Genomic DNA, 144,179 nt, shown 5'->3' with positions numbered 1-144,179 from the left:
TCAATTCTTAGAGGTGCCACCTAGCTCGGCTCAGATAGCTTCTCCGATTCCCTCGCTATTAAATGTAGATGTGTCGCCGGCAATTTCATTGTCTACTTCGCCTGGAAATTTATTTGAAATTTGCCCTCTGCCTTCGCCGGCTCATGTTATGTTGGCCCCGTTGGTATTTCCTCCTGTGCCTAACATATCTAAACCTGTAAGAACAAGGGCTTCTTCTAAAACCTCGGCACCACCTCCTATAGTTTCTTCAGGAGCTGTAGAAGGTGCGTCAGTCCCAGCCCTTCCTCTGCCCCCGTCTCTTACAGTGGTAGCTCCTAGAAAGCAAGTTTTTGTGTCTCGGTTGTCCCCTGATACTTCTTGTGAGACTATCGCTGCCTATATCGCAAGTAAGTCGACAGCTGCTGTATCTATTTCTAAGTTTAGCTTTTCCGAGCCCCGAGAAATAGCCTCGTTCAAAATAAGTGTACCGTCTGAATCATTTACAACTATTTGTGACCCAAAATTTTGGCCGCCACAAATGATTGTATATGAGTTTAGGCAGAAAATACGAGCTCGCTCTTTGCCGGTCAACTTACAGTCTGCTGGCCAACCCTCGCAGCCAACCTCAAGCTCGACTTCAAAAAACTAGGAGCTCGTCCACTTTCGTTAAACATTCTATATCAGAATGTTAGGGGTATTGTGTCCAAACTCAGTAGTTTATTTCTTAGTAGTTTTTCGTTCGAATCTGATATTATTGCGTTCTCAGAGACGTGGTTAAATCCCACGATTTCTGATAACGAAATTTTATCAGATAATTTTTGTATCTTTCGACGAGATCGTCCGGCTCGACGTTGCGGAGGCGTACTGATTGCAGTCAATTCCTCCTATCGGTCGGAAATAATTGATGTAAATGTACCTAATGATGTTGAATTTGTTGCTGTAAGAGTATCTTTTCCGTCTTTTGCACTATACATCTCTTGTTCTTATATACCTCCCTCTTCTGATATACAGGTCTATATGGAACATATAACCTGTATAAAAGGAATCTCTAATCTCCTACGTGACAGTGACGCGTTCGTTGTGGTAGGTGATTTTAATTTGCCTAACATTGAATGGTCATTCTTCAATCAGTCTAATTATTTGGTACCCTCGGCAGAGCATGCCTGTTTAGACTGCTTGTTTGACCTTTCATTGTTCCAAATTAATTCTATACCTAATCACTTAAGCAGAATGCTTGATCTCGTCTTTGTCACCGACCCTGCTAGTACAGTTATATGTAGGTCTTCTCCCCTTATACTGCCTAAAGATTCTTACCACCCTACTTTGCAAATCTCCCTCTCAATTTCAAACCCTACCTCTACTCCAGCACTTATTCCCAACAATACTAGTTTGTGCTTTCGCAAAGGAAATTTTTCTTTGCTAAACGAACTTATTGCAGCAACTAATTGGTCCTATTTGTATAGTGCTGTTGACATCAACATAGCCGTAAAGTTTTTCTATGACACTATTAATGCTCTTTTTGATGTCTGCATCCCAAAAAGTGTCATTTCGTCTGCGTCATCAAAACCTCCTTGGTTTTCACCAAGACTTTCAAACTTAAAAAATGTTAAATCTAGATGCATAAAAAAGTATAAGCAGTCGGTCCTATCTATTGACTTCTATAAATACTGTTGGCGCAGATGCTGTTTTAGATTAGGATAGCTTAAGAGAAATATTTGAATTTTAGTTTAGGGCGAAAAGAGAGCGCGAGAGCGGCCGTTTGCGGACGTCGCCTCGCGCCCCCTTTTTTCGCCGCCTTAGGCTTAGTTTAGCATGTAAGCCGAATTTTGAAGTTAGTTGTAAAATATAACTAAATACAAGCACAATTGTCGCCGAATCGTTCGCAATTTTCCGCATAAAAGTAGTTAAAAGCAAGCGTCCCATTTTCTTTGTTTTTATACAATTTATATAAACTAATATAAATTTTCATTGGCGCCCGAGCAGGGACTTGCTTGTTTTTTTAAATTAAAAACTTTAATTTGTGCGGAACCGCGTCGGTCGTGTTGTTGTTGCTGCACTGGGGATTGTGTTGTGTTGCTGCCACGTCAACTGGATTTGGAGGATGAGTCAAGTCGACCAAAGGGAAGTTCCTGAGCCAAAGTCGACTTCACAGGTACTGTGCTAAAGTTTGAAAGTGAAATTTAACCAGCAAATTGCTCATTTCGGCCTTCAACTTGCAACCTTTGGCACATACGTGACCATAATATAATACGGTAGATAGTTGAGCATAATTAACACAAATATAAATCGCATGTCTAATATTAAATAAAAGTGAACCGCTAAAGGCAATTATTTAAAGTGCCAATTTATTGTCCTACATAAATATACATAGCCACTTTTACATACGCCATCCCCCCTAAGTCAATCTCAGACAACCGTCGGCAGTTTTCGTTTGTTGCTTGCTCTCGTTGTTCTCATCAAATTCGCCGTTGTCGTTGTTACATATGTACATATATACCGACATACTCGCATACAAAACTTAGCTAATAAATTGCTGTCGTGTTCGCGCTTAAGCTGCTGCATTTTTTGTTTGCCTGCGCTTCGCATAATACATGCATAAGAATTAGCTGTTCTGCTAACACACACAAGGCATTTGTATTAGAATTATTCTTTTCCTTTGTCGCCACTTTCGCTGCTGCTTCCAAAAGTATTGCCTTCGACGGTCAGTCAACTGCAGTTATTCTCGTTTTCGTTCGCACTGCTAGACGACCATCTGTTGCGCTCCCCTACACTTGCTGAGAACAGCATATTATTTTCGATTTCTCGTTTGTCACTCGACAATTTTCGTTCGATCAAAGTTTAAAACCTTAAATCAATATGAGTAAGGACTTGATCGAAGAACTTAAAAGGAAGCGCGAGGGCTGTATGAGGAGTATATGTCGTATGCAACGGCAATTAAAAGAAGGCTTGATTTCGTTGGAGCCAATCGAGTTAGAATGCAGGTTAGAGCTTCTAACAACTCATATAGAAACTGCAAATATATTGCAAAGCAAAATTGAAGATACAAAAGATACAGAAGATGACTACCGTGAAGAGTTGGAAGAAACTTGCATTATGACCAAATCCTTATTAAAAGGCCAGCTGGAAAAACTAAGAAGAAAAAGCATCGACAATTCAAGTTCGGCAAACGGTATTGCACCGTCTACTTCAAAAAAGCCAAGATGTCGATTGCCAGCGGTCGCTCTTCCAACTTTTAGCGGCAAGCATTCTGAATTTAAAAATTTCATGAGTCTTTTTGAAACTTTTGTTCACAATGATGACACACTGCATGATATTGAAAAATTCAATCACCTAATATCATGTTTGGCTGGTGACGCTTTAGGCACAGTTCGCGCCTTCCAAGTGACGGAAGAAAATTATAGCAAAGCCATTGAAAGTCTAAAGCGGGTGTACGATAATGACTGCCTAATATTTTTCGATAACATATCGACACTTTTCAATCTGCAAAAGATTTCCCAGCCATCTGCGTCAGCTTTGAGAAGCCTGATCGACACAGTGTCGGCCACCTATGACTCACTTCTGTCAATTGGTGACGACAAGAAAATCGCTAATGCCATTTTAATTTATTTAGTTATGGGCAAAGTCGATCCTACCACAAAAAAGAAGTGGGAAGAGCAGCTCGACTACGCAACGCTCCCACTATGGCGAGATTGTGAGACTGCTCTTAACAGACGCTTCCAGCATATTGTTGCTGAAGAAGCTAGTAAAGCTCAAGCGAAGGGCAGCCAGTCGAGCAATAACACTCAGACTCAAAAAGTAAAAAATGCTAGCAGGATAAATCATTCGTTCGTTGCTGCCAAAAACGAACAGAATAACCTTTGTCAGTTTTGCAATTCAGCTGACCATTCGATTGGCAATTGCCAGGCATATATTGCCTTGTCAGTGCAGCAAAGGTTTGACTTCGCTAAAGGTGCGCCTTTGTGCATAAACTGTCTTCGACGAGGCCACACAGTAGCGAAGTGTAAGGCAAAGAAATGTAGCGTGTGCCAACGTTCTCATCGTACACTGCTACATATTTATACTGCTAGCACAAATCTTGCGTTACCACCACCCTCTCAGCCACCACATCTTCAAGATAGCTCTTCCACTTCGCATGCCATGCATGCGACTGCTTCGGATAGAGTGGTTCTTGCAACAACAGTCGTGAGCGTTAAAACGAAAAGTGGCGATTTCGTTTTAGCAAGAGCATTGTTAGATTCTGGGTCACAAGTCAACTTTGTGACTGAGGATCTAGCTCAAAAGCTACAGCTCAGACGAGAGGATACGTGTATGGTCTTGCGCGGCATTGGAGACACCAATGCGCGTGCCAAGAAAAGAATTCATACAGTGGTGAAGTCGCGTGTCAATTGTAGCGAGTTTTCCGCAGATTTTTGGATCTTGGGATCGATTTCTGGTTATCATCCCGATCAAGCGGTGAACACCAGCGGGTGGAGGGTCCCTAAAAATATTCAATTGGCCGATCCTCAATTCCATAAACCGCAAAAAGTTGATAAGCTACTTGGAGCAGAGTCATTCTTCGACTTATTGTCGGTAGGCCAAATAAAGCAAGGCCCTGAGTCTCCCACATTACAAAAAACGCTTCTCGGCTGGATAGTGTCAGGCAGATGCTCTACTCAACCTACAATGAGTATAGAAGGAGCAGTGAATTTAAGTTGCCAAGAAGAACAATTACTTTCGATAGACTCAACGATACAAAAGTTTTGGTCCATTGAGGACTTGCCTAATAATTCGAAAGTTCTCTCACCTGAGCAACAGCTTTGTGAACAACACTTTGTTGATAATACAAAAATCTTGTCGTCTGGTCGATTTCAGGTACGGTTACCTTTTAAATCTGACCCAAAAAATCTTGGCTCGTCGTATGAAATTGTGAAACGTCGTTTTTTGTCGCTTGAAAGGAGGTTGTCAAAAGACCCTCAAATGAAAAGCATGTATCTGGAATTTATGGACGAGTATGTTTCGCTCGGTCACATGTCCTCAACGGACAACAAAATTCCAGATACTCCACACTATTTTATTCCGCATCAGTGTGTCCTGCGGCCTCAAAGCACGTCGACCAAGTTGCGTGTCGTTTTCGATGCCTCTTGCCGCACGTCCACTCAGATTGCGTTGAATGATACCTTAATGGTCGGTCAAACAATTCAGGAAGAGCTTTATTCTACGCTGCTTCGTTTTCGTTTGCGAAAGTTCGCCTTAGCGGCAGACATTCAAAAAATGTACCGTCAGGTGATGGTGCACGAAGCAGATAGAAACTATCAGCTCATAGTGTGGCGAAGAGATCCGTCTGAGTCTTTGGCACGTCGCCAGCTCCGTTCTTGGCGGTGCGGTGTTTAACAAGGCTGAGTGAAATGGTCCGTTCCTCACATCCAACAGCTGCTGAAGTTATTCGGAGCGACTTTTATGTCGACGATATGTTAACTGGTGTTGAAAGCGTTGAACAGCTAAAAAATCTTCGTACAGAAGTGTCGCACGTCCTTCAAAGTGCAGGCTTGGAATTGGCAAAGTGGTTTTCTAACTATTCGGAACTGTCCGCATTTGATAGCACAGTTATTCCATTAGCCACAATCCACTCAGACCCAACCAAAACGCTTGGTGTTATGTGGTTGCCAAAGGAAGATGTATTTCAGTTTCAGTTGGAAAATTCCTTCCTAGATCTCCGCTCAACAAAACGGAACATATTATCGGTGACTGCCAGGCTTTTCGACCCTCTGGGCCTTCTGTGCCCGCTGATCACAAAAGCTAATATGTTGCTGCAAGATTTGTGGTTACGGAAGCTAAATTGAGACGAATCCAATTCTGAGCATCTTCATACAGTTTGGGACTTATTTAAGCATAATTTGTTGAACCTCAGCGGTATTCAAGTCCCTAGATTCATCCATACAGACACGCAGTCACCCATTCAAATACATGCGTTCGCCGATGCCTCAATGCGAGCTTATGGCGCCTGTATTTATCTTCGTGTTTCGACTGCGAATGGTTGGAAAGTGTCACTTTTGAGCTCAAAATCCAAAGTAGCTCTACTCAAGACGAAAACTTTGCCTCGTCTTGAGCTGTGTGCAGCTCACCTTTTCGCAGATCTTTTTCGTCAAGTCCGCCCGTTGCTTAATTTTCCTATCGACAAAATGTTATGTGGACTGACTCGGAAATAACGCTCCACTGGATCAAGTCACATCCGTCGGCATGATCAGTGTTCGTTTCGAACAGGGTTTTTCAAATCCAAGAGAATGCAACGTGGCGACATGTTCCAACGAAATCCAGCCCAGCATCATCGTGTATGTAATGTAGACGAGTTGCGTAACTCCATTTGGCTTACAGGGCAAGCCTTCCTCTTGGAACCGGGAGAAAATTGGCCTGTAAATGCTCACTTCCAAAAAATTCAAGCAAACTCAATTTTTATACTCTGTACATAAAATGTACAAGAGTGTATTAGGCTTGCGGTAGCTGAAAATGTAACAGACAGAAAGAGGCGTGGCAGACCCCACAAAGTATATATATTCTTGATCAGCATGGCGAGACGAGTCGATCTAGCCCTGTCTGTATGTCCATATGAACACCTGGATCTCAGAGACTATAAGAGCTAGAGGCACCACATTTTGCACAAAGTTGCGTTATATGTGAACGCTGTGCAAGTTTGTTTAATTTTTTTGATTTTCCCTCCCACTTCCCCCCTATGGGGGTTTTCCCGATTTTCCATTCGTATAATCGCCTATATCTAAGAGACTATAAGACCTAGGAACACCAAGTTTTAGTCCAAGGTGCCTTATGAGAATACGCAGAAAATGTGTATTTTGGAATTTCCCTGCCTCTCCCTTCTCCCACGCAAATCGCGATTTTTTTAACTCTCGTAATTCTTGGAATTTCGAACTAAAATTTCGGAAATACTCCCAGTTGGTTATTATGTGTCCGTATGCCAAGTTTCACTATGATAGACCGATTTAACAAGAAGTTATAGCCATAAATATATTTGCTGCAGCAGCACTGTTGTTGATGTTGCTGTTTGGTTGACTGCGAAAATGCTTACACAGACACGAATAGACGCGCATAAACATATATACACTCACATAGACGCAATTGCTCTGTATATATGTATGTGTATAATTACACCCTTTACGTGAGTTCGAATACCAAAAGAGGTAAAATAGAACAAATTTTTTTTTTTTTTAATTCTCTTACTTTTTTAATTTCTATAATTATTCTAAACATGTGTACAGAGTATTTCAAAGTCGGGACATCCCACTTTAGCTTTTTTGCTTGTTTATTCAACGGAATTGTTCAAGTCATCAAGGACAATGAGTTCGGTGACGAAATCGACAAGGTTCGAAAAACGCTAACTCACAGCGTCTCAGTCCATTTTTACATGAATTTAAAGAAGACGGTTTCTTGTTTTCCTTGCTGAGAGTGGGGGGAAGATTATTGAATGCTTCTGTCCGTACGAAGCAAAGTTTTCGTTGTTGCTTTCTAAAAAGTCGCAATTCATAAAATCGTACGTATCTTATTTGCATGTGTCAAATTGCCATGCTGGCCCTAGATCGCTGGTGAGCATGCTTCGTGAGCGAGTTTGGCTGGTTAACGCTCAGGAAGTGTGTCGCCGAACAGTTCATTCGTGCATCCTCTGCTTCAAATGGAAGTCCCGGTTGGCCACCCAAGTTATGGAAAATCTTCCTGCAGACAGGTTCCAGCCTTTCCACCCATTCTAAGTATGTGGTGTTTATTTTTGTGGCCCTATAAGCACAAAGCTCCGCATCCGTGGCAAGCCACGTGTCATACGTGGCTCTTTTTGTTTCTTTTGCCTCGAAAGCGGTTCACTTACAGCTTGTGTCAGACCTAACCACTGATGCTTTTCTCTTGGCTTTTGAAAGGTTCGTCGTCCCGCAGAAAGTCTACTGCGACAACGGGACGATCTTCGTAGGACCGGAAGCTGCAGGAGTTCCGAGCAAGGTGGGAGAAGGAAGCCGAAGGCGTACGCGAATTCACATCAAAAAAAGGATGCGAGTTTGCGTACGTACCACGCAGAGCACCTCATTTCGGCGGTCTATAGGTCATGTATGGGAATACTAAAAGAATGCCAGATAGCTTCCTTACTACTGATATATCTCCCCATTTGGTATCGAGTTATTTGTTCATTTTTGTCAGTATTTTGTACTTCCAATACGGCCAATTCATTACCCGTAATACGTTAAGTACATACCTCTACATTAATATGAGCCATATATATTTTTGAAAGCTGTGGCGAGTACGGTACTACCCAATTTTAATTTGATCTATAGAATTTAGCATTCGCATTTAAAATCTGTTGCCACCATTGTTAACGCCTCTAAGGCGATACAATGGATAACCATCGGTATCCGTAATAGTCTCATTGGTAAATTGTTTTGAGAAATGTTTCTCACATTTCCCATCTCCCATGCATGGCGACATCATGCTAAAATTACCATATGATCCGTGGACCATCTGATTGATAACAACATCAAACAACTCTTGATCAGTTAATGGGTCTTGCATTTCAACAGAAATTATTTGATCTATTTCTTCTGGACTGATTTTATGCTCAAGCCAAATCAATATGTGATCTTGAGATAAGCCTCGCTTTTGCCACTCGATAGAATACATCCATGAACATGTCTTACCGAAAGTGGAAAATTTTTCGATTAAATCAATCATAGAATTCAATTTTAGTTTAAAAACACGTGCAACGATATCATGGCGATATACCGATTGTTGGCCTGGTAATAACAAAGTTTGTATTTAGTTCCATTTTGGATTACATGAAAATGTAATACACAAATCATGTCGACCATAATGATGTACGTAAAACATCGCATCTTGTGGATATTCTTGCATATTCCTTAAACTGCCTACGAACATTGAAGGTGAGATAAATACAGTCCCAATATCATCGATTTTTAAATTTTCTTCGACGTTTCCGATAATAGCATCTCGGAAATGCATGTATTTCTCCGACCGCAATTTAGCTTGATTGAATCTTATAAATCGTAAACGTTCACTTTCGATCTTGGCCTTGTCGTCTTAGAACGACATATCTCCGCGAGGAGGTACATTGGCTCACACCTTATTTTATGCAGTACATATTCTCGCCTTTGAAGTTCTGTAACAACTAAGCTATTATAAAGCAATTTAATACCTTAAACATTAAACAACTAAAAATTCTGCATATTTTTATGTCACTGTTTATTTTTATACCCTGTATCCGTAGGGTAAAAAGGGTACCATAAGAGGAATACCAAAAGAGGTAAAATCGAACAAATTTTTTTTTTTTTTAATTCTCTTACTTTTTTAATTTCTATAATTATTCTAAACATATGTACAGAGTATTTCAAAGTCGGGACATCCCACTTTAGCTTTTTTGCTTGTTTATTCAACGGAATTGTTCAAGTCATCAAGGACAATGAGTTCGGTGACGAAATCGACAAGGTTCGAAAAACGCTAACTCACAGCGTCTCAGTCCATTTTTACATGAATTTAAAGAAGACGGTTTCTTGTTTTCCTTGCTGAGAGTGGGGGGAAGATTATTGAATGCTTCTGTCCGTACGAAGCAAAGTTTTCGTTGTTGCTTTCTAAAAAGTCGCAATTCATAAAATCGTACGTATCTTATTTGCATGTGTCAAATTGCCATGCTGGCCCTAGATCGCTGGTGAGCATGCTTCGTGAGCGAGTTTGGCTGGTTAACGCTCAGGAAGTGTGTCGCCGAACAGTTCATTCGTGCATCCTCTGCTTCAAATGGAAGTCCCGGTTGGCCACCCAAGTTATGGAAAATCTTCCTGCAGACAGGTTCCAGCCTTTCCACCCATTCTAAGTATGTGGTGTTTATTTTTGTGGCCCTATAAGCACAAAGCTCCGCATCCGTGGCAAGCCACGTGTCATACGTGGCTCTTTTTGTTTCTTTTGCCTCGAAAGCGGTTCACTTACAGCTTGTGTCAGACCTAACCACTGATGCTTTTCTCTTGGCTTTTGAAAGGTTCGTCGTCCCGCAGAAAGTCTACTGCGACAACGGGACGATCTTCGTAGGACCGGAAGCTGCAGGAGTTCCGAGCAAGGTGGGAGAAGGAAGCCGAAGGCGTACGCGAATTCACATCAAAAAAAGGATGCGAGTTTGCGTACGTACCACGCAGAGCACCTCATTTCGGCGGTCTATAGGTCATGTATGGGAATACTAAGAGAATGCCAGATAGCTTCCTTACTACTGATATATCTCCCCATTTGGTATCGAGTTATTTGGTCATTTTTGTCAGTATTTTGTACTTCCAATACGGCCAATTCATTACCCGTAATACGTTAAGTACATACCTCTACATTAATATGAGCCATATATATTTTTGAAAGCTGTGGCGAGTACGGTACTACCCAATTTTAATTTGATCTATAGAATTTAGCATTCGCATTTAAAATCTGTTGCCACCATTGTTAACGCCTCTAAGGCGATACAATGGATAACCATCGGTATCCGTAATAGTCTCATTGGTAAATTGTTTTGAGAAATGTTTCTCACATTTCCCATCTCCCATGCATGGCGACATCATGCTAAAATTACCATATGATCCGTGGACCATCTGATTGATAACAACATCAAACAACTCTTGATCAGTTAATGGGTCTTGCATTTCAACAGAAATTATTTGATCTATTTCTTCTGGACTGATTTTATGCTCAAGCCAAATCAATATGTGATCTTGAGATAAGCCTCGCTTTTGCCACTCGATAGAATACATCCATGAACATGTCTTACCGAAAGTGGAAAATTTTTCGATTAAATCAATCATAGAATTCAATTTTAGTTTAAAAACACGTGCAACGATATCATGGCGATATACCGATTGTTGGCCTGGTAATAACAAAGTTTGTATTTAGTTCCATTTTGGATTACATGAAAATGTAATACACAAATCATGTCGACCATAATGATGTACGTAAAACATCGCATCTTGTGGATATTCTTGCATATTCCTTAAACTGCCTACGAACATTGAAGGTGAAATAAATACAGTCCCAATATCATCGATTTTTAAATTTTCTTCGACGTTTCCGATAATAGCATCTCGGAAATGCATGTATTTCTCCGACCGCAATTTAGCTTGATTGAATCTTATAAATCGTAAACGTTCACTTTCGATCTTGGCCTTGTCGTCTTAGAACGACATATCTCCGCGAGGAGGTACATTGGCTCACACCTTATTTTATGCAGTACATATTCTCGCCTTTGAAGTTCTGTAACAACTAAGCTATTATAAAGCAATTTAATACCTTAAACATTAAACAACTAAAAATTCTGCATATTTTTATGTCACTGTTTATTTTTATACCCTATATCCGTAGGGTAAAAAGGGTATATTAGGTTTGTGCAAAGTATGTAACATGCAGAAGGAAGCATCTCCGACCCCATCTATATATATAAAACAGTTTGTCCTGACTGACTGACTGATTGGTGATCAACGCACAGCCCAAACGGTAAAGGCTAGGAAGCTGAAATTTGGACTCAAGTATCCTTTCATAGTCTAGGTCCCCACTAAGAAGGGATTTTGGAAAACTCGAGCTCCAAAGGGGGGAAAACAGGCTCCAACGTTTGTATGAAAAATCTACAGTTTTCATCTGATTAACTTTAAACTTAGTTTGTATACTTTCAGAACAATTCCAAGAAAAACTGTATACTTGGTTTTTTGATATTTTTTTTGGGGCCTAAAATATGGGAGTTTTCCTGTAAAAAAAATGTTGGGGCACAAAAGCAAACCGCGTCAACAGCCCACAGCCTACACGGTAAAAGCTAGGATGCTGAAATTTGGGCTCAAGTATCCCATCATGGTGTAGATGAGCACTAAGAAGGGATTTTGGAAAATTCGAGCTCCAAAGGGGGGAAAAGTAGCTCCAAAGTTTGTTTGAAAAATCCGCATTTTTCAACCGATCGACTTAAAACTTAGTTTCTAAAATCAATTAAAGAATACAAAGAAAACTGCATACTCGGTTTTTAAATTTTTTGTTGGAGCTTGAATTATTGGGGTTTTCTTAGGGCACAAAAGGAAACCGCGTCAACAGCCCACAGCCCACACGGTAAAAGCTAGGATGCTGAAATTTGGGCTCAAGTATCCTATCATGGTGTAGATGAGCACTAAGAAGGGATTTTGGAAAATTCGAGCTCCAAAGGGGGGAAAAATAGCTCCAAAGTTTGTTTGAAAAATCCGCATTTTTCAACCGATCGACTTAAAACTTAGTTTCTAAAATCAATTAAAGAATACAAACAAAACTGCATACTCGGATTTTCGAAATTTGTGTTGGAGCTTGAATTATTGGGGTTTTAATATTTATTCACTATTTCAAATGAAAAGTTTGTGTTATAAATTTAGTCCGATCGATTTAAAATTTGGATAATGTAATCTACGTAACTAAATCTACAACTTTGCATTCAAGGATTTTCAAAATATGCATTTTACAAAAGCAGGCAGAACAAACAATACAAAATATCAAACAGTTGGGGACAACTAAGTATACATACACACACATACAAACAGCTGTTCGTGTAGTTGCGTGCAAACGATTGAAATAGCCAAAGCAAAATGTGAGACACTAATGTGTGAATGTCCATAGATACATAGGTATGTGCACATCTATGTATGTACATATGTATCTACATATGTATGTATGTACATTCGTCTTGCACTGACAGAGCAAGAAATGTTAATTAATTCAAAAATATATAACATTTTCAAAAGTAATTTTTTCTTTGTTTAGTGCATTTGGCATTAGGGTTTTCATTAATAGCTTTATGCAGCAACAACAAATATCAAATAGTTGGGGACATCACATACACACACACACACACACAACAAGCAACAGTTCGTGTCTATGTGTGCGGCTCTCTACGTACGGTTGAAAAAGTAAAGAGAAACATATGTACATATGTATGTATGCCTGTGTATGAATATAGCATGTATGTACATTCGTATTAATGTATACATTGGGCAATCGAACACAGTTGTTTGATTGTAAAAAAAATAATGCTCTAAAAACAACAACAACTGCAAGTCATTGGCTCGCTCTTCTTCTTTCGTTTTGACCATTTAATGTTAATTGCAAAGGCAAAACGCCAAAAGTTTACAGTTACCGTCGCTAGGCAACGACTGCGTAAGCGATAGTAAAGCAGAAACCGAATAACGGAGCTACGCATATTCTGCTTCGTATTGCGGGCAGATGTATGTATGTATATGATTTGTTCTTATTGATCTCAATAAATAATTAGATTTTATTATTTAAATATTCAGCTTATTCCATTCAAACTTCGATATTTTGATGCTATCGGTGGCTTCAACTATCGAAAGTCTTACTCTAGCAAATTGAGATGAGAATTGTCAGTGCTTTTTGATCGTGGCTCATCGCTGCACGGCATTGACATGTGTGCCGTGTTTCATATTCCGAGTTTGTGCGTGACCGTATTGACTCAATATGGCACGAAAAGACTCAAATGTGAATTTAAAATTAGGATATACCCTTATAATTATTCCCCTTTTTTTGCACATAGTCTATCGTAAAACGTTGCGGTTTCTCTATATATAAAACAGTTTGTCCTGACTAATTGGTGATCAACGCACAGCCCAAACGGTAAAAGATGAAATTTGGACTCAAGTATCCTTTCATAGTATCCATCATAGTGTAGGAGCACACTAAGAAAGGCTTTTGAAAAGTTCTAGCTCCAAAGGGGGGAAAACGAGCTTTACAAAATATTAGTTATAGTGGTCATGTTCGTTTAACGAAATAGTTTGGCAAGAACAAAAATGTAACGGACTACTGAACAATTTTTTGTCAAGAACAGAAAATGTTCATTTAAATACCTTAAATGCCTTCCTACTGGTAACTTAAAGGGTGAAAGCATATGGGAAGGTTATGCACACACAAAATAAATACAATTGGAAACATTATATTGAGCCGGGTTAAGACGGGCAATACCTGCTAGTAAAGTATATATATTCTGAATCAGCATGACGAGAGAAATCGATCTAGACATGTCCGTCCGTCTGTCCGTCTGGATGAACGCAAGGATCTCAGAAACTATAAAAGCTAGAATAACTAAAGTTGGCATCCAGTTTCTCCTAGGTCCGAGAAAGGACGAGTTTATATATATATATTTTTTTAAATTTTCCCCCCTTCCCCCGCTACAGAATTTCGTCAATAGCGTCCACATTTCAAATGCTACCTAAACCAAACTTTGCACACATAATCTATATATAGTATATATAACAGTTTGTCCTGACTGACTGACTGACTGATTGGTGATCAACGCACAGCCCAAACGGTTAAAGCTAGGAAGCTGAAAATTGGGCTCAAGTATCCTATTATAGTGTAGATGTGCACTAAGGATTTATTTAAAGGGAGGAAAACAAGCTCCAAAACTTGTTTGAAAAATCCACATTTTTCAACCGATCGACTTAAAACTTGGTTCCTAAAACCAGTAAAAACCGCACGAATAAAACTGCATACTCGGTTTCTTACATTTTCTCTTGGATACTGAATTATTGGGGCTTTCTTGGGGCACAAAAAAAAAAAAAAACAGCGTCAACAGCCCACAGCCGAAACGCTAAGAGCCAGAAAGCTGAAATTTGGGGTCAAGTATCATAACATAGGTGCGCACTACGAAGGGATTTTGGAAAATTCGGGGGAAAAAGGGGGAAAACTAGCTCCAAAGTTTGTTTGAAATGTGAATGAATATGAATGTCTATTCGTGTCTGTGTAAACATCTTTGCAGTTAACCAAAGCACCAGCATCAACAAGAGCTGCGGACAGCGCTTGGGCAGAAAATATATTTATGGCTATATTTGTGGCTTCTTGTTAAATCGGTCTATCATAATGAAACTTGGCATACGGACACATAATCACCAACTGCGGGTATTTGCAAAATTTGAGTTCGAACTTCGAAGAATTATGGGGGTTATGTGAGATCACTAATTGCGGTGGAGATGGGGGAGGGAGGAAAATTTCAAAATACACATTTTCTGCGTATTCATATAAGGCACATAAGGCATCTTTGTGCAAAATTTTGTGTCTTTATCTCTTATAGTCTCTGAGATCCAGGTGTTCATACGGACAGACGGACGGACAGACAGATAGACAGACAGACAAGGCTAGATCGACTCGTCTTGTGATGCTGATCAAGAATATATATACTTTGTGGGGTCTGCCACGCCTCCTTCTCCCAGTTACATTTTCAGCTCGCGCCAACCTAATATACTCTTGTACATTTAATGTACAGGGTATAAACACATATGGATAAGAGTTATGCGCACAATTATTTTCCGTTCTTCCCAAATTCCTGACCTTGTTGACCAGAAGTGCCATATTCAAAATACTAAACAATAACGATACATTTCTTAATACTAGTTTTCGCAGCGACATATTCCGGTCCCTAGTGCTGAGTCCCGGCACGATCTTCTCTGTCTCAGCGTTGAACTCCGATTTTGCACAAGCGGCTGACCAGTCGACGATAGGTGTTTCTGGCTAGGGAGTACCTTCTGCACATGGCCCAATGGCCATTCTCCTCGAGCCGTGTTCTCCTTCAGTAAAACCAGTTTGCCCACTTTGAGGTTTTCTACTTGTTTATGCCATTTGGAGCGATGAATGAGTGTGGGTATACATATACTCCTTAATAAACCGTTTCCAGATGCGTCTATTAAGAATTGAGATATTTTCCAAATACGCTTCTCTTTATACATTTCAAGTAATACACCCGGGCTGCGAATGGCGCAGCTCTGTTGGATACATATATCATTTGGACAGAAACCAAACATTGTCCGATTCAAGTATATACGGCCGACTGTTGACAAGATATTCTGCCTCTGCATATAGGGTTTGAAGTGTTTCATTTGGGTTTGAGTTAACCGACATCACTACTTCGATCGCCATTTTGAAACAGCCCACTAATCGCTCCCAGCATCCGCCAAAATTAGGCGTATTAGCCGGAATAAAGTCCCAGACAATTTTATTGCTGGCCAAAGTGGACCTTATCTGTTGAGCATCCATTTCTTCGAAGGCTTCCAGTAATTCTCGTGATGCACCTCTAAAGTTGGTACCATTGTCAGACCAGATTGCTTGTACTTCACCGCGTCGTGCCATCATTCTTCGTAATGCCATTATGCAGGAGTCTGTACTCAAGGAATGAGCTATTTGTGGTTGAATAGGTCGCACCTTTTTGCGTTTGCACCAAAAACAGGCCTGTATTATTGTTCGAATGATGTAGTTCATTTTTGGCATCCAGTACTTCGTCTGGAATTTGTGTACAACGACTTCTATGCCCACATGTTGTGCATCAACATTTATTTTATATATCAACATCTTGGTAAATTCGTGCTTACCATCCAGTACTATTGGATTTTTTGTCGTTGATGGAATCTCCTTTGCACATTCAAGTCGACCAGCCACTCGCATAATTTGATTCTCATCTAAGTATATGTTGTACTTTGTAAGACGTAGATTAGGTGACGCTCTACCACATTGAACTTTTACAATGTCATTTGGGAAGGATTGTAGCTGCACAATTTTATGCCAAGTTGAGGCTGCCCACTCAATATCTGCTGCATCCGAATTTCCCGATTTGCGCTCCGCTTTAACCTTTTTCAAACAATTGTTGAAGGTTTTCGGCAGGTTTGCCGACCCAAGAAGTAGTGCGTACTAATTTTGTATATTTGGAGATTCTCTGCAGGAGTGTGTTTAATGAGTGTTCCTCTTGGTTAATGGGTTACCTCCTGTGTTTTCTTTGGCCATTCAGATTATGATTTTGGGGAAATTCTGGCCAAATCTGCCATCTTTCTAACTTTTGCTGCTTTATGTCATCACGTGTTATGACATCAGCTATTTTGTTTTCAGTTGAAATCCAATGTCACTCAGATTTTGTCAACTTTTTACAAATTTCTCCCACTCGATGAGCAATAAACACTGGCAAACTGTTTACTACCCAAAAGTATCTCTGGGTAGACTCACAAACCGCACTTGGATGGATACGCAGCGCAAACAACAAGAGGAACACCCAATAAACACACTCCTGCAGAGAATCTTCAAATATGCAAAATTAGTACGCACTACTTCTTGGGTCGGCAGGTTTTCAACAATTGTTTGAATGTCTCGCCATATGTCTCGCATAAGCCAGAAATGGTGATGCCAAACAACATGGCCTTCACCTGGTATACCATTGGTTCGGCATTTGTTTTTTTATACTCTGTACATGAAATGTACAGAAGTATATTAGGTTTGCGGGAGCTGAAAAATGTAACAGATAGAAGGAGGCATGGCAGACCCGACAAAGTATATATATTCTTGATCAGCGTGACAAGACGAGCCGATCTAGCCCTGTCTGTCTGTCTGCCCGTCTGTCCGTCCGTATGAACACCTGGAACTCAGAGACTATAAGAGATAGAGACACCAAATATTGCACAAGTTTTTTTGTTTTATTTTTTTGATTTTCCCCCCCACTTCCCCCCTATGGGGGTTTTCCCGATTTTCCATTCGCATAATCGCCTATATCTCGGAGACTAGGAACACCAAATTTTAGTCCCAGATGTCTTATGAAAATACGCAGTAAATGTGTATTTTGGAATTTCCCTCCCTCCCCCCTCTCCACCGGAAATCACGTAATTCTTGGAATTTCGAACTAAAATTTTGGAAATACCCCCAGTTGGTTATTATGTGTCCGTATGCCAAGTTTCACTATGATAGACCGATTTAACAAGAAGTTATAGCCATAAATATATTTGCTGTTGCAGCGCTGCTCAAGCGCTGCCCGCGACTGTTGTTGATGCTGGTGCTTTGGTTGACTGCACACATGTTTACACAGACACGAATTGATGCGCATAGGCATACCTACACTCACACAGACGCAATTTCTATGTAAATGTGCAATTATAAACCCTTTACGTGAGTTCGAATACCGAGAGAGGTAAAATCGATCAAATTTTTTTTTTAATTTTCTTAATATTTTTATTTTCTATAATTATTGTAAACATATGTACAGAGTATTTCAAACTCGGGTCACCCGACTTTAGCTTTTTTACTTGTTATACCCTGTACCCAAAGGGTGAAAGGGTATACTAGTTTTGTGCGAATGTATGTAACAGGCAGAAAGAGGCGTGGCAGACCCCACAAAGTATATATATTTTTGATCAGGATGACAACACGAGTCGATATAGCCATGTCCGTCTGTCTGTATGAGCGCAAGGATCTCTGTAATTGTTCACTAGTGAACATAGTTTTATGAATAGTACTGTTGCCACGCTCAAAAATATGAGCTGATAGTGAGATTCAATCCCAAGGAAATTAGACCAAGCCTGCGCGCACATGTGGCAGTCATAAACAATCTAAAAATATACAGTCCACTTAAAATACGAAGGAACAAACATACAACGTTTTGGGCCGCACGCACACATGCGCACTGCAGGTAGCCTCAACTAATGTCACAGTCGCATGTAGATATAGGACGCTCAACGACTAGATAGTGAGGAAAAGGGGAAATAGAGGTCGACCAATAGCAGCAGGACAACTAGACGATAAGAAGGGTGCGCATATGCACACATAGCATTGATAAATACTTGTAAAAGATAGCATTATATTAAGAATGAATAAGCAATAGCTGATAAGACAATTGTAGAACCTAATTTTAATGTAGATCGTAAGTGAAAATTGTATAAAAACCCGGCATTTGCCGAAAATAAATTGAGATCATCTTTGGAAATTCAAGCGTGTGTTTATTTCTAAGCCTTCTGGCGGAGCGAGTGATCTTGCTCTAGGTGATCTTCACTTGATGCGTATAGACTATGCATCATTTGGTCCTTCGACTTATTTGAAACCTTTTTGAACAAGGTGAATCAGCGTGAAAACGCGGGCAGCCTTATCAGCAGGCAATATAACAGTTGCTAGCGTGACATTCAGCTAGAACAGCTTAATGAATAGGAAAAATTGAAAACAGAAGAAACCCGAGTTCAGGACCAGCCAGGTCTACTCAGTAAGAAAAAACCCGAGTTCAGGACCAGCCAGGTCTGACACTCAGTCAGAAAAAACCCGAGTTCAGGACCAGCCAGGTCTGACACTCAGTAAGAAGAAGCCCGAGTTCAGGACCAGCCAGGTCTGACACTCAGTCAGAAAAAACCCGAGTTCAGGACCAGCCAGGTCTGACACTCAGTCAGAAAAAACCCGAGTTCAGGACCAGCCAGGTCTGACACTCAGTAAGAAGAAGCCCGAGTTCAGGACCAGCCAGGTCTGACACTCAGTAAGAAGAAACGCGAGTTCAGGACCAGCCAGGTCTGACACTCAGTCAGAAGTAACCCGAGTTCAGGACCAGCCAGGTCCGACACTCACTCTACAACAAATCGAGTAAACTCGAGTCCAGAACCCGAGTCCAGTTAACGACTCACGAACTCAGACCAGAAGCCAGGTCTGAGTGTCGATTTGAGCAGCCCAAGTCCAGGTGCTGCAACGCAAAATTGGAAGAAGGCGCAGCTGAAGACCATAAGGAAGCCGCCCCACACTCCAAGCCACTGTGCAACTATTACTTTTACTAATATTACTAAGATTAATGGAAGAGTTTAATAGGGCATTTAATAATATTATAAAAATAGCAAAGCCCTTTTTAGAAGCAGCTGCTGAACCCAACGCGGGGCCACAGAAACTAACAATACAAGAATACAAAAACAGAAACAAGAACAAAAAAATAATTGAGCCTCCAAAACCACCAAAAAAGAAAAAACGTGGTGGCAAAAGGGTGCAGTTGAGAAAGAAATTAAAAGAAACTTTCCAACTAGTTTTAATTACTAAAGGGAAAGAACAGAATAGTTATTTAAAAGAGTCCGAAAATATTAAACTTAAGATAAAAAATTTAAGGAAAAAAAAAACAAAATAAATAATTAAAATTTACATGTTGAAATTTTTGTCATCAAAAATGGTCTATACGAGGGAAAAACTAAATGAAGCCCTTCTTAAACAAGAGGCGAATTTTAATAAATTGAACGACCTGTTAAATTCAAATGATGGTCAGCCAGAAAAATTAAAGAAAATCGAGAAGCTATGGGCGGAATTTAACAATAACCATAGCTTACTGACTCAGTATAAGGATACGCTCGCAGAGAATAATTATTTCTCATCCGATGCGTATGCTAGAATTAAAATAGCACGAAGCCATTTTACAGATAGAATAAACAGACAGGGGAACGGTAAACAAATCGAGCCGAAACCTTCAGATGCGGAAGCCGATATCTCAGTGCAATTTAGTGAATCTCCCAAGCATGTGTACAACCTTTGGGATGAGGACAAGAGAATCTTTTATAGAGCCGCAGACACCTTTGAGAAAAGGCATAGTATGTTCGAAGAGATGGAAGCAGAAGAACATAAAAGATTTTTAACAGCGGAATTTTCATATTTTACCGAAGTCCATAAAGAGCTTAAGGACAAAATCCCAGCAGAAAATAGGACAGAAAGAAGAAAAATACAGGATAAATTTGAACAAATAAAAGAACTATATTTTAAGGAAATTCAAAATATCTGTTCGGCGCAGCGGCAGCGAAGTCATCAAAATAGATTTAACATTTGATAACTTGTAACGTAAATTCATAACATAACATCATGTAATTCGGCTGCTTATGCGGCGCTCTCTTGTTCTAATTAACATTATAATGTGGCAACGCTCACGCTCTCATTTGCAGCGGCTGATCTGCAAAGGCAGCTGCAGTGGTAGGGCGTGCGTTCGTCAAAGTCTAGTCTAAAATTGCAGCCCGCCCGCGCAGTTTAGTCTCTTCGTGCACGATTAATTCGATCTCGCCCTTTGTTGTTGTTTTTGGCGAAGCAAGACAATTGGTCTAAGCCACAGCCAATATTTACAATAAACTTTATAACGTCGTTGTCGAAAATCAACTTGTTTTATTTGTTGGAAAGCAAGCTTGATTATAGTTGTCCATACAGCTACCAAAAAATATTGGTCGCTCAACATTTGGAGGCCCCGGCGAGATCGAATGTCGTGGTTTCGTTTGTCGCGAGTTAAAAACAATTAATAAGCGAACATTAGTGCTATTCGTAAGCAAGTGCATTGTTAAAAGTGCTAAATTTGAACATTATATACATATGCACATGCATAGTGGACGCTGTAAGAACCGTTGCTTGCAGTTCGTCAAATTCGTCGCGCTAGCATACATACATACGTATATGCTAACGGCCGCGCCAAAAACAATTGCTTTTGGTTTACCGTTCGTTATCATCAGTGCCCACGCAAAGACATTGCGGTTTTATCGGACGATTGCGTGTTGTTGTAAAACCGCTTGCCTTGTGTCAAAATGGTAGATGAAGTGCAATTTGGCGCGCCAGGGCCCAACAGGGTGCCTTTTTTGAAGCGCAAAGTCTCTGTAATGATTGAGGAGATGAGAAATCTTAATCAGGCCTACACTGATGAGCGATTTAATCGTTGCACCATCCACGACCTAGAAGTGCTTCAACATCGAATAGAGAAGTTCGAGATAGAGTTCAAGGGCTTGCACAGCTCATTGGAAGAGCTGGATCATGGTGAGATTGGAAGTCCGTCGCGAACTGATTTTAATTTGTTGGTAGACGCATTAGATGTCCGCGTGCGTGAGAACAAACAACGCCGCCAATCTCATTTGCCTGCCCATTCTACGCTTGGCCGTCTAGAGGAATCAGTAAGCCAAACCGTGATCATGGCAAGTAGGCCACGTCTGCCAGAAATAAAATTGCCTACTTTTTCTGGTGGATATACGGAGTATGCGGACTTCATTGCAATGTTCAATTCAGTCATTGACAACGATGTCGACTTGACGGATATCGAAAAACTTCAGCATTTACGATCTTGCCTGCTAGGTCCAGCTCTAGAAGCAGTGAGATCGCTTGAATTCTCTAGTGTCAATTATCGTGTGGCACTGGATATCCTATTTAAACGTTTTAGTAACAAACGTCTTGTTTTCCAGGCACACATAAAGGAGATTCTTGGGCTCAAGAGGGTAGATTCGTCGTCCGCTGCAAAACTTCGTGAGTTTTCGGACAAGGTGAACTCGCACATTCGCGCCTTGCAAACGCTGGGCAATTTGGAGGAAATTTCAGGCTGCATGATTGTGTGTATTCTGCTTCAAAAGCTTGACGCTGCAACTCAGGCCAGTTGGGAAGAGGCAACGTCAGCGGACCAGATACCGTCTGCCTCGGAGTTTTATGACTACTTGGAAAAGCGATGCCGAAGATTGGAAAACGTGCAGCACGCTATGGCAACCAATACGCCGAGCATTCAGGTGGGAAAATCCAACCAAAGTACTAACAACTGTAGAAAGACTTTCGTTGCTGCCCGAACTAATCAAGATAACTGTCTGTTTTGCGAAGCGATTGGGCATGGAATTTACTCATGCAGTAGATTTGGAAATTTGTCTCCTTCTCTGCGCCACAAGGAAGTAAAAAAGCTCGCTCTTTGCTATAACTGCCTAAAAAAGGGGCATCAAACTCGGTCTTGTAGCAGTGGCCACTGTCGCGTTTGTGGTGGAAAGCATCACACCTTGCTGCACTTTGGCAGCTCGATGTCCACTTTGCAAAATGTTTCGGCAGCGCCTCAGGTCGCTGCATCGTTTTCGCCGGCTCATGTTGACAGTCCTACAATTCAGCCTCAAACGTCTACCTCTCTTGCTGCCCAGGTTCTCCAATCTAATGTTGTGCTCCTGGCTACAGCCATCGTTCTCGTTAAAAATTGCTCCGGCACACTCGTTCCTTGTCGAGCTTTATTGGATTCAGGTTCTCAATTGCATCTCGTCACTTCTCGCTTTGCGCAGCAATTGGGACTAAAGAAAACAAGATCTTCAGCTACCGTCTCAGGCCTTGGTGACACAAGCGTGTCAACTGATGGAAACGCTGTCCATATCTGCCTGAAATCTCGAACCTCGGAATACGTCACCAGGTTCTCAGCTCTCGTGGCGCCTACGATCACTGATAGTCAGCCTAGTTTCGCTATTGATACAGCAAATTGGAACATTCCGTCGAACATTGAATTAGCTGATCCTGCATTCAACAGACCACAGCGTGTAGATCTTCTTATTGGTGCGAGCCTTTTTTATGAGCTTCTTTGTGTCGGCCAAATCAAGTTGGTCACAGGATTGCCGCTCCTACAAAAAACTCGCCTTGGCTGGATCGTGTCAGGCGGTGGCGAACGGTTAAGCAACACTTCGCTATTGGGAGCTCGCTGCGTGGAAAAAGAAGATGATGTTCATGTTGATGTACGACTGGATGAACTAGTTCGCCGATTTTGGGAAATTGAAAGCTGTGAAGAAGCCGTTGTTAAGGCCAGCAAGGAAGAAATAGAATGCGAGGAGCACTTTGTTAGCAACTATTCTCGCTTAGCTTCCGGTGAATATTCCGTTCGATTGCCTTTAAAGCACAATGCTGATCAGCTGGGAGAATCTTATAACCGTGCCTATCGTCGATTTCTCAGCCTCGAGCGCAAGCTTATGCGACATCCGCATCTTAAAGAGCAATATTCTGCATTCATCAACGAATATGCTGATTTGAAGCATATGTCTCGGGTCGGTCCTGAATCCGTTGGCTTGTGCAAGTACTTTCTCCCGCATCACTGCGTCGTTAAGGAGGACAGCACAACAACAAAACTTCGTGTCGTTTTCGATGGCTCGGCCGAAACGTCTACTGGATATTCCCTAAATGATGTGATGATGGCAGGACCAACTATACAGCCGAAGCTATTTCATATTTTGCTTAGATTTCGTTCGTATTTGGTGGCTCTCACAGGAGACATTTGCAAAATGTATCGCTGTGTTCGAGTAGACATTCCTGATAGCTTTCTTCAATGTATATTGTGGAGAGATTCCCCTCAGAAGGAGGTGGAAATTTACAAATTGGATACCGTCACATATGGCACGAAGGCGGCATCTTTCTTATCCGTTCGTGCGATGCACCAGCTGGCTCTCGATGAACAGGACTCATTCCCTGTCGGCTCAGCTGCTCTGCGAAGAGACTTCTATGTGGATGATTTTATTTCTGGAGGCAACTCAGTGGCTGAAGCTAGATATAAAATGCATCAGACTGCCGGTATTCTGCTTCTTGGCAACTTTAAGCTACGAAAATGGTGCTCTAGTCATCCAGAGGTCCTCGAGGGAGTAGACGAAGAAGATAAGGAGAAATATCTCACATTTGATGACGGCAGCAACATAACCAAGGCTCTTGGCCTTGCTTGGGATCCTGCATCCGACCAGCTGTTGTTTTCTTTAGCGCCTTCAGAAGCAATTCTAAAGCCTTGCAGACGCTCAGTGTTGTCTACAATAGCCCGTTTCTACGACCCGCTTGGGCTTCTTGGGCCATTCATTACTAAATGCAAGATATTTCTTCAACAGCTCTGCAAGGACCAACTGACGTGGGATGAGAGCTTGCCTTTTGAACGCAACACAACTTGGATTGAGCTAAGCAGCTGCTTTCAAAACGTTCGTCGACTGTCGTTTCCCAGATTTGCTCTCAAGGCTGACGCTGAAGTGGAGATACATGGCTTTTGCGATGCTAGCTTTGAGGCTTATGGCGCCTGCGTGTACGCTGTGTCCAGAGGGCAAGCTGCTGCAAGTAATCTTCTATGCTCAAAGTCCCGAGTTGCGCCGTTAAAGACGTTGTCGGTGCCAAAGCTCGAGTTGAGTGGTGCTAAACTACTAGCTCAGCTTATGCATGAGATCCAGCACACAGGCATTTTCGTCGGCAAGTTCTACTGCTGGTGCGATTCCTCCGTGGCTCTTTCCTGGATCAGAGACGAACCTTACCGGTTCAACGTATTTGTGGCAAATCGAGTAGCAGCCATACAGGAGCTGACTACCAATATGGAGTGGCATTATGTTCCCACAACACTCAATCCAGCGGATATTCTGTCGAGAGGCGCTGTTCCTGAAGCCCTAGCCCAATCTGAGCTCTGGTTGCATGGTCCTTCATATTTGGTTGGTGATCACGCCGACTGGCCAGTTTCTTGTCTCCACGAACGGCAGACACTTGAATTGCGGAAAAATGCTCTGCTGGTTAAATCTCCGCATTTAGATGTCACTCTTGGATGCAAACACACAAACTCTTTTAGTTCAATGCAGCGAACTTTTGGCTACATTCACAAGTTTATTAATCGGGTAAGGCACCCTGGCCTTACTGTGTCGGACGTGCATCATGGCACCCAGATTTTGCTTCGTATTGTGCAACTGGCTAATCTGTATGATGACGTCAAGGAGTTGCAGTCGAACGGCATGGTCAAAAAATCGAGTTCCATCGTTTCTCTCGCTCCGTTTATTGACGACAGTGGAGTTCTTCGCGTTGGTGGACGGCTTGGAAATTCGTCGCTTGGATATGATGCTCGGCATCCTATCATTTTGCCTCGCCGTCATCCAATCACAATGGCACTCATCGCTCATTCACATGAAATGAACTTGCATGCCGGTCCTCGTTCACTTCTTGCAAAAATTCGTCTTCAGTATTGGCCAATCGGCGGCTTGCGAACGGTCTCAAAGGCAGTTGGCAAGTGTGTGAAGTGCTTCAGGGCCCGGCCAAGACTTGCTGAGCATATTATGGCAGATCTACCGAGGGAGCGTCTTGAGGCCGTCCGGGCATTCACAGTCACTGGAGTCGATTACTGTGGACCCTTCTTCTACAAATCAGACGTACGCACCAGGCCTCCTATCAAGTGCTATGTTGCCGTGTTTATTTGCTTCACAAGTAAAGCGGTGCATTTAGAGCTGGTAAAGGACTTGTCGACAGCTTCATTTCTCAGCGCTCTGAAGCGTTTCATATCTACTCGTGGCAAGCCGAGCCAGATTTGGTCTGATAATGCTACCAATTTCGTCGGCGCGAAAAATGAACTACTGGAGTTGAAGCAGCTCGTACTAAGCGATTCTCACATGGAAGCGGTTCATCAGTTTTGCTTGGCTGATAGCATCGATTGGCGTTTTATTCCCCCTCGCTCTCCTCACTTTGGTGGATTGTGGGAGTCGGCGGTGAAGATGGCGAAGTACCATTTTTATCGCTGTGCTGGAAGCGCAGTGCTCAGCTTTGATGAGCTTCGCACGCTTGTTTCACAGATAGCTGCAGTTATAAACTCACGCCCAATTCTGTCAATTTCAGAGAACCCCGATGATATAGATGTCTTGACGCCTGCCCATTTCCTGCTATGTGGTCCTTCAGCAACCATCATTGAGCCCGATCTTACGAAGCTCAACTACAATCGTCTAGATGGCTGGCAGCGTGTATCCCAGTTGCAACAGGTGTTTTGGGCCCGTTGGCGTGAGGAGTACCTTACTCTCCTCCAGCAACGTGCCAAGTGGCGCAGCCTGCGCGTCCATTGTGTGTCAACGATGTTGTGCTCGTAAAGGACGAGAACCTTCCTCCTATGCGATGGCCGCTGGCTCGATTGGTCAAACTCATTCCTGGAAAGGATGGCGTTTCTCGTGTTGCTGATCTGAAGACTGCATCTGGAGTTATCAGGAGGGCCGTCAACAAGTTGTGCCTGCTGCCCCTCAAGGATTCTGTTGAAAGACAAGCTTCCAACGGGGGGAGTATGTTCGGCGCAGCGGCAGCGAAGTCATCAAAATAGATTTAACATTTGATAACTTGTAACGTAAATTCATAACATAACATCATGTAATTCGGCTGCTTATGCGGCGCTCTCTTGTTCTAATTAACATTATAATGTGGCAACGCTCACGCTCTCATTTGCAGCGGCTGATCTGCAAAGGCAGCTGCAGTGGTAGGGTGTGCGTTCGTCAAAGTCTAGTCTAAAATTGCAGCCCGCCCGCGCAGTTTAGTCTCTTCGTGCACGATTAATTCGATCTCGCCCTTTGTTGTTGTTTTTGGCGAAGCAAGACAATTGGTCTAAGCCACAGCCAATATTTACAATAAACTTTATAACGTCGTTGTCGAAAATCAACTTGTTTTATTTGTTGGAAAGCAAGCTTGATTATAGTTGTCCATACAGCTACCAAAAAATATTGGTCGCTCAACAATATCAATAGGAACAAAACGACTAACGATCACATAAAAATGAGGGAAATCGAAATCCATCCATTTGATGGTCGTTTAGAACAATGGTCAACGTTTTATGACCTATTTAGCAATTTGATACATAATAATTTCAAGTATACAAAAATAGAAAAGTTTTTAAGACTAAAAGAGTTGATAAGGGGTGAGGCGCAATGCTTAATTCAGCACCTCCCAGTCTCAGTAGAAAATTATGAGAAAGCAGTAGAAATATTGCAAGATAGATATGAAAACAGACGGCAACTATTCTCGTACCAATTAGATAAAATCATGGACCAACCCATGATGAATAGTGAATCCGACAGAAGTGTACAGTTGTTCTTGGACACAACCAGACAATGCGCTCATGCAATAGAGGGAATGGGGATCGCCTTGAATGACGGAATATTTATTGCGAGAATCCTGTTGAGGAAATTTGATAGAATAGGGCTACAACAATATGAGCAATTCACAAGGAAAACAAAAGAAATACAATCATTAGATGATGTATATGCATTTTTAGAACAGCACTTACAAGCGATAAAAACATTGAATCCTACCCAAAAGGTGTCTTTTAAATATCAGCAAAGAACACAAATAGAGAAATGCGTACATTGCAAATTTAGTGGTCACCAAATAAAAGAGTGTAGAAAATTTTTGGGCTTGCTAGTTGAAGACAAATGGAAAACCGCAAAAGATTATAAGCTATGTTTTAAATGCCTCGACCACGACCTTTTCAAGATATGTCCCGAACCAAAGAAACCCTGTATCAAATGTAATGGCAGACACCACACCCTATTACACCAAGTACTGGAGAAAAAAGAAACCTTAACAACAAAGTCATTAGAAACAACCCTGCTGGCGACAGCATTAGTAGAGGTAAAGTCCGCAACAGGAGATTGGATAATTTTAAGAGCAGTTATAGACCAAGGATCACAATCGACATTTGTGTCTGAAGAAGCAGCTCAAGGACTTCGTCTCCCTAGAGTAAGGAAGAGGATACAGTTGTTTGGGATTGGTGACAACCTAATAGGAACCGCCAAATCAGCATTAGAAATCCAAATAAGGCCCAGATTCCCTAGCGAAGCCAGATATACCACAGAAGCTTTAATTATGCCGAAACTTTTAAATCCTCAGCCTCGCACAAGCTTTGAGTATAACTTAGCTCATTGGAATAATGAAATTCTAGCCGACCCTCTATTTAACAAGAGAAGCAGAATCGACCTGTTAATAGGTAGCGACCTATTACCGAAAATACTTTCCCAAGGACTAAAACAGGAAGGGTCCCTGATAGGACAAAAAACCGAACTAGGTTGGATACTATCAGGACCAATAAAAATTCCAAGAGCAGGACAAGTAAAAGCCACAGTAGCGGTTAATTTGGAAAGGTTTTGGGAGTTAGAAGAGGTTTCTGAAGACACAGTAGTAACCAATGATGAAAAATGCATGTGCCTTTTTGAGAAAACAACTAGAAGGGATGACAAGGGAAGATTTATAGTGAAGATGCCTTTTATAGAGGGGGAGGTATTAGGAGATTCAAGGAAAAAAGCAATAGCTCGAATGATGAACTTAGAGAAACGATTAGCCACAAACAAAAAACAGCGCAAACAATATGTAGAATTTATGGATGACTATATTAAGAGAGGACACATGGTAGAAGCAGAAAGCAATAAGGAAGGTAAATATTACTTGCCACACCAACCCGTAATACGAGAAGAAAGCGTTACGACGAAACTACGAGTAGTTTTCGACGCCTCGGCAAAAACTTCAAACGGAAAAAGCTTGAACGACATTCAACACATAGGGCCGCATCTACAAAGAACAATTATGGAACTTATAATGCAGTGGCGAGGATTTAAATATGTATTGACAGCAGATGTAGAGAAAATGTACAGACAAATAAAGATAGATCCAGAGGATCAAGAGTACCTCAGAATTTTCTGGAGAAGGAATAACCAAGAACCTTTGAAAGAATACAAACTGACAACTGTCACATATGGCACAGCGTCGGCTCCTTTCCTAGCCACTAGAGCATTACTGGAAATTTCAAATCGATGCGAAAACGAAACAATAAAGAAAATAATAAAAGAAGATTTTTATATGGACGACCTAATGACAGGAGCTGATAGCATAGGCGAATGCATTCAAATTCAAAAAGAAATCGCGAGCGAACTAAACAAATATGGGCTTCATTTGAGAAAATGGGCGACAAATGAAGAAAAAATAAAATCAGAGCTACCGGAGTCAGAGGAAGATAAACCATTTGAAATCAAGGACGAAGATTCAATTAAAACTCTAGGACTAAAATGGAATCCAAAGGAAGACAACTTCACATTCAACATAAACGTGGACATATCATCGACAATTACCAAACGGAAAGCATTATCGTCACTAGCAAGAATATTCGACCCGTTAGGATGGTTAGCACCTATAACCATAATAGCCAAGCTGTTCATCCAACGGTTATGGCTCTCACAATACAAATGGGACGCCAAACTAAGTGAAGATATGACCAAAGAATGGAATGAATTTTTGCAAGGATTACCATTAATTAAAGAAATTACAATCCCGAGGTGGATATATTCAACGAAGGAAAGACCCATCGAAATCCACGGATTTGCAGACGCATCCGAGTTAGCTTACGCAGCGGTCGTTTACGGAAAAACGGAAGAAGGAATAACAATTATCACAAGCAAAACGAAAGTGAATCCAATTAAAAATAGAAAAACATTACCGAAATTAGAGCTATGTGCAGCGCACCTACTCTCAAACTTGCTGCAAAAAACAATTGCAACAATAAATACAACGGGGCAGATATACGCCTGGAGCGACTCTACGATAACGCTTTGTTGGATCAACAATTTGAGAAGCAAAGACAAGTTTGTCCGAACTAGGGTGGAACAAATTCATAAATGGCTACCGAAAGCCATATGGAAACATGTAGGCTCCAAAGAAAATCCTGCAGACATAGCGTCACGAGGCCTTCAACCACAAAAATTAAAAGGAAATAAACTATGGTGGGAAGGTCCAGAATGGCTGAAAGAAAATCAAGAGATGTGGCCAAAAGAAGACATAACGCAAAAGCAAACGGTCATGTGTATACACACCAAATCTCATTTCTTAGACAGCCTTATTAATAGATGCAGTCAATTAAGAAAACTTATTCGAGTCGTAGCTTATGTGATGAAATTCACAAGACTTTGCAGGAAACAATCAGAAACAAAGAAAATTACAATAACCGAATTAGAAAAAGCAGAGTCGCTCATATACAAGCACCACCAAAGGGTAGAGTTTGCAGACGAAATTAACGCCACAACTAGAAATAGAAACATTGACCAAAAGAGTAAGTTAGTCTCACTCTGCCCGTTTCTCGACAAAGATGAAATCCTTAGGGTAGGGGGGAGACTGAGGTTCGCTGACATAAGTTTCAGTCAAAAACATTCAATTATATTGAACAAATCACATCTGGCGAAACTAATCATACGGAAAACACATGAAGAAACTCTCCATGGAGGCAACAGATTAATGGAAGCAAGAATTAGAAGAAAATATTGGATAATAGGCCAACGAAATTAAAAAATGCGTAAGGCAATGCATAAAATGCACGAGGTATCGACAACAAACTGCACAGCAACTAATGGGTCAAATGCCAGAATACAGAGTGAAAGTTTCAAGCCCTTTCACGCACACAGGGATTGATTATGCGGGCCCCATTCAAATTCGTGTTTCGAAAGGTAGAGGGAACAAATCCTACAAAGGATATGTAGCAGTTTTTATCTGCATGAGCACAAAAGCTATGCATTTAGAAGCAGTCAGCGACTTAACAACTGAAGCCTTTTTCGCAGCATTCAAAAGGTTTATAGCCCGAAAAGGGAAATGCTCTCATATATATTCAGACAACGGTACGAATTTTATTGGCGCAGATAGAAAAATGCATTTGGATTTTACTAACGCATTGAAACAAAACAGCATATCACCAGTATGGGAGTCAGAAAAGGTACAATGGCACTTTATTCCCCCGGCAAGTCCTCACTTCGGAGGAATCTGGGAGGCTGGTGTGAAATCAGTAAAATATCACCTAAAACGAGTAATAGGCGACACCACACTAACCTTTGAAGAAATGAGCACCTTGCTAGCACAGATAGAAGCCGTCTTAAACTCTAGGCCACTATACAAGATAGATAACAGCAACGAGTTTGACGACATTTTAACTCCGGGTCATTTCTTGACTGGCAAACCCATGTTAGACCCCCCAGAACCAATCGACGATAGAACAGTGTCATCGTTAGACAGATGGAAATTATTAACAAAAATGAAAAATAATTTCTGGAAAAAATGGAAGGAGGAATATCTAACGACCCTCCAACAAAGGTTCAAATGGACCAAGAACCTACCAAATTTGGAGGTAGGGCAATTAGTTTTTGTAAAGAGCGAAAACACCAGTGCGGCAAAATGGCCACTAGGACGAATAGAAGTAATTCATCCAGGGGAAGATGGGAAAGTAAGAATAGCTTCTATAAAAACTCAGAACGGCATAGTAAAAAGACCAATAGCCAAACTATGCCCACTGGAAACAGAAAATGAAAGGCCAAAACTACCACCAAAAGAACCTCAGAAAATGCCACTGATAAATTATATCATGATACTCTTAGCAACTAGCATAATAAGACCGATAACAATTGACGCAGGTTCTATTAACACGTCAGATAGAATAACAGCATTGGACAGCAACACCATGATTTATATGGATCAAATCGGGGAAATGGATATTGTGTCTTCAAAATGGAACCTAATAGTGTATTATGATTTAACAACATTTTTTGAGGGAATGCGTAGTGTAGATAATAATGCGGAAAAGTTAATGGAGTTGTGTAAGAGAGCGGGTACTCATGAAGACGCATGCACCTCGTTAGTACTAATAACAAAGGCTAGGTTTCACCGGTTAGACAAGGGAAATGAATTCCTGATGAGACACGCCTTAACAAACACTACAAGAAACAAAAGAGCAATTGAAATGATCGGATCGTTACATCGAGTGTTATTTGGATCAATGGACGCACAAGATCGACGTGATATAGAAGCTAATATGCGTGACCTTTTTAAAAATCAGGAAGACATAGTCACACTTCATAAGAAGCAAACCTCAATCATTGATGCAACCATAAATTTAGTGCAGAAGGCTACCACTGAGTTTAATAATGGATTAAAATTATTTGGGAACCAAATTAACTCGATTGAAAAAGAAGTAGTTCAAGAAAGAAATGAGAACCGTGTAGTTTCAACAATACAAGTAGGGGTAGCCCAAGTAAACTTAATGATGGACTATTGTGAAGAAACAGTAAATGCCATTATCGACCTACTGGTCGATCTAAACCACGGACACATAAATCCGAAACTATTAACATTAGAACAATTAGGCAAGGAAATATAAATTATTAGGGGAAAATTACCCCAACGCATGAAATTACCAGGTTCAGGCACAAGCGCTGAAATAAGAGAAATTTATAATCTATTAGAAGCACACGCAATGTTAATTGACACAAAACTTATAATCAATGCAGAAATTCCACTGTTTAAACAAGAAACATCTAGAATATACAAAATGATTCCGATACCTTTCGAACGCGAAGGACATGCAATAACTGTCCGAATTCAAGGCGATTACCTAGTTCACAACTTTGTTTTAGACGCATACGTACTGTTTAAGGCTACACAACTGAATAAATGCTCCCATCAGTTAAACAATCGACTGTTATGTAAGGGAAATTGGGCGTGGAGGTCGGCTAATGACAACTCATGTGAGATATCAGCATTTAAACAAACTAAGGATCCGTTTTGTGAGTTCGCGCAAACATTGAAAGAAAACGTTTGGATTGAGTTAGCAAATTCGAACACATGGCTATTTAAGACCTTCGACAAAAGCGCATTAGAATTAAATTGTGGTTCACATCAAAGTTTGCCTTTACACATACCACAACAGGGTATTCTTAAACTCAACCAATGTTGTACAGCTCGTTATGGAACTCATTTAATGATAGCAGGCCATGAAATCACGTCTCAGAGCGAATTACACAGGGAAATGTCTCCAATCACAAAGGTCGCCGACTGGGTTGAGATGGACGAAGTCAGACCTTTAGCTTCCATTACAATAAATAATACTCGAGACATTACTATATTGAAACAAATAGTGGAAAAATACAAAGATGAAAACATCGAATTGAGGAGATTGAGTTATCACCACATCAGTGGACACAGCTCACTAATTCTAATAGGGATAGGGATTGCAATAGCAACAATATATCTCATCAAAAAGAAATGTTGTTCTAGATCTCGAGCGATTAAAGTAGATTTTAATGTACCATCAATCAAACCAGCCGAGCAGATAGAGTTAGGTCACATGGGGATAAGTTAAACCAAAGCTCAATGCATGATGAACAGCACCTTCTGGGAATTATAGCCCGCCGCAAAATGTTCACTAGTGAACATAGTTTTATGAATAGTACTGTTGCCACGCTCAAAAATATGAGCTGATAGTGAGATTCAATCCCAAGGAAATTAGACCAAGCCTGCGCGCACATGTGGCAGTCATAAACAATCTAAAAATATACAGTCCACTTAAAATACGAAGGAACAAACATACAACGTTTTGGGCCGCACGCACACATGCGCACTGCAGGTAGCCTCAACTAATGTCACAGTCGCATGTAGATATAGGACGCTCAACGACTAGATAGTGAGGAAAAGGGGAAATAGAGGTCGACCAATAGCAGCAGGACAACTAGACGATAAGAAGGATGCGCATATGCACACATAGCATTGATAAATACTTGTAAAAGATAGCATTATATTAAGAATGAATAAGCAATAGCTGATAAGACAATTGTAGAACCTAATTTTAATGTAGATCGTAAGTGAAAATTGTATAAAAACCCGGCATTTGCCGAAAATAAATTGAGATCATCTTTGGAAATTCAAGCGTGTGTTTATTTCTAAGCCTTCTGGCGGAGCGAGTGATCTTGCTCTAGGTGATCTTCACTTGATGCGTATAGACTATGCATCAGTAATTACAAGAGCTAGGATAACCAAAGTTGGTATGAAGGTTCCTATAAGCCCTAGGCAGATCGAGTTTGTTTATTTTTTCTGATACACCCCCCCCCCCACTTCCCCGCAATTCGTGTTTTTTCTTATAACTTCCGTAATTCTCGGAATTTTGAACCAATTTTGGTAGGTACATCCAGTTAGTACTAATGAGTCCGTGTGCCAAATTTCATCATAATAGGTCAATTCTGAAGAAAGTTATAGCCATAAGTAAAATCGCTGCTCATGCGCTGCCTGCAGCTCTTTCGGCAGCGCTGCCCGCAGCTGTTGTTGTTGTTGCTGCTTTGGTTCAACTTTGTGCTGCATACATACACGCATATATACACGCATAGGTACGTGATGTAAATGTATGCTGTTAAAACTGAACATAAACATGTATTCTAATTTAATTTGATTAATTAATTTTAATTAATTAATTCATTAATTTTTTTTAATAATTTAATTTTTTTTTTAAATTCTGTTTTTTTAATTTTTCCTTTTTGTGGAGAGTACAGGGTATTTTACTGTCGGGCTTGCTCGACTTCAGCGTTCTCTCTTGTTTTTAATAATTTAATTTTTTTTAATTTGTTTTGTTTAATTTTTCCTTTTTGTGGAGAGTACAGAGTATTTTACTGTCGGGCTTGCTCGACTGTAGCGTTCTCTTTTGTTTTTTAGATTTCTCCATGAGAAATCTGAGCTGCTGAGCTGCGTGTCAGCAATGCGAACCTGGTTGAACATTGCCCGGATATCTGCCACAAATGCTGCGAAGTGTGGTAGAAACCATAGATTTGGAGACTTTAAAACATCCTTTTTTTGCAGCTTACTTGCGTACCCCTTTTGCAATAATTTCAGGATTTCTTTTTTATATGGCTCCACTGTTTTCTTGTCTCGCAGTAGTTTGCGTTCCAGGCACCTTAGACGCTGTATGGCCATTACCTTGCTTTATGGGAGAGTCACATTTTATCGTTTTTCCAATGTAAGTTGACGATGTATTGGGTTTTAAAGTGAATTATTGATGATTCAGTAATTTTTATTGCCAGTTGATTTTCCTTGGACTGCGATTTATCAATGCTTGCTATCCACACACCGAAGTTTTCCAGAATAAATTGGCGCTTAACCATTTGTTGTAAATTTTAATCTTCCAACTGACAGCAGACGAAATTTTTCTTTCTTGAGCCCACTTCCACTGGACCATGTACTACCCAACCTAGTTTGGTTTTGGATAACATTGGTCGCATTTCATCTCCATTGATGACAGCTCTTGTGGTGATCAAGTTGGAGTGAAGTTGTCCTATTAGCAGCAATGGTGCTTGATTTTGTAGCTTTTTAATGTCGACCAAGTTACGAGCGTAGTGTGAATTAGCCAGATTTTCGTAGTTGATTTGTTATGAAGGAAGCTGTAAATCGTTTATTAGCCATATGTCATTTAACTCGTGTATTGTGCCTATGGTATCACTTAGCATGATATTTGCTCGCTCTGCTGTTGACTCGTATCTATATATTCCTCCTGTCCAGCTAAAGCAAAGGGGCTCATTAATTCTTTTTATATCAATTGCATAAGCCAAACTCTTGGAAGAATGAAATGTCTTGAATAAGATCAGCCTGTTTCTGTGACCATTTAACCTTTGTATGTCGAATATACAGCAGGAAGCGCGCATGCCTTTGTCGTATAAGAAGAAGTTTTCAACCAATTTCCCAATCATCGTAGCTAGAACCCTTTGAGTGTCGATTAGAGTTCCATTTGAATACTACAGTGTAGCATTTATGTTTTGTACTGCGTAATTGAACTGTTCAAAGTCAGAGTTGAGTTATTGATTTGACTTGATTTGCTTTTGACATCAGCTCAAGGGCAACATTTTCTGGTCCACCATATGCCCTGTCTAAAAAACTTATAATTTTGGAGGGCTCTGTTGCTGAAATAATCAATAAGACAACCTTGTCCCTTGCTGAGCGTTTTAGCGTCTTGGATAATCGATGTACATCTTCTTCGCCAGAAAATCCACAGCTCCTGCTTGAAGTTTGAAATTGGTGTATGAAGTGCTTCCAGGTTAGCGCAGATGATCCGTCGAATTCCAAGTTTTTGCCTTCGAAAGCTTGTCGTGCAAGCATTTTTGCCATTGTTGTTTGCATGGATTCATCGTATGGTGTTTGCGAATTGCGTTGCTGGTGTACCCAATCGGACGTTTGCTCGTTTAACATCGAGCGTGCGTGTTTTTCGTTGGACCGTGCAGAATTTGAAAAATAGCACTTTGTCAGTACAGCTTTGGTTTTCAGAACATTTCTCTTGCTTCTTCACCAACTCACGCGTGCACCTAACGATACCATTCCTAATTTTCACTATACCTTGTTTGTCGTTCGCAGTGACGTCACTATGTCCTTCTGCCAATGCGTTTTGCAGTTGGGTGAATTTTTGGTTTACATTTTCCGCATCTACATTTTCGATTTGTTCGTAGACCTCTAGTTTCAGCTCCAAATCCGATGCATTTGACTAGTCGTCGCTTTCAATTTTGACCACCATGACAGGTTTTGACGTGCTTGCATCGACGCCGATGTCAAGAAATTCACAAACGAGCAATAGTTCCTTGATAATTGCCAGATCGTGATTTTATTTCGCTGCGCTGTTGTAAATATGTCCAATAAACGTACGAAGTTTTCGTTTGATGAGTGTTTCGGTTATAAGCTTCAGGAATGTTGCAAAATGCACGTCTCTCAAGCTTTGCGATTTCCAAGAATCAATGCGCTTGATTTGAGTATCTTTCCACTGCCACATTTTGACTTTTTTGGTAATGTTTATTATTTATAGCGGACTGTGTAACTATAGGTGGTATCAATAATATGATCCAGCTCGAAGGACCATTTATGTGTTGTATGTTTATTAGTACATCGAAATTAAATTTTTAAACAACAACTTATGCGCGGAAATTCCAAAATACACATTTTCTGCGTATTCACATAAGGCATTTTGGACTAAAATTTGGTGTTCCTAGGTCTTATAGTCTCCGAGATATAGGCGATTATACGAATGGAAAATCGGGGAGTGGGGGGAAATTAAAAAAATAAATACGGACGGACAGACAGACAGACAGGGCTAGATCGACTCGTCATGCTGATCAAGAAAATATATACTTTGTGGGGTCTGCCACGCCTCCTTCTGTCTGTTACATTTTCAGCTTCCGCAAACCTAATATACTCTTGTACATTTTATGTACAGAGTATAAAAACACGACCAAAATACAAATACTCTAATATTTATTCCAGTTTTTTGCACAGTCTTTCTTAAAAAAGTAAAAATGCTAAAATCGTCCTGCTAAAATGTCCCGCAAACCTAATATACTCTTATATATTTCATATACAGAGTATAAAAAATGTGTTATGTACATATATGTATCTTATTGTTTAAAAAATAGCGAACGCCACAGTCGAGCAAGTCCGACAGTAAATTAGCCTGTACTCTCCACAAAAGAGGAAAATTTAAAAAAATTAAATTATTTAAAAACGAGATAGAACGCTGCAGTCGAGCAAGCCCTACAGTAAGATACCCTGTACTTAACACATGCATATAATAAATATACATCAGAACCGTGTCTCTGCATGTATATATGCAGCACAAAGTAGATACAAAGCAGCAACAACAACAGCTACAGGCAGAGCTGTAGACAGAGCATGAGCAGCGGTTTTATTTATGGCTACAACTTTCTTCATAATTGACCTATCATGAAACTTGGTATACGGATATATAATCACTAACCGGGTGACTACCAAATTATAAATTATAAATTTTCAAAATTTCAAGAAATACGGGAGTTATAGAAAATCGTGAATAGGAGGGAGTGGGGGGTGCAACAGAAAAAAAAACAAACTAGTCCTTTCTCGGGCTCAGGAGAATGTGGATACCAAGTTTGGTTATTCTAGCTCTTATACTTTCTGAGATCCTTGCGTTCATACAGACAGACAGACGGACATGGCTATATCGACTCGCGTTGCCATCCTGATCAAGAATATATATACTTTGTGGGGTCTGGCACGCCTCCTTCTCTGTGTTCCATGTACATTCGCACAAAACTAGTATACCCTTTGGATACAGGTAAAACAAGTAAAAAAGCTAAAGTCGGTTGTCCCGGCTTTGAAATACTCTGTGCATATTTATAGAATAATTATAGAAATTAAAAAAAATATAAACAAAAATTTGATCGATTTTACCTCTCTCGGTATTCGTATGTATGTTTATGCGCGTTGATTCGTGTCTGTGTAAGCATGTGTGCAGTCAACCAAAGCACCAACATCAAAAGCGCATGGGCAGCAAATATATTTATGGCTATAACTTCTTGTTGAATCGGTCTATCATAGTGAAACATGGCTTACGGACACATAATAACTAACTGAGGGTATTTCCCAAATTTGAGTTCGAAATTCCAAGAATTACGGGACTTACGATTTGCGTGGGTGATGAGAGAGGGAGGGAATTTCCAAAATACACATTTTCTGCGTATTCACATAAGGCATCGTGGACTAAAATTTGGTGCCCCTACGTCTTATAGTCTCCGAAGTGGGGGGAAATCAAAACAATAAAACAAATTTGCACAGCGTACACAGTCAGAGAACTGCAACGAGTATGTTCGAGTATGTTCGACCACCCTTGCTGAAAATTCAATCAAATCAGATCTTTGCTTGGTTGCAAAAGAGCACGAACGAGTTGAGTACTCTCAGCATTTTTCTTATGATCGAACTTGCATGAGCAATCTTTCCATTTTTACGAACAAGCACCGGTCTTGATTGGTTTGCTTTCGAGCACACCAGGCTCGGTCACTTTGCTTATTGCGGGCGGTTCGAACGAGTACCGGCCTTGACTCGGTCACTTCGAGTATTCTGTTCGTTGCGAACGGATACCAGCCTTGATTGGTTTGCTTTCAAACACTTCAGGCTCGGTCACTTCGTTTAAGATGACTGGGTGCTGATCGAAGCAAACCAGACTTTGCAGAATGAGCGTTTGATCGAACGAGTATAGTGCCGTTATTTGTCGAGTATTGTTTGGGTATTGCGCGAGCTATACTCGGATAATACTCGAGTATTCGGCGGGTTTTACCCGAGTATGACGAGTATGAATGTATGTACATATTTATGTATTTGTGCGTGCATGTGTTGTTTGAAATTATGCGCAAACATGTGTATATGTATATAGGTATTTTAAATAAAGAGGTACAGAATAAAAAGAAAAGATATGTATACATATATTTATTTTAATGTTATAATATTTAGCATAATTTTATTTTTTTAAAATGACCTCAAATATCTTAAAATAAACAAATTAATATAAATTAAAATAGCATAAATTTTTTAAATTTAAATAAAAAGGAAGGTATTTCTTTTCGCTAATAGTTTTGTTGGCTTCTTTAATTTATATGCATTTACATACTTGTATACGATGTTACTATTTAACTAATAGCCGAAAAAACAATAGAAAATGCAAGTGCACGTGCCCGTGCCGATATCATTGGTCATTTCGGTCATGCGGGCATGATTGTAAATACGACATTCGATCATTTCTTATACGCAGGCAAAAAGTTTCGGTCACCGCCGCTCATTCTGAATCTTTGCAGTTGTGAGTCGAACTGACTGGTTGGCGAGCGTTCGTTCGCAACCGGTCATTGCTTGCATTCATGCAAGAAGTTTCGGGCACAACCGCTCACTTCTGAGTTTTTGCAGTTTTGATTCGAAATGAGTGTTCGTTGAGGTCTCGTTCGCAACCAGTCATTGCTTGTCACTATACCCAAATGAAATAATCATACCTCGAGTATGACCGAAAATGTAGTACTCGTTGCAGTTCTCTGGTACACACATAAGGCATCATTGTGCAAAATTTGGTGTCTCTAGCTCTCCAGGTGTTCATACGGACAAACATACAAACAGGGCTAGATCGACTCGTCTTTTCATGCTGATCAAGAATATATATACTTAGTGGGGTCTGCCACGCCTCCTTCTGCCTTCTGGACTTAGGGGAACCTCGATACCAATTTTGGTTATTCTAGCTCTTGTAGTTCCTGAGATCCTTGCGCTCATACAGACAGACGGACAGACAGATATGGCTATATCGACTCGCCTTGTCATTCTGATCAATAATATATATACTTAGTGGGGTCTGCCACGCCTCCTTCTGTGTGTTACATACATGCGCACAAAACTAGTATAGCCTTTCACCCTTTGGGTACAGGGTATAATGAATGAATGAATTAATTAATTTAATTAAATTAGAATAAATGTTTATGTTCAGTTTTAACAGCATACATTTACATCACGTACCTATGCGGAAAGCACCTCTTCCCACATGCAGAGCATAATCACTAACGGGATGTAGGGTAAAAGGATATACTAGTTTTGTGCGAATGTATGTAACATACAGAAGTACATATATTATTGATCAGGATGACAAGTTGAGTCGATATAGCCATGTGTGTCTGTCTATCCGTCTGTCCGTCCGTCTGTATGAACGCAAGGATCTCAGGAAGTACAAGAGCTAGCATAACCGAACTTGGTATCCAGATTCTCCTAAGTCCGAGAAAGAACGAGATTGTGTTTTTTTTTCTGATACACTCTCTTCCCCCCCCCCACCCACTCCCGCGCAATTCGTGTTTTTCATAACTCCTGTAATTCTTGGAATTTTGAAATCAGTTTTAGTAGTTACGTCCAGTTAGTGATTATGAGTCCGTATGTTAAGTTTCATCATGATTGGTGAATTCTGAAGAAAGTTATAACCATAAATACTTGTAAAATCGCTGCCCATGCGCTGCCAGGAGCTCTGCCCGCAGCTGTTGTTGTTGCTGCTTTGGTTCTACTTTGTGCTGCATACATACACGCATAAAAACACCCGGAGGCACGATTCTGATGTAAATGTATGCTGTTGAAACTACATGAAAATGCTCCACTTTTGCATATATGTATTGAATAATTTGTATTTAATTTAATTAAATAATTGAATTATTGTAATTTTTAAAAATAAATTTAAAAAAATTTTTTTTGTTGCTTTTTATACTCTGTACATGAAATGTACAGAAGTATATTAGGTTTGCGGGAGCTGAAAAATGTAACAGGCAGAAGAGGGCGTGGAAGATCCCACAAATCAGCATGACGAGACGAGTCGATCTAGGCCTGTCTGTCTGTCCGTCCGTATGAACACCTGGATCTCGGAGACTATAAGAGATAGAGACACTATACGTTTGTTTTATTTTTTTGATTTCCCCCCCCACTAGGGGGGACCCTATGGTTATAGCCATAAGTAAAATCGCTGCTCATGCGCTGCCTGCAGCTCTTTCGGCAGCGCTGCCCGCAGCTGTTGTTGTTGTTGCTGCTTTGGTTCAACTTTGTGCTGCATACATACACGCATATATACACGCATAGGTACGTGATGTAAATGTATGCTGTTAAAACTGAACATAAACATGTATTCTAATTTAATTTGATTAATTAATTTTAATTAATTAATTCATTAATTTTTTTTAATAATTTAATTTTTTTTTTAAATTCTGTTTTTTTAATTTTTCCTTTTTGTGGAGAGTACAGGGTATTTTACTGTCGGGCTTGCTCGACTTCAGCGTTCTCTCTTGTTTTTAATAATTTAATTTTTTTTTAATTTGTTTTGTTTAATTTTTCCTTTTTGTGGAGAGTACAGAGTATTTTACTGTCGGGCTTGCTCGACTGTAGCGTTCTCTTTTGTTTTTTAGATTTCTCCATGACAAATCTGAGCTGCTGAGCTGCGTGTCAGCAATGCGAACCTGGTTGAACATTGCCCGGATATCTGCCACAAATGCTGCGAAGTGTGGTAGAAACCATAGATTTGGAGACTTTAAAACATCCTTTTTTTGCAGCTTACTTGCGTACCCCTTTTGCAATAATTTCAGGATTTCTTTTTTATATGGCTCCACTGTTTTCTTGTCTCGCAGTAGTTTGCGTTCCAGGCACCTTAGACGCTGTATGGCCATTACCTTGCTTTATGGGAGAGTCACATTTTATCGTTTTTCCAATGTAAGTTGACGATGTATTGGGTTTTAAAGTGAATTATTGATGATTCAGTAATTTTTATTGCCAGTTGATTTTCCTTGGACTGCGATTTATCAATGCTTGCTATCCACACACCGAAGTTTTCCAGAATAAATTGGCGCTTAACCATTTGTTGTAAATTTTAATCTTCCAACTGACAGCAGACGAAATTTTTCTTTCTTGAGCCCACTTCCACTGGACCATGTACTACCCAACCTAGTTTGGTTTTGGATAACATTGGTCGCATTTCATCTCCATTGATGACAGCTCTTGTGGTGATCAAGTTGGAGTGAAGTTGTCCTATTAGCAGCAATGGTGCTTGATTTTGTAGCTTTTTAATGTCGACCAAGTTACGAGCGTAGTGTGAATTAGCCAGATTTTCGTAGTTGATTTGTTATGAAGGAAGCTGTAAATCGTTTATTAGCCATATGTCATTTAACTCGTGTATTGTGCCTATGGTATCACTTAGCATGATATTTGCTCGCTCTGCTGTTGACTCGTATCTATATATTCCTCCTGTCCAGCTAAAGCAAAGGGGCTCATTAATTCTTTTTATATCAATTGCATAAGCCAAACTCTTGGAAGAATGAAATGTCTTGAATAAGATCAGCCTGTTTCTGTGACCATTTAACCTTTGTATGTCGAATATACAGCAGGAAGCGCGCATGCCTTTGTCGTATAAGAAGAAGTTTTCAACCAATTTCCCAATCATCGTAGCTAGAACCCTTTGAGTGTCGATTAGAGTTCCATTTGAATACTACAGTGTAGCATTTATGTTTTGTACTGCGTAATTGAACTGTTCAAAGTCAGAGTTGAGTTATTGATTTGACTTGATTTGCTTTTGACATCAGCTCAAGGGCAACATTTTCTGGTCCACCATATGCCCTGTCTAAAAAACTTATAATTTTGGAGGGCTCTGTTGCTGAAATAATCAATAAGACAACCTTGTCCCTTGCTGAGCGTTTTAGCGTCTTGGATAATCGATGTACATCTTCTTCGCCAGAAAATCCACAGCTCCTGCTTGAAGTTTGAAATTGGTGTATGAAGTGCTTCCAGGTTAGCGCAGATGATCCGTCGAATTCCAAGTTTTTGCCTTCGAAAGCTTGTCGTGCAAGCATTTTTGCCATTGTTGTTTGCATGGATTCATCGTGTGGTGTTTGCGAATTGCGTTGCTGGTGTACCCAATCGGACGTTTGCTCGTTTAACATCGAGCGTGCGTGTTTTTCGTTGGACCGTGCAGAATTTGAAAAATAGCACTTTGTCAGTACAGCTTTGGTTTTCAGAACATTTCTCTTGCTTCTTCACCAACTCACGCGTGCACCTAACGATACCATTCCTAATTTTCACTATACCTTGTTTGTCGTTCGCAGTGACGTCACTATGTCCTTCTGCCAATGCGTTTTGCAGTTGGGTGAATTTTTGGTTTACATTTTCCGCATCTACATTTTCGATTTGTTCGTAGACCTCTAGTTTCAGCTCCAAATCCGATGCATTTGACTAGTCGTCGCTTTCAATTTTGACCACCATGACAGGTTTTGACGTGCTTGCATCGACGCCGATGTCAAGAAATTCACAAACGAGCAATAGTTCCTTGATAATTGCCAGATCGTGATTTTATTTCGCTGCGCTGTTGTAAATATGTCCAATAAACGTACGAAGTTTTCGTTTGATGAGTGTTTCGGTTATAAGCTTCAGGAATGTTGCAAAATGCACGTCTCTCAAGCTTTGCGATTTCCAAGAATCAATGCGCTTGATTTGAGTATCTTTCCACTGCCACATTTTGACTTTTTTGGTAATGTTTATTATTTATAGCGGACTGTGTAACTATAGGTGGTATCAATAATATGATCCAGCTCGAAGGACCATTTATGTGTTGTATGTTTATTAGTACATCGAAATTAAATTTTTAAACAACAACTTATGCGCGGAAATTCCAAAATACACATTTTCTGCGTATTCACATAAGGCATTTTGGACTAAAATTTGGTGTTCCTAGGTCTTATAGTCTCCGAGATATAGGCGATTATACGAATGGAAAATCGGGGAGTGGGGGGAAATTAAAAAAATAAATACGGACGGACAGACAGACAGACAGGGCTAGATCGACTCGTCATGCTGATCAAGAAAATATATACTTTGTGGGGTCTGCCACGCCTCCTTCTGTCTGTTACATTTTCAGCTTCCGCAAACCTAATATACTCTTGTACATTTTATGTACAGAGTATAAAAACACGACCAAAATACAAATACTCTAATATTTATTCCAGTTTTTTGCACAGTCTTTCTTAAAAAAGTAAAAATGCTAAAATCGTCCTGCTAAAATGTCCCGCAAACCTAATATACTCTTATATATTTCATATACAGAGTATAAAAAATGTGTTATGTACATATATGTATCTTATTGTTTAAAAAATAGCGAACGCCACAGTCGAGCAAGTCCGACAGTAAATTAGCCTGTACTCTCCACAAAAGAGGAAAATTTAAAAAAATTAAATTATTTAAAAACGAGATAGAACGCTGCAGTCGAGCAAGCCCTACAGTAAGATACCCTGTACTTAACACATGCATATAATAAATATACATCAGAACCGTGTCTCTGCATGTATATATGCAGCACAAAGTAGATACAAAGCAGCAACAACAACAGCTACAGGCAGAGCTGTAGACAGAGCATGAGCAGCGGTTTTATTTATGGCTACAACTTTCTTCATAATTGACCTATCATGAAACTTGGTATACGGATATATAATCACTAACCGGGTGACTACCAAATTATAAATTATAAATTTTCAAAATTTCAAGAAATACGGGAGTTATAGAAAATCGTGAATAGGAGGGAGTGGGGGGTGCAACAGAAAAAAAAACAAACTAGTCCTTTCTCGGGCTCAGGAGAATGTGGATACCAAGTTTGGTTATTCTAGCTCTTATACTTTCTGAGATCCTTGCGTTCATACAGACAGACAGACGGACATGGCTATATCGACTCGCGTTGCCATCCTGATCAAGAATATATATACTTTGTGGGGTCTGGCACGCCTCCTTCTCTGTGTTCCATGTACATTCGCACAAAACTAGTATACCCTTTGGATACAGGTAAAACAAGTAAAAAAGCTAAAGTCGGTTGTCCCGGCTTTGAAATACTCTGTGCATATTTATAGAATAATTATAGAAATTAAAAAAAATATAAACAAAAATTTGATCGATTTTACCTCTCTCGGTATTCGTATGTATGTTTATGCGCGTTGATTCGTGTCTGTGTAAGCATGTGTGCAGTCAACCAAAGCACCAACATCAAAAGCGCATGGGCAGCAAATATATTTATGGCTATAACTTCTTGTTGAATCGGTCTATCATAGTGAAACATGGCTTACGGACACATAATAACTAACTGAGGGTATTTCCCAAATTTGAGTTCGAAATTCCAAGAATTACGGGACTTACGATTTGCGTGGGTGATGAGAGAGGGAGGGAATTTCCAAAATACACATTTTCTGCGTATTCACATAAGGCATCGTGGACTAAAATTTGGTGCCCCTACGTCTTATAGTCTCCGAAGTGGGGGGAAATCAAAACAATAAAACAAATTTGCACAGCGTACACAGTCAGAGAACTGCAACGAGTATGTTCGAGTATGTTCGACCACCCTTGCTGAAAATTCAATCAAATCAGATCTTTGCTTGGTTGCAAAAGAGCACGAACGAGTTGAGTACTCTCAGCATTTTTCTTATGATCGAACTTGCATGAGCAATCTTTCCATTTTTACGAACAAGCACCGGTCTTGATTGGTTTGCTTTCGAGCACACCAGGCTCGGTCACTTTGCTTATTGCGGGCGGTTCGAACGAGTACCGGCCTTGACTCGGTCACTTCGAGTATTCTGTTCGTTGCGAACGGATACCAGCCTTGATTGGTTTGCTTTCAAACACTTCAGGCTCGGTCACTTCGTTTAAGATGACTGGGTGCTGATCGAAGCAAACCAGACTTTGCAGAATGAGCGTTTGATCGAACGAGTATAGTGCCGTTATTTGTCGAGTATTGTTTGGGTATTGCGCGAGCTATACTCGGATAATACTCGAGTATTCGGCGGGTTTTACCCGAGTATGACGAGTATGAATGTATGTACATATTTATGTATTTGTGCGTGCATGTGTTGTTTGAAATTATGCGCAAACATGTGTATATGTATATAGGTATTTTAAATAAAGAGGTACAGAATAAAAAGAAAAGATATGTATACATATATTTATTTTAATGTTATAATATTTAGCATAATTTTATTTTTTTAAAATGACCTCAAATATCTTAAAATAAACAAATTAATATAAATTAAAATAGCATAAATTTTTTAAATTTAAATAAAAAGGAAGGTATTTCTTTTCGCTAATAGTTTTGTTGGCTTCTTTAATTTATATGCATTTACATACTTGTATACGATGTTACTATTTAACTAATAGCCGAAAAAACAATAGAAAATGCAAGTGCACGTGCCCGTGCCGATATCATTGGTCATTTCGGTCATGCGGGCATGATTGTAAATACGACATTCGATCATTTCTTATACGCAGGCAAAAAGTTTCGGTCACCGCCGCTCATTCTGAATCTTTGCAGTTGTGAGTCGAACTGACTGGTTGGCGAGCGTTCGTTCGCAACCGGTCATTGCTTGCATTCATGCAAGAAGTTTCGGGCACAACCGCTCACTTCTGAGTTTTTGCAGTTTTGATTCGAAATGAGTGTTCGTTGAGGTCTCGTTCGCAACCAGTCATTGCTTGTCACTATACCCAAATGAAATAATCATACCTCGAGTATGACCGAAAATGTAGTACTCGTTGCAGTTCTCTGGTACACACATAAGGCATCATTGTGCAAAATTTGGTGTCTCTAGCTCTCCAGGTGTTCATACGGACAAACATACAAACAGGGCTAGATCGACTCGTCTTTTCATGCTGATCAAGAATATATATACTTAGTGGGGTCTGCCACGCCTCCTTCTGCCTTCTGGACTTAGGGGAACCTCGATACCAATTTTGGTTATTCTAGCTCTTGTAGTTCCTGAGATCCTTGCGCTCATACAGACAGACGGACAGACAGATATGGCTATATCGACTCGCCTTGTCATTCTGATCAATAATATATATACTTAGTGGGGTCTGCCACGCCTCCTTCCGTGTGTTACATACATGCGCACAAAACTAGTATAGCCTTTCACCCTTTGGGTACAGGCTATAATGAATGAATGAATTAATTAATTTAATTAAATTAGAATAAATGTTTATGTTCAGTTTTAACAGCATACATTTACATCACGTACCTATGCGGAAAGCACCTCTTCCCACATGCAGAGCATAATCACTAACGGGATGTAGGGTAAAAGGATATACTAGTTTTGTGCGAATGTATGTAACATACAGAAGTACATATATTATTGATCAGGATGACAAGTTGAGTCGATATAGCCATGTGTGTCTGTCTATCCGTCTGTCCGTCCGTCTGTATGAACGCAAGGATCTCAGGAAGTACAAGAGCTAGCATAACCGAACTTGGTATCCAGATTCTCCTAAGTCCGAGAAAGAACGAGATTGTGTTTTTTTTTCTGATACACTCTCTTCCCCCCCCCCCCACCCACTCCCGCGCAATTCGTGTTTTTCATAACTCCTGTAATTCTTGGAATTTTGAAATCAGTTTTAGTAGTTACGTCCAGTTAGTGATTATGAGTCCGTATGTTAAGTTTCATCATGATTGGTGAATTCTGAAGAAAGTTATAACCATAAATACTTGTAAAATCGCTGCCCATGCGCTGCCAGGAGCTCTGCCCGCAGCTGTTGTTGTTGCTGCTTTGGTTCTACTTTGTGCTGCATACATACACGCATAAAAACACCCGGAGGCACGATTCTGATGTAAATGTATGCTGTTGAAACTACATGAAAATGCTCCACTTTTGCATATATGTATTGAATAATTTGTATTTAATTTAATTAAATAATTGAATTATTGTAATTTTTAAAAATAAATTTAAAAAAATTTTTTTTGTTGCTTTTTATACTCTGTACATGAAATGTACAGAAGTATATTAGGTTTGCGGGAGCTGAAAAATGTAACAGGCAGAAGAGGGCGTGGAAGATCCCACAAATCAGCATGACGAGACGAGTCGATCTAGGCCTGTCTGTCTGTCCGTCCGTATGAACACCTGGATCTCGGAGACTATAAGAGATAGAGACACTATACGTTTGTTTTATTTTTTTGATTTCCCCCCCCACTAGGGGGGACCCTATGGGGGTTTTCCCGATTTTCCATTCGTATAATCGCCTATATCTCGGAGACTATAAGACCTAGGAACACCAAGATGCCTTGTGTGAATACGCAGAAAATGTATATTTCCCTCCCTCCCCCCTCTCCCATGCAAATCGCGATTTTCTCTAACTCCCGTAATTCTTGGAATTTCGAACTTAAACTTGGCAAATACCTTCAGTTAGTTACCTTAGTTATTATGTGTCAGTACGCCAAGTTTTACCATGATAGACCGATTCAACAAGAAGTTATAGCCATAAATATATTTGCTGCCCATGCGCTTTTGATGTTGGTGCTTTGGTTGACTGCACACATGCTTACACAGACACGAATCAACGCGCATAAACATACATACGAATACCGAGAGAGGTAAAATCGATCAAATTTTTGTTTATATTTTTTTTAATTTCTATAATTATTCTATAAATATGCACAGAGTATTTCAAAGCCGGGACAACCGACTTTAGCTTTTTTACTTGTTTTACCTGTATCCAAAGGGTAAAAGGATATACTAGTTTTGTGCGAATGTACATGGAACACAGAGAAGGAGGCGTGCCAGACCCCACAAAGTATATATATTCTTGATCAGGATGGCAACGCGAGTCGATATAGCCATGTCCGTCTGTCTGTCTGTATGAACGCAAGGATCTCAGAAAGTATAAGAGCTAGAATAACCAAACTTGGTATCCACATTCTCCTGAGCCCGAGAAAGGACTAGTTTGTTTTTTTTTCTGTTGCACCCCCCACTCCCTCCTATTCACGATTTTCTATAACTCCCGTATTTCTTGAAATTTTGAAAATTTATAATTTATAATTTGGTAGTCACCCGGTTAGTGATTATATATCCGTATACCAAGTTTCATGATAGGTCAATTATGAAGAAAGTTGTAGCCATAAATAAAACCGCTGCTCATGCTCTGTCTACAGCTCTGCCTGTAGCTGTTGTTGTTGCTGCTTTGTATCTACTTTGTGCTGCATATATACATGCAGAGACACGGTTCTGATGTATATTTATTATATGCATGTGTTAAGTACAGGGTATCTTACTGTAGGGCTTGCTCGACTGCAGCGTTCTATCTCGTTTTTAAATAATTTAATTTTTTTAAATTTTCCTCTTTTGTGGAGAGTACAGGCTAATTTACTGTCGGGCTTGCTCGACTGTGGCGTTCGCTATTTTTTAAACAATAAGATACATATATGTACATAACACATTTTTTATACTCTGTATATGAAATATATAAGAGTATATTAGGTTTGCGGGACATTTTAGCAGGACGATTTTAGCATTTTTACTTTTTTAAGAAAGACTGTGCAAAAAACTGGAATAAATATTAGAGTATTTGTATTTTGGTCGTGTTTTTATACTCTGTACATAAAATGTACAAGAGTATATTAGGTTTGCGGAAGCTGAAAATGTAACAGACAGAAGGAGGCGTGGCAGACCCCACAAAGTATATATTTTCTTGATCAGCATGACGAGTCGATCTAGCCCTGTCTGTCTGTCTGTCCGTCCGTATTTATTTTTTTAATTTCCCCCCACTCCCCGATTTTCCATTCGTATAATCGCCTATATCTCGGAGACTATAAGACCTAGGAACACCAAATTTTAGTCCCAGATGCTTTATGTGAACACGCAGAAAATGTATATTTTGGAAATCCCCTCCCTCCCCCTCTCCCCCGCAAATCATAACTCCCGTAATTTTTGGAATTTCGAACTAAAATTTTGGAAATACCCATACCAGTTGGTTATTATGTGTCCGTGTACCAAGTTTTACTATGATAGACCGATTTAACAAGAAGTTATAGCCATAAATATATTTGCTGCTGCAGCGCTGCTCAAGCGCTGCGCGAGGCTGTTGTTGATGCTGGTGCTTTGGTTGACTGCTAACTTATTTAATTATACTCTGTACATGAAATGTACAGGATTATATTAGGTTTGCGGGAGTTGAAAAATGTAACAGGCAGAAGGAGGCGTGGCAGACCCCACAAAGTATATATATTCTTGATCAGCATGACAAGACGAGTCGATCTAGCCCTGTCTGCCTGTCTGTCCGTCTATCAGTCTGTTCGTCCGTGTGAACACCTGGATCTCAGAGACTATAAGAGCTAGCGACACCAAATTTAGCACAAAGATGCCTTATTTGTGTACGCTGTGCAAGTTTGTTATATTTTTTCCACTTTCCCCCCACTTCCCCCCTATGGGGGTTTTCCCGCCTTTCCATTCGTATAATCGTCTATATCTCGGAGACTATAAGACCTAGGAACACAAAATTTTAGTCCAAGATGCCTTGTATGAATACGCAGAAAATGTATATTTTAGAATTTCCCTACCGCCCCCCTCTCCAATGCAAATTGCGATTTTTTCTAACTCCCGTAATTCTTGGAATTTCGAACTAAAATTTTGGAAATACCACCCATTAGTTATTATGTGTCCGTATGCCAAGTTTCACTATAATAGACCGATTTAACTAGAAGTTATATCCATAAATATATTTGCTGTTGCAGCGCTGCCCGCGGCTATTGATGTTGCTGTTTAGTTGAATGCTAACATGTTTACACAGACACGAATATATGCGCATAGGCATACATACACTCACACAGACGCAATTGCTATGTAAATGTGCAATTATACACCATTTACGTGAGTTCGAATACCGAGAAAGGTAAAATCGAATAAAATTTTTATAGCCTGTACCCAAAGGGTGAAAGGCTATACTAGTTTTGTGCGCATGTATGTAACACACGGAAGGAGGCGTGGCAGACCCCACAAAGTATATATATTCTTGATCAGGATGAGAAGACGAGTCGATATAGCCATGTCCGTCTGTCCGTCTGTCTGTATGAGCGCAAGGATCTCAGTAAGTACAAGAGCTAGGATAACCAAAATTGGTATCAAGGTTCCTATAAGCCCTAGGCAGAACGAGTTTGTTTATTTTTTCTGATACACCCCCCCACTCCCCCGCAATTCGTATTTTTTCTTATAACTTCCGTAATTCTCGGAATTTTAAAATCAATTTTGGTAGGTACATCCAGTTAGTACTAATGTGTCCGTGTGCCAAATTTCATCATGATAGGTCAATTCTGAAGGAAGTTATAGCCATAAGTAAAATCGCTGCTCATGCGCTGCCTGCAGCTCTGTCGGCAGCGCTGCCCGCAGCTGTTGTTGTTGTTGCTGCTTTGGTTCAACTTTGTGCTGCATACATACACGCATATAAACACGCATAGGTACGTGATGTAAATGTATGCTGTTTAAACTGAACATAAACATGTATTCTAATTTAATTTAATTAATTATTTTAATTAATTCATTCATTCATTTTTATACTCTGTACATGAAATGTACAGAAGTATATTAGGTTTGCGGGAGCTGAAAAATGTAACAGGCAGAAGGAGGCGTGGCAGACCCCACAAAGTATATATATTGTTGATCAGCGTGACGAGACGAGTCGATCTAGCCCTGTCTGTCTGTCTGTCCGTCTGTCCGTCCGTATGAACACCTGGATCTCAGAGACTATAAGAGATAGAGACACCAAATTTTGCACAAAGATGCCTTATGTGTGTATTCTATACGTTTGTTTTATTTTTTTGATTTTCCCCCCACTTCCCCCCTATGGGGGTTTTCCCGATTTTCCATTCGTATAATCGCCTATATCTCGGAGACTATAAGACCTAGGCACACCAAATTTTAGTCCAAGATGCCTTGTGTGAATACGCAGAAAATGTATATTTTGGAATTTCCCACCCTTCCCCCTCTCCCCCGCAAATGCGATTTTCTCTAACTCCCGTAATTCTTGGAATTTCGAACTAAAATTTTGCAAATACCCCCAGTTAGTAATTATGTGTCCGTATGCCAAGTTTCACTATGATAGACCGATTTACCAAGAAGTTATAGCCATAAATATATTTGCTGCTGCAGCGTTGCTCAAGCGCTGCTCAAGCGCTGCCCGCGGCTGTTGTTGATGTTGCTGTTTGGTTGACTGCGAAAATGCTTACACAGACACGAATAGATGCGCATAGGCATACATACACTCACACAGACGCAATTGCTATGTAAATGTGCAATTATACACCCTTTACGTGAGTTCGAATACCGAGAGAGGTAAAATCGATCCAATTTTTTTTTATTTATTTTTTTTTTTATTTTCTATAATTATTGTAAACATATGTACAGAGTATTTCAAAGTCGGGACACCCGACTTTAGCTTTTTTACTTGTTTTTAATAATTTAATTTTTTTTAAATTTTTTTTTTTTAATTTTTCCTTTTTGTGGAGAGTACAGGCTATTTTACTGTCGGGCTTGCTCAACTGTAGCGTTCTATCTTGTTATTTTCTATAATTATTGTAAACATATGTACAAAGTATTTCAAAGTCGGGACACCCGAATTTAGCTTACTTGTTTTCCTTTTTGGTGAGAGGTACAGGGTTTAAGAGTTTAAGAGTTCAGTCTGCTCGACTTTAGCATTCCTTTCTTGTTTTATTTTTTGGACACCCGACTTTAGCTTCTCCACTTGTTATTTTTTAGAAACTTTATACACTAGAGTAGGGTATGAACATTAGTAATAATATGTATGTGTTTGCGCGTGGATGGATGGCGAAATCAATTTGTGCCAGTTCATAAAATTCAAATATATCTGTGTTTTCATACACCTGCATACATACAAATGCCCACTGTGTAACTGTAAAAACACCTGAGTCCAGAAACGATCAACATCAGAGAGTTGTTATTAAGAGAGTTAGGTAAGAGTGTTAAGTACATAACGGTGGGCACAACCAACACGAATATTACATGTGCATTTTTGTTGTTGTGTTTTTTACTTTCAGATACATACATATATATAAATATATACATATATGCATAATAATACATTTGAATAAATACGTGTATATATACATATTTATGTATATGTATATTATTACTGTGTGTACCTGTACAGATACGCTACATACATAAGTTTTTGTGAGCATACAAGTTTCTGACCCATCTGTGTACATACATACATACATAGTCACATACTTGTATATAAATTTGTATGTATTTACTTATTACAAAAGCATTTTAGAAAACTTCGTCGTTGTATCTCTGTCTGCTTTTAAACCGGATCTTTGATTTGAAAGTACATTCACTTTATGCTGACGTCGTTACCCCGACTTTTACGTCGCTTTTCAATGGTCTCGTTGGGTCCGACAAACAACCTTCAAATGACAAATCTATCCATGGGCCAGTTGGGTCTTCATGTGCAATGCACAAATAACTTGGTCATATTGACAAGATCAAAATGGTATTACTAAGCCGTGGGCAACCCGACAAAAGAAGGAGGATAGAGGGCCACATTCAACACAGCTGAAATGTTTTATAAAAACAGGTTAAAAAATGTTGCGCCAGCACCGTCGATAGAAACTTGTTTTTCTTACCAAAGTCGTCACAGAGGCCGGCTTATGTTGCTTACATTCACTTTACACAGCAAAGAGCGTGAAAGTTGTTTAAGAGCGCACAAGCCGGCAAAGCGCAACGGGCACCGGCGCAGACAAGAGAAAGATAAGCAATCATACGTGTACTATGTATATGCTTGATGTATGTACATATATACATACTTTTTTATATTTGTAGATTGGTCTGAGTTGAAACCTCTAAATGCCTGTGTGTGTAAGAGAATTCCACCCGCTTCGTATACGCGCTGATTAATGTGTGCGCTACTTCAACAAACACACACAAACAGAACTCTGATGGCTAGAGCGACTCTGACTGCTGGTACATTCGCTCCGCCCGTTCGTTCACATTCACAAGAATTTCACCAACATTTAGTTGCTTGCCGTTTTGGGTACCAGTCGGGCTACGGATATACACATACTTACATATTTTAACTGTGCTACAGTCATACATATAATTAAATATGGTATCAATCTGAACATATTAGTGACGGATAATCAATCTAATTATAAATTCATGCGTATGTACATATATAGTATGTATGAAAGCAATGAGACACATAATTGCTTGCAATAAGTAGAAAAAAAATAATAGATAATGTAATTGCAAGTAATGGTTGAATACATTTGAATTTTGCCAAATTGTTTTAAATATAAATTATAGAACTGAACTTTTGAAATGTGCTATCTATTTACAATATTAAAGAAAAATATAATTAAATTTCAAAAGTACGTCCAAAACTCGTGCAACAAGTGATAACACCAACGAAACTGAGACCCACACAAAAGAATTCAGTCAAGTGTTCGTAAATACATACACAAATTGTATCAGTTTCAAGTGAAAACTTCCTACAGAAGCAACAGGTTTCCGCTCATAACCGCGATAAAATATTAATTAGGCTACCAGTGTTAGTTAATAGAAAGAAAGAAATGTTTTTCAATATAATAAGTACTGACAAGATATTACAATGAACATAAATAATTATGTATGTACATCCAAATAAACTAAAATATTAAAGCAGCCACAGATATATATACATACATAAGTAATTACGTAGAGTTCGCATCAACTGCGACAATTAAACAATTCCTAACTAGAACACAAAACTACAAAATGGAATCATTTTACGATGGCGACCTTAAGGATATATGGGACTCCGAGCTGGACCCGGTAAGTAAATATGGATAATTTCTACATATTTGTAAAATTCGATCTTCCTTGTAGTATTTTTGAATTTTAAATCAAACGGAACATTAAACATGTTTTACAGGTTTTGTTAAAGATTCAATAAATAACAAGAAAAGAATGCTAAAGTCGAGCAAGTTTCGAGTTTGTTCATTTTTCCCGATGCACCCCCCCACTCCCCCCCTATTGAAGATTTTCTATAACTCCCGTATTTCTTGGAATTTTGAATTTAAATTTGGTAGACACATCCAGATAGTGATTATACTCGTATACTAAGTTTCATTATGGTAGGTTGATCAGAAAGAAAGTTATAGCCATATAACCAGGCTCAATGAACACATACATACATACATATGTACAAGTACACAAAGAGTTGAGCCTGCTCGACTTTAGCATTCCTTTCTTGTTTTACATGAAAATTTGTTTTTCGTTTGAATTTCAAAAAATGTACAGCTTGTTTCAAATATCTTGCTAGCTCTAGCTTATCCTTATATACATTCTTGTATATGTGTATACATTTTAAAAACTAAATACTTCTAACAAGATAGAACTCTACAGTCCAGAAAGCTCGACAGTAAAATACCCTGTAAAAAAAATTATTTTAAAAAAAATGAATTAATTTAATTAAATAATTAAATTAAATATAAAATATTCAACATATGCATATAATGAATTTACATCAGAATCGTGTCTCTGCGTGTTTATATGCGTGTGTGTATGCAGCACAAAGTTGAACCAAAGCAGCAACAACACTTACGGACAGAGCTGCAGGCAGAGCATGCGATTTTATTTATGGCTATAACTTTCTTCATAATTGACCTATCATGATGAAACGTTGTGTACGGATATATAATAATGGGTATGACTACCAAATTTTAGTTCAAAATTCCAAGAATTACGGGAGTAATAAAAAATCGTGAATAGGGGGGAGATGGGGGGTGCATCAGAAAAAATTAACAAACTCGTCCTTCCTCGGGCTTAGGAGAATCTGGATACCAAATTTGGTTATTCGAGCTCTTGTACTTTCTGAGATCCTTGCGTTTATACAGACAGACGGACATGGCTATATCGACTCGGCTTGTCATCCTGGTCAATAATATATATACGTTTGGGGGTCTGCCACGCCCCTTTCTGTGTGTTACATGCATTCACACAAAACTAGTACAGGGTATAAAAAACATTTTACCCAGCTATTTTCTTTTTCTTTGTCAGAGTAAATAACCCAAGTTTAAAGTTAAAGTCATCTACACTATAACAGGAAACTTGTGTCCAAATTTCAGCGTCTTAACGCTTACCGTATACATACATGTATATACATACATACACGGGTGTACGAAGGGAGGCACGGGGGGCCGTTGCCCTCTACAAAAAATAATGCCATATAAAGTCGACCACACGTTGGAACTGAGTTGGATTTGTTGAAGTTTTTTCATTGATCATATGCATAAATTATTATTTAAATGCATCGTGTTATACTTAATCAAAATTTAACATTTTTGGCCCCCGTCTTTGGTAAAAGCTGCGTTCGCCTTTGCTTACATACATACATTCGTGTTCCAAATTTCAACAACAATTCATCCCCCAATGACAACAAATTAAAGCACCAATGAAAACAAGTAGAGAAGTTAAAGTCGGGTGTCGGGTGCTTAAAATACTCTGTACATACGTGTAGAATAATTATAGAAATGAAAACAAGGTACAGTCGAGCAAGTCCGACAGTAAAACACCCTGTACTCTCCACAAAAATACAATGGGGGCATCAGGGGGTAATACAACTAAAACTTTGACGTTCACAAAATACACAAAAAATGTTGAATCGATCAAAAATACGCAAAAAAGATTTAATTGATAAAATTAATTGTTCAATAAGAATGTATTAAAGTAAATACCTTCACTTCAAAATGCATTTTAAGTTATTAATTTTAGAACAGTCTGCCAAAAGTTTGTCCATTTTGAAATGCGCTCTTGTTTTCACAAAAAGGATACTAAGCACAGCAATGTTGCAAAAATTAACGTGTTCATGCTTTTAATGCTATTTTTAGAAAGTCCCGTTAGATTTACGGAAAAACCGTGTTGCCATTAGGAAGATTGAACATTTTAAAGACAATTTGTTTACATTTTGTCCAATTATTTTGTAATCATTTTTTGAATTTTTTTTCCATTTTCATGAATGATTCCAGAACCCCTTTATTGTTTTTTAGGAGAAATAGTACGCAGAACAAACATGAAGCACCTTAAACTTTTTTAGAATATGCCAACCACAGTATAAATTTTAAGACAACGCGTTGCAACGTGTCTACAATTTGCTTTGTTGAGATACTGCTTCTGCTTCAAAATCATTGGTGTGGGAAGGCACTCAACAATTTCGTAATATATCTAATGATGTCCATGACTTGCAATTTGTCAACTTTATATCTTCACAGCACCTCAGCTGACCAATAATACGTTGCCATGAAATTAATGTCTGTTTTGTAGTGATTTTTATACAATGCGGTAAAATTCAAATTTATCTAAAAAATTTTTGTTCCGTTCATATTCTAATGGGTGGGGGCAGCTACCCGATCCTTAATATATATTTGTATGTATTTATATTGATTTTGGCGTTCTAAGAGTAACTGAACAATTTTCTCTATAGATATGATAACCACCTGTTATCAGTCAAACTATTATTGTAGATTGCTTGCAGTCTTTAAATAACAACAAAATGAACAATTTGTATTTCATTTCTTGTTTGAACATTTCTAGTGATTTTTTGTGTTAAAAATATCTTTTACATTGCGCTCGTACGGAAAATGCGGTAAGATAAGATTTCGCACTTAAAATATTTTCTAGCATAGCCAAAGTTGTTTGCCCTATTAAAGTTTCCCAACAAAATGTTTTCTGCTCTACTTCTTTTTGATAATGGCTTTTAAAGAAATTAAAAAAGCCAGTGGAAAACTTAAAGAGGCGACTTTAAAATATTCTGTACCTACATAATTCTATGCGTGTCTGTGTGTGAACATGTGCGCAGTTTAGAATTGATCCAAAGTTGCAACAACAAGAGCTGCGGGCAGAGCGTGGGCAGAGATTAGTTTTATGGCTATAACTTCCTTTTGACTTATCTTGATAAACTGCTGATTTTTGCCAATTGATTGAGTTAATTGAAAAATTCCAAGAATTTTTGGAGTCATGGAGAAACCTTACCTAAACGCACTTTTCACGTATACTCACATAGGGCTGCTGTTGCTGACATCTGGCTTGGAGAGGAAGTTCGAAAAAATAAAATCTTTCGAAGTGACACCGACGTATTTTTTGGTGGCGCCTTATGTGCGTACGCTGTGCCTTATGTGTTTTTATTATTTTGATTTACCCACCCCCCCCCCCCCCCCCCTCCCCATGGAGATTTTCCGTAATTCGTATAGTCACCTATATCTCTAGGAATACAAGGTGCATTCCAAAGTAAACAGCACTTTTTGAATATAGCGCCCCCTGGGGGCGCTATCTATATGTCGACTGGTGCGTTAGAATCTGCTATCTTTATCGATTCTCCAGTGAGAATTTCATGACATGTCATTGATTGGAAGTGAAGTTATTGCGTTTTAAGTGGCAGTATGTTTGTGTTATCGGTGCGAAAATGAGCTTCGAACGAAGAGCCAACATTAAATTTTGTTTTAAAATTGGTAAAACTTTTACTGAAACGTTTCAATTGATAGAACAAGTTTATGGCGATGATTGCCTATCCCGTAGCAGAGTGCACGAGTGGTTTCAACGTTTTCAAAGTGGTCGTGAGCACATAAATGACGATCAAATGTGGGCCAATCAAAATTCGTGATCACCGAAAATTCCATCAAAACTGTGCGTGAATTCATCAAAAATCAGACGAAATCATCATTGAAATTAATGGAAATGGAATTGACAATCTCCAAAACATCGATTTATCGCATTTTGATCGAACATTTGGGCTTACGAAAGGTGTGTGCACGGTTTGTTCCGCTCAAATTGACTGACGACCAATAATTGTTCTCATCGATCGACGCTTGTGACCGCTTATTTGACCAAAAATCACATATCAACCATTAACCACTCGCCGTATTAACCGTATATGGCACCGTGCGACTTCTACTTCTGAAAGAAAAACGTTATGCAGACGTAGAGGCCATTCAAAAGGCTTGCACCGGCATACTGGCGGCCATACCGGCCAAGGAGCTAAAATATTTGTTCGACATGCTTTTGGATCGTGCAAAAAGCTGTATTGAAGCAGAAAGTGACTATTTTGAATAAAATAAATTTATTTTGCCGAAAAAAATCATTTGTTCTGTTTTTATAGCCTGTACCCAAAGGGTGAAAGGCTATACTAGTTTTGTGCGCATGTATGTAACACACAGAAGGAGGCGTGGCAGACCCCACAAAGTATATATATTCTTGATCAGGATGAGAAGCCGAGTCGATATAGCCTTGTCCGTCCGTCCGTCCGTCTGTCCGTCTGTCTGTCCGTCTGTCCGTCTGTCCGTATGAACGCAAGGATCTCAGAAAGTATAAGAGCTAGAATAACCAAACTTGGTTTCCATATTCTCCTAAGACCGAGAAAGTACGAGTTTGAGTTTTTTTTCGATGCACCCCCCCACTCCCCCGCAATTCGTGTTTTTTCTTATAACTTCCGTAATTCTCGGAATTTTGAAATCAATTTTGGTAGGTACATCCAGTTAGTACTAATGTGTCCGTGTGCCAAATTTCATCATGATAGGTCAATTCTGAAGAAAGTTATAGCCATAAGTAAAATCGCTGCTCATGCGCTGCCTCTGTCGGCAGCGCTGCCCGCAGCTGTTGTTGTTGTTGCTGCTTTGGTTCAACTTTGTGCTGCATACATACACGCATATAAACACGCATAGGTACGTGATGTAAATGTATGCTGTTAAAACTAAACATAAACATATATTCTAATTTAATTTAATTAATTAATTCATTAATTTTTTTTAATAATTTAATTTTTTTTTTAAATTTTTTTTTTTTAATTTTTCTTTTTTTGTGGAGAGTACAGGCTATTTTACTGTCGGGCTTGCTCGACTGTAGCGTTCTATCTTGTTTTTTTTAAAGTCCTGTTTACTTTGGAAAGCACCTTGTATAAGAGCTAGAATAACCAAACTTGGTATCGGCATTAAACTCTATACATGAAATGTACAAGAGTATATTACGTTTGGGGGAGGGGAAAAATGTAACAGGCAGAAGGAGGCGTGGCAGACCCCACAAAGTATATATATTCTTGATCTTGTCTGTCCGTCCGTCCGTATGAACACCTGGATCTCAGAGACTATAAGAGATAGATAGTACGCAGTGTTAAGTTTATTCTATTTTTTGGATTGTGATTTTTTGGGGGGGCCCCGCAACTTCACCCCTATACCGGTTTTCACGATTTTTCATTCGTATAATCGCCTATATCTCGGACACTATAAGATCTAGACCAAATTTTAGTCCAAGATGCCTTAAATTAATACGCAGAAAATGTGTATTTTGAAAATTCCCTCCCTCCCCCATCTCTTCCGCAATTAATGATCTCACATAATTCTTGAAATTTCGAACTCTAATTTTGCAAATACCCCCAGTTAGTCATTATGTATCCATATGCCAAGTTTCATTATGATATACCGATTTAACAAGAAGCCATAAATATAACCATAAATATATTTGCTGCCCAAGCGCTGCCCGCAGCTGTTGTTGATGCTGGTGCTTTGGTTAACTGCAAACATGCTCACACACACGAATAGAGGCGCATAGGCATTCATACACTCACATAGACGTAATTGCTTTGTAAATGTGCAATTATACACCCTTTACGTGAGTTCGAATACCGAGAGAGGTAAAATCGATCCAAATTTTTGTTTTTTACTTTTCGTAATTTTTTTAATTTCTATAATTATTGTTAACATATGTCAGAGTATTTCAAAGTCGGGACACCCGACTTTAGCTTTTTTACTTGTTTTAGCTTCTGCTATGGGCGTATACATACATATGTATAAAACAGTTCCGGAATTTTGACTGGGTACAGGGTATTTTCCTGTCCGGCTTGCTCGACTGTACCGTACTCTCCTGTTATTATGAATATTTACGTAATTATGTACATAAGTACATAAGATAATACCCAAGGTACTTCACTGACAGGACACTATACTAGAAGTTATTTTAAAAATAAAGTCATTTTTATGTCAGTCGTATCAGAAATCTTATCAAGGAAAACTTGAAGCTCAGAAACAAAAGTTGTAGTTGCAGATAAGAATATTCAACAAGAGAGAACGCTACGGTCGGGCAAGGCCGACAGTAAAATACCCTGTACTATCTACAAAAAAGGAAAATTTAAAAAAAATTAAATTAATTAATAACATTAAACAAAAACAAGAAAGGAATGCTAAAGTCGAGCGGGCTTAACTCTTAAATACCCTGTACCACCCCTAAAAAAAATTAAAACTAAAACTTAAAACTGTAATTAATTAATTCAATTAAATATAAAATATTTAACACATGCATACAGACATAAGTGTTTACAAGTATGTACAATTTCAACAGCATAGATTTACATCAGAATCGTGTCTATGCGTGCTTGTATGCAGTAAAAAAATAAGTCAAAGCAGCAGCCGCTGCCGGCAGAGCTTGGGCAGAGATTATGTTTATGGCTATAATTTTCTTCATAATTAACTTATCATGATGAAACTTGGCACACAGACACATAATCACTATACGGATGTATTTGAGTACAAAATTCCAAGAAATAGGGAGTTACGGGAATTATAGGAAAAACACGAATTGCGGGGGAGTGGGGGGGTGCATCAGAAAAAAACACAAACTCGTCCTTTCTCGGACTTAGGAGAATCTGGATTCCATGTTTGGTTATTCTTGCTTTTATACTTTCTGAGATCCTTGCGTTTATACAGACAGACGGACAGACGGACATGGCTATATCGACTCGGCTTGTTATCCTGATCAAGAATATATATACTTTGTGGGGTCTGTCACGCCTCCTCCTATACCCTTTTAACCTTTGGGTACAGGGTATAAAAAGCTAAAGTCGGGTGTCCCGACTTTGAAATACTCTGTACATATGTTACAATAATTATAGAAAATAAAAAAATTAAGAAAATTAAAAAAAAAAAATTGGATCGATTTTAACTTTCTCGGTATTCGAACTCACGTAAAGGATGTATAATTGCACATACACAAAGCAATTGCGTGTATTTGAGTGTATCTATATATTCGTGTCTGTGTAAATATGCTTGCATCAACCAAAGCACCAGCATCAACAACAGCTGCGGGCAGCGCGTGGGCAGCTAATATATTTATGGCTATAACTTCTTGTTGAATCGGTCTATCATAGTGAAACTTGGCATACGGACACATAATAACTAACTGGTGGTATTTGAGTTCGAAATTCCAAGAATTACGGGACCTACGATTTGCGTTGGTGAGGGGGGATGGAGGGAAATTCCAAAATACACATTTTCTGCGTATTCACATAAGGCATCTTAGACATATAGCCATGTCCGCCTGTCTGTACGAACGCAAGGGTCTCGGAAAATATTAGTGCTAGAATGACCAAAATTATATCTAGACTCTTTTTAGCCTAAGAAAGAAAAAGTTTCTGATGCATCTCTACACTCTGCCGTTATCAAAATCGCGACGTTAGCTTTTCCACTAGTTATTCTTGAGGTTATTGGAATTTAGCTGCAAAACAGTTGCTTTAAATTAAAGATTTTGAAAAAGATAACTATTCAAATAGAAGGAAATGGGGAATTTGGTTAGAGGGCACTTTAACGCAATCCGGCTATATTGGAATTTTAAGGTACCGTGCCTTTCCGTCACAACTTTTTCTGATCAGATTCCGCAACATAATAATGCTCCATGTCTTAAAGATATGTAAGAGATTTAAATCATGCTGTTCTTCCTTGGCCTCCTTAGATATCCGATGTTGATATGTATTATTAAACAATTTTTGGGGACTATTGTAAAGAATCGATACCATAATTGAAATAAGAAATTGACTAGTCAATCTGCCCGCAAATTGGTTGATTCAATCTAAGTCTTGTTGCGTGGAATTCTCGATGGGTACTAAATAATAAATATTAGTAACATATTATTTAATCTTCCCGAATTATGAAGAATTTGTAGAATATCATTTGCTTTTAACGTATTTATTCCCAACTTTTGTTGGCATATTTACATAATTATAAGTAAGAGCTAAAAGCTTCTGTAGTAAGTTAACTGTAGTTAACTGTAACGTGCCATGACCTATTACCTAAGGAAAGAGTGAAATTGTAGAGAATGATTGATAATAGTACAGGTCGCTACTGTTTAAAATACGAGAGTAACAAATAAAAACGCTAAGCTAAGTACTAAAAAATAAATGTGTACTCCCAGCATATTTAAAAACCTAGCTCAGCAGAAAAGAACATTTTAACATATTTTGGTATGTATGCATTACAGAAATGCCCTTAAGTCTGCGCACGAAACAAACAATGTGAAAAAACAAGTTAAAAACGTGTCGAATGGTAAAGCCGTGCGGGCCCGACTCTTATATACTCTATATTCGGGTCGGTATTTGATTGAATTAAATATTACAAATTTTGTTTTACAATTTTTATCTACATTGTTTTCCAACATAAATTAGGCAATAATTTAATGTAATATAAAAGAATTTTTTTCAATTAAATACATTTAATGATATAACAAAAAGGGAAATATTTAACACATGTACACATGTATGTTCAGGTTTAATAGCATACATTCACATCGGGAGCAGTTTATCCAAGGCAGCAACAACAGCAGGTAAATTACAAACAGATGGACGGACGACATTTTGTCGTATTAATAAAAACAAGAGAAACTGTATCGTGCAGTCGAGCAAGCCCGACAGTGAAATACCCTGTACCCAGACACTGAGTTATATGCGCCCATAGCAGAAGCAAAAAGAGGAAAAAAGAGCGAACTTATTGCTGCAGTTTGAGGGGGTTATACTGTAGAGAACTTGTTTCGCTAATAACTTTTCTTAGAGATAACCGATTTAGATGAAATTTAAAACAAAAGATTATTATATATAAATTATATGTGCAAAGTTTGGTTAAAGTAGCTTTTGACATGTGGACGGTATTTACGAAATTCAAACAGGCGGACAGACGGACGGACATGTCTAGATCGATTTTTCTAGTCATGCTGATTCAGAATATATATACTTTATGGGGTCGGAGATGCTTTCTTCTGCATGGTACATACTCTGCACAAACATAATATACCCTTTTTACCCTACAGGTACAAGGTATAAATATATGTACACGTACATACTTTGTGGGTTCTGTGTTTTAAGTACAGGATAATATAATAATATATATGTACATACATGTGGTTATATACCGTTTGCTGGCAGAGCATGGACAGAAATTAAATTGAAATACATTTTCGGCTATAAATGTCTTAAGCATTTTGCTATTGAAACAAAACTTGACTCATGCATATATGTAGTATGTGTTTGTATGTATATATAAACCAGCATTCGTGTATGAGTATGTGTGTTGATTCGAGGTTTGTCTACACAAAGAGCAAAAATATTTTAATTTCTTCGCAAGTTCTGCTTTTGCTTAAAATTCTGGTTGTGAGAATTCAAAAGTAGCAGTCGAAGCAGAAGATGAACAGTAAAATATAAGAAGCATTTCGGCATTTAAAAGCGGTAACAAGTTTTTTTTGCTTCGAGTGCTACATATGACAATTTATAAAATCGAAGCATCAGCAGTTGACGTGTTAATGCATTTAACATTCCCCCCATCGTCATAAAATGTTTCAAAGCGTAAAATACTATATTAGTTTTGTGCGAATGTATGTAACACGCAGAAGGAGGCATGGCAGACCCCACAAAGTGTATATATTCTTGATCAGGATGACCAGCCGAGTCGATATAGCCATTTTTTATGGTTTCTTTTATTCTTGTAATTTTTGAACCTATAGCTATGCATAGCTATTAGATTTCAACAGCTCAAATTTCTAACAATTGTTACCAGCGGGAAGGAGCTGTCAGTGTGAAAATAAAAAGGACAGACAGGCAGGGCTAGATCGACTCGTCTCGTCATGCTGATCAAGAATATATATACTTTGTGGGGTCCGCCACGCCTTCTTCTGCCTGTTACATTTTCAGCTCCCGCAAACCTAATATACATACTCTTGTACATTTTACGTACAGAGTATAATAATCATAAACCTTTTGGTTTTTCTGAACAATCTGCATCAAAAGTATTTTGCATATCCTATGTAAATAATATTAAATTAGCAAATTACTAAATGTATACTTAACACACCAGCATTCACACATAGCATCCAAAACAACCAAGCAATGGAGATGCCACCTTGGCTCAAAAAGAAAACAAGAGAGAACGCTACAGTCGATCAAGCCCGACAGTAAAATAGCCTGTACTTTCCACAAAAAAAGAAAATTTAAAAAAAAAACTATTTAAAACAAGTAGAAAAGCAAAAGTCGGGTGTCCCGACTTTGAAATACTCTGCACAAGTGTGTAGAATAATTATGTATGTGTGTATTTGTGTGTATGTCTTGTGTGCCTGTGCAAAGCAGTAACAACAACAACAGCTGCGGGCACTGCTTGGTCATATATACATATATGGCTATAACTTCCTGTTAAGTCGGCCTATTACTACGAAACTTAGCATACGGACTTATAATCATCAACTGGAGTTGGACTTTTTAATAACAGAACAAATAGTTTTTTCGGCAAAATAAATTTATTTTATTCAAAATAGTCTCCTTCTGCTTTAATACAGCTTTTTGCACGATCTAAAAGCATGTCAAACGAGTGTTTTAGCACGTTGGCCGGTATGGCCGCCAGTATGCCGGTGCAAGCCTTTTGAATGGTCTCTACGTCTGCATAACGCTTTCCTTTCGATGAGAGCAATTATTGGTCGTTAGTCAATTTGTGCGGAACAAACCGTGCACACACCTTTCGTAAGCCCAAATGTTCGGTCAAAATGCGATAAATCAATGTTTTGGAGATGTTCAATTCCATTTCCATTAATTTCAATGATGATTTCGTCTGATTTTTGATGAATTCACGCACAGTTTTGATGGAATTTTCGGTGATCACGAATTCTGATTGGCCCACATTTGATCGTCATTTATGTCCTCACGACCACTTTGAAAACGTTGAAACCACTCGTGCACTCTGCTACGGGATAAGCAATCATCGCCATAAACTTGTTCTATCAATTGAAACGTTTCGGTAAAAGTTTTACCAATTTTAAAACAAAATTTAATGTTGGCTCTTTGTTCGAAGCTCATTTTCGCACCGATAACACAAACATACTGCCACTTAAAACGCAATAACTTCACTTCCAAACGATGACATGTCATGAAATTCTCACAGTACAATCGATAAAGAAAGCAGATTCTAACCCACCAGTATATATATTCTTGATCAGGATGACAAGCCGAGTCGATATAGCCATGTCCGTCTGTATGAGCGCAAGGATCTCAGAAGGTGCAAGAGCTAGAATGACCAAACTTGGTATCCAGGTTCCACTGAGCCCTAGGCAGGTCAAGTTTGTTTTTTTTTATACCCTGTACCCGTAGGGTAAAAAGGGTATATTACGTTTGTGCAAAGTATGTAACATGCAGGAAGAAGCATCTCCGACCCCACAAAGTATATATATTCTGAATCAGCATGACGAGAGAAATCGATCTAGACATGTCCGTCCGTCTGTCCGCTCGTCCGTCTGTCCGTCTGTATGAAAGCAAGGATCTCAGAAACTATAAAAGCTAGAATAACCAAACTGGCATCCAGATTCTCCTAGGTCCGAGAAAGGACGAGTATATTTTATTTTTTTTAATTTTCCCTTTCTCCCGCTACAGAATTTCGTCAATAGCGTCCACATTTCAAATGCTACCTAACCAAACTTTGCACACATAATTTATATATAATTGTCTACTGTTGTTAAAAATTTTATTCAATTCGGTTAATTCTAATAAAAGTTATTAGCAAAACAAATTGTCGCCAGTACAACCCCCTAAACTGCAGCAACAAGTTCGCTCTTCTTCTTCCTCTTTTTGCTGCTGTTTTGGGCGCATATATGTAACTCAGTGACGGAAGTTTACCTGGACAAGGGAATAGGCAGGGTGGGGCAGAAAAATATAAAGTCGACCACACGTTCATTATTATGACGCACTATTTCGCCTTAAAATGGATCTGCGTTGGATTTGTTAAAGTTTTTTCATTGATCATATGCATAAATTATTTTTTAAATGCATCGTGCATTATTTAATCAAAATTGTAATTTTTTGGCATTTATTATTTCAATTCCAGAAGCCGCTTTCGTTATAGTACGTTTTTTCAATATATTGATTATCATCTTAAAAGTTAAAAAGTTACAATTTTTGCAAAGAGAATAGCGAGCCTTTGGTGCGCAGCTGTGTCGACGTGGATAAAGACCTCCACGTATTTACACATTCAAACATTTATACATGCTTACATTTTCATGTATCTACATACATACATATGTATATGTTGTAAGTATATATGTACGTAGGTAATGTACGTAAAACCGCTTTCTCCGCATTTCACTAGGTGATACACACGGCAACCGCAGCAGAGAAGTGTACATTTATGTACATAAGAATGGATATGAATGTATTTGTCACGAGTTGTTGTTATAATATTGTTAACGGGTTCAACGAACTTTGGAAATGTATAAGAATTCGCAATTCTTAAATATGCATACCTCATACGTTAAGTAAGAGCGTATGGCGCGTAATTCGAAAATGCTTTATTATACCCTGTACCCAAAGGGTACAAGGGTATATTAGTTTTGTGCGAGTGCACATGGAACACACATAAGGAGGCTTGGTAGACCCCACAAAGTATATATATTCTTGATCAGCATGACAAGCCGAGTCGATATAGCCATGTCCGTCTGTCTGTCTGTATGAACGCAAGGATCTCCGAAAGTATAAGAGCTAGAATAACCAAACTTGGTATACAGATTCTCCTGAGACCGAGAAAGGACGAGTTTGTTCATTTTTTCTGATCCACCCCCCCACTCCCCCCCTATTAACGATTTTCTATAACTCCCGTAATTCTTGGAATTTTGAACTAAAATTTGGTAGTCACATTAGGTTAGTAATTTTATATCCGTATACCATTATGATAGAATGATCGGAAAGAAAGTTATAGCCATATAACCAGGCCCAATGCACACATACATACATATCTACAAGTACACAAACACGCATAAGGCACGATTCTGATGTAAATGTATCTATGCATGCATGGAATATTTTATATTTAATTTAGTTAATTAATTAAATTAATTTAGTTAATTAATTAAATTAATTTAGTTAATTAATTAAATTAAATTAATTAATTAAATTAATTAAATTAATTTAATTACTTTTTTGTGGGGTGGTACAGGGTATTTAAGAGTTGAGCCTGCTCGACTTTAGCATTCCTTTCTTGTTATAGTATATTAGGTTTGCGTGAGCTGAAAAATGTAACAGGCAGAAGGAGGCGTGTAAGACCCCACAAAGTACATATATACAAGTATATTCTTGATCAGAATGACAAGACAAGTCGATAAATTAAATTAATTAATTAATTTAATTAAATTAATTTAATTACTTTTTTGTGGGGTGGTATTTAAGAGTTGAGCCTGCTCGACTTTAGCATTCCTTTCTTGTTATAGTATATTAGGTTTGCGTGAGCTGAAAAATGTAACAGGCAGAAGGAGGCGTGTAAGACCCCACAAAGTACATATATACAAGTATATTCTTGATCAGAATGACAAGACAAGTCGATATATGTTTGTCTATCCGTCCTTATGAACATCTGGATCTCATAGACTATAAAAGATAGAGACGCCAAATTTTTCACAAAGATGCCTTATGTGTGTAAGCTATACAAGTTTTTTTTATTTTTTTGATTTTCCCCCCACATCCCAGTATGGGGGTTTTCCCGATTTTCCATTTGTATAATTACCTGTATCTCGGAGCCTATAAGACCTGGGATACCAAATTTTAGTCCCAGATGCCTTGTGTTAATACGCAGAAAATGTTTAAAAATTTCCACCGTTATTAGTGATTTTCCATAGCTCCCGTATTTCTAAGAATGTCGGTCTCAAAATTGGCAAATACTTCAGTTAGTCATTATGTGTCTGTTTGCCAAGTTTTATCATGATAGGATTTTAAAGGAAGGTATACCCCGCAGCTGTCGCTGTTGCAGCTTACATGTTAACACAGACACGAATAGACATACATAGACATGCATACACTCATATAGTATATATATATAAAGCATAAAGTATATATATTCTTGATCAGCATGACGAGAGGAGTCGATCTAGCCATGTCTGTCTGTCCGTTCGTATGAACACCTGGATCTCAGAGACTATAATGGGGGTTTTCCGTGTGAGTGTATTTTAAATTTCACATATTTCACACAATTTCAAATTCAAACTTGGCAAATACCTCCAGTTAGTGATGCGTCTGTATGCCAAGTTTCATAATGATAGGCAGATTTAACAGAAAGTTATAGTCATATGTGTATATATGAACAAGCAGTGCCCGCAGCTGTTGTTGTTGTTACTGCTTTGCACAGGCACACGAGACATACACACAAATACACACATACATAATTATTCTACACATGTGTACAAAGTATTTCAATGTGGGGACACCCGACTTTAGCTTCTCTACTTGATTTATTTATTCTGATACCCCCCCCCCCCCCCCATTTCACGGCAATTCGTGTTTTTTTTTTTTTCATACCAGTAATTTTTGTAAGTACTTTTTTTATTTTCCACTTCGCGATTGATGACCATCTGTAACATATTAAATTAATTTCTATGAAAAATTAGAGTCCGGAGTCATCTGGTGAAGCTTTTTTAAAGGAAATATAGCTGCGGCGCTGATGAAAACACTTTATTCGCTTTCGTATCTAACAATTTGGTTATATATTTCACTTACAGACTGAATCCTTAAAAATAAACTGCGAACATGATCTGCCAGATTGGTTTATGGTTCGCGATGTTAAAGATCCCACCGTTATTCTTAACGACAGACTTATATCCGATGCTCTACTAAATGGTACTCTACCTATTAAGGCAGAGCATTCTTACAGCCTTAATAGCGATGGAGACTCTCTAGCAGAACCACAAAAAAGCCTGCAAGCCAAAATTGATGGTAAGTGGTTTGAGTTTTCTTGGTAATATTTTTATTATACTCTGTTGCTGTAACTACCAAAAATATGCGTATTAAGCCCAACATCTATTATTACATTTATGCAATAAATTACAATAACATAAGATGTAATTATAAAATTTGAGTTAATAATTTTAAGAATTTTGGGAGGTTTGGAAATTCACTAATAGCGGCGGGGTAGGGGATGACATTCTTGCACTCATACAGACGAATAGACGAATATGGCTATACTGACTCGCCTGGACGAGTATACATATGTGGGATTGGTCTGGCAACTATGCACAGCCAGTCCACCACATCCCTGAAAAGACGATTAATTATCGATACAATGGAAGTTAGAAGCGAAGTGAGCTGACGAGAGGAGTCGAAAAGAAGAGCTAAAGACGAAAAGACATGATGAAGCGGATCAAGACGATTTCAAGACGGTTTTAAGACGACGACTCATTTCAAAGTTTCATTTAAATTCAATACTTAACACTTTATGAAATACCTTTATATTAAACATTATAAACAAAAACTACAAGTCTTTTTCTTTCAACAAGTTAAATAGACCCAATCCCACATATTTGGGGGCTCAACATACAAAAGAACAGTTATGAGCAGAGGTTTTATGAGTAAAGCAGAACAGAAAAGTGTCGAAGGTCAACGAGTGACAAGTGCGTTTTGAAAATTGCTATACATACTGATGTGCATGTATAAATAATTGTAGTGCGTTAGAAAAGACGTTTCTAAGTGCGTACATACATACATAAAACGACGACGTGATACATAAATAAAGTTAGTACACAAGCATACAAACGACGGTGCTGCTTGTGCATAATACTTATGTATATGTGTGTATAAAGTGTGCAAAACGACGCAGAGTAACAATTCTAAGAAGTTAAGAAATACTAACGGCAACAATATGACGCGTCTAGTGGAATTTGACAAAATTAAGGACGCGTTAAAAAACGAAAAGAAACAAATAATTGAATTATTGCACAAATTCGTGTTTGAACGCAACGGCGATCGAGACAACCGCAAACGCTTACGTGCATTTGAGGGTTTCAATTATGGCATCGAAAATGAACAGTATGATCGGAAAGTCACATACATAGCTGAAAATTTAACGAATTACGATTTGGCAGTGATTTGCAATGTGTTATGTTTGCAGCATGATAAAGAGGATTGGCTAAACACATATTTTGTAACCTTGACTAGACTGTAACTTGTTGGTAGACGCAGATTTTAGCGAAGAGGACAGCGATAATGCTGAAAGTGAAGACGAAGATGATAATTACATAAGTATGAGCATTGAGAACAGGGAAGAGAATAGGGAAAACGAACGACGCGCGAGTAGTGTGAATAACGAAAGACAAAACAGTAACACGCCACATTGTAGTACAGTCAACGTACAACAACAACATACTAATGTAAACGTAAAACAGAATTGCGTTACAGTGCCTACGCAAAGTATGCAACCGCCGAGATTCGGGTTAAGTTTTAACGATATACAAGACTCGATACGTTCATTTAGTGGTGATGACTCATTACCAGTTGAGGTTTGGCTTAATGATTTTGAAGAAATGGCTATTATGGTGTATTGGGATGAACTTCAAAAATTTATTTTTGCCAAAAGGTCGCTAAAGGGACTAGCTAAAACATATGTTATGAGTGAGCGCGGTATTAAGAACTGGCATATGCTTAAAGAGTCACTTTTGAGTGAGTTTCAAACTCAAGTAAATAGTGCGCAACTACATAAATTAATGTCAGAGAGGAAAATAAAAAAGAGTGAGAGTTTGCAGGAATATTTACTTACTATGAAGGAACTTGCATCGCGCGGTAATATCGAGAACAACGCGCTTATGCAGTATGTAATAGACGGAATAAACGATTTAAACGTGAATAAATCTATTTTATATAATGCAAAAGATCTTAAGGAGTTTAAAGACAAGCTAAAATGTTACGAGAAGATACGCGGAAAAAATGAGAGTACCAAAAATAATGAAAACTATAAGGGAATTACAAGCAGAAAAGGAAATTCGACAAATAACGAGGTGAAAAATGTGAAATACGTCGGTAAATTGTGGAAACTAAATCAAAGGAAAGAAATGTTTTAAATGTAACAATTTCGGGCATATTGCAAAAGAATGTCCCGCGAACGACGATACTGCCAAGAATGTGAGTTTAGTGCACAAGGTGTCAACACAGCATACGCTAATGTGTTAATCAGTGGACATGAACGGTAAAAAATTTGAAGCACTTATAGATACCGGCAGTAAATATAACATTGTAAATGAAGCCACGTATGAAAGTCTAAATAAACCAAATTTATGTAAATATGAATATGTATCTGGTCGGGTTTGGAAATGAGAACAGAGTTAAGCCATACGGCTCGTTTTGTAACAATATTGATGGACACCAGTTTAAAACAATGTTTCTTGTGGTATCATCAAAAATTTTATATGTTGACATTGTTTTGGGCGAAGAATTTTGCAAAGATGCGGAAATAAAAATTAATCGGCACGGTGTAACCATCCGAAAGGCTGCAACGAATACAGAGGACGATGAAGTAAGCTGTGTTATGAAAATAGATGCTGATTACAATCCAACAGATGTCGACATTGATTTTAATGCAAGTGGAAGCGCCAGAAAGAAGGTACAAGAATTGGTACAAAACAACAGTCCAACAAGCATGAAAACCACAAACGTAGAAATGCGAATTGTTTTGAAAGATGACACTCCAATTTATTCGCGGCCACGTAGGTGTGCCTATTCTGAGCGTTGCATCATTGACGAGCAAGTCGAGCAATGGCTAAAAGATAATATAATAGAGCATTCCGATTCCGAATTCAGTAGTCCCGTTGCTTTGGTAAAAAAGCGCGATGGTTCCCCGAGATTATGCATTGACTTCAGGCGTATAAATAAAGCTATAGTTCGAGATCATTTCCCTTTGCCGTTGATCGAGGATCAGCTGGACAGACTCCAAGATGCAAACATTTTCAGCACGATTGATCTCAAGAACGGGTTTTTCCATGTGAATGTAGAAGACGATAGCCGAAAATATACTTCATTCGTAACACACAATGGTCAGTATCAGTTTCGGAAGGTACCTTTTAGTTTGGCAAATTCCCCAGGAGTATTTCAACGACACGTTAATGCCGTATTCAGAGATTTGACACGTACTGGTATAGCCATACCGTATGTTGACGATATAATAATACCAGCGAAAACAGAAGAAGAGGCCATATTGAATCTGATTGAAGTCTTAAAGCGATGTGAAGAGTACGGTCTGAAGCTAAATCTGAAGAAATGCTGTTTCCTTAAAACTAAGATCGAGTTTTTGGGTCACGTGATTGAAAAGAATGAAATTTGCATATCCGATTCGAAGACGCAAGCTGCTACAAAGTTTCCAATGCTTACAAACCAGAAACAGTTGCAGAGCTTTCTGGGATTGGTTGGATACTTCCGTAAATTTATACCGAATTTTTCGTTGATAGCAAAGCCACTTACCGATTTAATGAAAAGATCTTTTAAAAGAGATTGCTTCATTAAATATGTTAAAGACATTAATTACAGAAAAAACAGTCCTGAAAATATTTCACCCCCAGCACGAGACCGAACTTCACACAGACGCTTCCATAGACGGATTTGGAGCTATGCTGATTCAGAAGTCACCGGATGATAATTGCGCTCATTCAGTATACTACATGAGCAGAAAAACTACGGATGCCCAGAGAAAATTTACAAGCTACGAACTGGAAATTTTGGCTGTTGTGGAGGCATTACGAAAGTTTCGAGTCTACCTATAGGGCACTCATTTTAAACTTGTGAGTGACTGCAATGCCTTTACCAAGACTTTGGAGAAGCGAAACTTATGTACTAGAGTTGCACGCTGGATTCTCCTTATGGAAGAGTTCCACTTTACTGTAGAACACAGAGCTGGTTCCCGCATTCGGCACGTAGATGCTTTAAGCCGTTTCCCAATGATGATAATTTCTGACAACCATATCCACAGCAAATTGAGATGCGTCCAGGCACAAGACGAGGAGTTGAAAGCAATTATAGATGTTCTTGCTGAAAAGGCTACACACAACAATTATTTTATGAAAGCAGGTCTATTGCACAAGATGGTCGACGACAATGAACTAATCGTGGTACCAGCAGCTTTACAACGCGAAATCATAAAACAGGCGCACGAAAGAGGACACTTCCTAACAAAGAAAACTAAAGACGTCATTGCTAAAGAGTTCGACATTCCAAAGCTGGAGGACAAAGTTCAACGACAAATAAGATGCTGCATCCCATGTATTGTGACCAACAGAAAACTTGGAAAAAAAGAAGGTGACCTTCATCCACTGCCTAAAGAAGAGGAGCCATTACAGACGTTTCATATTGACTTTTTGGGTCCTTTGGAATCCACCCATAAGCAATACAAACACATCCTAGCGGTCATTGATGGTTTTACCAAATTTTGTTGGCTCTACCCCACAAAGACGACATCGGCTAAAGAGGTGATATCAAGGCTTCAAGCGCAAAGCTCTGTATTTGGAAATCCTATCCAAATAATATCGGAGCACGCAGATGACACATTCGAGTTGCTAGTTGGTGTGAAGATGCGCACACAAGACAGCCTGCAGCTCAGGGAGCTGATCCACGAAGAGATGGTCCACACGTTTAACAACAACCGAGATGAACTTCGAAAAAGTGCCAAACGCCAAATAATCCGTATTCAAGAAGAAAACAAGAAGACATACAACTTGCGACGTAAGCCGGCGACTTTGTACAAGGAAGGTGATCTTGTGGCAATCAAGCGCACACAACTTGGTGGTGGGCTTAAGTTGAAACCAAAGTACTTGGGCCCATACCGCATCATCAAAGTCAAATCTAACGATACCTACGATGTGGTCAAGGAGTCGCAAGCCGGCGATGGTCCTCAGCGCACATCCACATGCGCAGAGTTCATGAAGTCCTGGTTTAGCATTGACGACGACGACGCAGCATTCGGGACGAATGCATAGAAGGATGGCCGAGTTGTGGAATTGGTCTGGCAACTATGCACAGTCCACCACATCCCTGAAAAGACGATTAATTATCGATACAATGGAAGTTAGAAGCGAAGTGAGCTGACGAGAGGAGTCGAAAAGAAGAGCTAAAAACGAAAAGACGTGATGAAGCGGATCAAGACGATTTCAAGACGGTTTTAAGACGACGACTCATTTCAAAGTTTCATTTAAATTCAATACTTAACACTTTATGAAATACCTTTATATTAAACATTATAAACAAAAACTACAAGTCTATTTCTTTCAACAAGTTAAATAGACCCAATCCCACACATATACATAGGTTCAGAGTACTTTAAAGTCGCGGCTCACTACTTTAGCTTTTGGAGTTTATAATTTTGAGATTTTGGGCCTGTAACAGGCAGAAGGAGGCGTGGCAGGCACCACAAAGTATATATTCTTGATCGGCATGACGAGATGAGTCGAGCTAGCCCTGTCTGTCTGTCTGTCCGTCTGTCTGTTGTTGTTGTTACTGCTTTGCACAGGCACACGAGACATACGCAGACACACACATAGACACGCATAGACACGCGTAACTATTCTACTCATATGTACAGAGTATTTTACTTTCTCCGCTTGTTTCAATAAAGAAACGCCAACGACATGCTTGATAAGTTTTTAAGCCCATTAAAAGCAGCATGACGTTCAGATAATTACAATATACCAAATGTTCATTAGAAACAAGAAAAGAATGCTTAAGTCGAGCAACATCAACTCTTAAATACCTCCCACCAAAAAGGAAAAACAGAATAAAATGTGTTTAAATAATTAAAAAAAGGATATAATTAAATACAGATTCAACAGCATACATTTACATCAGAATCGTTTCTCTGCGTGTTTATATGCGTGTATGTATGCAGCACAAAGTTGAACCCAAGCAGCAACAACAACAACAGCTGCGGGCAGCGTTTTATTTATAGCTATAACTTTGTTCAAAATTGACATATCATGATGAAATTTGGCATACAGACACATAATCACTGACGGGATGTAGCTACCTAATTTTTGTTCGATTTTAATTCCAGGAACTGCGGGAGTTATGGAAAATTGCCGGGGAGTGGGGGGTGTATCAGAATAAAAAAATTAAGTTGACCTGCCTAGGGCTTATGGGAATCTGGATACCGATCCTCATCGCTCATAGAGACGGACGGACATGGCTATATCGACTCGGCATGTCACCCTGATCAAGAATATATATATACTTTGTGAGGTCTGCCACGCCTCCTTCTGTGTGTTACACACATTCGCACAAATCTAGTATAGCCTTTCACCCTTTGGGTACAGGCTATAAAAATTTACAATATATCGTACACCAAAAAAAAATCAATTTTTGTACACCCTGTTCCCGTAGAAAGAATGGTACAGTAGTACTGTATCCAAAGGGTGAAATGGTATATGTTGTGTTTCGGGTAGCCGAGCAATAACTAATGCGAGATTTAATTAGTCTACTTGTTGGAATCAGCGTTTATTCAAGACTGTTCTTGTATTCATAGGTATTTTGTTAGTGACATATGTCAATGAGTACATTGATAATCAGTACGGAAGTAAGTTAACAAGTGCGAATGGCTAAAAGTTATTTTATGTATGTGAGGATATACAACATCTCCTCCCTTAAAATTACAGCACATTCGCCGTTAGTTGTTTCTAATGTTAGTGGGACTGTAGCGGTCGGGATGCTGGCGAATCCGAGTGCTTCTTCGAACTGGAATACCAGAGCGGCGGTGGCTAGGATCTTGTCGGACTTCCGGTTGCGAAGGCAAGGCCGCTGACCGTGATTTTGAAGATGGCTTAAGTACTTCTAGTGGTTGGGAAGCACTTAGTAATGGCGATGTAGATCGATGCTCTGTTGGTGTCGATGAGCCGAAGTAATGAGGCCACCAGAATTCAGAAGTATCTGTTTTAGTGGTTTCTGGACCAAATCTCGACTTGAGTTGGTTGATTTAGCGTCTGATATGCCCAAATACGTGTGTATTTACAATGTACAGCATTTTACCCAGGGAACGGACTATGGTACCTTCTACCCATTTTTCTCCCTTGTAATTTCGTGCAAAGACTTGTTGATCAATTACGTGCTTTTCGGAGTGAATGGCTACGATGATTGTCGTGTGATTGCTCAAAAATTTGACTCAACAAGGTGCGAACTGGTCTTCCGTGAAGTAACTCAGCTGTGGTTTTGTTTTCTGCATTCGGTGGGAATCGACATGAAGCAACATACTTAATTACTGCCATTTTTTGCTACAGATGTTTTGAATGTTTGGACGAACCGTTCGGCCAATCCATTCCATGCTGGATGAAATGGGGCTGTAGTGATATGCGTTATTCCGTGTTTATTACAAAAATCCTTAAATGTGTCGGATGTAAACTGGGGGCCGTTATCGCTGACCAACGTTTTTTGGGTATCCTTCAATGGCGAAAATAGCTGTAAGAGCTGCTATTGTACTTTGCGATGTTGTTGAAGAAAGTTCTGTAATAAAAGGAAACTGTGAATAAGCGTCGACCCGCAAAATCAATGTGTATTCGTTCCATAGGCGCAGTAGCCTTTGGCCAACTGTGGTACTGTTTAACTGGCGATGAATTGTTGCGTTTACAAATATCGCAAGTTGAATCCAATTTTGATATGTCGTCGTCAAGACCAGGCCACCAAACATGTCGCCTGCTTACTTGCTTCATTCTTATGATTCCCCAATGACCATCACGAAGTAGCTTTAAGATGACAGGTCTTAAAGAACTCCGAATTATGATGCGATTTGCTTCCAATTGTAGATACAGAATATCTTGTAGTAAGACTAAACTCATTTTCTTGTTAAAATATGGCTTAATCGTCGTCTTTTTTGGAGAGTTTTTCCGGCTAACCGTTAATGACGTAGTTGCGGACTTTTTCAATAGTTGGATCGTTTTTGCAATGTTTCCGTATGACATCGGCGTTGATAGGAGGTGTAATATCGATGATATTGTAACATGCCTCTTCCCTATCAAATTGATCATAATTTCCTACAGGAAGGCGTGATAATGCGTCAGCATTGCCATGTGCGGATGTAGCACGATACTTGATGTCAAATGTATAAGCCATCAATTAGATTGCCCAGCGCTGCACTCGACGTGATGCAATCGTAGGTAATTGCTTACTAGGGCTGAAAATATTAACAAGCGGCTTGTGGTCTGTGAAAGTATTTTACGCCGAAGATTATAGCAAGACCTTCTTTATCGATTTGACTGTAGTTGACTTGATGCTAATCAAGTGTTTTGGATGCGAAAGCGATAGAGCGTTTCATTCCATCAGGCTGGATGTTTGATAAGACTGCACCAATACCATATTCTGATGCATCTGTTGCTAAGATAACAGGAAATGCCTCATGAAAATGAGTTAGTTGTGTTGCGTGGTTGACGTGAACTTAAGGGCGTCGAAGGCGTTTTGTTGTTTTGGACCACAAGTGAACTCTACATTTTTTCTACGCAGCTGGTTGAGTGGTGCAAATAGTTCGAAGAAGTTTGGTATGAAATTGCAGTAGTAGTTTGCCTTATCCATGAAGGCTTCTAGTTGCTTCAAATTAGTCGACGGTTTTAATTCTTTTACAGCACGCAGTCCCGATAGGCCAGGAAGAATTCCTTGTGCGCTTATAAGTCTGCCTAAGTACTCAATTTCATGCTTTAGGAAAAAGCATTTTTGCTTTTTGCATTTAACACCATTTTCTTGTAGAACTTTTAGGACTTGTTCTACATAACTAATGTATTCTTTTACTGTTGGGACAGTTATAATTTTGTAATCGAGATAGTTACCACAACCTTCTATCCCATTTAGAAGTTGTTCTAAGTAACGTTGGAAAATAGCAGGAGTGCTAGCTATACCGTAAGGAACTCGTTGATATTGAACAAGTAAAAAACCTAAAGTCGGGTGTCCCGACTTTGAAATACTCTGTACATATGTTTACAATAATTATAGAAAAAACAAATAAGAAAATTTAAAAAAATTTGATCGATTTTACCTTTCTCGGTATTCGAACTCACGTAAAGGGTATATAATTGCACATTTACATAGCAATTGCGCCTGTGTGAGTGTATGTTTATGCGCGTCTATTTGTGTCTGTGTAAGCATTTTCGCAGTCAACTAAACAGCAACATCAACAACAGCCGCGGGCGACAGTGTGTAGATCACCTAATATTGGAATTGGTTGCTTACCTATAAAACTGTGTATATTTTCTGGCTAACGAAAATGTTGTGTGTCGTTGACGGTTTTGTTTTGATCGTCCCTTCGTACTTTATGATCATTTTTGTTCTGTTGCTTGGACTTGCAAATAACAGCTATGTGTCCCTTTCTATCACAATGATTGCATTGGTCTTGACGAAATTTGCAGTGCTCTCTTGCGTGAGAGTGTCCACAGCCAGAACACGATTGTAGTGCGTTTTGTGCTTTACCAGTTTTAACTGCTTTCTTCTTGTTTGCGTATGTGCGTCTGTTCACTGCGTTCACTGAAACATGTTTGCCGCTCTCGTTTTTAAGTGTAGCAACGGTTTTTGTTGTTGTCTCATAACTTTCGGCAATTATGAGCACATCTTCTAATGTTGGCGTGCTATTCCACGTAAATCGGCAACCCATTCTTTGTGTGTTTATGATGGCCTCATCTCAACCCCCTATGGGGGTTTTCCCGATTTTCCATTCGTATAATCGCCTATATCTAAGAGACTATAAGACCTACGGACACCAAATTTTAGTCCCAGATGCCTTATGAGAATATGCAGAAAATGTATATTTTGGAATTTCCCTCCTTCCCCCCTCTCCCATGCAAATCGTAACTCCCGTAATTCTTGGAATTTCGAACTAAAATTTTGCAAATACCCCCAGTTAGTAATTATGTGTCCGTATGCCAAGTTTCACTATGATAGACCGATTTAACAAGAAGTTATAGCTATAAATATATTTGCTGCTGCAGTGCTGCTCAAGCGCTACCCGCGGCTGTTGTTGATGTTGCTGTTTGGTTGACTGCTAACATGTTTACACAGACACGAATAGATGCGCATAGGCATACATACACTCACACAGACGCAATTGCTTTGTATATGTGCAATTATACACCCTTTACGTGAGTTCGAATACCAAAAGAGGTAAAAACGATAAAATTGTTTTCTTTTAATTATCTTACTTTTTTAATTTCTATAATTATTCTAAACATATGTACAGAGTATTTCAAAGTCGGGACACCCGACTTTAGCTTTTTTACTTGTTTTTATTTCATTTTGTATATTTATTTAATTTTTATACCCTGTACCCGTAGGGTAAAAAGGGTATATTAGGTTTATGCAAAGTATGTAACATACAGAAGGAAGCATCTCCGACCCCATAAAGTATATATATTCTTGATCAGCATGACGAGAGAAATCGATCTAGACATGTCCGTCCGTCTGTCCGTCCGTCTGTCCGTCTGTCCGTCCGTCTGGATGAACGCAAGGATCTCAGAAACTATAAAAGCTAGAATAACCAAAGTTGGCATCCAGATTCTCCTAGGTCCGAGTAAGGACGAGTTTATGTTTTTTTTTTAATTTGATCGTATTTTTATACCCTGTACCCAAAGGTTGAAAGGGTGTACTAGTTTTGTGCGAATACATGTAACACACAAAGCCGTGGCAGACCCCACAAAGTATATATATTATGGATCAGTATGAGAAGACGAGTAGATATAGCCTCTATCTGTCTGTACGAACGCGGATCTCAGAAAGTACAAGAGCTAGAATAACCTGGTTCTCCTGAGCAGATGAAGTTTGTTTATTTTTTCTGATAGACCTACCCACTTCCCCGCAATTAGTGATTTTCCATAACTCCCGTATTTCTTGGAATTTTTTATTGAAAATAGTGATTATGAGTCTGTATGCCAAGTTTCAGAATGATAGGCCGATTTAACAGGAAGTTATAGCCATATATGTATGTATGTACCTCATAGAAAGAAGTATATGTGCATAAAGGTTTGAATGTCTCCCATCTTTAGTTGTACCGGTACGTTTGTTTTTGGTATGCAGAAGTGTGTAGTTGTAGTCTATTTTGAGAATGACTGTGCAAAATTCTTCATTGATCGCCATTCTTAGTACTAAATTTGTTTGGCGTCATTTCATTTACTTAGGAAATAAGTATATGTGTAAACAGCGATTAGAGTGCCTTTTTTCCGTCAGTGTGCTGCAAAATTTATGTCTTTTCATTAAATAAGTGTAAAACATATTTAAAAAAAACGTAAGTAAACTAGTGCACTGATTTTTAATATTGAATGTTCATACGACATGTGGATTTTACCTAAAATGCCACATGAAATGCATTTAATAGCGGATGATCGAGGCGTAATAGGAGGAAAAGGTACAAAAATAGCTGATATAGCTGCCAGAGTCAATCGACACCGAAACACAATAAAAAATGTCCTTGAGAACCCTGATTCTTATGGGGAGATCAAACGCTACGGGAGACCAACCAACATTGGCGAACGTTGTAAACGAGAAATAAGGCGTCTTGTTGTTCAAAAGAACATGTCTTGTAACGAGATAAGGGGTCATTTAGATCTCAATGTTACTAGAAGACGAGTTCATCAAATTCTGGTCGAAAATATTAACGCTAAATATACTTCCCGAGAGTCAGTACCTAAGTTACTTCCATTTCCGTCAGGCTCGTTCATCATGGATAAATAAATTTCGCATTAGTATTCTTTCCGACTAGAAAAAAAATAACGTAGACGGCCCAGATGGTTGCCATAAATATTGCCGCAATTTCAGGCCACCACGACAACCCGTTTGTGGGTGACGATGCCACAAACATATTTATACTTTTTAAAAAGGTCATTGAATTACCTTTAATTTCATATCAAAACATGCACACGTTTCACAAGCAATAATGTAAAAAAAAAATCAATTTAAATTAGAGAACTTCATAATACGCGAAATATTTTTAAACTCTGTACATAAAATGTACAAGAGTATATAAGGTTTGCGGGAGCTGAAAATGTAACAGGCAGAAGGAGGCGTGGCAGACCTGACTGTCTGTCCGTCTACCGTCCGTATGAACACCTGGATCTCAGAGACTATAAGAGGTAGAGACACCAAACTTTGCACAAAGATGCGTTATGTGTGTACGCTGTGCAAGTTTGTTTTATTTTTTTGATTTACCCCCCACTTCCACCCTTACGGTTTTTTCCCCCGATTTTCCATTCGTATAATCGCCTATATCTCGGAGGCTATAAGACCTAGGAACACGAAATTTTAGCCAAGATGCCTTATGTGAATACGCACAAAATGTGTATTTTGGAATTACCCTCTCTCACCCCTCTCCCACGCAAATCGTAACTCCCGTAATTCTTGGAATTTCGAACTCAAATTTTGCAAATACCCCCAGTTAGTGATTATGTGTCCGTATGTCAAGTTTCATTATGATAGACCGATTTACCAAGAAGTTATAGCCATAAATATATTTGCTGCCCACGCGCTGCCCAAGCGCTTGAGTGCAAACATGTATACACAGACACGAATAGATGCGCATAGGCATTCATACAATCACATAGACGCAATTGCTTTGTTTATGTGCAATTATACACCCTTTACGTGAGTTCGAATACCGAGAGAGGTAAAATCGATCAAAATTTTTATACCCTGTACCCGTAGGGTAAAAAGGGTATATTAGGTTTGTGCAAAGTATGTAACATGCTGAAGGAAGCATCTCCGGCCCCATAAAGTATATATATTCTTGATCAGCATGACGAGAGAAATCGATCTAGACATATCCGTCCGTCCGTCTGTCCGTCTGGATGAACGCAAGGATCTCAGAAACTATAAAAGCTAGAATAACCAAAGATGGTATCCAGTTTCTCCTAGGTCCTAGAAAGGACGAGTTTATTTTATTTTTTGGAATATTCCCTCCCTTCCCCTACTACAGAATTTCGTCAATACCGTCCACATTTCAAATGCTACCTTAACCAAACTTTGCACACATAAATTATATATAATTATCTACTTTTGTTTCAAATTTTATCTAAATCGGTTAATTCTAGGAAAGTTATTAGCGAAACAATTTCACTCCGGTCCTACGCCCACAAGCTGCAGCATCAAGTTCGCCCTTCTTTTTCTTCTTCTTCCTTTTGCTTCTGCTAGAGGCGTATATACCTCAGTGTCGGAAGTTTACCTGGGTACAGGGTATTTCACTGTCGGGCTTGCTCGACTGTAGCGTTCTCTCTTGTTTATTTTCTCTAAATAAAGAATATATTGAAGTTTTGCACAATTGCAAGACACTCCTTTGTAACGACCCATTACTCCAGTACCCTGATTTTTCAAAACAATTTATTTTAACAACAAACGCAAGCAATTTGGCAATAGGAGCTGTACTGTCGCAGGGAAACTATTCAACAATAGAAAGGAAAATTCTAGAAATAACCTGGGCTACAAAATAATATAGACCCTACCTGTATGGAAACAAATTTAAGACAAGAAAGGAATGCTAAAGTCGAGCAGGCTCAACTCTTAAATACCCAGTACCACCCAACAAAAATAAAATTTATTAAAAAAATGTAATGTAATGTCCCGACTTTGAAATACTCTGTACATATGTTTAGAATAATTATAGAACTTAAAAAAGTTTTGATCGATTTTACCTCTCTCGGTATTCGAACTCACGTAAAGGGTGTATAATTGCACATAAACAAAGCAATTGCGTCTATGTGATTGTATTAATGCCTATGCGCATCTATTCGTGTCTGTGTAAACATGTTTGCACTCAACCAAAGCACCAGCATCAACAACAGCTGCTGACAGCGCTTGGGCAGCGCGTGGGCAGGAAATATATTTATGGCTTCTTGTTAAATCGGTCTATCATAATGAAACTTGACATACGGACACATAATCACTAACTGGGGGTATTTGCAAAATTTGAGTTCGAAATTCCAAGAATTACGGGAGTTACGATTTGCGTGGGAGAGGGGGGAGGGAGGGAAATTCCAAAAAACACATTTTCTGCGTATTCACATAAGGCATCTGGGACTAAAATTTGGTGTTCCTAGGTCTTATAGTCTCCGAGATATAGGCGATTATACGAATGGAAAATCGGGAAAACCCCCATAGGGGTGAAGTGGGGGGAAGGGGGGGGGGGGGGGGGGGTAAATCAAAAAAATAAAACAAACTCGTATAGAATACACACATAACGCATCTTTGTGCAAAATATGGTGTATGTTCATACGGACGGACAGACAGACGGACAGGGCTAGATCGACTCGTCTCGTCATGCTGATCAAGAATATATATACTTTGTGGGGTCTGCCACGCCTCCTTCTGCCTGTTACATTTTTCAGCTCCCGCAAACCGAATATACTTCTGTACATTTCATGTAAAGAGTATAAAAACGAGCTCGCTCTTTGCCGGTCAACTTACAGTCTGCTGGCCAACCTTCGCAGCCAACCTCAAGCTCGACTTCAAAAAACTAGGAGCTCGTCCACTTTCGTTAAACATTCTATATCAGAATGTTAGGGGTATTGTGTCCAAGCTCAGTAGTTTATTTCTTAGTAGTTTTTCGTTCGAATCTGATATTATTGCGTTCTCAGAGACGTGGTTAAATCCCACGATTTCTGATAACGAAATTTTATCAGATAATTTTTGTATCTTTCGACGAGATCGTCCGGCTCGACGTTGCGGAGGCGTACTGATTGCAGTCAATTCCTCCTATCGGTCGGAAATAATTGATGTAAATGTACCTAATGATGTTGAATTTGTTGCTGTAAGAGTATCTTCTCCGTCTTTTCCACTATACATCCCTTGTTCTTATATACCTCCCTCTTCTAATATACAGGTCTATATGGAACATATAACCTGTATAAAAGGAATCTCTAATCTCCTACGTGACAGTGACGCGTTCGTTGTGGTAGGTGATTTTAATTTGCCTAACATTGAATGGCCATTCTTCAATCAATCTAATTATTTGGTACCCTCGGCAGAGCATGCCTGTTTATACTGCATGTTTGACCTTTCTTTGTTCCAAATTAATTCTATACCTAATCACTTAAGCGGAATGCTTGATCTCGTCTTTGTCACCGACCCTGCTAGTACAGTTATATGTAGGTCTTCTCCCCTTATACTGCCTGAAGATTCTTACCACCCTACTTTGCAAATGTCCCTCTCAATTTCAAACCCTACCTCTACTCCAGCACTTATTCCCAAAAATACTAGTTTGTGCTTTCGCAAAGGAAATTTTTCTTTGCTAAACGAACTTATTGCAGCAACTAATTGGTCCTATTTGTAAAGTGCTGTTGACATCAACATAGCCGTAAAGTTTTTCTATGACACTATTAATGCTCTTTTTGATGTCTGCATCCCAAAAAGTGTCATTTCGTCTGCGTCATCAAAACCTCCTTGGATTTCACCAAGACTTTCAAACTTAAAAAATGTTAAATCTAGATGCTTCAAAAAGGATAAGCAGTCGGGCCTATCTATTGACTTATATAAATACTCTTTAGCGAAATCCAATTTTGCTCTCCTTAATTCACGATGTTATAATAATTACCTTGCCCGATGCAAGATACAATTTGCACAGGACCGTAAACAATTCTATAAGTTCGTTAACTCTAAACGTTAATCTGCTTCCCTTCCTTCGTCATTTTTCCTTGGTGACAAAAAAGCCAGCAACGATTCTGAAGCTGCTGACTTGTTTGCCAACTTCTTCCAATCAACTTATTCCTCTGTCTCTATTAGTAATACCTCTTATCCTTATAGCATTTCATATTCCCACACTATTTACGCTCCCATAATTTCTGATAGCTGTCTACTCTCTGCTATCAAATCCTTAAAATCTTCATACTCTCCTGGAGCAGACAACATTCCTAGTTGTGTTCTTAAGGAGTGTTCTAGTTCCCTTTTACAACCATTACTTAAACTTTTTAATCTGTCACTTGGTTCCTCAATCTTTCCAGCTATTTGGAGAGAATCTTTTATTATTCCTCTTTATAAAAAGGGTGGTAAGTCTGATATTTCAAACTACAGAGGAATTGCAAAGTTGTCTGCCATACCAAAATTATTTGAAAAAATAGTTTGCAGCACTTTGCAGCACCTCTGTAAATCTGTCATATCTCCAGCTCAACATGGATTCATGAAGAGACGGTCTACTACGACCAATTTGCTGGAATTTACTTCCTTGGTAAATGAAGCATTTATTCTAAAAATGCAGACTGATGTCGTTTACACTGACTTCAGTAAAGCATTTGACTCTGTGAACCATGATCTTCTGCTCTTTAAGCTAAGTCGTATAGGATTTCCCTCCGCTTTTTTGAGTTGGATTTCGTCTTATCTAAAAAATAGGACCCAACGGTTACTTAGGTCGCATATTTTTAAGCCCGTGTTTGCATCATCAGGTGTGCCTCTTGGCCCCTTACTTTTTACATTATTTATTAATGACCTCCCCTCTACCTTGTCACACTCTCATATTCTTATGTATGCTGATGATGTGAAACTTATTCTGACTTATAAAGACCATACTCATTTTCATCGCCTGCAGGATGATCTGAACTGCATGCAATCGTGGTGCTTAGCTAACCAATTGTACCTCAATTGCGCTAAGTGTAAGTTCATGACATTTCACCGAACTTTGCCCCATTTAGTCACGTATACGATTGACAATGTGCCATTGCAGCGTATATCGACTGTTGAAGACCTTGGGGTTATTTTTGATTCCAAATTGAACTTCAACCTTCACATATCTAGTATTGTCAATAAGGCTAAGGGATTACTTGGATTCATTAAACGTTGGTCCAAGGAATTCAATGACCCATATACCACTAAGCTTCTTAAAACTGTACTAGTACGCCCTGTGCTTGCGTTTGGTGTCCGCAGTATAGAAAGCAACAGGAACGTATTGAGTCTGTTCAGAAGCAATTCCTTCTTTTTTCTCTACGTGGTTTAAGCTGGGATCCCAACCTCCGCTTGCCATCGTACTCTAGCAGGCTGATGCTTATAAACCTTCCTTCTTTAGTAAATCGTAGGACTGTTCTTGGAGTAGTTTTTCTCCACAAGTTGATTATCGGCGAGGTTGACTCCTCTTCCCTCTTAGGTCGCCTTAATTTTTCCGTTCCTTGCAGACCAACAAGGAATTATTTGCCATTCGTCTTGTCTAGGTGCAAAACCGATTACGCTGCGCACAATCGTTTTCGAGTCATTTGTTCCAATTATAATGAGTTTTCTCATTTACTTTCAACAGAACTCTCTATTCTATAAAAGTTCTTCTTTATAGTTATCTCCGTGGAAATCTCTGACCACATACTGCTGTGAGTCGGGGCATAGCTGGCCGGACTGGCTTAAAACTTTCCCCCACCGGGTTGGATTCCCTCTTTCTCCTTTTGTCTTTCTTGTTCCATCTTTCTCTTTCCCTGTTTCTCTTTTCCCCTTTCTCTTCCTCTTCCCTTCTCTCCATCTTTACCTTTGTCTCTTTCTACTCCTTACTTTTTCTAATTAGCTCCTAAGTAGAATTAATTTTCCTCTTCTACATACTATTTGTTTAGATTGTTAGGTAATACAAAATATCAAACAGTTGGGGACAACTAAGTATATATAAACACACACACACATACATACAAACAAGCAGCTGTTCGTGTAGTTGCATGCAAACGGTTGAAGTAGCCAAAGCAAAATGTGAGACACTAATGTGTGAATGTTCATTTGTACACATGTATGTACATATGTACATACATACATATGTACAAAAGTACATTCGTCTTGCACTGACAGGGCAAGAAATGTTAATTAATTAAAAATTATTAACATTAGAACATAAACATTTTTATGTTATTTTTTCTTTGTTTAGTACATTTGGCATAAGGGGCTTTTAGGACAACGGACTACAAGACTACCCCTAGAAAGAATTTCGCATTATGAATTACACCAACACCATATGTATTACATACGTACATACATATGTACATACGTCTGTATGTATAGTATGTACATACATATGTACATCAATAAGTATGTATGTACGTACATACATTCTTATATACATATATAGGTTTGTATGTATGGAGTGGGCCATCGAACACTGTTGTTTAATTGTAATAAATAGTGTTCTATGGTTTCAAATCAAAATTTTTAAAACAACAACAACAACTTCAGGTTATTGGCTCGCAAATCTTCTTTCGTTTTGATCATTTACGGTTGTTAATTGCATACGCAAAATGCCAAAAGTTTACAGTTACCGTACACAACAAATACATTTGTATGTATGTATGTATGTGTACAGTGAACAATCGAATACAGTATTATAATCAATAACTCTCAAACGATGTTTTTCGATGTATTTGTATTCGACATGTATTACGATATATCAACACAAGTATCGATATTTTCGATATATCGCATTTAATTTTATTATTGGGGTGTTAATATTTATTCACTTTTTCAAATGAATAGTTTGTGTTATAAATTTTGTCCGATCGATTTCAAATTTGGGTAATGTAATCAACATAACTATATCAACAAATTGGCATTCAACGATTAAAATATAGCAATATGTTTTTTACTTGCCATATATCAAATATCAAATAGTTGGGGACATCACATACACACACTCACACATACATACAACAAGCAACAGTTCGTGTCTATGTGTGCCCATGCATACATACATATGTACATGCATATGCATGTATGCCTGTATATGTATGTAGCATGTACATACAAAACAACAACAACAACTGCAAGTCATTGGCTCGCTCTTCTTCTTTCGTTTTGACCATTTAATGTTAATTGCAAAGGCAAAACGCCAAAAGTTTACAGTTACCGTCGCTAGGCAACGACTGCGTAAGCGATAGTAAAGCAGAAACCGAATAACGGAGCTACGCATATTTTGCTTCGCATTGCGGGCAGATGTATGTATGTATATGATATGTTCTTATTGATCTCAATAAATAATTAGATTTTATTATTTAAATATTCTGCTTATTGTATTCAAACTTCGATATTTTGATGGTATCGGTGGCTTCAACTATCGAAAGTTTTACTCTAGCAAATTGAGTTGAGAATTGTTAGTGCTTTTTGATCGTGGCTCATCGCTGCACGGCATTGACACGAGTGCGGTGTTTCATATTCCGAGTTTGTGCGTGACCGTATTGACTCAATATGGCACGAAAAGACTCAAATGTGAATTTAAAATTAGGATATACCCTTATAATTATTCCCCCTTTTTTGCAAATCGTCTATCTTAAAACGTTGCGTTATCTCTATATATAAAACAGTTTGTCCTGACTAATTGGTGATCAACGCACAGCCCAAACGGGAAAAGATGAAATTTGGACTCAAGTATCCTTTCATAGTATCCATCATAGTGTAGGAGCACACTAAGAAAGGCTTTTGAAAAGTTCTAGCTCCAAAGGGGGGAAAACGAGCTTTACAAAATATTAGTTATAGTGGTCATGTTCGTTTAACGAAATAGTTTGGCAAGAACAAAAATGTAACGGACTACTGAACAATTTTTTGTCAAGAACAGAAAATGTTCATATAAATACCTTAAATGCCTTCCTACTGGTAACTTATAAGGTGAAAACATATGGGTAGGTTATGCACACACAAAATAAATACAATTGGAAACATTATATTGAGCCGGGTTAAGACGGGCAATACCTGCTAGTCTTAATATATATATAAAATGTTAATACTTATATATTGTTATTGAATAAATCGACAGATCCACTTGTTGATTTAAATAAATAAATAAAATAAGAACAAAATAAGACGTTATATTACCGAACCCAAATTTGACGAACACCATTAAAATATTAAAAAACATACTTAACCAAACAGAACTTGTGCAGCTTATGCACCGGATGATATCTTTTAAATAATCCAGAAAAGCTATTGGAAGTATTTCGCACAAAGTAATATCTACAAAGTTCTTATATATACGAAATTATTAACTGATCCTACAGACGCCCAAGAAAAAGAAATCCGCGACCAACATAGAGGCATTGACGAAGTCACTTCACAACTTAAAAGACAGTACTATTTTCCCAATATGAAACTAAAAGTCACATAAACGATTAACAATTGGGATATTTGCGAGACAATAAAATACGTCAGACATCCACCTAAATAAATATTTTAAGAGACGGAAACACCCAGTAAGCCAATGAACATCATACATACAGACCTATAAACAATCAACGGAAAATACATTGTGACAATAATACACAAATTCTCAAAATTCGCGACGGGATTTACAATCCCAATAAGAGATAGTACAAAAGCAATCCAAAATTACAATTATTCGGGATACCCAAAATAATAATTTGCGAACCAGGGGTTGAATATTCTTCTAACCTCTTAAAAGACTTTTGGAAACAGTATAAAATGCCATTTCACATAACGTCATTTCAGCAATCTGCTAGCAATGCCCCGGTAGAAAGGTTGCACTTGACTTTAACATAAATTTATAGAATTATTGTAGAGAAAAATAAAAAATTGAAAATACAAATAATCCACGAAGAAGTTTTGGCAGAAACTATGTATTATCACATATTTCTTTGTTTAAATAATTTATATAAACTCATATAAATTTTCATTGATTATGGTCACGTATGTGCCAAAGGTTGGCGGTACATTCTTCCACAAAAAATAAGAACTTTTTACTGGACCAACACATTTGTTTAGAAAAAACATAGAGTTAAACGACCAACATGATTATTTAAGAAGATTAAATGAATTCAAAAAGGAACTATATCCGCAGGTGCAAGAACATATCACACAAGCAAAAAGGAAATCAAAAGCCAGAACTCAAGCCAAGATAGAAATCAACCCGAAAGGTACAAACCCGAAGAGGATTTAGAAAAGAGAATCGAAGAAACAATAATTCCAACAATGCAATGCTAAAGTCGAGCAGGCTCAACCCTTTAATATCCTGTACCTCCCACCAAAATCGGAAAAATGAAAAAAAAATGTTGTAAATAATTTTAAAAAAAATTATAGTAATTATGTTGTTGTTTGTTGAGTTAGCCCCTAGTAATAAACTAGTAGCTGAGTATTTTACAATCGGTACTTGAACCAAGTGTAATTCGGAGGAGCTAAAAGGGAATGTGAGATCAGAGCTGCACGAGTGTTCTTGTGGTTCTGTCTGTTTATTGATTGAATTGCAGGGGTTTATATACAAAATTTAGAAGAATAATAAGACCTACTATTATTACTAATAAGTGATTCTTAAAAAAAATCGTTGTTGGGGTGTTGTATGCAGCTAGCTGAGTCGGTGCGTGCATATCCAGTGTAGGTGTAGGTAGACGTGGCACCCGGTTGGTGGTTGTTTTGTGCACATGCGCGGCCGCTATTCTAACAATAGCTAAGAATAGCTGCCTGCGTTGGCTTCATATGCACATGCGTGGCCCATGCGTAGCTCATGATACGGTCAAGTGCGTGTGACATTGACAGTACGATGAACTTCAGCGCTATGGGGCATATATGAACACCAACATACTCCCGGCCGTTAAACATTTGTTTCACTTATGTCAACAGTGAAAGTGTGCGGGGTTCCCTCTGCTTGCCGACAGAGCTCATCCAGTTTGATATATGCCGCATTAAACCAAATCTTGCGGCATTTCTTAAAAGGTGTACACACCAACAATCATAATTGAAATGGCAATTGCAATATATGACACAACGTGGTGGTGTGTAATCGGATCCAAATTGTGCGGTAGCTCCTGGTCCAAAATTGGCAAAAGTTGATTTTTTAGGTTTTCTAAGTCCTCATGACTGCATGAATTGTGGCTCCTCCTTGTCAAGTCGTCAGAGAATGGCATTTCAATTTGTCCATATTAATATGGAACGCCTGTATTGTGTTGGTAGTTGTGTTATGACCAGTGACCGTAATACTTGGATTGCGTATTCTGCACCCAGGATCGATTATGAGTAGTCCTGTTTGGTTCAGTTGTAGATTAAAGAGCTTGTTGTTGTAAGTAGCTGAGAACTGCATCGGTTCTCAAGTTGCGAAAACCCATTGGTTTTTTGCGTGTATTGGTAGCCAGAGAAATGACGTATTCCTATGAGTCATTGCACAGTCAGATGGACTTTGATCGTTGAAGATTTGAAATTCACTATTGTAGTCACTCGAAAACATCAATTACTTGTCATAGCATATCCATTCATCATTGTTTAGTAGATTACAGTTGCGTAGATCAGTATGAGTGAGCCAGACAAAATGATTATTGACTGCTATAATCGGAACTTGAATATTGATCGTTGATATGCCAGACCGTGTTATTAAAGGAATTGGCACCAAGTTGTATAGCTCCACTGGTTGAGATGCTACGATTGGCACGGTCATGGTTATCCACCACTGTTCCTTCAGCCTTTATCAATTTATAAAACTGAATTATACTTGTAAGGTTGCTACTAGCTGGTAACTTTGTCCCTGCTGTAGGTGAGCCTGCATGAACTGTAACTGCCCTTCCCACTGCCGTGGCGAGATTAATGAATGTCTGTGAGAACCTTCAGTATCTCTGATTGCACTCGTTGGAGATTGGATGCCAGTAGTGTAAGTTGTGTGGTTATTGCCACATACCACTGGTATGTTTTGCCATGGTCTTCTAATCCTGTCAGTTCTTCCAATTGTTGTTCCCAATGGTCCATTCTTTTGTACAACGCAAGCTCGTTGCGTTTCAGAACGTTTATTGTTGAGTCAATAACCGAGGTTTGGTTTTTAACAAGTACTAGTAGATATTCCTCATTCATTTTAACTTTGTGAATGGTATTGGACATCTCCTTAGCATATTCCTCATCGAGAACTCCGAATAGACTACTGGCTATGTTTCCAACGATGTCTAGAGGGGATCTCCGGGTTCGTGGGTACTTCATCAGTTCGTGTTCGGTCTTAAGCTCTTCCTCTATATGATAGAAGTGTTTATGCAGCGATACACATGCCTGTTTTTTATATGTGTGAGGATATAATTTGTTGAGACAGTATGCCAGATCGGAATACATCCATATCGTTCCAATACGGGTCTAAGTCGTAGTAGGCAACTATGTTCCATTCTGCAATTGCTAACTTGGCTGTCCCAATTCGTTCATAGAATATTCCAGAATATTTGTTGAGACAGTATGCCAGATCGGAATACATCCATATCGTTCCAATACGGGTCCAAGTCGTAGTAGGCAACTATGTTCCATTCTGCAATTGCTAACTTGGCTGTCCCAATTCGTTCATAGAATATTCCAGACTTCGAGCCAAATTTCGTAATCTTGATTGGCTGAGCAATGCTAGTGGTAGCAACAGTATTATGGTCAGAAACACAGTAGTGAGTGCTGGGAAGCCTTTCGGCTGGTGCCCTTTTGCTTCGCCATATTTCATTACATCGCAATAACGTGTTATGTGTTTTATTACAATTAAAGCATCCTCGGGAACGGCATTCTAGGGCTCTATGATTTTTTCCCAAGCAGTTTACTCATAATCTTTTCGTTTGTGCCCAGTTTAGTCTTTCTGAGGCTGATTTTGCTTTAAATTTGTCGCATTGCAAAATCCGGTGGTTAGGCTGATTACAAAATGTGCATGTTGTGTCTTTGTCTGCTGTAACCGATGCGCATGCCTCCTCTCCTTGTTTCCTTGCTTGTTTCCAAGGCCTCCAAAGCCAAAATGCGTTGCTCATACAAAGTGTGAGTTTGGCGATCCAATTTTTTCGTCAGAATGTGCAGTAAAATTGGATCCCATGAAAGAGTGTTTATCTTCATATTTTTCAATACAGCCATTGTTTCATGAATGGTGTCATGAAACTGTTTTATTGACCAGGCTTCACTCACAACTTGTGGTTGGTTTACGAGTTTTTTCAGAAGCTCTGAACTTAGAACTATATGGTTGTTAAACCGATCATTGAGCATTTTCCACGCTGTTTCGCTTCAGTGAGCGAGAGTTCGGCCTCATGAATCATCTTCTTGAAGATGTCATGGAATTGTTGCCACTTGAGATAATCACCAAATTGCGGTATTGACATCTTCGGCAGCTGCATCGACAATTGACTTGTCATTTGTGTTGTTGCGTCAAGTGCGGGGTCTGCAGTAGATGTTGCATTCATATTCATAACAGCACTTTCGGCAGATATAAAATTGGCTGCATTATAGTCCAGGCTATCAGGATTTTCAAAATCTCTTTAGATTTGAAAATGAAGATCGGAAATTTAATTCCGATATTTCTCCACCATAGGCCTCAGTTGTTGTTTGTTTTCAAGTGTCATTTGTCCCATTATCCGAGACAATGCGTTTCAAAGCGTTTTGATGCCTTTCAGCATTATCGCCTAAGAGGCTGGTGTCCATGTCAAACGTTTCAAGCATGGTTGTGTGTTGAGTAAATTTAGTTAAATACTCATTAGCGATATCTATTATTTTTGTATAATAGTCGCTTTCAAAATAGCTGTGGTCTATTATTTGACCATTTAAGGCAACAATAACATTATTATTGCCCGCTTGAAATTGCTCCCGAAGATGGCTTAGCCTTGCCTTTCTTTCTTCGTAGTAAGCTTTCGTTTTTCTATCCTGGGAATCCTTTTTGTAATTCCTTATCAGGGTTTGAATTTCTTCTCCAAGCGATGCTTGCTTTTTAAGCAGCGAATCCAGTTCTGGAGATAGAATTGCCACATCTCCAATCTGGTATTAGTTGTCAGACCCGTTGGAGGTGTTGTTTTGCTTTTAAAAGCCGGATGTGACACTAAATACCAATGGAGGTCCGTCCGTTTCTGGCGGCGGATTTATCCTGAAGTGTTCCCACGTTGAGCTTTCTGGGGCTTCTGTGAGCACGACCAGAACTGCTGCCCAACGGAGTCTCGATTAGTCGCCTAATCGTTCCAATACAAATTGTCGGGAAACTGCCTGATAGCGAAATCTCTAGCACGTAGATTCAGCTGGCACAGCTTCCTTGTTGCGGTCCTTCCGTCAATCTTGCTTTGTTGAGGTTTCTTGGGCTTCATTGCCCAACAAAGCTCTCTTCCAGAGAGTTCAATCAGTTTTGCTTCGTTGAGGTTTCTGGGGCTTCTATGAGCGCGACCAGAACTACTGCCCAACGGAAGCTCTCTTCAATAGAGTTTCAATAGAGTTGATGTTGGTCGCCTTGTTGATCAACCAATCCAGTTGCGTCCTCAAAGTGTGCGATCCTATGTTAAGGATCAGGTCGGGGTCACCAAAAATATGTTGTTGTTTGTTGAGTTAGCCCGTAGTAATAAACTAGTAGCTGAGTATTTTAAAATCGGTACTTGAACCAAGTATAATTCGGAGGAGCTGAAAGGGAATGTGAGATCAGAGCTGCACGAGTGTTCTTGTGGTTCTGTCTGTTTATTGATTGAACTTCAGGGGTTTATATACAAAATTTAGAATGTGCGTAGGTCTTATTATTACTAATAAGTGATTGGTGGTTGGTGGTTGTTTAGTGCACATGCGCGGCCGCTATTCTAACAATAGCTAAGAAAAGCTGCCTGCGTTGGCTTCATATGCACATGCGTGGCCCATGCGTAGCTCATGATACGGTCAAATGCGTGTGACATTGACAGTACGATGAACTTCAGCGCTATGGGGCATATATGAACACCAACAAATTAAATTATTTAATTTAATTACATACAAATTATTCAATTCATATATACGATAGTGGAGACATGTCCATGCACAGTTTCAACAGCATACATTAATATCAGAATCGTGTCTCTGCGTGCTTATATCCATGTATGTATGCAGCACAGAGTTGAACCAAAGCAACAACAATAGCTGTGGGCAGAGCTACAGGCAGAGCATGGCTGACAGCGTCAGCTTCGTCTTTATCTTCGTCTTCGCAAGAACTATGAACACTTTCGAGCAAATTCATATGTTTGATTGCGGCAGTTTTTCGTCATCAGCTTCGGCTACAGCTTCGTCTCAGCTCACCATGTTTGTACCCTCAGTTTTTTGAAAACAAGTAAAAAAGCTAAAGTCGGGTGTCCCGACTGTGCATATGTTTAGAATAATTAAAGATATTAAAAAAAGTAAGACAATTAAAAAAAATATTTTGATCGATGTTACCTCTCTCGGTATTCGAACTCACGTAAAGTGTGTATCAAAAATAAAACAAACTTGCACAGCGTACACACATAACGCATCTTTGTGCAAAGTTGGTGTCTCTACCTCTTACAGTCTCTGAGATCCAGGTGTTCATACGGACAGATGGACAGACAGACAGACTTGTTTTTTATGTTTGTTACCTCGATACACTCGACTGAGTAAACCGTTATTGATGATTCTTGTATCATTTGAAAGCTGTTGCTTCCCGAATGATTCCGTTTAAATTTAGTCCAGCTCTGACAATGGCATTCATGTGAAAACAGCAATTCAATTTGTATTACTTGTATATATAGATATTTATATATTACGTAAAGCTATTTAATAAACGTGGATCTTCATTTTTATATTAATTAAAATCAATTTATTTTATTCTCCTAAATAGAAAATCAATTAAAATAAGCAAAAACAATTTCTATGTATCCCCTTGCCTTTGACACTCCCCTTGGCCGGACAAAATATGGTAGTCGGTGAGTGTTCGGTCAAGAGAGATTTTACTGTATATGTACTTTGTGGGATCTGCCACGGCTCCTTCTGTGTGAATTTCATAATCAAATTTGCCTTATATGTATATGCACTTGCGCTCATGCGGACATCTACATCTCGGAATACATTCGAAAAAAACTAGAATAATTTTCTACTCTTTGGCTATATTACAAAACATACCCATCATGGATATGCCACCGAATAGGTATTCAATACATATGTACATACGTGTATGTTTTTGTTTTGAGCTGAGTTTTTATAGCGTTAGTCTCGAAAGGTGTGCAACTGTGTAAATAAAATAAAAATACACAAGTAAATAAAACAATGTGTTTTATACAAACACAAGTGTAACCCACTTTGCGCGACTGACGTTATAAGCGATGTTCGCTGTTGTACGATATTGACTGAATATAAAACAAATCCTATTATTTACTTTAACATCTTGCTTTTCAAAATGTTAATAAACAAAGCTCTTTTCCTGTCCACCCTTTCTTTCATAGACATGGATGATGTGTGTTATGCTACTACTTCAGTAAAAGCTGCCAAAAACATTTCGACTACAATTGATCCAAAATGTCTTACACTAGATCCGCCATTAAAAAAGAACCGCAGTGATGACGTCGAGTTGACCAGCAGCCAAACTTCTGACACGATCCCTGCTGTTGATCGGCAAGCCACTTCAGCGATATCACGTGGAAATTTAAGACAGGATAGAAATAATAGCGTAGCTACAGCTCTGTATCATTTACATCTACCTCAACACTTTTCGGGAATGTATGACGATTGCAATTCAAGTGTATCGTCGACTCGCGATGGAAGTATATCACCAAACATGGGTTCCTACGTTGATAATCCCGCCATCAAAGATGAGCCCTTGTCCCCTGAATCTAGCTGTCCGGGTAGCCCGAATTCAAAAAACGATAGGCTACAGCATGAAACCACAATCAGTTTGAATTTAGCAAATTTACAAACTGAATTTTTCTTTGAACAGAAGGTAAGTGTTTTTTTCTGTATAAATTTACCTGCACTGTAAAGTTTTTGTTTATTTGTTAGAAGCACGCGGGCATGCTGCTCAGTGAAAGTCGCAACACGCAAAACCTCAACAAGTCACAGCATCGACAATGTCTAATAGAGGATGGTAGTCAAAATCTATTGTTTTCACATATCAAGAGTGAAAAAAAAAATACAGGTTCATCACCACTAATTTCAAATTCATGTTCAACCACAATGAACACACACACTGACGCTGGGGCTCCTTACGGCATACCGCCAACGCCGCCATCTTCCTTGACAAGTGATGACTCCGAAGGTAATTTAACGCCGGAACATATTTTTTCGCCCGTGTCGCCAAATGCGTCAGTCTCTGCATCTGTGGCTACAAATGGAGGTACGAAGGTATCTAAGTCTGCACTTATAGCTCGTCGTAGTTCAGGTACACGTTATATTGTCAGCCATATCGCTACCACCGGGAGCCCTACAACAAGGCAACCAATTCATACACCACTGATTAGCTCCCAACCTGTAAGTACAGCGAAATGTACACATATTCTTTAGTGAATGTTTCTAAAAATACGAACAATTTATAAAAACAGAAAGGATCCACTGGTATGCTATTACTGACTGAGGAAGAAAAACGCACTCTACTGGCAGAAGGTTATCCTATACCACAAAAACTACCACTAACCAAAGCTGAAGAAAAATCTCTCAAAAAAATACGACGCAAAATAAAAAATAAAGTAAGTAAAGTAGTGCATATTTGATATTGTTATTCTTGAAACATTCGGACAATTTGCAAAATGTGTAGTTTAATAGACAACTTTTTAGGTATGTTATTTTATGTATGTATTAATCATTTATCCTGTCGATAAAGAAGCAAATTTTATCCAAATATGGTGGCTTATGCAGATGACGTGACCATCTCCTTCTCGGAAAATTTCCTCAAACTCTGTGCGAGTGCATGACCGATGCACTGAGCATACTGTCTATTTGGGCGACGTCAAATGGCCTAAGTGTAAGCCCCAGCAAAACAGAGCTGGTACTATTCACAAGGAAATACAAAATTCCCCCTCTTCATCCCCCATTACTGAATGGGGTACCATTATCAGCAGTTCAGCCAAATATCTAGGCTTGATACTAGATAGGATGCTGGACTAGAACCTTAATATCGAAGACAGAGTGAGGAAAGCCACAATCGCACTCTACACCTGTAGGAAAGCCATGGACTGAAATGGGACATGGACCCCTACGTGGTTACCCATACTCCTATATGGAGTCTCCATATGGTGGCCATCGCTGGCAAGAAATTCGTCTCTTCAGAGACTAAATAAAGTTCAACGGCAAGCTGAACTAACGATCTCTGGTGCATTCCGCACCATCCCCAGCGACGCACTAGATGCGATTCTGGGAATACTCCCAATACATCTCATAGGGAAAATGACCGCCACGCTGGCGGCCCTTCGCATGAGAGAAACCAACCAATGGTCAGAGGAATGTGTTGGTCACGCCAAAATCCTGAGAGGAAATGACATAATCCCCTCAGTCACTGACTATTGTACACCATACTCCCTTTCACTCCATCATTCCCTCAAGGGATGAATGGAATTCCTGAAAATTCAATAAAAATATATACAGACGGTTGTAAGCTGCACAACCGCGTAGGCGGGGGTATCTTCTGCGAAGAACTCGGCATCAGAAAAGCTTTCAGGCTCCTGGATCACTGTAGTGTATTCCAGGCCGAAATCACAGATATTCAAGAAGCTCTCTTCATATTGCCAAGCGCAGTCACAGACATCAGAGAAATCTGCATGTATTCGGATAGCCAAGCGGCGATAAAATCCCTAGACAACATCACATCGAACTCGATGTCAGTGCAGACCCGTCGCAAATCTCTTCACAAGATGGCTACACAGTTCTCAGTCTACCTCATTTGGGTCACAGGCCATCGGGACATAGATGGAAACTGCATAGCCGACGAACTGGCAAGAGAAGGTACCACCGTTCCCCTCCTTCTAGACAAGGAGAGCATCGGTATACCGATGGCCAGCTGTAAACTGTCCATTCGGAACCACTTCGATTTCATTGCAAATCAAATGTGGACCAATCACATATACCACCACAAAATCACACGTCAAACGTGGCCCATCCGCGATTGGAAACGGACTTTAGAAATCTGTAAGCTGAGCAGAAGCCAATGCTGGGCATACGGATGGGTGTAACAATTGCGCAAAAATGCAGCCAACGGGGATATGGGAAGCGGACTTGTCCACGCGGTACCACAACGGTCCAAATAACCATGGCCTAATTGAGTCAGGGTTTTCATAAGCTCTGGATGCCGCACCTACCTACCTACCTATCCAAATATGATCAAAAAGATAAAAAATTGTTAAACAATTAAGACATTTAAAAAAATGTAAACAAGAAAGGAATGCTAAAGTCGAGCGGGTCCAACTCTTAAATACCCTGTACCTCCACCAAATAGAAAAAAATGAAAAAAAATTTTTTAATTAATTTTAAAAAATTATATTAATTAAATTAAATACCAAATTATTCAATACATATATACAAAAATGGAGACAGGTTCATGTACAGTTTCAACAGCATACATTTACATCAGAATCGTGTTTCTGGGTGTTTATCTGCGTATATGTATGCAGCACAAAGTTGAACCAAAGCAGCAACAACAACAATAGATACAAGCAGAGCATGGGCAGCGATTTTATTTGTGGCTATAACTTTCTTCAGTACTGACCTATCATGATGAAACTTGGCATACAGACACATAATCACTAACGGGATATAGTTACGAAATTTTAGTTCCAAGAATTACGGTAGTTATGAAAAAAAACACGAATTACGGGGTGGGGGGGGGATGTATTAGAATAAAAATAAATAAATTTGACCAGTCTAGGACTTAGGGGAACCTCGATACCAAGTTTGGTTATTCTAGCTTTGGACTTCCTGAGATCCTTGCGATCATACAGAAAGACAGGCATGGCTCCATCGACTCGTCTTGTCATACTGATCAATAATATACTGTACATGAAATGTACAAGAGCATATTAGGTTTGCGGGAGCTGAAAAATGTAACAGGCAGAAGGAGGCGTGGCAGACCCCACAAAGTATATATATTGTTGATCAGCGTGACAAGACGAGTCGATCTAGCCCTGTCTGTCCGTCTGTCCGTTCCGTATGAACACCTGGATCTCAGAGACTATAAGAGATAGAGAAACCAAATTTTGCACAAAGATGCCTTATGTGTGTATTCTATACGAGTTTGTTTTATTTTTTTGATTTCCCCCCCCCCACTTCCCCCCTATGGGGGTTTTCCCGATTTTCCATTCGTATAATCGCCTATATCTCGGAGACTATAAGACCTAGGAACACCAAGATGCCTTGTGTGAATACGCAGAAAATGTATATTTCCCTCCCTCCCCCCTCTCCCATGCAAATCGCGATTTTCTCTAACTCCCGTAATTCTTGGAATTTCGAACTTAAACTTGGCAAATACCTTCAGTTAGTTACCTTAGTTATTATGTGTCAGTACGCCAAGTTTTACCATGATAGACCGATTTAACAAGAAGTTATAGCCATAAATATATTTGCTGCTGCAGCGCTGCTCAAGCGCTGCCCGCGACTGTTGTTGATGCTGGTGCTTTGGTTGACTGAACACATGTTTACACAGACACGAATAGATGCGCATAGGCATACATACACTCACACAGACGCAATTGCTATGTAAATGTGCAATTATACACCCTTTACGTGAGTTCGAATACCGAGAAAGGTAAAATCGATCAAAACTTTTTTTTTTTAATTTTCTTAATGTTTTTTATTTTCTTTAATTATTGTAAACATATGTACAGACTATTTCAAAGTCGGGACACCCGACTTTAGCTTTTTTACTTGTTTAATTCCCGTTTTGACTCAAATTTGGCAAATACCTCCAGTAAGTGATTATTTGTATACTAAGTCTCATTATGATAGGCCGATTTAACAGGAAGTTATAGTTATAATATTTAGCTAAGCGCTGCCCGGCTGTTGTTGTTGCTGCTTTGATTCAACATTGTGCTGCTTGAAATCCCACATAGACAAGAATAGACACGCTTAGCCATGCATACACTCACATAGACGCAATTGCTATGTAAATATGCAATTATACACCCTTTACGTAAGTTCAAATACCGAGAGCGGTAAAATAGATCAAACAATTTTTTTTAATTAACTTAATTATTTTTTTTTAATTTCTTAATTGTTAAGAACAACATATGTACAGGGTCGGAACGCCCGACTTTAGCTTTTCTACCAACATTTTTATTTATCGATGCATCGAACCTCTAACTAACGAATTTTCAATACGATTTTATTGATGCCTATATCGAAAATAAATACGCATCGAATTCATCTTTCACTATGAACACCTATCAGCTTGCTCGCAAAGCAAACAATTCGGCTTCAGCTTCGTCTCAGGGCTTACTATCTTTGTACCCTAAGAGCTAGAGACACCAAATTTTGAGTACAAACTACAATACAATTAAATTTAAATCATAATTACTGATACACATATGAAAAGTACTAATGTACATACAGCTTGAGGCACCTAGAGAAGTAATTTGCAACTGTGAAAATTCTTTAGAGTGCTTTCTGAAAATTGCGTCTCAGCATAGACGAAAAAGGCCAACTAGCTAAGATTTCCGCATATATTTTATATATTTCTTTGGGCTGCTCATTTTATTTATTTATTTATTTGCAGATCTCCGCCCAGGAAAGTCGTAGAAAGAAAAAAGAGTACATGGATCAATTAGAAAGACGCGTTGAAAACCTTGTTTCAGAGAACCACGATTGCCAAAAGCGCATTGAAATATTAGAAGAAACTAATGCTAATTTAATCAGTCAGTTGCACAAGCTGCAAGTACTGGTCAGCAAACAGAATTTGAAGAAATTTTAAAATTAGAAAATGTTTGATGGTTGTTTAGCAATAAGAATTTAAAGAAATAATGTATAAATCTTTTAGCATCAGGCTTTCGACGTGTTCCAAAGTGAGTTTTTTGCTTTATAGATATAAAGCCTACAAAAAAATTAAAAATTAATTAATAAATTTAATAACATCTGATGTATTTTCAAAAATAATAGTGATATCGGATATGGAGCACAAAATATATATTATAAATATTCTATTAGTATCATTTTTAAATTATATTAAATTGAAAATTAATTTGAATCTTTTTAAGATAATAACAAACGGCTAAGATAGATTTTCCGAACAGAATAATATTTTCCTGTGACATTGCACGAAAACAAGATATTTAATTGAATATAAAATCCGGTTCGTAATTTAAGTTTTCTACAAAATAAGCTAAGTTCTTCATTCCAATAGCATTTTAAGTTAAATTCAGAAGAGTATTTAAGTTTGATTTCCGCTTATATTAAAAACCAATTCATATAAATTATGACAAGTTTGGAACTCACTTGTTAATAACAAATCGCAACTTAAAAAGAAGCAAATATAAAAACTTGAAAACGTTAAAAGTATGCTTAAATGAGGGCACTAGAAAGCATTAATTTATTGAATTTGAGAGCGAATACATTACATTATGTTTTAATAATGATTGATTGTCTGAACGGCTATAAAATCCATCAAAATGGACGGGCTAGATGAGTTTTTCGACGACTTTTGTTCCTTTAACTGATATTCCTCAAACGATATACATATGTACAAGTATGTATGTTTATGTAGATTTACAAAAAGCTTATCTTAACAATTTTTAAGATCTTAAAAGAATTTATGAACTACAGTTTTAGTGATAAAACGGATTTCTGTACGCCCAAGTAAAAACATGTCAGCATATAATGTACACATCGGATTAAATATTTATTCTTGTGCTTATTTTGCAACAGACCGAACATCAAGTGTTTCCGTATCCATAAGATATATAATGTAGTATTTCTAATGTTGATAAAGATAAACCTCTTTGGTCTGTCCGTCTGCCTCATTCGTAATAAAATTTCTCCCCCTCCCTCACTAACTTTAAAAAATTGAAAAAAAAATTACTTAAATCAACAAATCAATTTCCGAGCCAATTTAACACATTTATATACATAAGTTTAATATGAAAATGCGGATACATAGATCTGCTTTTTAATTTACTACATTACATTAAATAATATGTTCATGAAAATATAGTTAGATAAATGTCTAAAATTCTTAAGATAAATCATTTTATAATACCTACAGTACGACTGCTTAAGCGCACTGATGGGAAAAATTGGACTGAAGTCATTTTAGTTTCATTACTATAAGTCGTATGAAAAGCATTACTAAAGCAACCGTAAAAAGAACTTACGCGTACTTTAAGATATTGTTCAAGGCTGTACTGTAAATAAATGTGACAGACAATGTGCAATTATACTTTGCAAGTAAATTATCAATACTTAATCGCTAACACGCTGGAAAGACAGTTTAAGTGCAGTGGTGAGAAAAATTCGGTATATGTCAGGTTAACAAATTTATTCGTTCAAATTGCCAAACTGAATTCGTTTATAGTATCTGATCGCTCATGCAAAAGCAAACTCAGATAAACTGTGTGCTATGTTAAGTGCAATAATTGAAAAGAAAGTATGCAAGAGAAATAAAAACAATTATGTACATAATTTTTATAAAATCATATCATTATTTCAGAGCGGATAAAAATAAATACCTGCGATTGCTTTTAATTATTGGCAGACCCCAATGTTATAGTTATATGAATAACGTGATGAGACGAATCGATGTAGAAATCCGTCGGTCTGACAGTATGGACATTTCATAGGACCGATCGGTGGAAAAATAGCTCCTAGATGTTTAATATTTGTTTTTAAAGATATTTAAATAAATTACTTTTAATAAATGATCTTGGTATTTATGAGTATAAATCGGGCCGCTATATTATATAGCTACTATAGGACCGAACAGTGCATCAGATTGCGTGTATGCCTTTAGGTTGTGAACTACGAACTAAGGGACTAACTAAAGAAAATATTTTTTAATATTACTGAGTAAAACATACATGAGTAACGGCAGTTGGTGATGGTTTTCATTTTTCGTACTTCCTCTTTCGCTATAATTCTGTAGTTAGTTACTTTAGCAAATGATTTAATGAATATACGGTTTTCTTAAAAGAGACCACCGCCACATTGGTTTTAAAAAACAATGCACAAAATCATATTGATATACGTCCGTATGCCCTTTTAGATTTCTTCGCCGCCTTTCTGCAAAATATATAAAAATTAATTTTTATTTATGTGTGTGAAATTAGAAAATAATTTGTATTGCTAGTTAATAATCTTAAAGTACAGTAGTATAAACAAAACTTTAATAATATTTGTACACTAACGAAAATATGCATGCCAATAATACATTTTTTAACTGTAATTCAAACACTTAAATTGTCAATTAAAATAAAATACAAGCAACCAAAGAAGCTCGAAATATTATTTTTCTCTTTTAAAATTCAAATACTTCGATTTATGAAATTTTTATATGTTCCGGAGATTTGTTTGTAATTTAACAATGTATTAGTTGTTTTGCGGGAGGTGAAAAATGTAACAGACAAAAGGAGGCGTGGCAGAACCCACGAAATATATATGTATATTCTTGATCAGCATGACAAGTCGAGTCTGTCTGTCCGTCCGTCCGTCCGTGCGTCTGTCCGTATGAACACCTCGATCTCAGAAACTATAAGAGCTAGACACCAAATTTTGCACAAAGATGTCATAAGGGGTATATTAGATTTCTGTAAAAGTGTAACAGGCAGAAGAAAACATAATTTCGGAAACAGCTGGGCGCACATTGTTAACATGTTTAATTTTTTTTGATTCCTTCTCCTCGCTACAGAACTGTTTGCTTATGTTAGGCGGCCCTCCAAGTGAAAGTATGCCACTAGGCTTGTTAACGCTGCCTTGTTGCAAGGCAGGAATTTGGATGCAAAGCATGCCATGTTTTCCTTGTTGTTCTGTAATCTGTTCATTTACGAGTTTTATATGCAGGTTTTTGAGAGTGCTCTTGTACCGGTGCCACAGTGATGGATCTAAGGATCTTGGACTGTTGGAAATATGAGTTTGATGGACTTTATAGTCCAGACAATGCGAAACAAATGTGCTGTTCAACCATGACAATGCACCGTCTCGTACCTTCGGCATCACCAAGGAAAAGATGGTCGAATTAGGCCTCATCCACTCTATTCTCCACTCACTCGCCGGACATTTCAGTCGAATGAGGAGGTTGTCGCCGCCACGGAGTCTAAGCATGTCTGTATGTATGTAAGCATATTGCACAGTATAGAGTTGAGCCAAAGCAGCAACAATAACAACAGCTTCGTGCCGACCTTGGGCAGGTATTACATTTATGGCTATATCTTCCTTTCAAACCGACTTATCTTGATTAAAGTTGGCATACAGATAGATAATCACTAAGTGTCATCTTGGGTTGGAGGTACAGCGAAAAAAAAAACAATTTCGAACTGTGTACTGGTGTCTCTATCTCTTATAGTTGTTCATACGGACGGACGGACAGACAGGCTGCGCTAGATCAATAAAAAATCCAGAGTAAAACAAGTGAAAAATTTATATAGAACCACAGTTCCTGGAGCTGGAACTGGCGCCTGTGGTTCACGGTCGTTCCATTGGAAGTTCCGCAGTGAACCACATGTGTACTGACTCCAATCAGGAATGAGTCAGTTCCCATATGTTAGTAACCGAGTGTTTAATCTGTTAAAACAATCACCCGCGCCTCGTCACAATGTTTACAATTAATAAAATTAAGCGGATTTCGAAGGACAAAAAATGAAGTGCCACTGCTCCCAATGGAGAGGAAAAATGACACCACAGCAGGAGCGCCTGCACCATGGGAGGGAGCCATCTAGCGCATTTCAGCGGACAACTTCAAGTGAGGAGAACAATAACAAAACCGAAGCGCCATTTTGAGCGCCAACAGCTCTGTTCTAATAGAGCACCCTTGCGGACGACTACGTCAGTACGTTGCCACTGTAAGGTGGAAATACACTCGCCTTTTGTGTTATAGGAGCGCCCGTCCACACGTTGGTCTGTAGGGCCGACGCACTTGCGCACAGTGAAATCTTCGCGTCACCAAAACTAGCTGGCCTAGACTGTTGCAAAACAAACGCTCACCATCCATCTGTCGAGCTATAACATCCAAACACATGGATGCAGCACGACTGCAGGTCGCTGTATGCAAACTTTATGACCCCATTTCCCAGGGAAAAAGCAACATTTAGGGAGCTGGAAATTTATTTTATTTTATTTTTTTTATTTTTATTCAAAATATCAACAACACTACAAGTACTGTCGATTATATTATAAAACTTAATATAACAAATTAAACTAAACAAAATAAAAGATAAGAAAGCCTAACACAAAGATGTACAATGACGTCTATTAATGCCTCCGACACGTTGGGGGAATTTTATTTGCCAATTGGCCAGCTATGCCCCGATTCACAGCCATATGCGGTCAGAGACATTAAATACCTAAAAAAATATGCAAAAAGTAGATGAAGGTGAAAAATTAATTCTATTTAACAACTAATTAGAAAAGGTACGAAGTAGAACGAGAAAGAGAAAAAGAAAGAAGGAAAGAGAGACAGAGAAACAGAAAAAGAGAAAGGTAGAAAGAGAGACGAAAAGAAAAAGAAAAAGAGGGAAATCTCCAACCCGGTGGGGGAAATTTTAAATGCCAGTCCGGAAAGCTATGCCCCAACTCACAGCAGTAAGTGGTCAGAGATTTCCCGGAAGATAATTATAAAGAATAGATTTGATAGAACAGAGAGAGAGCCCTGTCGAACGTTTAATGAATTCAAGTAATCCCTTAGCCTTATTAACAATACTAGATATGTGAAGGTTGAAGTTCAATTTGGAATCAAAAAGAACCCCAAGGTCTTCAACAGTCGATATACGTTGCAATGGCACATTGTCAATCGTATACGTCCCAAAATTGGGCAAATGTTTGCGTCTTTCTTAGTCATATATCCATACATGGCTATAACTTCCTGTTACATCGGCCTATCTTTATACAATTTGGTATACTGACTTATAATAACTACCTGGAAGTATTTCTCGAATTTCAATGCAAATGTCTAAGATATACGGTAGTTATGGAAAATCAATGTTTGCGGGGTGAGGGAGGTAAATTCCAAAATACACATTTTCTGCGTATTCACATAAGGAATCTTGGACTAAAAGTTGGTGTCACTAGGTCTTATAGTCTCCGAGATATAGGCGATTATACGAATGGAAAATCGGAAAAACCCCCATAGGGGGGAAGTGAGGGGGAATATCAAAAAAATAAAACAAACTTGCACAGCGTACACACAGATATATATTAAGCATAAGACACATATTATTCTTTTACACAGCACTTATCCACCATAGTTCCGAGCACTGCACATATAAAGATATAGGTCAAACTAAGCTGACACCAGCATACTTACGTAGCTAGACGGGGTCAGCCTACATCCGATGAAGAAGTAATGGGCAATGGCCAATGGCCGCGTCGTGTCACGCAAGTGCAACCAGGGCAACCGGTGCTACTCGCACCTACTGGATCACGAGGGTCCTTTAATTAAACGGGCCACGAGTGTCCACTCAAACATCAAACTGGATCACTAGGATCCCGCTGTACAAGCACAGCGAGGCGGAGTCGAGGAGATTTATCGGCTCATATCAAAATATAAGAAGGATGGCTGGGAGCGTAAGGCCAAACCTGAGTATTACCAAAATCTGGCCCGCCGGCTACAAGGTTTGCCACAGGAGTTAAAATAGGGTCACAGCGCCCTGACAGCCACAGAAGGCCTACCAGCCGAGCATGAGTACTTCCTGCCATACGAGCACACCCGGAAGAAGGCCCAGAGATACTTGGAGCAGGCCGAGTCGTGAGCCCGAAGGAATAGCAACGACCACCGAGTCAGGATTCCAGCTGCAGATTCCGCCAGCCGGTAGCTCCACGAGGCCGGCAACCCCAACCAGCCTAGGGGCGGAGTTGCTCAACTTGGTGGCCTTGGAAAAAGAAAGGATGACGCCTACAAAGGTAATGGCCCAGGGCGTCGCTTCTTTAACTACGAGCTGTACGCATTTAAGATGATGGTGCAGAGTTGGTGAGCTCAACCGATTCTGCCAAAGAGACAAGAATTGGCCCTGGCAGCGTCGAACCGAATGTAGGACAAGCGGCATCTGCTCAACATCGACTGGTAGAACCCAGAAAGGCAAGGCATTAATTCGGTCCTCTTCTTGAGGGTCCAACAGCAGCTGAACGAGTTCCTGTGTAAGGAAGTTCCCCAGGAGGCAAAGCCAAGCACGCAGCCCACCGCTGACATAGCAGTCCGGTTGCCACAAATCTCAATTCTACCGTTCGACGGACGATACGTGAACTGGTCCGCATTCAGTGATCTGTTTCAAGAGATGATCCATGGGACCAGTTTACCAGATGTACAGAAGATGTGCTATCTAAAATCCTGCGTAACGGGAGAGACAGCTGAACTCATCGACCATTTAAGCGGAACAGCTTCAAACTATTCAGTGGCCTGGCAGACATAAGTGCAACGCAATCACAGCAGCTGTCTTGGAGAGATTTATGGAGCAGCCCGTGGCAACAAACAACACAAAGGCCATACGGTCACTGCGGTGGTGTCGTGCAGTGCGGTGATGTCGTCAAGTAATTTAGCGCATTACGACAAGTAGGCCTAAATCCCGTCAAACTTCAAGACAGCATGCTCGTGTATGTCCTGCGTAAGAAGCTGAATAAGTTCAACCTGGCCTTACTAGAACAGGAAACGCAAGACTCAACGGAGCTATAACCGGTCAACGCGTTTCTGGATTTTCTCAACCGTTGCTTCCGCGCACTGGAGGTAACAAGGAACAATAGCGGACCAGCCAAGGCCACCACCGGAGCTGCAATAACCAGAGAGCTAAGCCCTGAAAGAGTCTACTGTTACTACAGGCTGACTGGACACACTGTATACAAATGCGTGACGTTCAAGGCAACGCGCGTGGACCGACGATGGGCCTGGATTTAAGAAACTAACCGATGCCCAAAATGTATCATCGCCACGCACAACTCTCGGGAATGCTCAAGCAGACAGTGCTTCCGATGCCAACAGCCGCATCATACATTGCTACATAAGGACAGCGGAATAACGGCGGCAGCAGGCTTCAGCCAACCACCGATTTCCAGAACTAACAAAATACGTTTTATTGGCTACGGCACAGGACAAAATAGTAGGCCACAATGGTCAGCACAGAATCGTGCGAGCATTACTGGATTCTGGATCCCATGCCAACTTTGTATCCAGTCGCTTATTGACAGACTTGAAAATCAGGCCGCAACGAACAGCAACTACTTTGCAGGGCATTGGATACAGTAATCTACCAGCATCAAATCAAGTAAGTCTACAGGTGTCATCGGTAAACAAGAAGCATAACATGCAAGTAAAAGCTCTGGTTCTGAGCACAATTGTGCCATCGGCGAGGATCACCAGAGATGCAGTACAAATTCCAAAGGGGATGGAGTCAGCTGATCCTGTATTATAAAGTACTTCACTCAGATGGATTGTGTCGGGACCAATAAGTGTTCGGGAAGCCCCAAAGACAGTCTGCGTTGGAGCTGTTATAAAGTGTCTATCAGGGCAGGCTGTCACAGTAGCAGAACATACAGAGCAGTACTACAGGAAGCCTAAACGGACATCTACCCCAGCCATCCCTGAGCAACGCATCCTAAATAACGTGGATCACTCTACCAGGAGCCGACGACCGATCATCATAACCGACTAACCAAGACCGGATGCACCTGGCACACACTGTAAAGAAAAGCCACCCATGGCCACATGGCCAATGGGTTAGCTACGATGACCTGTTTGGAACACTGGACTCAAGGAATACCCATATCAAGGAGAACCAAATCACACAAAAGAAACGCTCCGAAGGCAATGATAAAGCGAATGAAGCTGAATGAAATACATTAAAGTTACAAGTACTGAAAGCAGCTTCGGACTGTGTATCCATCGGCAAGCAGAACCTGAAAGGTAACCAAGGTGTTGAGGAATCTTTTGCAGCACTACCTTCTTATATTTAAATGTAACAGCAAACTTAAAATGTTCACTAACACAGACGTGTATTCGCCGTACATTCGCCTTTTCACTTTAGTATTAGCACGACTGCAGATCAGATTGAATGCACATAGCGCAACGTAAATACAGCCCACTATTAACAAGCTGAGAATAAACGTAAATGACAATTTGAAGGCATTTGCATTTTATTCTTTAACATTCATAAACATAATTTGGTCATTCGAGCCGGATTTGTAGTTTACTAGTGCTCATTTGATAATTGTTCACCATGGAACAGAATTACTATGGCTATTGTCATAAGCCTAAGGGATCGACTCAATGCAGCGTGGCTTGAGTTCGAGAGATTAGGAGACAGTATGTTCATCCATGAAGATGTTGATGATTATGTGGATCCATCAGGCGACAACGAAGTATACGAGGCAAGGTTTTTGAAAGCGTAGCCTCTGCTAGCATCGCATGAGCGCTCATTGCAGCCAAAACCAACCTTGAAATTGTGCGAAAGAACAGAAAGCAGCGACGTCGCAGTAGACATTGGCGCTGCAATGTCGGGCGTCGCTACGAACAGCGATGCTATTAACCGTTTGCTTCAACAGCAACAACAGTTATTTGAACGCTTCGCAGTACACAAAACTGCTTTAACAACAATGCCGGCCGCCGAGACGGTGCCGATAGCGCAAAATTAATTTCCGAAAATCAAAAAAAAAAAGAATTTGCTCTCAAGAACATATACGAAAGCACAATTCACAATAGACAAAATTTGACAAAAACGTAGAAGTTCACTACATAAAGTTTTAACCGGTGATGCTGCGAACATAATACGTCATATGTCAATCACGGAGGCTGCCTATGATACTCCTTGGGCACGCCTAATTGAACGATTCAATCGCCCACGGCATAATGTAAACTCTTTGTTGGATGTATTTTTGGGTTTTCCTACAAGTACCAAAAGTGATGTATACATTCTGCGAAGGGTAACAGACGGTGCTAATGAAATCATACGGGGTCTGGATGCAGTTGGTCAAACTGAAGCGACTGCTGGATCATACACTTGCTTCTAACAAAGATCGATTTTGAAACGAGCCGCAAATGGATACAGGAAAGCCGTGAACTTAATTCGCCAACTATTTATGAGTTCTTCAAATTCCTGGATGCACGTTGTGAAGAATTTGAGCTGAGTCAATGTGAAAGTGCGTCTGCGTCCAAGTCTGCACAAGGTGACAGACCACAGTGTTTGCCACGCACACTGGTTGCTTTACAACGAAACACTTGCTTTAAATGCAACTCAGAGGAACATATGCTGCTGCCTGTCCACAGTTTCTTGGCTTAACTGTTGAGCAGCGGCGAGCATTTGTTAAATCAAAATCGTTATGCTGTAATTGCATAAAACCTGGACATTTGTCACGTGAGTGTGGATCAAAGTTCACTCTCAAGCAGTGTTCTGGTCGTCACCATACACTAATCCATGCACAAGCTACTAAATTTCAGCAATTGTACAGTATGACTCAAGCAAACGTGGAGAACAAGTGTAATTAAAACGCTGCTAAAATTACATACAAACCACAAATCACATAGTCCTCACACAGAGCATGATCAAGGCAACATGCGCACATTGCGCTGCTGCAACTACATCACAGGCACAAGGGTTGCGTAAGTAAACACTCCATAGATGTCACAGCGCACGCGCTGGGCAAAAACAAGTCCCCATTGGATCGGCATCACATAGATTCAACGACACTTCAGATGTTCGGTATACAAATGGGGGATCCTAACTACAATGCTATGGCTCCAGTAGACATTCTCTTGGGCAACGGCTACGTTTGGAGCACCTTTACTGGTCAGAAAAGATTTGATTTGAGATATCGACGCCTCGCTCCAGCGCTTTTGGGAGCTAGAGGATGTACATCATCAGATGCATCCGGATCCAGATATGGATAAGGTTTAGGAACACTTTCTTAAATGGGAAGTATATAGTGGAGCAAACATTTTATATGCCACACCATCCTGTTATTGGTCCGAAACTGACGGTTCATTCCAAGATTCCAACAGCTTGGCTTGTACGACGAACTACATACAAGACCCAACCCCAAAATTATTTATTTATTTATTTTTTTTTATTTATTTATTTATTTATTTATGTCAACAAACATTGAATGTCGACATAGGAAATAGTACATGAAAATTATAAAAAGCATCTTATAAGCTAAAAAAACCTAAGAACGCCTCCTGGGGGAATATTATTTGCCCTTCGGCTAGCTATGAGAGGCGTCAAGAGATCTACCGATAAAAAAAAGAAATACTTAAAAGCTAATTTTAAAAAGAAAAAAAATATATTGGAATCTCAGACCCGGTGGGGAAAGATTTTTTAGCCAGTCCGGCAAGCTATGCCCCGTCTTACATCCGATCCTGGTCAGAGATTCCGGAGATGGCTGAAACGAGAGGCTTTTATTATAAGAAGAGACAGTTCAGTTGAGAGCAGGTGAAAATACTTATTGTAAGATGAGCATAAAACCCGAAAGGCATTGTCCGATGCATAATCAGTTGTACACCTACTAAGAAAAAGGGGAAGATACTTTCTTGTCGTTCAGGAAGCTACTGAGAAATTAAGACGACCTAATAGGAAAGGAGAATCAACGCTACCGGCAATCAGTTTGTGGAGAAATACAGCACCAAGGACAGTCCTCCGACTAGCCAATACCTCAAGATTAGTAAGCAGAAGTCTGCTCGAGTAAGTCGGCAAACAAAGGTTGGGATCCCAGTTTAAACCGCGAAGAGCAAAAAGAAGGAATTGTTTCTAAATGTTGTTGGACCAACGTTTAACGAATCCAAGAACGCCCTTAGCCGTGTTTATGATGCAAGAAATGTGAAGATTGAAGTTCAATTTAGGATCAAACAGAACTTCAAGATCTGCGACAGTAGAACTACGTTGCAATAATTCATTATCAATCGTATAGGTGACAAGATGAGGTCTGGTCCGATAAAAGGAAAGAGAGGATTGTTATATGAAAGAATGAGCTTCAGCTCATCAGCATACATCAGTATGTGAGAATGTGACAGGATGGAAGGAAAGTCGTTTATAAACAAAGTGAATAACAATGGGCCTAGGTGACTACCTTGAGGTACACCCGAAGTAACAGGAACAGGTTGTGATATCTCACAAGTATCTCTGAGTAGAACTCTCTGGGTCCTATTTTTAAGATAGGACGAAATCCAAAGCAAAAAATTTGAAGGAAACCCAATACGATTAAGCTTCAACAGGAGTAAGTCATGATTCACTGAATCAAATGCCTTACTGAAGTCAGTATAAATAACATCAGTTTGCATTTTAGCTAGGAATGCATCATTTATCAATGATGTAAATTCCAGCAAATTGAATGTTGTCGAACGATATTTGATAAAACCATGCTGAGTAGAGGAGATAACCGACTTACACAGATGCTGAAAAGTGGAAGTAATTATTTTTTCAAATAATGGCGGATAACTTAGCGATACCTAGATAGTTAGAAATGTCTGCCTTACATGTCTGTGGAGTGGAATAATGAAGGAGTTTTTCCAAATAGTTGGAAAAACTGCAGTGTCAAGCTACAAATTGAAAAGCTTCAGCAATGGTTGGCATAGGGAGGTAGAACACTCCTTGAGCACACAACTGGGAATGTTGTCTGACCCAGGAGTGTATGAAGATTTGACTGCCTTAAGACCTGACAGAATGCAGGAACTGCTAATTATGGGTGAAAAAATATAATTAGAATAAGGAATTTTATAAGGGTATGAATCACCATTGAAACTAATAGATGAATAAGTTGACTGAAAAAACGTAGCGAATAAGTCAACAATCATTGCTTGCATTTTCATTATGTAGAAAAAAAGAAGAAGGCAGCGCTCAAGATACTTAGTGGAGAGAGAATTGAGAAGAAGAAAGTTCGATTTGGCTATAGAACATTTTGAAAAGTCCAAACAATATCCAGTTTGCTTGAACTTTTTAAAATACCTAGATTTCCTATTCTATAAAGTGGAAAGTTGCCTATTAAACCAAGGAGGCTTAATTGAGGAAGATGGCACAATGCTATAGGGAATGCAGACATCGAAATGGGAGAGAATGGTCTCATAGAAAAAAGTAGACACGATTTCAATGTCAACGGATTCGTATAGAAATGACCAATCAGTTTCTGATATTAATCTGTTGAGCTTATTAAAATTGCCTTTCCGAAAACAACGGCGTGAACTTTTATGAGTCAATGAGGGAGAGGCTTTAGCTTCGTAAAGAGAAATCGAGATTTCAATAGTAGGGTATTAATACTCGCGCGGATGTGCTCGAGGTTGGGCTATTTTATATTTGTAAAAATGTATTGTTAAGGTGCTAATCTGAATGCACGGCTTCAATGCTTTGATTAAACAGAAGAAAAAAAAAAATAGTAGGGTGATACGGATCTTCGGGAATAGATAGAGGTTAAGATCTACAGATTACAGCATCTGTGACATCGTTTACAAAAATTAGGTCAAGTAATAGGTTAGGTTATTAAAAATTGAATTAATTTGAACCAATTTGAAACAATTAAAAGAGAGAATCAAGAAAGTCATGATATGATGAGGGATTAAGGTGATTACAAACATTAAAAAAAAACCAGGGAATATTTGGCAGATTGAAATCACCGAACACAAGGAGAAGAGACTTCGCTGATTCAATTTATATGGTGCATATAAACTTGAAAATCAGCAGAAGGAGGAATATAAGAGCAAGTGATAAATACAGCACGTGAAAATAGAACTACTTTAACCGCAATAAATTCTACTCCAGCATTCATATTTACATAAACAAGTTCTGATCAAAGGGTGGATTTGACTGCGATCAGTACACCACCACCACGCGGATTTGGGCGATCACGCCTATAAATGGTAAAGATATTTGACAGAATTTCATAGTCAGAAACAGAGTCATTTAACCATGTTTCAGAAAATGAAATAATGTCAGATTGGAACGCTATGATGTCTTTAAATAAGTTGTTAAGCTTAGATAAAAGACCTCTAACATTTTGGTAAGGTAGAGTAAGCGGAACGTGAACATGGTCTAGTTTTTTGAGGCATTACTAGTGGTAGGTTGAGAAGAGGGGGCAGCAGGCAATGAAACAGGAGCTGGTAGAGTTCTTTTTCTTTGTTTGAACTCATATGAGGAGGCCAAAATTTAGGGTCACAAATAATAGAAAACAGTTCAACGGAGACGCTAATTTTGAACGACGCTATTTCGCGAGGTTCATAGAAATTTAATTTAGAAATTGAAACACTAGCAGAAGTTTTGCTAGCGATATCAATTTTAATGGATTCGCAAGTCGTATCAGCGGATAATCTCGATACAAATAATTGTTTCCGAGGACCACGACATTGAGAGTAGCAGGATTGGGAGTAGAAGCTGCAATCTCGGCCACTTTAGGCGTTAAGTCTGAAACGCGTGCAGACCTTTTTGAAGCAGTACTCAAGACTGCCTTTTCATTGTTCGCAGGCGGAATGCTAACCAGCGTCGATGAAACTTCAATTGGAGAAGGCAGGAGGGGAGCCATCAAATATATTAGGGTAAGCTGACAGAGATAGAACTGGAGAACAAATCTCATATTGAGGAGTTGCCGGGAGGGGCAAATGTGGCAAGGTTGAACCAGAAGGGATAGATGGGATAGATTTAAAAATTCCGAATCCAACCGGCGTTTTGCTGGAGACTCAAATGTATACTTGCTTAGCAAGTCGATACCTAAATCGAAATCGCTGGCATGTTTTTTTGAAATCTTGTTCAATTTTACAAATTGGTTTTTCACGCTGTTATACATACGTGAAAAATCAAATTGCATATCAGTACATACCGGGCATGACCATTGCAAGCTGCCGCAACTATTTTTGGCCTTAGCAAATACCTTGTCGTGGTCACGACCGGTAAGCCCTGCACACCTAATATGAATCATATTGTTACACAACCAGCAGCTAATATACTGCGGTTGAGCAACATCATAAGCATACTTAATAGTGCAAGCCATATTCAAACACAATATTAAATTTCCACTGTGGCTAAAAACGGTGTAAAGTAAATGGTAAACAGACTGAAAACTGGCAGCAGCAAAAGCAAAAGCTCTAGCACAAGAAATGTTAGAGAGCGAAACACAACAAAGTGCGTGGGCGCGATGCACAAAAAAAATAAAGCACAAGCAAACACACACACTCACTTGTGTTAAAGAAAGGGGGTCCGAAAACGAGAGTAGAAAAAATTAAAATGAGTATAACACACAAAATTTTGGTGCACAACTGATAACACAAAACTCGGGCTTACCGCTTAGGCAACAAATTTCTACAAATTAGGCTTATATAAAGCAAGATTTATCGGAAAAAATAATAAAGTTAAGGAGCGCACAAAAAACACGACTGACTCTCTCAACAGAACTTCTTCTTCTCCTTTCGTCTTCCAGACCACTGCAGCGTCTACCAGGCAGAAGTTACTGCATTAATGGAGGTCACAAAAAATATACCACACATCTGGTAAAAGGCCGCTCTACTTTTACTCAAGCAGCTCTCAAAGCGAGTGACTCTCACATGGTTAACTCCAGGGTCATCATGGACAGACGCAGATCTCTTAACGAGATGTCCAAGCATATCCATGTCAACCTCATATGGGTGCCGGGACATCGCAACATCGACCGACCTGCCGACGCTGTGGTCCGTCGGGCCGCATTGCGTGGGGAGCACTGGAGTTGCAGCAGTACACGTTTGACGTGCAATACCGCAAAGGCTCGCTGAACATAGTTGCGGATGCCCTGACAACCGCGTGAGGAAGCTGGCAAAACCCACACCGAGCCGGAGACGCGAACAACGGGCAAATGGCTTCTGCGTTTGATGACAGCAGTGGTAGAATGCCCCGAGAAGTATCCTGATTACGCAGTGCAGAATGGATGGCCGCGTCGTCAATGTGCTGAAGGATGAGGAGGTGTCCCCATGGAGACTGTGCGTGGACACGGCTCAGCGGCAGCGGGTGCTAAAGGAGTGCCATGATGACGTGACGGCTGGTCATATGGGTGCTCGCACAACGTGCGCGCGAGTCGCTGACCAGTATCACTGACCTGGCCCGTACCGAGATGTCGCCAAGTACTTCCACAAATGCATGTACTTTCAGCGTTTCAAAGCCCAACAACGACAGGAGGCCAGTAAAATGCACTTCCAGCCAGCGGCAGCAGTGTGGGACGTCGTATGGGCGTTCTTTTGTAGGGCCATCACAACGGTCCAAAAGGGGCAACGCATGTATGCTGGTGCTCGTAGACAAGTTCAGCAAGTGAACGGAGGTGATCCCAATCCACACTGCCACAGCAGCGGCACTAAAACTGGCGCTGCGGGAACGAATTCTGGCCCACTTTGGCACACCGAAACACTCCTCACGGAGATGGGCATTAAACAGCAGCTAACAGCGTCATACACGCCACTGAGTGCAGCAACAGAAAGATCAAAACCATCATTGCGCAGCTAGCGGATGACTAGCACGCCACGTAGGACGAACACTTCCGGAAATCCAGTTGGCAATTAATACAGCACAATCAGAAGCCACAGGCTACTCACAATATACAGCAATACAACTTGAGGAGGCGTGAATGGCGACACCGCATCGGCGACGAAGTGCTGGTCAAACAGCACCATTTGTCCAACGCTGCAGAACAGTTTGCAGCAAAGCTGGCTCCATGTGCGTTTACAGCTAGTAGCAGGAGGCAGAACGGCACACGTGCGAGGACTCAAAACCACGGCTGCTGAGGCACAAAGTGGAGGAAGAAACACAGGTGAGAGCGAAGAAACACAAACATAATTTGAAAATTAATTACAGGCTCATGACGAGAATAACCACCTACTCACCAACCCACGCCCGTGCGAGGTAGCGGAAAGTGCAGAGGAGTAATTGCGAAACTTCAAAATTACGCATTTTGAAACCCAAAATTGCAAATTAAAGTGCACGGCAACACGGGGACAGCAGCTGCAGCCCCACAACACATGGCCACAAGTCCGAAGAGCAGACGTGCAGCAGCAGCGCAAAGCAGCGGCCGCAGAGCAGAGCAGCAGCAGCGGTAGGCAGAGCTACGTTACAAGATCTGCAAGTTGAGGAATTACTTTGGGCACGGGTTCGTTAAATGTGTGAAATGTGCGCGACACGTTTTTTCCCTTATTGCTTCATCTAGCTGATTTGGTTGCGCTTGCAAAGTGGTTCCTGTATCATGGCAATTCGTCGAATGATGGCACGTCGGGGCGAAATAAAACGTTATGGTCTGGCAACGGGACAAATTTCCGCGGTGCAGCCAACCAGCTCGGCAAGGCACTGCAAAAACTTGATGAAGGAGCATTGAAATAAACAATGGATGCAAAAGGAATAACTTGGAACTTCATTCCAGCAAATGCTCTAAACATTGGAGGCGGTTGGGAAAGATTAGTTGGATGCGTCAAAAGGACATAAGGACATTAAGAACGAAAGGACATTTTGTCCATAAATACATACCCGTCTACGCACTGTGTTTTGCGAAGCAGAACGCTTGGTAAACAGAAGACTATACCTTCCGGAGTCAGATGTTCCTGAGCCCGAGAAATTCTAAAAATCAAATCCGTAGAAAAATGTACAATGTACGAAGCCAAAACCGAATTCCACCAAACAAAAGCTCAAGCACTCTCTAATAACAGCGAAACCTACTCAAAAATTACAGCTACACAACCAACAACCTCCACTATCCTGGTCCATTTGTGAAGATCTATATGGAAGCAATCACTACCCGATATGCATACATTTTTTTCCAAAGAACCGCATAACGTAGGTCTCAAAGCATATAGATACGAATTACACCTAGCGAACTGGGAAAAATTTCAAAATAACATCAATCGATGGTCAGACCGATAATATCACAAACAACACAAATCAATCAAATCAAACGACTCCATACCAACCACAAACCCTAAAAGACCTACGAAAAAGAAAACTTACTGGTGAAACAGGGAATTAGAGTACTTACAGATAGAAAAAGTAAAATGTCTAAATAATCTCAGGAAACAATTAAGCACAGAAAACATACTAAGATACAAAAAAGCAAATGCAAAGTTTAAGTATGAGGCAAAGAAAGCTCAAATAACTTCATTTGCAGAATTTACGAAAGACATCAACCCTACAACAAACAACAAAAACGCTTTGAAACAAAGTCCATACAATTACAGGGGTTCGGAAAAATACGCACATCCATGCAATAGAGACCACGACAGGCAACTCCTGTGATTCAAGAGAGATTGCCAATGCTTTTAGTAAAGTCTGGTCCGATTACTCGAAAGATTCAAACTTTTCAGATTCCTTCAGGCAAAACAAACACCATCACATAGCCCAATTACTCCCAACATATATCCTGAAAGCCAAAGCCAAACTTATCGAAACACCCATTACAAAAACAGAACTCTAGTCCTGCATCAAGAGTCTAAAACGCTCCACGCCTGGCTTTGATAACGCCCCTTACGAAATTTTAAAAAACTTACCGCCAGCCGGCATCAATAAACTATTAGAACTTTACAACAGAATATTATACACCATTATCATCCCCCAGCAGTAGGAAATAGCTGTAGCAATCATTCCTATCAGTAAGCCCGACAAACCAAAAAATTTAATAAATGAGTACCGCCCAATATCACTCCTTTGCTGTCTCTCAAAAACCCTTGAGAAAATAATATCAAAAAGAATTATGTGGTTTCTTAATCAAGAAAACAATCTCTCCCGAAACCAATACGTATATAACCCAAATAGACCCTCTTTTAATAATAGATAATCATATTTGCAATAGTCTATCCACAAAAAACCATGTTTTACTTCTTTCCATTGACATGGAAAAAGCTTTTGACAGAGTTGGAATTCACTGCATCATACAACAACTATACTTGTATGAATGGAAACTCGAACCAATAATGATAAATTACATACGCAGCTATCTTAGCAACAGAAAATTCTCTCAAGAGAAGAACAACTACACAACGGTATCCTGCAGGGGATCTCCATTGTTCGTGACTCTTTGCTTGATAGATTTCAACAAACTTAGCCATATAATTAATCAAAACAATATTTTTTCAACATACGATGTACGCAGACGATCTCTGCCTCATATTTAACCCAAAAGCCGGCTTCAACATACAAATCAATGATCTGTTTGTTGTGTCGCTACTCGTTTGTAGCGGCAATGATGAGCATACTGACTTTAACTGCTCTGGGGTGTAACGTTATTTCATTTTATTGTAATTTCAAGCTTAACCTACAATGTAATACACCGAATTTTCTATGTCTAAAATGTTCCGGCACATACATAAAGTCTCTTTTCGCTACGCTCAAACATTTCTAACTCGCTATTGTTCTGTGCACACACACACGTCCGCTTGCCTCGGTCGCTCAACTCGAACTCTTCCGCGCACACACCACACGTCCTCTCACATCGGTCGCTCAACTCGCACTCTTCCGCGCACACACCACACGTCCTCTCACTTCGGTCGCTCAACTCGCACTCTTCGGCGCATACACCACACGTCCTCTCACTTCGGTCGCTCAAGTCGCGCTCTTTGGTATTTTTATCGAGCCATAAAAGGGATCGAAAAGGTATCTCGATTATTAGCAAGGTTGGGCATCACTCGTCGATCAGAGCTGCCAGGGCTACGATAAATGGCAGTTGCCGGTTCAATATATATATCTTCCTTGCCGCCCCCAATGCTGGAACTGGCATTCAAACGAAAGAACCGGAAACCTACTACAAAGAAAAGAAAGCAAGTGTCTGTTATGGCATGCAAGGAAGGTTAGTTCTGTGTTGTGTCATCTTGAGAGGAACAAGATGGCAAAGGCAAACGGCAGATTTTAGCGATGGAGGATTCGGAGACTTGAGGAACTGCTGGTGCCAACATTAAATTTCCAATGAGAAAATGTGCTGGGGTTAGAGCAATACATACTTCGGGCTCTGCTGTCAAAGGGCACAGTGGGCGAGAGTTAAGGCAAGCTTCTATCTGGGTTAAAACTGTTGACAATTGCTCGTACGTCATACGAATTCCACTGAATGATCGGTGAAGATGAGTTTTAACCGATTTGACGTTAGCCTCCCATATTCCGCCGAAATTGGGACTGTGTGGAGGATTGAAATGCCATTGTATGTTACGCTTGGCAAGCACAGGAACGATGCTGTCTGCTACTTCCTGTTTAAATTTGCTGTGCCAAGTTTTCAACACTTTATCCGCACCAACAAAATTAGTTCCGCAATCACTGTACATGTGTTCGCAGAGTCCTCGACGACCAATGAAGCGCTGTAGAGATCAAAGGAACTGTTCTGTAGATAAGCCAGTAACCGCCTCAAGATGAATGGCTTTTGTTGCAAGGCATATAAAAATTTCAATATAGGCCTTGTAGGTGGTGTGACCTCGAAATCGTGAAGACTTAATTTCAAAGGCCCCTGTAAAATCAACTCCAGTTGCAAGAAATGACCGTTTGGGAGGATTGACTCGATGCAAGGGTAAATCCGCCATTAATTGCGTGCTAGGTTTTGGACGATGACGAAAACATTGGATGCAGCGCCGTAGTATACGTTTAACGGCATGCCTTCCGCCAATTATCCAAAATGTATGTCGAAGGTGAGACAGAGTCAGCTGCGTACCACCATGCAAGGTGCTTGTATGACTGTTTTGTATGACCAGGTCGGTAAAATGGTGGGACACTGGCAATATGATGGGCTGTTGCTGACTTGTTGACAAATGTAACGCATTTCGAAGTCTGCCACGAACTCTCAAAATTTGTTCCTTATCCACAATTGGCTCAGGTTGTTTGACTTCGGCAATGTTTTATGAGCCTTGAGAGCGCCAATTTCTAATTTGAAGGCATCGTTTTGCACCATATGTATGCATACGCACTATGTGGACCAACGCAGCTTGCAATTCAGTTACTGATATCGGACCTATAAGACGATTTATGGATTTGGATTTAGCATTGTTTAAGAAACGTTTTATATATACCATAACGTATAACAATCGATTATATGACGAAAACCTTGCAATGAACGCTTCTTCTTTAATAACGTGGTTGGCCTGTAGCATAACCGGTTTCTCTTCCAAATCCCAGTCCATCATTGGTGAGACAATGCAATTGGTTGGCCATTGTTCTGGTGATTGAGTTAACCAGGAAGGGCCGTTCCACCACAGATGATGGTCAGATAGTTCTTCAGGTATAAGACGGCGAGTAAAACAATCTGCGAGATGGTCGAGTGTGGGAACATGCCGCCATTGTGCAGGTGTGCTGAATTCCAAAATCTGCACGACTCGATTGGCCACAACAGGGTCACCGTTAATCCAGTATAGTACGATTGTGGCATCCGACCAGTAGAAAGTGGGAATGGGCTCGCTTGTTCGAAAATATGTACCACTCCATTTCGCGAGATTCGTTGCCAAAACTTCTCCAGATAGTTCGATCCTAGGGATTGCCCAAGGCTTAGTAGGTGAGACGCGGCTACGAGCTGTCAGCAAATGCGAAATCACCGATCCGTCTTTGTTTTCTAAGCGAAGGTATGCACAAGCAGCGTAGGCCAACGATGATCAGCCGCAAAATATATGCAACTGCAGTGACGTGATCTGCGATGAATCGGTTCCCAACCATCATGGCACTCGGATATTTTCGACATTGGGTAGACTGACGATATAGTTTTGCCAGCGCTCTTGAAGTGCATGTCATTCCAATCCAGTGGAGTCAAATTGCCGTCATCGCGTTGAATTTTTGTGTTCCAAACATTCTTCATGATAACTTTAGCAGATGTGATGACAGGTGCGATAAAGCCCAAAGGATCATACAGACGCGCTATGGTGGAAAGAATGGAACGTTTAGTACATGTTTGATTCAACGTGAACTTCACTTTGAAGCCATAATAATCTTTGTTGGGATGCCAGTAAAGACCTAATGTTTTGATTGAGTCTTTGTTATCAAACTTAAAAATGTGTACATTTGAATGGTCTACTGAAGGCCATCCAGCAGTCAGCAGCGCTGTCGAGTTTGACGACCATTTACGAAGTTCCATACCGGCTGAGCGTAAGATGGCAACAAGTTGATCACGAATGGCAAGGGCTCCAGCAATAGTAGTATCTCCAGTTTGTATGTCATCCACATAAACATCATGTTGTTGTTACATACGTTGAATATCTGCAGCAAATACATAACGATGTTGACGCCAATTGAGAATAACTCCTGCCAGATCGTTTTGTAAAGCTGGTCCAACACAAAGAATGTCGTTGAGTGATTTTCCATTACTTGTCTTACAGGATGCGTCGTATACTACTCGCAATTTGGTAGTGGGACTATCTTCTTTGATTACCGCATGATGAGGCAAAGTACATGATATGAATGCTATGTTGTTATGAGCATCATTATGGCCGCAGTTATTTGACCCAATTGAAAGTAGTCCTGCATGACTTCATCATATCGTTCTTGTAAGTCAGGTTGGCTTCGAAATTTGCGTTCCAACAATTGGAACCGATTCAAAGCGATTTGACGGGATTTGCCAAGTACCTGCTGAGGGTCAAACAATGTTTTGAGCGGCAAACGTACCATGTACATACTTGCCGTTGGATTGACGTATGTATGTTCGCTGAAAATGGTCCTCACACTATTGTTCTTCTGCAGTAAGACGTCGTACCGTATCCATTATGTCTTGTTCAAAATACTTTTGAACCAAGACATCCAAATTTGTTTGATGGCACTGAATAGTGATAGTGTGCGTTGACCGTGTGTTGATTTGTCCAAACAGAATCCAGCCGAGCTGCGAGTTTTGAGCGATTGGTTGGTCTGGATTGCCTTTTTTGATGTCTGAAAGTATGAGATGTGGTATTAGGTCAACTCCAATGGTTATGTCGATTCTATTTGATTTAAAGTTTGTGGATCTGCAAGTTGTAGTCCTTGGATGTGACGCCAGTTCTGTATTGGAATGTCTTGTTTCGGCAGCTGAGATGTAAGCGATGGTAAGACATATGCTGTGTCGATGCACGTGCTGAACTGTTGGTCGGTGCACGAGCTAAGTTTGAGCTGGGTTGTCCATTTACATTTATTCTTCGAGTTGTCACCGACTCCGTTGATCTCTGCCAAAATTGGATGACGTTTCAAGCCAAGCGATTGAACAACATGTTCCGTGATGAGAGTTCCTTCAGATCCGTTGTCTATTAGCGCTCTGGCAATAAATGACTGGCCAGTTTCGTCATTATGTATTCTGACCAAAGCCGTTGCCAAAAGTATAGTGCGAACTAGCTGAGATGAAGGTTTGTGTTTGTGACCACTGCCTGATCTGAAGTGATCATTTCTTGCTTTTGTGGAGCTGCTATGTAGTCTGGTTTGTTGGCTGGAAAATGCAAGAGCGTATGATGTCGTTGTCCACATTGTTGACAGTTCCGTTTGCTGCCACATTTCGATGCTGTATGTGCGGAATCAAGACAATTGAAACATACCTTGGCGCGTTCAGCAATAGATTTGCGAGTGAAACAATCTTGTGCGAGAAAGTCAGGACAACGACGCAATACATGTGAGCTGTCGTTGCAATTCACACACCGATGTGAAGCTATGCTGTTTGTGGTTGTGTGAAAACTATTTCGTTTCTGAAATCTATTACCTGAATAGTTGTTGGATGTACGTTGCTGAGTTGTTGGAGCCGCTTCACGACGTTGTTTGCTGCTGGATCGATTCTCAATAATATCGAGGCTAATGAGGCGATTATTGAGAAATTGCTCCAACGTACTAAATATAGGAACGTTAGACGAGCTACCAAGAAAGTGCGCCCATGCTTGTAGAGTTGTCGACGGAAGTTTAGTTACAAGTTGATGTACCATCCAATGATCGCAAGACTTCATGTCGATTTTGAGACGTTTTAATTCGTTGATGCATACATTTGTGACATTGAGCATCCTCTTGAGATCGGCCGAATGTTCCTTAGCTAGAGAAGGCAAACCAAAAAATGTGTTCATCTGATGCATGAACTGTAGACGTGGATTGTTGTATCGTTTGACACTCAAAGACCAAGCTGTTTCGTAGATGGTATCGGTGAAGTCCATTTGATGAATATCGCTGTCGCAACCTGTTGGAAAGGCTTGCTTAAGGAAATGGAACTTCTGAAAGCCTGATAATGGGTCATTGTCATGTATGAGTTGGGCAAACGAATCGTAAAATGCTGGCCACTCTACAAATTTGCCAGAAAAGGTGGGTACAGGCAGTTGTACGCTAGACGAAGGCGATGTTCATTTGCCATTTCAACTATTGGAGGGAATGTTTGTTCATAAGCTTCCAAAATTACGCAGTATATGTTTGTATGGTACTCATCAAAGGTTTCAGCAATACGTTGCGTGAAATATTTATGATCACGTGGGCATTGGGAGATTAGGAGATCCCAATGTATGAACTCGGCGGCATATTCATCTAACCTTTTAAGAAAGTGTGTATAGAATGTTCTAGATTTTGACTATGAATTTTCCCTTTTAAAGTTGTTGTATAAACAGCGTACCTGTTCACCTATATCTAAATCGAATAAAACTTAGACAGAAACTATTGATCGCAACACAAGCAAGAACCAAAAACAAACACTCACCCCTTTTCCTGTATGTAGCCTTGTAGCGTATTGTAGCGTGTTGTTTCTTCTTGCCTTCAATTGTGCGAATCGTTGAGATGTATGTGTGTGACGCCGATGTTTCGTTTGTGTGTCGTCGCTGACGCGCTGTCGCTATCCAGCCAAATTCGTGTGTATATTCGGCGCCGATGTTTCGCCGCTATTTTCGCTGCTATGAGACGCCTGTGTGTTGTCGCTGAGGCGCTGTCGCTATCCAGCCAACTTCGTGTGTATGTTTGGCGCCGATGATGTGCCGTTACGTCTTGTTGCTATGTCTGTCGCCAAAACTCAGACGCCGATGCTCGTATGTGTGAGTAACTCAATGTTTTACCGTTACTTTCGATGTGTATGCTGAGAGTGGCGTAATCGTTGCATGTATGTATAAGTGACGCCGAAGACTGATGCGTCGTCACTTGGACCTTGGCAACGCCGAGAGTGGTTGTCCGTTACCCTTTCTAGGAATGTATGTATGTAGATGTACACCACAGCAAATCAGTTCGATAGTAGAATGTATGTATGGCTGAAGTTTGCGAGTTGAGAACTTCCGAAAAGAAAACTTAAGACAGGGGATTGCCGCACGTCCTTAAGTGTATTTATTGAGACTGGGGATTGCCGCACGTCTCCTAGATGTGTACTGTTGAGACTGGGGATTGCTGCACGTCTCCTCTATGTATACTGTTGAGACTGGGGATTGCCGCACGTCACACACTTCTAACCGGGGCTGCCAATTTCGCTTTTTTCCCGTCAAATCTGGCTGTTTTAGAAGACCGAAGCGGGAATTCTGGATTTTTTGAAAATGTGTTTAGCTTTTTACTCGCTTTTTTTAATTTTGCCACTGGTCACACAAAAACTATAAAAAACTGGTAGGCTTATCATAATTGTTATCGATATTTGTCAATGCCCCCGTTAGTTTAGGGCAAACTATCATCTCTATACCCAAAGTGCTCTCCAATATTAATACAAAATGCCAAAGGAAAGCAAAAGTACCGAGCACAGAATTTAAGGATTGGATTCGCAAGGATAACACGGATGAGCATAGAGTTTTCTGCAGTTATTGCAAGATTACAATAACAGCCAAACTTAGTGATTTGTGCGCTCATGCTACTACAAACAAGAAAGGAATGCTAAAGTCGAGCAGGCTCAACTCTTATATACCCTGTACCACCCCACAAAAAAGAAATTAAATTAATTAAATTAATTAATTAATTATTAAAATAAAAAAAACTAAATTAATTTAATTAATTAACTAAATTAAATATAAAATATTCCATACATGCATACATACATTTCCATTTAGATCAGAATCGTATCTATGCGTGTTTGTGTACTTGTACATATGTATGTATGTGTGCATTGGGACTGGTTATGTGGCTATAACTTTCTTTCCGATCATTCTATTAATTCTATTAATGAAACTTGGTATACGGCTATATAATCACTAACCTAATGTGACTACCAAATTTTAAATTCCAAGAATTACGGGAGTTATAGAAAGTCGTTAATATGGGTTGAGTGGGGGGGTGTATCAGAAAAAATAAACAAACTCGATCTGCCTAGGGCTTATAGGAACCTTATACCAATTTTGGTTATCCTAGCTCTTGTACTTACTGAGATACTTGCGCTCATACAGACAGACGGACATGGCTATATCGACTCGTCTTGTCATCCTGATCAAAAATATATATACTTTGTGGGGTGTGCCACGCCTCTTTCTGCCTGTTACATACATTCGCACAAAACTAGTATACCCTTTCACCCTTTGGGCACAGGGTATAAAAAGCACACAAGTGCAATGAGTGGCTTTATACAAAAAAAAAAACAAAATAGACTTTGTCAGTTTACCTGCCAAAACCTTGGAGCAGCAAGCAGCACTGTGTCTCTTTATTGCTCAACACACAGCAATGGCGCAAATTGATCATTTGGCCAACTTGTGCAGCAAACATTTTGACGGTGGAACTGCACCGCACAAAATGCACCAAAATCATCAAAAATGTTTTGGGGCGTCATTTTTTGGAAGACTTATGCAGCGATATCGGAGACTCAAAATTCAGTCTTTTACTTGACGAATCAACGGACATCAGCATTACAAAACTCTTAGGTATTTGTTTATATTAATAATTGTTTATGTTTTTTAAATTTTATATATGTATTTTGTATGTATAAATGTGTATACTTAGGTGTGGTCATCAATTATTATTCCGTCCGGCGTCGTGTATTCGTCTCCACATTCCTTAGTCTCGTGCCATTAGAATTTGGAAATGCAACATGCATTGTTGAAGGTGTTAAAAATGTATTGATACTTAATAAATTAGATATAAAAAACCTAATAGGTATTGGAACTGATAACGCTAACGTTATGGTAGGCAGGAACAAAAGTGTCTACACAGAACTAAAAAAGGAAGCACCAGCACTTATATTAATAAAATGTGTCTGCCATTCTGTGCAGCTTGCTGTTAGTGAAGTTTGCAAACAACATATGCCAGATAATTTGAAATTTTTAATTTACGAAACCTTTAATTAGTTTTCAAAAAGTTCATCTCGCCAAACTGAATATAAAAAATTTTTATAAATGTATAAACGATGATAAGGTATGTGAGTTGCTTTCCCATGTTGTATGTTATTGAATTTATGTTTTAACATACATATGTACTTACCTAAGTGTGAGTACTGTACATTCAAAGTGCCCTGTTTATTTGATCGATTAATACTATTATTGTGCAAATTATATTTATGTGTGTATTGTCTTTCATGACGTTGTAGATTTTCAAAGTCTTCGTATGTACTTGTTTCAGTAAAATTGTTATTCACTAAATTATAACTATTTATACTCTGTACATGAAATGTACAAGAGTATATTAGGTTTGCGGGAGCTGAAAAATGTAACAGGCAGAAGGAGGCGTGGCAGACCCCACAAAGTATATATATTCTTGATCAGCGTGACAAGACGAGTCGATCTAGCCCTGTCTGTCTGTCTGTCCGTCTGTCCGTCCGTATGAACACCTGGATCTCAGAGACTATAAGAGATAGAGACACCAAATTTTGCACAAAGATGCGTTATGTGTGTATTCTATACGAGTTTGTTTTATTTTTTTGATTTCCCCCCCCCCCCCCACTTCCCCCTATGGGGGTTTTCCCGATTTTCCATTCGTATAATCGCCTATATCTCGGAGACTATAAGACCTAGGAACACCAAGATGCCTTGTGTGAATACGCAGAAAATGTATATTTCCCTCCCTCCCCCCTCTCCCCCGCAAATCGCAATTTTCTCTAACTCCCGTAATTCTTGGAATTTCGTACTACAATTTTGGAAATACCCCCAGTTGGTTATTATGTGTCCGTATGCCAAGTTTCACTATGATAGACCGATTTAACAAGAAGTTATAGCCATAAATATATTTGCTGCTGCAGCGCTGCTCAAGCGCTGCCCGCGACTGTTGTTGATGCTGGTGCTTTGGTTCACTGAACACATGTTTACACAGACACGAATAGATGCGCATAGGCATACATACACACAGACGCAATTGCTATGTAAATGTGCAATTATAAACCGTTTACGTGAGTTCGAATACCGAGAGAGGTAAAATCGATCAAATTTTTTTTTTTTATTTTCTTACTTTTTTTTATTTTCTATAATTATTGTAAACATATGTACAGAGTATTTCAAAGTCGGGACACCCGACTTTAGCTTTTTTACTTGTTTTTATTTTATATTACACAAGGCCCCATTGAAAATTCCGAAAGTGAGTGACACAAGATGGCTCTCAATGGAATTGGCAGTATCTCGTATATTGGAACAGTGGGAAGAACTAAAGTTGCATTTTGGATTAGCAGCAACGAAAGAAAAATGCTTTAAAGCTCAAATGTTAAATCAAATGTATAGTGATGAACGATTTAACTTTTGCAATAAATTCGTTGAAAATTGCAATCATTCCTTCTGAAACGGAAATTATTATTTTTGAAACGGACGACATTGAAAAACATGCGGATAGGAATCTTTATAAAGGATACGACTTTGAAAAAAAGATTAAAACTCTAAATATTAGCTCTAATGTGGGAGAAATGCTTCGTGACCGCTGCACAAATTTCGTGATTGAGCTGATTAAGCAATTAAAACAGAGGTAAGCAATATTGTGTTATTCTCTTGTAGGCGATGAAATAATTTGATTATAAATTTCAGACTACCAGATAATTTTGAAACTTTAAAGCAGGTTGACGTTTTTTCTGTCGACAAAATCTTGTGCGCTAAGAAAAAAGGGATAAGCGAAATTTTGGAGTATCTTAAAGTAGAAAACATTTCTGAAATTGAACGCCAATATAGCGATATTCAATTGATTAAATGGGAAAATACCAGCAACACATCAAGGTTTTGGACAGAGGTTTTCTGTTACAAATATTCTGGTGGCAACCGCAGATGCTATCATTGCCGTGGTCAAATGCGGAAATTGAGCGCGTGTTTAGCCAGGTTAATCTGATCAAGTCAAAATTAAGGAATTCCATTAACCTGAGCACACTCAACAGTATTTTACTCATAAGGTAAAGTTTAATTGTGAGTGAAAGGATATTACTAATTTTAATGTGTATATACAGGTATGGCTTGCGAAGACTTGGGAAATGCTGCTTTGACTACGAATGATTGGTACGCATGATTGGTACGTCCATGTCGTACGATTGCGAATCTGAAGTAAATCCCGCAGAACTTGATGAGATAATGGAGTTAATGTAAAAAACATATTAAATATTAACTTAAAAAAAAATTAATTAGTAAAACCATAAAAACGCTTTTTTTAGTCTTATTTCGGAAAATTTTCCGCTTTTTTTGCCCTTTCTTCTAGTTAGAAACAGCTTTTTTTTTGTTAAAAAAATGGCAGCACTGCTTCTAACTCGCTATTGTTCCGTGCACCCACACGTCCGCTTGCCTCGGTCGCTCAACTCGAACTCTTCCGCGCACACACCACACGTCCTCTCACTTCGGTCGCTCAACTCGCACTCTTCGGCGCATACACCACACGTCCTCTCACTTCGGTCGCTCAAGTCGCACTCTTTGGTATTTTTATCGAGCCATAAAAGGGATCGAAAAGGTATCTCGATTATTAGCAAGGTTGGGCATCACTCGTCGACCAGAGCTGCCAGGGCTACGATAAATGGCAGTTGCCGGTTCAAATAGATTGCAAAATCTTCCACTGTTTGTTAAAATAAACCAATGGTGCACCAAGTGGCACCAAAATTTTAAGCAAAAAATCATCACACCTACATATATGCAAAAAATATACATGTACAAACATAGATATTAGATTAAACAATTTTATTGTTTAACCTAAAACACAACACCTTAAAATATTAGGACTAAAATCAAAGCAGACAAAATAGTTGGTACAAAACAAATATACATCCCTACGCCATAATCGAATTCATACTCAACACAAAACAATTAAAAATAATATAGAACGCTTTAAACCACAAATTTAAATACATACTTGTAGTCTAATAGACAAACAGTTAAAGCACAAACCATTAAATACACCGCGTTTTTTGTAAACCCATAACCGATAATTATAATATTTTATAAGCACATGTAAATTACAAAATGTACACCTTGTTGCGGTGCAACTAAGGAAACTTACTGGGTATACATAGACTCTTTACAGCTTTTACACTCGAGGGAGGCTCAAGAAAAATTATTACAAATAGATTCCAGAATAATTTGTACAAACTGCAGAGTCCCAAATGTTTTAATGAATATACCATTGTAAATAAAATATGAATTTAATTGTTAAAATGGAGTATATCACTTTTTATGGGGTGAGATGGGGTGACAAAAGTCACTACACGAAAACAAACCAAATATACATAAGCCGGCAATAAAATGCTAATACCAGTTCAAAGCAGGGAGGGCCGCGCGGCTGCATAACAACCAAGCAGCCACAACACCACCAAATTCCTCAGGCGACCACCAGCCGGCAGTATGTGTGGGTGTGTTGAGAGAAAAATATTAATTATATTGTTAGTCCTGCCGCATCCCTGTCGCGGTCGAATCCGACCCTGGCTAGCCGGCGTTGCGACAGGACCTTTGGACCTTGACGGACTTGTTCTTATTATAGTGGGTACTTCGAAGGTGTCTTTCTCACTGTCGCTTGGTATACTAAGCTATTACACGAGTCTGACGAACAAGGAGCTCATGTGGGCCTGCTATAGGTGTGTCGGATGAACACGGACGAGTCGTGAGTAGAATCAACCAAGTGGCGTTTACGAATTTTTTTGCTCTTTAATTAATTTCGCTAAGTCAGTTGGAGACGCTGAACAGCTTCGAGGATAAACAGCAAAAATAATAAATGCAACCGCCAAAAAATTGTTTAAGCGTCCCAGGTTCGTTTTACGAGAAAATGAAGTGTTGCGAAGAAAAAACCTGGAATAGGTGTAGCCACAAAAAAGTTTCAATTTCATTTCATTAATCCAATAATAAATTGGTTCGACAAGAACAGCAGCAACTATAGGTTTTCTATCAATTTGAATAATTCAACTGAGATAAAAGACCAACATTAAATGCAGCCACAAATAAAAGAAACGTTTGTTTGTTGTGCGAACCAGTGACCCGTGATGTTGTCTCAACCCAATTATCGAATGTAATATTTAAGCAGCTCCTTGTGACCGTGACCAATATCCGACTCGAAGGACTGGACCAAAATGATGTTGTGAGACACCGTAGAGGAAGCAAATCAGCAGAAAATTCTAACGTTCCTTTTGAGGTTATAAAAACGCACAATTCAAGCACAATTCGACTTCAATATCCGATTACTGCGGTTTTCGATAAATCCAATTTCAAGCCAATGCGCATCGCTTGTTGTTTAATTGGGTAATTAGTGCCTCCACAAGAAGCAATAATATACATAATATACGTCACAAGCTTGGCTGTTCTGAACGGCAATTCTGTATATTCTGCGATAAGCATGATCGCCTGTGGAATCAACTACCAATAATACTATAATATATACTATTTTACTTATATACTATACCAACTATACTATGAGGAGAGGTAAATGCCTGACGCATCTCGCACTACCGTCACAGTGTTGTATGTTCGGCTTGCACACACTAAATTATTAGATCCATCGGTATAGAGCCGCTGATTATTAGCACCGCTGCTGCTGATTCCGTTCTGTATGCAGACGCAATACTGAGTACAGCCGTTCTTTGAGAAGCAATGAGGGCCTTAGCGCTTTGTTTCGACTTAAGGGCATCTGCCCATATTTCGGAGCCATCAAAAGTCGCCGTTTGCTCGCAATTGGGCCACCAATATTTGCCCAAAACTTCAGCCTTGAGTCGAGAAGTAGGCCCAGATAGTTCACAGTTGTTTTCGTGACAATGGAAGAACTCCCCACATTGATCGGTACCTCTAGTGGAATGTGTTGACGGGTTAGGATAGTCAGTTCAGTCTTCTCTACTGCCAGCTTCAAACCGAGGGATTCTAGTCAAGCGCCGGTGCAGATCAGCAGTCTTTGTGCTTCTATCATATCCTTTGCCTGTATGATAGCCGCAACGTCGTCTGCAAAGCCGGTTAAATGTGCTCCTTCTGGCATCTGAACAGAGAAGATCTCATCATAGGCAGCATTCCAAAGATCAGGACCAAGAATGGACCCTTGAGCTGCACCCGATGTTAGCATCTTTCGGCGCTTTCCATTGCGTGTACGGTACAACAGCTCACGATTGCTCAGATAGCTGCGAATCATCCGGGCTAGATACACTGTTATTTGAAATCGTCTTTCCAAGGCATCTATTATGTCAGCGCACCTAGGGCTATTAAAGGCTTTCCTGATATCCAATGTTGCCAAAAGCACCAGGCGTCTAGATTAGTGGTTACCTCTCTGTATCTCTCTTACTGTACTCATCACCTCTTCTATGGCACCGATAGTGGATCTTTTGGGGCGAAAACCGTGTTGTCTACTCGATAAGCCTCTACCGTTTTCGATTGCTGCTGCTAGACGAGGTTTTAGCATCATTTCTAGTAGCGTGACCGAGGTGTCAAGCATGCAGAGTGTCCGATATTTTATTTATTTATTTATTTATGTCAACAAACATTGACTGTCGACATAGGAAATAGTGCATAAAAATTGAAAAAAAGCATCTTATAAGCTAGAAAAGACTAAGAAGGAGAAATCGAATCATATTACAATAATATCTAATTAACGCCTCCGACCCGGTGGGGGAATATTATTTGCGCGTCGGCTAGCTAGCCGATTAGCCAATACCTGAAGATTATTAAGCAGAAGTCTGCTCGAGTAAGGCGGCAAACAAAGGTTGGGATCCCAGTTTAAACCGCGAAGGACAAACAGACTCAATTCGATCCTGATGCGTCCGATGAATGCAGACACCAAACGCATGAGCAGTATTCTAGAATAGGCCGTACCACTCCAATAAAAGGAAATAAACTTACATTTGGAGCAGTTAAGGTGTAATTGGTTAATCAAGCACCATCTCTGCATGGAGTTCAGATCATCCTGCAAACGAGTGTGAAAGAGAGGATTGTTATATGAAAGAATGAGCTTCACATCATCAGCATACATCAGTATGTGAGAATGTGACAGGATGGAAGGAAAGTCGTTTATAAACAAAGTGAATAACAATGGGCCTAGGTGACTACCTTGAGGTACACCCGAAGTAACACGAAAAGGTTGAGAGGTATCCAATCTGAGTAGTGCTCTCTGAGTCCTATTTTTAAGATAGGACGAAATCCAAAGCAAAAAATTTGAAGGAAACCCAATACGATTAAGCTTCAACAGGAGTAAGTCATGATTCACTGAATCAAATGCCTTACTGAAGTCAGTATAAATAACTTCAGTTTGCATTTTAGCTAGGAATGCATCATTTATCAATGATGTAAATTCCAGCAAATTGGATGTTGTCGAACGATATTTGATAAAACCATGCTGAGTAGAGGAGATAACCGACTTACACAGATGCTGAAAAGTAGAAGTAATTATTTTTTCAAATAATGGCGGACAACTTAGCGATACCTAGATAGTTAGAAATGTCTGCCTTACATGCCTGTGGAGTGGAATAATGAAGGAGTTTTTTCAAATAGTTGGAAAAACTACAGTGTCAAGCGACAAATTGAAAAGCTTCAGCAATGGTTGGCATTGGGAGGTAGAACACTCCTTGAGCACACAACTGGGAATGTTGTCTGACCCAGGAGAGTATGAAGATTTGACTGCCTTAAGACCTGACAGAATGCAGGAACTGCTAATTATGGGTGAAAAAATATAATTAGAATAAGGAATTTTATAAGGGTATGAATCACCATTGAAACTAATAGATGAATAAGTTGACTGAAAAAACTTAGCGAATAAGTCAACAATAGCCGAATCATTGCTTGCATTTTCATTATGAAGAAAAAAAGAAGAAGTCAAAGCTGACGATTTACGTTTGCAGTTCACAAAATTGTAAAACTGCTTAGGGTCTTGAACAAATTGAGCTTTACAGTAAAGAGAAATCGAGATTTTAATAGTAGGATGATACGGATCTTCGGGAATAGATAAAGGTTAAGATCTACAGATTACAGCATCTTTGACATCGTTTACAAAAATGAGGTCAAGCAGTCTATTTAGGTTATTTAAAATGAATTAATTTGACCAAAGACAATTAAAAGAGAGAATCAAGAAAGTCATGATATGATAAGGGATTAAGGTGATTACAGCCATTAAAAAAAGCCAGGGAATATTTGGCAGATTGAAATCACCGACCACAATGAGGGCGTCACTATCCCGTAAAGAAGAAGAGACTTCGATGATACAATTTATATGGTGCATATAAACTTGAAAATCAGCAGAAGGAGGAATATAAGAGCAAGTGATAAATACAGCACGTGAAAATAGAACTACTTTAACCACAATAAATTCTACTCCAGCATTCATATTTACATAAACAAATTCTGATCAAAGGGTGGATTTGACTGCGATCAGTATACCACCACGACGATTTGGGCGATGTTTCCGAAACTGAAATAATGTCAGATTCGAACGCTATGCTGTCTTTAAATAAGTTTTTAATCTTAGATAAAAGACCTCTAACATTTTGGTAATTGGTTTTTTGAGGCATTACTAGTGGTAAGTTGAGAAGAGGGGGCAATGAAACAGGAGCTGGTAGAGTTATTTTTCTTTGTTTGAACTCATATGAGGAGGCCAAAATTTAGGGTCACAAATAATAGAAAACTGTTCAACGGAGGCGCTAATTTTGAACGACGCTATTTCGCGAGGTTCAGAGAAATTAAATTTAGAAATTGAAACACTAGCAGAGGTTTTTCTAGCGATATAAGTTTTAATGGATTCGCAAGTCGTATCAGCGGATAATCTCGATACAAACAATTGTTTCCGAGGGGCCACGACATTGAGAGTAGCAGGATTGAGAGTAGAAGCTGCAATCTCGGCCACTTAAGGCGTTAAGTCAGAAACGCGTGCGGACCTTTTTGAAGCAGTACTCAAGACTGCTTTTTCATTGTTCGCAGGCGGAATGTTAACCAGCGTCGATGAAACTTCAATTGGAGAAGGCAGGAGGGAGCCATCAAATATATTAGGGTAAGCTGACAGAGATAGAACTGGAGAACAAATCTCATAATGAGGAGTTGCCGTTGAATGTTCATACGAAATGTAGATTTTACTTAAAATGTCACGTGGAATGTATTTAACAGCGGAAGATTGAGGCTTAACAAGAGGAAAAGGTACGAAACACAATAAATAATTTTCTTAAGAACCCTGATTCTTATGGGGTGATCAAACGCTACGGGAGACCCACCAACATTGACGACCGTTGTAAACGGGAAATTAGACATCTTTCTGTTCATAAGGACATGTCTTGTATCTCGTTACAAGGGGGGCTACTAGGGGTCATTAGATCTCAATGTTACTAGAAGACGAGTCCACCAAATTCTGGTTGGAAATCTTAACGCTAATTATACTTCCCGAGAGCCAGTACTTAAGCTACTTAATATTCAAAACAGGATCAATAGATCTACCCGTACCCGTAAATTATCAACATCATTTGTATTTCGCTCAACGAAGCAATGGAGTGCAGCGTGCGAAACCATCAAGCAAGGTGCAGCATAATCAAAAGGGCAGTGCACTCCAAACTGCAGCATATACAAAACATACACAAACTAGCACCGATGACGCAAGCAACAAATCAAGCACACTTCCGTTGGGCTCGTTTAGCATTTGCTCAAAACCACAAATTTTGGACAAATAAATTTCGCAATATTATTCTTTCCGACGAGAAAAAACTTAATTTACACGACCCAGATGGTTGCCATAAATATTGCAGCAATTTCAGGCCACCACGGCAAATCCGTCATAAGCGGAAACTCAGTGGCGTATCATTGATGGTTTGGGTTGCATTTGGATATGCTGGAAAGTCCTGGATTGGTTTTATTCCAACTAAAACCAAATCGGGAATATATGTACAGCTTTTGGAAAGTGAACTTATTGAATTTGCGGGAGAGCTTTACGAAGATAATTGGATGTTTCAACAGGACAATGCCCCAATTCACACTGCATGCCTTACGATGGCATTTCTATCTTTATGAAATATACCTGTTCTAGAGTGACCAGCGCTAAGCCCGGACTGAAACTTGATTGACGACCTCTGGGAATCCATTTAGCCAAAGTTTATAGGAATGGTCGGCAGTTTCCGATCTGTAGGTGTTAAGTAACAACTGAATATTGTATACTCTCCAACTTGGACGTGGACAAACCCGTTTCTCCGGCTGTCATTATGACACCGAATGCCGCTTGTACCTGGCACCCATATTGCCACAGTTTTGGTGTCGTCCTCAAGCCACAAGCCATCGTCTTTCTTCTTGTATTGCTCGCTAACTATGACCAGATCAACTTCTTGCTCGACCGCAATCTGGTATAATAGCGCATCAGCTACTAGGCTTCTATGCATGTTTGCTTGAAGTATCTTCATGTTTTATCCTTTTTCGTACTTGCGGCGCAATTGCTCGCTCTAGAAAAATGGTTCAGGTCCTTGTAATTTTTTTGCGCGCACAAACAGCATCTTGCCTGTTTTGGGCAATCCTTAACTTTGTGTCCACTCTCTCCGCATTTCATGCAAAGGTCTTTACGATCTGGTCCTTTACAGTCCCTTTGAAAGTGACCGATGCCAAAGCATTTAAAGCATCGGATGATATCAATACATGGCTTAACACGGCATCGCGTCCCCCCAACTTTTATTCTCTGCTTCCTTAGGATTTTGGCTCCATTCTCCGTCGATAGAGTGACAAACGCGCGTCTTTGTTCTGAGCTGTTCACGCCAGTCATGCGCACCCGGATGTCTTGGTCAGTTTGGTCAATTGATGATCAATTATCTCTCTGATGGCGGACTCGACTTCCCCTTGTTCAGTGAGGCTATGTTGATCTCGTATCTCTATTTTTGCTACGGGCTTAAGGACCTTGACAGCAGCTATCTCTTTCAACACACCTTGGATGGTATCGCACAGCTTTTGGGTTTTACTTCCTTTGTCAGTTCTAGGAGCATGTCTCTAGCTATGGTCTTTTAGCACTTGCCTTCGGCTGGCTTGACCAAGACTGCATCTGGGCGAGTTCGTGTACGTCTTCTGAGAATTCAAAGAACTGCAGCGTTAAGAATAATTAGCACTTGTAGCACTTGTTATAACAGGTGTCAAACCAATTGACCTGCTATCTAGAGAGCGCAAGACAATTTATGAGCTACGACATGCAGCTGATTGACCATCAATAGAACTGTGCAAAGAAGAAACGTTGAGAACCTGGCAATATCGATGGACAAAGGAGCACAAGGGAAGATGGACAGCTAAACTTATCCCTGAAATAAAATCCTTGGTCCAGGGAAAACACGGAGATGTTGACTACTACACTACAAAGATGATAATCGGACACGGCTACTTCAGCTCTTTCCTCCATGCAATGGGAAAGAGCCCGCAAAGCAGCTGCGTGTATAATGACGCCGAGCACGATACCGTAGAACGCACAATGTTTCACTGTCAGCGTTGGACAGAAAGACGAAATCAACTGTCAGAAAGTGTTGGACAAATTTCGCCGGAAAATATAATCGGCAAAATGAGCCAGAGCGTAGAAAACTGGCGAGGAATGTAAGAGACTTGCTTATCCTTAAAAAAAAAAGGAGGACCCCACTTTGATTTAATGCGAAAACGCTTCCGAATTGGAGATAGGTCCGTGATGAGAGGGGGTTTTAGTGGGTGCGTGCCCCCCATATCACATGCATAAGGCATTTGCCCTCCTCAGACTAAAAAAAAAATTATTATTATTATCCATGTGGAGCTCCCGTTTCTCCCATCGGACGCGTCCCCAGGTAGCGGATAGGGGAAAGCCCGGTTGATATGCCAGGTAGGTGGGAAATCAAATACAACCCGCGGACCAAAAAAAATCCAGAAGCAACTGCGCCAGAGTGGCCGGCTCCCTGGTCGGCGTCAACCGTCTACCCCAGGTGCCAGTTGAGATGACTCCTGGTTTTGCACGTCCGGCTCTGAGCGCGATTTCCCATAAGGAGTCGCGCCAACCTTCGAGAACCTCACTCCATGGAAAGGGACCCTCAGGGACACTTAAGTGACTGGAGTGCGCAAACTCAGATAGCGGCCTGAAGTTGGGACCCAACAGAAATGACACCAAACAATCAAATTACACACGTTCGATCTCCAACAAGAGTGGGCTCTGCTGCCCAGATTTCTACAACGGCAGTAGCTGACGAAGGACAGAAATCAACACCTCTCACAATTCGGCAGAGTCTGGACACAATGCCGTCACCCCGTCAGGAGTTCAACTTGAAGATGAGAAAAGAAGACGAAGCCGCACTTCTAGAATGTCGGAGAGTACTGCAAAACATAAGAGCCACCATGAAAGTGCAGAAAAACATAGACGAGATTCTTGACCAATTCGAAGCATACCGGCGAAACTGGCTCAAAGCAGAGGCAGAGACTAGGCGGAGCAGCAATAAAAGGAGCAATGCTGTAAGCAAGCCAACAGAGGAAAGCTTCGAGAATGGTGGAAAACGACCACTTACGAGCTCGGCGGAAGTAAATACGCCAAAGGGAAAAAGAGATGACGTCGAAGCAGCTATCAGTCAAGTTATCACGGATGCAGCAGAGCAAATAAAAGTTATAGTCACGGTGCCAAACAATCGAGAAACAGTGCGCGCTTTCTTGAGCATGCTCACAAGCGCGGCACAAACACTCCTTGGGATAGGCAGTATCACCATCGGCTTTATAAGAGTTAGAGTGCGAAGCCAGGTAAACGTTAAACGCTGCTTCAGATGCTTTGGAGTTGGTCATATACAGACAGACTGTAATGGCCCAGACAGAAAGGGTAAAGGTGTCTGCATTCGTTGTGGCGCAACCGGCCATAAGATGAAGGAATGCAAAAGGTTTCCCAATTGTTGTTTGTGCACTGACGCTGGACTAAAAACATTTGATCACATTCCCGCCTCTGGTAAATGTGTATCGCTAAAGGCTCGTCTATGATGAAAATTCTCCAAACCAACATGCACCGAAGTAAACCAGCAGACGCACTCCTAGCACAGCTTGTGCTGGAACTGGAAACGGACATTGTCATCATCAGCGAACAGTACAAACCCATCAGCAGCGGAATCTTCTTAGCTGATAATACGGGCACGGCAGCATTATGAACCAGCATTACCAAGTCCCAAAGACTTCACCATTTTAGGTAGCGGATCTGGACACGGTACTGAGTTGTTACCTCTCTCCTAGCGACAACATGAAGGAGTTCGAAACTAAGTTAGACGCTATGGAAGACCTCGTACGTCAGCAAAGCGGCGACGTGATTTAAGCTGGCGATTTCAACTCGAAAGCCATAGAGTGGAGCATGCCGGCAACCAACTCCAGGGGAAGACTAGTTCTCGGCATGGCTGCCAGATTAGGACTTTTTGTTGCTAACGTCGGAGGAAATACAACCTTCCGAAGACCTGGCTGCGAGCCAACAACCCCTAACATCACGCTGATATCAGACTGATGCAAAAAATCGTGGATTCTCTTTTTCCTGAACATGAGAAGCGGAAAGACCCAGGAACGTCAGATTATAATCCAGTACCGCTCTTCTACGAGGACGAGCTTAAATTCGCAGCACGCTCATTAAAGAGAAACAAAGCCTCCGGACCAGATGGTGTACCAGCGAGAGTACTCAAGATAATAGCAGATGATCACCCGCAATACCTCCTAGATATGTTCAATGCTTGTCTTTTGCAAGGAATCTTTCCTGAAGTCTGGAAGAAACAGCAGCTGACCCTGATAAGTAAAGGGAAAGATGATCCTGAAACCCCGAGTGCATATCGGCCACTCTGAATGCTTGACACCTCGGGCACGCTACTAGAAATTATGCTGAAACCTCGTCTAGCAGCAGCAATCGAAAACGGCATAGGCTTATCGAGTAGACAACACGGTTTTCGCCCCAAAAGATCCACTATCGGTGCCATAGAAGAGGTGATGAGTACAGTAAGGGAGACACAGAGAGGTAACCACTAATCTAGACGCCTGGTGCTTTTGGCAACATTGGATGTCAGGAAAGCCTTTAATAGCCCTAGGTGAGCTGACATAATAGATGCCTTGGAAAGACGATTTCAAATAACAGTGTATCTAGCCCGGATGATTCGCAGCTATCTGAGCAATCGTGAGCTGTTGTACCGTACACGCAATGGAAAGCGCCGAAAGATGCTAACATCGGGTGCAGCTCAAGGGTCCATTCTTGGTCCTGATCTTTGGAATGCTGCCTATGATGAGATCTTCTCTGTTCAGATGCCAGAAGGAGCACATTTAACCGGCTTTGCAGACGATGTTGCGGCTATCATACAGGCAAAGGATATGATAGAAGCACAAAGGCTGCTGATCTGCACCGGCGCTTGACTAGAATCCCACGGTTTGAAGCTGGCAGTAGAGAAGACTGAACTGACTATCCTAACCCGGCAACACATTCCACTAGAGGTACCGATCAATGTGGGGAGTTCTTCCATTGTCACGAAAACAACTGTGAACTATCTGGGCCTACTTCTCGACTCAAGGCTGACGTTTTGGGCAAATATTGGTGGCCCAATTGCGAGCAAACGGCGACTTTTGATGGCTCCGAAATATGGGCAGATGCCCTTAAGTCGAAACAAAGCGCTAAGGCCCTCATTGCTTCTCAAAGAACGGCTGTACTCAGTGTTGCGTCTGCATACAGAACGGAATCAGCAGCAGCGGTGCTAGTAATCAGCGGCTCTATACCGATGGATCTAATAGCCACTGAGAGAAGACGACTATATCTAAGCTCTCAAAACGTAGAAGGATCCTTAAACAAAACACAAGCAAGACACAATGAACCAGTGGCAAAATAGGTGGACCGCAGAAGCCAGTGGAAGATGGACAGCCACCCTGATCCCCTATGTGCATATATGGTGCAACAGGAAATTCGGTAAAACGAACTACTACGTCACACAGCTGCTCTCTAGATACGGATACTTTCGTAAATACCTTGCAGGGATGGGAAAGACCGTGGACGCCTGCTGTATATACGGAGATGCTAGCATGAATGACGCCGAGTACACCTTCTTCGCATGCCGTAAATTCGAGCGCGAAAGGGAAAGGTTAGAGGCGTTAGTTGGTGCCTGCTCACCTGAAAGCATAGTTGGGAAAATTTTATCTAGCAAGAAAAGCTGGGCTGCGGTGCCGCAGTTCGCCGAAAGCATTTGCTTCCTCTACGGTGCCTCGCTACTTCATTTTGGTCCAGTCCTTCGAGTCGGATATTGGTCACGGTCACAAGGAGATCCTTAATTATTAATTTCGATAATTGGTGTGAGACAACATCACACTTCATTTTCTCGTAAAACAAATCTGGGACGCTTAAACAATTTTTTGGCGGTTGCATTTATTATTTTTGCTGTTTATCCTCGAAGCTGTACAGCGTCTCCAACTGACTTAGCGAAATTAATTAAAGAGCAAAGTCGCACTTGCAGTTTTTTCTGGTTACGACCAACACGGTCCATAAGCGATGCGTATTCGTAAACGCCACTTGGTTGATTCTACTCACGACTCGTCCGTGTTCATCCGACACACCTATAGCAGGCCCACAGCAGGCCTTAGAATGCCAAGCGACAGTGAGAAAGACACCTTCGAAGTACCCACTATAATAAGAATAAGTTTGTCAATGTCCTATGGGAAAAGGAGGAGCTCTGAATCAATTATAATCCAGTGTCCCCCATAAGCAAACGATGCTTTTCTAGTATGAACACTGCTATAGCGTCTACGAACGGTGAGCTACTCTGCTCTCTGAACAGATCAAAAGAGCATCCGAGCATGGTGAACTGAGAGCCATTGTGTCCAAGTCCCCTCTCCCATTGCATGGAAGGATTTGACTGAGGGTTTTTAAAATAAACTTCTTATATTCCAACAGCCAACCGAGGATCCTCTCCAGCCAGCAATCCCTCTTCCGACTGTGGTGCCTCCATAAAACAAGTTCAAAGCATCATTCAAGGTTGCTTAACGGCCAATTGGGATTTTATTTTGATTTTCTTCTGCACCCCCAAGTTACCCCAAGTCGCCTGCTTAACCTAGTTCAAAAAGAGCCAGCTGGACAAAAGGTCAATTCTTATGAGACATACAAACTTTGTTCCAAAGA

The 144,179-nt window shown here is 39.6% G+C and overlaps 1 protein-coding gene and 1 long non-coding RNA gene across 4 annotated transcripts; both read left to right on the top strand.

Annotated features, from left to right (window-relative positions):
• The first annotated feature begins 54,235 nt into the window (after positions 1 to 54,235).
• LOC115624575 (cyclic AMP response element-binding protein A) lies at positions 54,236 to 117,414 on the top strand. 3 transcript variants are annotated; one of them, XM_030519307.1, is made up of 6 exons: positions 54,236 to 55,004; positions 69,996 to 70,209; positions 97,389 to 97,795; positions 97,855 to 98,322; positions 98,394 to 98,537; positions 102,551 to 105,102. In XM_030519307.1, exons 1-6 carry the CDS (start codon positions 54,948 to 54,950, stop codon positions 102,743 to 102,745), a joined length of 1,485 nt encoding a protein of 494 aa, XP_030375167.1. In that variant the 5' UTR covers positions 54,236 to 54,947; the 3' UTR covers positions 102,746 to 105,102. The 3 variants fall into 3 exon arrangements, with proteins under 3 accessions (XP_030375167.1, XP_030375169.1, XP_030375166.1); XM_030519309.1 differs by lacking the exon at positions 102,551 to 105,102 and adding an exon at positions 117,352 to 117,414 and having other exon boundaries at positions 54,237 to 55,004; positions 97,302 to 97,795; XM_030519306.1 differs by having other exon boundaries at positions 54,237 to 55,004; positions 97,302 to 97,795; positions 102,551 to 105,101.
• Positions 117,415 to 130,266: 12,852 nt separating this feature from the next.
• On the top strand, positions 130,267 to 131,298 carry LOC115624840. The gene is made up of 3 exons (XR_003995498.1): positions 130,267 to 130,655; positions 130,715 to 131,070; positions 131,125 to 131,298. It is a non-coding gene; the product is annotated as an uncharacterized LOC115624840 (long non-coding RNA).
• The last annotated feature ends 12,881 nt before the right edge of the window (positions 131,299 to 144,179 follow it).

The sequence above is a fragment of the Scaptodrosophila lebanonensis genome, unplaced genomic scaffold (genome assembly GCF_003285725.1).
Source record: "Scaptodrosophila lebanonensis strain 11010-0011.00,11010-0021.00 unplaced genomic scaffold, SlebRS2 tig00000061-arrow-pilon, whole genome shotgun sequence".
Taxonomy (NCBI): Eukaryota; Metazoa; Arthropoda; class Insecta; order Diptera; family Drosophilidae; genus Scaptodrosophila; species Scaptodrosophila lebanonensis.
This window is presented reverse-complemented; position numbering and strand designations above follow the sequence as displayed.

Excerpts from the sequence above, each read along its gene's own strand:
- LOC115624575 (XM_030519306.1), top strand. The coding sequence starts at position 54,948 with ATGGAATCATTTTACGATGGCGACCTTAAGGATATATGGGACTCCGAG. Across the intron at positions 97,796-97,854 it reads AATTTTTCTTTGAACAGAAG|AAGCACGCGGGCATGCTGCT; the intron begins GTAAGTGTTTTT and ends TTTATTTGTTAG. Across the intron at positions 98,323-98,393 it reads CACTGATTAGCTCCCAACCT|AAAGGATCCACTGGTATGCT; the intron begins GTAAGTACAGCG and ends TTATAAAAACAG.